The sequence below is a fragment of the Oculina patagonica genome, chromosome 7 (genome assembly GCF_052425735.1).
Source record: "Oculina patagonica isolate OP01 chromosome 7, crgOcupat, whole genome shotgun sequence".
Taxonomy (NCBI): Eukaryota; Metazoa; Cnidaria; class Anthozoa; order Scleractinia; family Oculinidae; genus Oculina; species Oculina patagonica.
In genome coordinates, this window is record NC_135764.1 from 12,091,228 (window position 1) to 12,233,859 (window position 142,632).

Sequence of the window (142,632 nt, forward strand, 5' to 3'; positions counted from 1 at the left end):
ATTCACAGATAAGAGTGTTTGTATGACAGTCGAGTATGTTACAATAATCGATCACCATGTAGTCAAATTTCTACACACGTTTGTCATGACCAAAAATGATGATATCAGTACCTCATAGACCACTGGTCTACAACATTTTTCTTCCGATCCAAGACTTCCATATCTGCTCGCGGTGGTCTGCACGCAAGACAAAAATGCGAAAATTGAGACACTTGTCACGCTTGTTATTGAGCCGAGTTTGTATAGCGGAAGAAAGCGCTTTATTTCTAGGAATTCTTTTGCAATTTCTGAGAAAACGACTAGCTTGAAAAACAAAACAATCATCATAACAATGATAATGTAACTCTTATTCGGCGGAAATTAACATATGGATACAAGAAATAGAAATACCGTATTTTTTTTATTAAACGCCGGCTTCGTTTAACGCCGGGTCAAAATTGCTAATTTTTAAATAAACGCTGGAGCGTTTATTCGAGGTCCCGGCGTTTATTTGAGGTCAAGCTAACAAGGAAATATATTCTCTTAAATGGCACTGTTATGTTATACTACACTGCAGTACGGTATGCTGCTTTGGAAATTTTAATAAACCTTCAAAGGAAAAGTCCAGCGTAACACAGCTAGGATGGACGCTGTAAAACAAAAATAAAACTTAGCAGTGTTTGCCCTCCTGTCTTCATGACTGACGTATTTGAGAACTAATCTCACAGTCGTTGAAATCGCAAGGACCCCTCCAGCGTTGTTTACAGGTTGGAGGAGGTCCTTTTAAAACGAGGAGGACGACATTGCCGTTAATGAACTTAAACTTTCTACCCATAACCTTTACTTGCACGCTCCTTTATTGTTCATATACCGTTTGATTGCAACATTAACGTGTTCAATTCGCAATAATGTAACTTTGGGTAATTATCATTTTTTGGGATCACTCATCGTTTCTGGGAATCGTATGGCTTTAGACTCGATAGAAAACCACTAAACACGACATGTGTCCAAAAATTAACCCCCCCCCCGGGGGGGAGGGGGGTACTCGAAAAAGTTTTGTACGGGGAGGCTCCGCCCGGAGATCCAACCCCTTAGCCTTTTATTTACCATTTTGATAGAAAAGGTACCCCTTTTGTATACCTTTTATTGCAAAAAGGTACCCCTTTCATATACCTACACGACATCACACTTACCTAAAACGGGAAGTTTTCTTGTCATTTGTATGTAGCGTTTAATAAATTAAGACGATACAGCCAAAAGTTGCGTCTGCTCGAAATATTTATTGTAAAGGCCTTTTAAATACCATTATGGCAGATTTCCCTACCCTTTCATATACCTAAATTCGTGAAATCCCTACCCTTTTATATACCCGGAGCCTGAAAAAGGTACCCCTTTCGGGCGGAGCCTCCCCGTATAGGCCATTATAGGGAGTACCCCCCCCCCCCCCTTCCCGGGAAATAAACGAGTCTCATTGTTTTGGAAAAACGTGTCTCATTTTTGAAACGAGACACGTTTCAAAAACGAGACACGAAACGAACACAGCACGAACGAGTCTCGTTTACAAAACGAGTCACAAACTACTGATTTCTTTTTATAGACGGGAGAGGGGAGGGGAGGGGGGTTATAGGGGTGAAGAAAATATTCCTTATTCCAAAAATTTGGGGAAGGCAGTTGGGACAAATGAATTTCAGAGCACCCTCCTCCCGTATTTCTTACAGCGCTTCCCGCCTTTTTCTCCCGCATTCCGTTCCCATTACCGTCCGTAGTAGACTGAGTATCAGGCTTTTCTAAAGAGGAAGTGAGAAAGGGTAGAAGCGCGAAAGGATCTTCCCTTCCCTACCCTCCCCCTCCTTTCCTTAGGAAGGCCTGATACTCAGGTTACTTCCGTAGGGATTCCTTCCCCTTTTCTCATATCTATTTTACCTGCCCTTCCCTATTCCTAGTATTTTGCTTTTTTCATTTAATTGGCTTTGGATGGAAAGTATAGTAGCAGTTGTTCTTGCACTTATACGCGCGCTTGGTCGCGCAGAAGAATTGGTCATTAGATCGAGTAATTTTAACCCTAGCGCGCGCCCCAAGCAAGTAACGCCACACTCCTCCTTCTGATTGGTTTGTTCCGACTAATGTGCATGCAAGTTGTACTCGACTTTTCTTGTCTTTGTATTGCGTGAATAATTTATATTTGTATTTTTCCATTTTGATTTTTATATGACAGGTATATATATATATATATATATTAAGTATATATCATAGGAAATCAGATATTGCCATGTGAGAACATCATTTCAAAAATCTCAATTTTTAATCCTTTAATAAATAACAATAGTAGCTTGTATCAGGCTAATGATATTTTATCTATTAACAATTTTCGTTATTTAGTGGAATAATTTCAAAGCTTAACAATAATGTGGCGTCTAATAGGGTGTATTTATTTCACATTTTCAGTAGAACCACTCCAATGCAAGAGCAACAACGAAATGTGTACTATTTTTTGAAGATCAGTAATGTAATTATCAGATTATTACAATCGCATAAGCAATACTACCTTGCTTATATCATATTGTTTTAAAGTTGAACCTAATTCTTCTCACTTAAATTGTTTTTAAGGTCTCACGTAAAGATTAGTAAAGTTCTCGTGCCAAATTAGACCCTATTTTAATTCGATTGTATGATGAGTTCAGCTTATGATCACTGTGAACTTAGGAGTAACAAAACATAACAGGTTCTCCACAAAAAAACAAAAAGTTTGAAAAGGCTGATATGGTATGTCAGGACCTTTTTTTATGCAGCTTAGATTTAATTTAGTCAGTTTTATTAATATACCTTGGCAAGTGTGCGTGAGAGATGTGTGGGTAAAAAGGGCTATTAGTATACCGTATACTAAAACGGTGCACATGGATAGCGTTTTTGGCATGCGCCGATTGGCTACCCAAACTTTGAATATCCTTTGTAAGCACCGGTGTATACTAGAATAGTGGATAGCACTTTTGGCACGCATTGGAATATCCTTTTCCATTCACCTCAGCAATGAATGCGAGAAAATTGAAATCTTTGAAGGGGAAAAACTAGTCAAAAAAATCACTCTTTCGTACACGTGCCAACTTTTTCTGGGTCAAAGGTGTGAGATTTTTTTCCTGAGAGTGCCAGGATTTCCGAAGGAGATACGACCATCCCCAAAGATTTCCGAAGCCTTCCGAAGTATTCCAAAGACGTTCCAAAAGAGTCCTGGTTCCAGTCCCAGGATGGTTTGGCTAAACATGACGTTGTTTTCAATGCATTTCTTGTCAAAACTCTGAGATTTTCAGAAAAAGTATCGTCATTTACTCATTTTAAACAGAGTTTTCGTTTCTCGCATTGGTTTGAGTTGACATTTTTCTGAAACATGTGTAAGTTATAGTTGTAATAACTTACATTTTTCGACTACGCATGAGAAATTGCTTCGTAAGCCTCAGTTGGCATGAGATCATAGTTTTCAACTTGCAGGCGTGAGACTCATGCCTAAGGCGTGGGAGTTGGCAGGTATACTTTCGGGCTATATTTTTCATGGCTCGGTAAATATCCACCACTTGCCACCTCCACTTTGGTGAATAGTCGTTAATTATTATTCAGCAAATGCATGCACTACCAATATGTGGTCAAAATATTAACATTATCTGGCATCCATAACAGGGAGGCACGGTGGCCTAATGGTTAGCGCGCTCGACTCCGAGTCGAACGGCCCGGGTTCGAGGCCTGGCCGGGGCGCTGCGTTGTGTTCTTGGGAAAGACACTTTACTCTCACAGTGCCTCTCTCCACCCAGGTGTATAAATGGGTACCGGCGAATTTACTGCTGGGGGGGTAACCCTGCGATGGACTAGCATCCCATCCAGGGGGGAGTAGCAATACTCCTAGTCGCTTAATGCTACGGAAACCGGGATAAGCTCCGGCTGTATGGGCCTCATGGCTCGGAGACAGACTTTACCTTACCATAACAGATATTTACCGGTAATAATCATCCTGCGAAATCGTGCCTGCATACATCATCCACATACAGTAAACAAATGGATGACTCATGGATTTCTATACTTTTAATGAATGATTTTTTAAAGGTGCAATGCATGACACTTGAAAAAAATGTGAATAAAATGCCATATTGCTTAATTTATTTTAGGTTTATTCTGGTCATGCATTATCAGAGAGGTAGCTCTTGGAGAACAAGTCAAGAAGTAACCTAGGAGAAGATTAATTCAAGAATGGTAAGCCAGTAAATTCGAAATAACTGTTTTCATGTATGGAGAAATCAATTGATACAAATATCTAAAACACCCAGTCCATCTGAGTAGTTGAATTATTGAAACATCTGGTTTGCCTTGAACTGCTTCTGACCTGTCCTGAAAATAATTCCTGCTCTTTTTTTACTACTCTTATTTTTAATTTATGTACGGGTAATGCTTGGCTGGGGATTAGTACTAGTAATTCATTTCCAATTCCAATTTGGTAAGCATCCCAGATCTTCTAAACCCTTGGGAGTTCCTGCAGATTGTTTCCTATGAAGTGAGTAAAAAACTGGGTACAAGATTAGTAATCTTGATGTATAACCAACATCTTACATTTCAACAATTTGGGCACAACTAGTCTATAACATTATAGTCAGTGATCTAGCAGTCTAGGTTTAATCCCCACCTGCCCTTTATGATATATTAACAGCATTTACATGCGTTATGAAAACTACTTTTATGTACATGTAACAACTCTCAATTTAATTTTCAGCACACTTGTAAAAGAATATATGGTTGAGTGGAAGCCCTTCTGGGTTGCCAAGGAAGACCTTTCACAAAAATGCAAGTGTGGAATGGAAAAAAAAAAACTAGTAGAATTTTAAGTATGTAAACTGTAGCTTTGTACTTCTGGTTTGTAAACAGTAATGAACTTGAAGGGAAGTTCCACAAGCTATCCAAAAATATTCATTATTAACTTGTATATGGTGACAGTGAAATCGTAAGGGATATATATAGTCTTGTTTTATGATTAGTGAGCTTGATGATGACCACTCATCCCTAACATATCCGTGGATGGCCATGAGAACTTTATTTGCAGATGTCACTAGAGTTCATACAGTTTGCAGAGTGTATTGATTGTACATGTATATTACCTCTCTCTTCCTTTGACACACAGTACAAAGATGCAGAGTTTTGATTGAGGGTGGAGGAGGGTGGATCTGCAGGTTAATGCTAGTTTGTCACACTTAACATTTTGTAATTAACGTTATATCTCAGACCGATTTGCTAGGTCAAAATGCTAACTTTTACATGGGCTAGCTTTTCACTGGCTAGCTGTAATATCTGCAGGTTTGACAGTGTGTCAGTGGATGAACTAACATTAGTCATGGAATAAATGCATGCAAGTGCTACACATGTAGTTAATTGATATATTTTGGTTCATAACATGGACTCAATGTTTAAAGACCATAATGACATGTTGGGAAAACCTTATGGTTGCCCTTAGCAATCAACATATTTATAGATAGGATAAGATCAGAAGAGGGGCGGGGTGAATCCCATGCTTAGGCTATAAGGATATTTGCTACTATGAAGGGTAGGGTTTTCAAGCAGTTAAGTCTAGGATAGGGAAAAACGTCTGAGAGTTTTGGTCTAGAATAGCCTACAATTTCCCAATGAATTGACCAGAGAATAAAAAATCAGTCTACAATAGGAAAAGAAACTGATAAAATATTGTTTCAGTTAGTGTTAGTGTGAACCATGACAGTGATAAAGTTTTTGAAAAATATTTAGTCTGGGTAAGGGTGGAAAATTTTGGTCTAGTCTTAATTATGGTTACAAAATCCGGCGGAACTTGGTCTGAAATAGGGTAAGGGCATCAGAGTCTTAGCGGCACTGACCCCCACCTAGGCCATTACAGAATGCCCCAACCAGGCAAGCGAGATAGCGAGCATTGGTCGTGCGACGGGTGTGGCCAATGGACCAGTATTGTGTAGAATACTTCTAAAACACTGTTTTTGTGGGCCAAATGTATACAAAACGTTTGCTTGGAAATGAGCACTTTTTATACCAGTAAGGCTTTTCCCTTTTCCTTATAACATCGCACCGGTAGGCTAACGTTATTACCTAGATTACAGTTTTTTCACTAGTGACGTTGGCATTAGCACAAATACAAGGATATGTTAGTTATGACATCAGTGACATAAGCATAGGAGATATGGGCATAGCATTGTAGCATTGGCTTACTTGGAAGGTGGGGGCCCTAAATTGAGGATTCAAACTTAACGTATTCACGTTTTAAGCCAATTAGCGTAAAATGGACACTTGGTCTGTGCGCTATCGACATGACATTGTGTCAATATCCGAAGCAAAGATACCTAAAATCCAAGTCGACTTGAAACCTATTAGGACCCACATCTGGCGCTTAGCATTGAGCAATATAGTATCGCTACTCTGTCTGTTTTCTCTTTTTAATGTCACGTGCGCAAATTGTCACTTTCATTGTTAGTACTCTCCCCAATTTTCTGGGCAGTACAAGTTGATATCAATCTACGTCAAAATTAATGAATGGAAATGAGTTGGGTGAAGAGGAATTTTGAAAGAATGAAATCAGTCAATTTCCAAAAATGAACTTCTTTTATTCCTACTGGCTTTGATTGTATTAGAACAGATCTTAGTAACAATCCGTTCTAAATGGACAAGCTGCAAATCAAAGATATATTATCGCGTCGTGATAAATGCAGCCTTGTTTCCGGGGTGTTACGTGGCATGTTGCGTCAATGCTTCACTTGTGGGTTGTTGCAGGTCTTCTATTCAGGTCGGATATGAATTTTGGAATGTTGGTTTTTTAGGAAGTAGGAAAACTGGAGTACCCGGAAAAAATCATCGGAGCGAGGCGAGGACCACCAACAAACCTAACCCACATATGGCATCGGGTCGGAATCGAACCCTGGCCACATTGGTAGGAGACGAGCGCTCTAACCACTGCTCCATTTCCACTCTCCCTGCTCCTTATTCGGTGTGTGCTGTATATATAGCCTTGCTTTCATTTATATTTATTCAAGTAATACAACTCCGTTAGGTTGACAGCAACGACTGTTGGTTGAAACAATTTGTCTGTTGTGGGATGCAAAAGAGGCGTCAGAGTGAGTGATAACATTCAATCTTTATTTACCTAATTTCTGTCATTACAGTGGTCATTAACTACAATTGTACGGTTAACAAGACAGTTTGAGTAGACACAACGTTTTTCTTATCCACTCCTACTAGCTAAATGCAGAACTTTAACTGCTGAGCTGACCAGTTGGCAAGATCGACATCACGTATCAGTGTTCTAGAGCAATTTCCTGCTTGGAATGGGTAAGTTAATCTCAATTCTTTCCCACAAATTAAACTTATGGTGAAACTTTAACTAAAACTATAACTACATTTGGATTTGGATTTGTCTTCGTGGCATGCCTGGAAATTATCTGGCGCGTTTTATAAAAAACATAGCTAAGCACGTGCTTGTACGTTTCATGAAGTAATGAGTTACTTCAAAAAGTCTAAGCGATCCGACTTTGTTTTGTTTTTATTTTATGTCATTTTTCGCTATTCACGTAATGCGGCTGCCAGTAACGTGGGGAAAGAGCCAGAAAAAAAAATATATTATGAAAACGACATTGATTTGCCCAGCTATAATATAACGAATTTAAAGCACCCCTTAAATTTCTGATAAAGCAAGGGCAACATAAGCATATAGAAAAAAATGTAAACAGAGAAAACCAACTTACTTTACCATAATCAACTAATCTTTTACTCAGCAATACAAAATTTAAATATATTTAGGGGCCTATATTAACTAAGGAATAAACTGAAATTCATTCTGCACTTTGAAATCTAAGCTATAGTTCATCGTGATTGCTAGTTTGATTATTTTGTTACTTAAGTTGGTTATTTTGAACATACCAGAAACTTCTTTTATCTAAACGTAACTTAGAAGCTCAGTATTTTTTTGTTATCTACTAGTCCTTCACCTCATGCAAACTTCACAAAAAGAAAATAGGAAAAAACCTATACGCAACGCTGCAGATTGTTGTTCAGCTAGGCCATTTTGTCAAGAATGGTATTCAAAATGCTACAAAGTTCATTACGTTGTAGATTCGCTGCATATCTTAACATATCTAAATCATTTACGATTCTAGTCTACAATAAATGTAACTTCATTCATCATTCATTTATTGCTTTCAATCGCATTAATAGCTAGAATAAACCTCGACTAGGAAGACATCTTTGAGTGCATATCATGATGCCATTATTGTCTCTCGCGGTATGGCAATCCAGGGAACGTTTCCTAAAAACAAATGTGAAGAGTCCATTTAATGCTTTAGATGGAAATCTTTGCAAAAAAAGAATAAAAAACCTTTGTTATTCGCATCTTGTTAGAAGTCTGTAAATCTAGGCTTAAGATACTTCATCAACGTGTAACATTGTGGACGGAGATTTCATCATTGCAGTTCGGATGGCAAAATTCGGCAAGAGATGTATCCATCAGCTAATTTTATTTTAAAATTTATAAGACCTAATTTTCACTGTAGAGCCAGGACGGAAATCAGTGAAGTGGGAGGAACGTTTACGGGAAGCGAGAAAAGAGAGGGCGAGAAGCGGTTTTTCCAGGATGGTGGAAACTGGGAGAAAAAGAAAAAATCATAATATTGCATAATATTTTAAAATGAACAAGCACAACTAGGCGGGATCCAATTAAGAAGGGGCTGACATGGGGTTTAAAAAGTACGAAGTGGAAAGTTGAGATCCTCCCCACCTCGCCGCCGTCATCTGAGGAAGCAGCAACATTTTTTAGTTTAGACAATGGAAACTGATTGTGCGGAATTGCTTGTAATACCCTACCTACAACTCGTTATTAAAACTATTACTGTAATTATCCATTTCGGATCCCTTACACATGAACACCGTTTGCACACAGTGTCAATTGTACCTGTACGCTACGGTCTGATTTACTAATAAAAGCAATTTCCAGTAATTTTATTGGTCTTCAAAGAACTAAACAAGTACATTTGGAAGCTTTTCCTTACAACTTGTTTTCTCTGGCCTTAGCTGGCAACATGATTTTTGTCAGTTTTAATTGGCTTGAGAGGAAGAGAGAGAAAAACGAACACAATGAGTCTCAACAAACAACTGTATCTTTTTTGTCTCCCTCTATAGGAAGCGCAATTTATTGTTGAAGTACGTACCTTATCTAACTCTGCTTCTGACTTTTTCTAGGATCATCGTGGCTAATTCCAATGCATTGCGGGCCATTTCTCGCGAGTAAACGTCGTTTGGAATCTGAGGAAAACAAACTTGGTCGGGGTAGCGCATGCGCGTTGAATCGCCCACGCGAGCCTCAAGTTGGCTTGATAACGTGGTCAACTGAGAGTCGTCCAATGTCAGGGCGTTTTGGACTAAGTTGTGAACATTGGTCTTGTAAGCGTCTACAGAATATTGGGCAGCCTTCAATGCTTTCTCTGCAGCCTGCAAATCAAACGCCGCTCTCGTTACAAAACCATTCACTTAGAATGAAATGCTTGTATTTCCTACCTTGAAAAACACGATTTTATTCACAGTTCTATTACAGGTTTGACCAACTGCTACCTGACTGGAAGCTGCACTACGGAGCTACAGGAGACTCGTTGATACTACGTGGTATAACAAACAAGGTTCAAATTTGATAAACCCGGAATAGAATATCTGTTAATTTCTTTTTTCTAGTACAGTCATACCGGTCTAAGTATTGATTTATTTATGGAAATTTTATTTCATCCCTTGTCTGAATTATAGTGAAATATTGAAACCGAGTTACACGATGATCTTTTATGTAATATCCTTACCTGGTGGCATTTAAAGCAGGCCCACTCGTAAGACGTTTTCTCAGTACCAATGTCGTTTTCAGCAGCCGCCAGGTCGGCCTCAGCTTGTCGAAACCAGCGTCGTGCCTCTCGTGGTTGGGGATTGGTGGTACAGAAGCTTGGGGGAACTTCCCATGAACGTGTTCTGGACGTTTGTGAACGTGTACTGTGGCCAGTTGACCCATAGTGTTGAACGACGCTGTCTCGGTACTCTCGGCGCTGTGATTTGTACCGCCTTACACGCGCTTCCCAGAAACAATAGAAGACACAATAGGACACCCCGTAGTTCTGCAATGTTTCTCTTTCCAGTCGTTCAATTTCATTCTTTAAGTGTTGAAACACTTGTGTGCAGAACGCCTCGTTTCCTGGGTTCATGTCGGGATGCCACCGTAGAAACAGTCGCTTGATAATTTGTCTTCCTCTGTCTTCCGGTAGCTTCCAAGCTTCTTCAAGCATTCTTGTAATTTCCTCGAAAATCTTCTGTTTATCCGTCGTGGAGTGAAGCTCTCTTGCATGTCAGACAGTACAACTTCACCTGATGTTACCTCTTGAAAGCGGTAAAATTTGTACAGGTCGGTAACATGGACAATTTTCGGTTCCTTGTCGTCTCCAATGTTGATCTTGTAGGACTTCGCAAAGACACTGACACTGTCATTCGGTACTTCTTCGATTATCACGGCGTAGATGTAGGTGGCATCTCCTTCTTGCAGTTCCAAACTTGGATCGTCTAACTCGTATCCAACGTATTCTCCGGGAGTTAACACTTCGAATGCCGGATTTAGAAGGTTATGCATTGCAATAGGGATGAAACTACCCGGCGGCGGGATGACCTCTCCTTCTTCCGCATCATAGGGGTCGTCTTGCCGAATCTTCATTCTATCCAGTAAGGAACATATCTTGCCAGTTTGGCTGAGGAGCATGGCGGGAATGTACATAGTTGCTTCTCGCAGCAGTCCTCGACACACCCCCGCAATCACTTGTGTTAACGTTAAGGCTACCGTAGACATGGTTTCTTCCGCGTCCTGGACTGCGTTAACATATACTCTCCAAATCTCTCCACCGGACTCTGAAACGTTCTCCAAAAAGTATGGTACTTCGAGTTCACTCCCTCGAATCACGATCCCATTATGAACCAGATGAGTGACAATTTTACTCATTCCAAGGAAGTCGATACTTTGTAAACTGCTTCTCACAGTAGCGATCACACTTTCGTCTAGCCCACCACCTTGATTGGCGTGACGAATGAGTCTGACAATTCCACGGTAGAATTGTTCCGAGTGCAGCTGCTTCTTCAGTGCGCTAGCAGCACCAAAATCAAAACGCTCGGCATTGTCTTCAGAATCCGCGAATTTTTCTTCGATTACAGAAGACATCATCTGAGGCCGGACAGCTGTGGGAAGAAGCATGATTAAGTCCTGGAAATTTGCACCGGATTTGCAGCAGACATCGGCCCTCTTTAGACTCACAACAAAAGGAAGGTTGAAGTCCTGAATACGATCCTTGTACTGCGGAGCGTCATTGAAGATAAGCTCGGTGGCCTTCCTTAACACGACGGGTTGTACATTGTCATCCGGACTGCTACTGAATGGAGATGTGGCTGGTAGGTACAAGGTAGATATATCCCACGTTGCGGCGGGAGTGTGTTGCAAGGTTTCGAGAAGACCTTTAACCGCTCTCAAAGCACTGTCAACTTCATTTGGATGCAATTGGTTTGCCTTGCACCGTCCGTGTAACATGTCTAGGACCATGGCATAGTGTGAAGGTGTGACAGAAGGGGAACAGCCCAGGTATTTAAATAGTGTCGTAAACTCACTGAGCTCGGCAGGCATTCTGTAAAGAAACGGCTTGATCTCAAGGTTCTCGTTCAATTCAATTACTACCTGTTTAGCATAAGCAAAACGTCTACCTTCCTCGACCAAAAGGCAAGGCGTATGCTCAAGTCTGTCCTTTCTGAATGTGTTTGATCTGGCTTTTCCTTGAAGAAACCTGTAGATATTCCTCATCACTGACATCCTCGTGTCTTTCTGAAAAGGCGTCACATCGATCTCCAAATGACAGGATAAATTTTGGCAGTGAAGAGCAACCAGTTCCACAGTTGGCGTTCTAAAAACCTGAAGTTGGGTGAGAATAGAATCGCAGTAACCACTTTTATTTATACTTTCTGGAAGTTTCATCAGGTACTGATAATTCTCTGGATGTGCCCAATGTGGAAGGATACCTGCAGTCGTCCAAACAATCTCAGTGTGTTCTGCTACCACAGAGCGTTTGAATGCAATGTATGGAGTATTGTCATCACGTCCTTCACCAAACTGTGGATAGAGGGCTTGAAGTTCTTGGTTTACAGGATTAGTGGCAACAAAGCGGATATCAGAAACGGCTTGTAGAAGCTCTTCTTCCAAAACATTTTCTCGAAGAAAAAGGTGCTTCACAAGTTCTTTAGACTTTTCGTCAGTTTTCTTATTCCGTTGTGTTGCGCCCTCACGTGCAACTTCCGTAGCAAACTTCTTGAAAAGATCTGGGGAAACTTCACAGATAAGCCCGATTTTTTTCAAAAATGACAGCCATTCGTGTGTCTTCAAAGATTCTGGAGGAAACATCTCTTCAGAAAGCATTATTTTGAAAACCTCATTGTGGGGATCGTAGTAGGAAGATGCTCTCTTTAAAGTCCCATCATTGGAGGTAACAATCGCTGCGTTTCTCAAACAAGCCAACAGCTTCTGTTTGTCGTCACTGTCGTCGGTTGATAGTTTTGCTAAAATAGATGCACGGATGTGTGTTAGATGAGCCAGCCTTGCTTCTGCGCTAAAAGTGCTAAAGTATTCCAAAATGAAATTACAATACATGTCGACGGCCGAGACACATTTGAATCCCAGAAATTCGAACAACGGAGATAGTCGTGACAAGCCTTCCAAAAACACTACATGTAGTCGAAGTCCCAACTCTTCCATTTCTTTTCGTGGAATGCCAATAGGAAGGGCGCACACTCTTTTACTGTATACACTGACGAGTGCACCATTCGTTGCTTGATAAAAAGGAAGTCTACTTAGTATGTTCTTGTCCCTTTCTTGCAAACCAGCCACATTGTCACTGAAGTATTGCAAAATGGTCTTGCATTCCAAAGTCCGCAATTGCCCTACAAGCGCTTGTGGGTTTGTCGTCAACTTCTGCTCCAACGATGTCAGTAAAGATGCTGGATACTTAAGGGTCGCAACTAGCAGGCGTGCAAGGCGACAGGAATCCAGCGAGGTGTAAACAAAGGGGCCCGTAGTGGACATCACAACATAGTTAACTTCTGCCAGAGTGAGCTTTTTTAAAGCCTGCACAAGTGGCCGACTTGAAGCATCATGAATTGACAAATCAAGGACAGATCCTGCTAATCGTAAGGGCACTAGGAAGTGTTCCGTTTTCACACCAGAAGTTTTTCCATTGTGTGATCTTAGCACACAGGTCGTCTCTGTGGCAGGGAGTATGCTCCAGTTTGAAAGAGGTTCGAGTATTGCTTGAATTCTTCTTTTCTTCTCTTCTTCACATACCTTTTCTTCCTGTAATACATTCTTTGTTTCTTCATTCAGGAAAGCCCAAACGCTATATATCCAAGTACGATTTGGCACTGATACATCTGTTGGACACCACTGGACGTACCTTTCTCTGCTGACAAACTCGCGTGGCAACGTTCGATGTAAATTATTTGCAAACTCCTTCACTCCAAAACGCTTAAACACAGGTGACTCTAGACTCGATGCATCGTCAAAGATTTCCTTCCTAATTTCGTCGTGGACAAACAGCTCTTCGCATTGCGGTAGGATTCCGTAATGACGTGAGAGAAACTTAGGATAAGCACTGCTAAATTGGTGTAAGGAGTTGTCTTGTGTCATAAGTAATGGTAGGCCAGACAGGTTTGCTAAGAAGTGTTCATCATCCTTGCAGTACTTAAGCACGAGTATGACCCCGTCAGCGTTTTTAAATGGGGTCTCGCTGACATCAACTGACATTGATCCAATGCAGCAAAGGGGATCTTCATTATTGCAGGTCTTGTAGAACTCCATTACAGCAGAAGGAGACACGCAAGGAGAATTCACACCGGATTTCTGCAATGCTTCAAATACAGATAAAGAGAATTTTACAAGGTTGAAACCTGTTTGCAGCAAAATTTCTTCAAATGTTGTTTTCTGTTGAATTCGTCTGTTTTCTCTGTCCATCTCGCTTTCAAGATAACGCTTTGGTTCACGGGAAAAACAATCACTTTTTCCAAGGTTGTTGAAGAATGCTTTGCTTTTTCCTTCGCCTGTTGGAGGAAGCCACGATAGCTGAACTGTAGCGGAGTTACGTTCTGATGGGTTGCCACGCACAACTGGAAGGAGTCTCGTTCCCTTGTTGTCCATTCCTTGGTACACAGATTTTACCAAGGTCTCCCAGTAAGATTTGTCTAAGACAACCAATGGAAATAACTTCTCGTAGTTTGCGAGCTTTTCCACCAAAGCATCTTTACTGTAGTTAACGGTAACTTGTTCAGTGCTGTGTGTGATTGGCAAATCAAGGTAACTCCTCACCTCATCCAAAAGTGTTAAATAGCATGAGGCTATTACATCCGTCAGCAAAGCGTTGTTCCAGTCACTACGATAGCCACTAGCTTCGTCTCTCCGCAGATTTCTTCGGCCTTCATGGTCCAGTGCAAAGTGACCATTGATATGGACCGGAAGGTCTGTTTCTAAAGGAAGAGGAAGAAAGCAGTAAGCTTTTTTCCTCTTAATCTCAGACTCCCCTTGCTTTGATTTTTTCTCCAAAAGACAAGCAACACCACCTCGAGGAAGCATTCCCAGATCGCCTTTGTTATAAGAATCCACTATGCTTCTTTGCACTTCATTTTCGAAGCCAGCTTGCTGGACAATCATCCACTTTTCGTTGTTTCCAAGGCTGTCTCGTAAGTTCAAAACATAGGAACACTTTTTCACTTCGATGTTGTTGGGGAACAAGTCGCTTCTTTGATCATCCGTCTTTCCGATCTGTTTGACGTAGGTGGCAAACTCTTTTCTTTTGGCTGCGTCCTCCTCTGACATTTCTGCCTCGACAAAATAAGAGTTGACCACTTTTCCACTTTCTTCGTCGATGTCACACAAAGTGATTTTTCTTACGTTATTCACAAAAAGTAGAACTTCAAAGAGCTCTCCTTTCAAGGCTTTCATCATGTCATCCAACGCTGCCAGTGTTACTGGTGATTCAGAAATCTTGGAGTGATCTGCCATCGCTTGGGTTCTCAACGGCAAACGAAACATTGTTGAGTTATGTATGGGGAACGCATCTTCGTTGTAGCAAGAAAAAACATGTGGAAACATGCTTTTCAATCGCGTTGATTCTTTAAACATTCTTCCTGGTTCTGACGCAGTTGCACCGGGCACGTACTTGTGGTGTGGATCCAACACACACAAAACATCTCCAATCTCTTCACCACTCGAGACAAATGTTGGAACATCAGTCAAATGATACACCGCATTGAAGCCGACACCATACTGGCCAGTCTTGTTTGGATCATCTCCCTTACTGCCTTCACCGAGGTTCTGTATTCCCACAATATCAGCTTTAGTGAAGGGTTTGTTGTTGTACACGCACAATGCAGGGCCCTGGAGTGACTTCCACGAGTCTCCAAACACTTTCTCGTCTGGATGCTGTCGAGGGTCTTTAATAAAAGAAATCTCTGTTGCTTGAGCATCATCTGCATTCTGAAGAAGTTCTTTCAAGATTTCTTTTTCACATGGGTAAGCTGTTAAAATACGTTTCAAACGATTGGTGAGTTTTTCTTTTTGACCAAAGGGAATACCAGACGAAAAATGCTGCAATGCTTTTTCACGGCGTGTTTTGACCCCTAGTTGGCCACTCGTTTTATGAGGAATCATGTCATTCACAAAATGAACCCCAATTTCGTCAGGCATCCACGGGCAGTCTCTCATACAAAGCTCACCAACAGATCGCATTATTCCTTGCGAATCAGGAAGATAAAATAATTCCTGATTTTCCTGAAGTTTGGCGACGTCGTCCTCTGGAACTATCAGACAGTTACCGAGTTGAACTGCCACATTAACTGCGACCTGAAGATTCTTCTCATCGAGCTCTGTGTCACCAAACGTCTCCTTTATTTTCTTCAAGCAAGTGATGTAATCTCTCTCTTCAAAAGCATGTTTTACACCGGCTCTTTTCATTAAATCTTCAAATGATCTGGCTAAATCATGTGGGAGCTGATAAAGATATGGAGAGCAATCAACGTCCAACCTGAAAGCCACTTGTTCTGTATAAACAAATTCTTCCCCAGAGAGAATGAACTTCTTTCCACAAAACATCCCTTTCACGTCCCCCATCTCCATTTCTTTGTTTTCAATGGCTTTTTGAAGATATTTGTAAGCTGCCAAGCACACTTTGTTTAGCTGTCGGATTTCATCTATACCAAGACTGTTAGCAGCGTTTATCGACGAGGCAACATCAAGTTGGGTTCTAACATGGTCTGGAGTGGCCTTCTTTTTGTCTAAATGTAGGAACTTTTGAACAGCTGTTGGGATAAATTGATCTACCACTGGCTCAGTGCAACAGACCAGGTACTTTTCGCTTTCTAAAAAGGACTCCATAGGTGACAGCAATACTCTTTGGGTATCGTTTTGTACCTTATCTCCTTTCCAGGGAAGAGGAAACTTCTTTGGTTTCCGAAGCACTGGAAGAAATTTGGCTTGTAAGAATTTGTTATGGATATCATCGGAAAGAGAGCTTCCATCCTCATTCTTAAGCTTTCTTTCTAGGCGATCCACCAATGCTTGTACGCGCATTAAAGCTGCTTCACTACTACATCTGTTTAACATGCTGATACTCTGTGCCCTTTCTGCAAGTTCAGGCCACGGAAGATCATCTGTCAACATCCCAAGTTGTTCAAGTTTGGCAAGTCGCATGCTGTTCAAGAACGTTTCCTCCGTACCAAAAGGGAACCTTTTATCCTCAGGGCTAAACAGTGACGCCGCGGTTTTGTATGGGTTGATTTGTTGGCCAGGACTCTTCAGCTCTTGACCGTCTGGGGAGGCTGGAATGCAATCATGTACTTTTATTAGGTCGTCGAATTTTCCAGTTTTGTCGTCTAGGACGTACAATACCAATTCATTCCTCAGATGGGATGGTACCGAAGCAACATTTGGAAAGAATAGCTCGCGGAAGAACCTTTCCTTGTCGTAGCATTTAGCCTGGATTGCTGCTCCCAGATCATATTCTACAAAAGACTGGTACACATCAGCTGGCATATCAATGATGACTCCACTCCCTTTGTTCAACAACTGGAAAACCTCAAACGACATGTCTCCTACTTGTGACTCGTGCCGAAAGTTTGGCTCCAAAAAGACCATTTGAGAGATGTCCACCCATCGATTTCCATCTGAAAAGAGAGCATAGCCTCCACAGGAAAGTTGTTGGTAAAACGAGCGAGAAAGAGGCTCACAGTGAAGCTGTACTTCGCAAGCTTTGGGCCACAGTGAATGAAACTGGTATGTGACAGGTGCCGACTTCTTTACGTCCTCAAGTAGGTCCAGATATGCTGCACAGATAGAGTCTTGCATAAGAATATTGTTCCATTTTACTTCAAAGCAGTCTTTGTCGTCAGCTGTTTTCTCCTTCAAACCTCGTCTGCTGGCGGCTACTGCAAATGCACCATTTACATGCACTGGAAAACCACTGTAGATTGGAAGCGGGAGGTAGCAGAAGAGGCTTCCCTTGTGATGTGGCTCTTTCGTTGTGATCTGATCGACAACAGGTACAGGCAGGAGCTTTTCACTTTCGTCAGACAGCAACTGAACAGCAACTCCAGCTGATGGAAGTAGAGACTTGTCGTCTTTAGCAAATTGCATTGCGTTTCCTTTGCCCATGGAAGATGCGACAAGCCAACTTTCAGATTCATCCTGAAGGTGACCATTGTCCTTAAGGAACGATCTTCCGCATTGTGTAATGGTGCTCTTTATGCTGACTGTTAGTGCAGAGCTGAGCAGAACAGTATTAGAGCTGGTGGAATCTCCTAGACGCTTAGCTACTTCAGATGATGCTCGTAGAACATTGCACTGTTTTACTAAGTACTGGTCTTCAGTGCTTAGGTTCTTAACAGCTGGTGAAAGTGTGACTGGAACTGTCAATTCTCTTAAGATTCCACCTTGATGCAATGATTTGCTGACCTCAAACAACAGAATTGGTTGTTGGGAAGAAGCTGATTCTCTCGGCAAATGAAACACACTTATGCGGCGGACATTTTGTGTGAAGAGTAGCAAGGTTTTAGCACCACGAGTGAAAAGATCCAAAAGTTCCTCCACTTGTTTGTTGTCGTAATGAAGTTGCTTGATTTCGCTTTTAATAGCTTGCTCTTTAGTTCGTAAAGGAAAGCGAAAGAGTGTTCCATGGTACGAGTTGTCCTCTTTTTCCAGGCGAAGATCACAATCAAATATGCCGTTGAATGGTTTGAACTGGTTGCTAAAATTTCTCAGTCTCTTCGTGTTCTTGTTGATGTCTATCTTCATTCCTGGTTTGTTCTTGTTCCTGATTGCTTTTCCCAGATAGAAAGTGTTGGGGTCAAAAATCACAAAGTAATTTGTACTCACGAACATTGGAACATCCGTCAGGTTGTATACTGCATTGAAGCCGAGACCAAACTTTCCAATTTTCTCAGTGTCGCCTTCTTTTGTTGCACCGTTCAGTTTTGTTATGTTTGCAAAATCCTCGTCTCGAAACTCTGCATCGTTGTAAACCCACAGTGCAGGACCCTGGCAGTGTCTCATTTCTTCATCAATCAGACAGGTCATGGCATCTTCGTTTGTTCTTTCATCGTAAAGAAATCTAATTTCAGTAGCTCCGGCGTCGTCTGCGTTTTGAACAAGCTCTTTCGGTACTGCAAATCCATCGGTGTAATCTTCCAAAAGTCTGCTAAGTCTGCGAGTTAGTTTTTCTTCTTGCCCAAATTCCTCTCCTATTTTTTCCTCTCCTATTTCCAGCTCGTCAGGATCCAGCATTCGATTCATAAGCGTTGGAACAAGCAAAAGTTCAGCTGTGCTGTTTGGAATGTTTGGATGTACGTACAAAAAATCCATTTCTTCATCACGATTGCTTCTTTCCAACCACTCGTGCTCACAGTACATGCAATCTTCAACTAGTGCAAGCTTGAGTTAAGCATCTCCTTCTACGTGAGTGGGAACCAGAACCTTTTCCTGAAGCGTCGAAGGCAACTGTTCACCAACCTTTGGCTTAACCTCATTCAGGATGTCCACAGATAACTGCAGGTCTTTCTTCACTTCTGTAGTCGGAAACTGAGAGCGGCTGTCATACTTTTGCTTTATCAAATGAAGAACTTGGAGCAGGATTGCGTCATCGCATTTTTCCAGCAAGCCAAGACTGGCAAAAAACGCAGAGAAATGTAGCACCTCTGAAGGGAGGGCGCAGATGTATGGTGATAGGTCAATAGGAGGCTTCTCAGATAGCAGAACGCTAGGTGAAGAAAATCCATCTCCACTCCAGATCCAGGCTGGATTGTCAAGGTCCCGTAAAGCCATCATTACGTCGGCGTGATCTGCACGGCTTAAAAATGCATAGATTTCTTTAACTATCAGGATGTAACGCGGCTTTTCATCTGGGTTGTAACAACTGACTACGTTGTTCAGGTGCTGTGTGACATCAAATACAGTTGGCTCTGTGTTCCAGGAAAAATAATGGGCTAACTGACTGGATGGCTCTGTTTTAACGACTGGCTTTACGGATCCAACGAGATTTACCAGTTGATTGCTCTTGACTTCTGAGGGTTTGTGGAAATTGGACTCTTTGCTTGTTTCTCCCAAAAACGTAAGACTTTGTGGAAAATCACTGGGTTTTCTTCTTATCCTGGGTACCCATGAGATGTCTTGAAGAAGTAATCCCAGCTTTGTTCCACAAGCGGTCTCTTGAAGTTTTGAAGGATTTCGTGTCAAGTATTCCACGATTGCTTCTGACTTTATTTCCGCTGCTGAAAGGCTTGAAATGCCACTGACCGCTTTCGCACTTTGGTAAAGGTCTTGCCCAGTGATCCTTTCCTCGCCTTTCATTCCGAGATCTTCCAAAATCACAAGGGCTGCAGGATCGTTGTATTGCTCTCCAGCAGGAAAAACATCTTCATCAGTGAAAATTCTCCTCAACGAGTCTCCTCTGGGGTCGAATATTTCAATTGGCCGAACTCGTCTATTTTTGGTTGAGACAAATGGCAAAGCTTTTAATTTCTCTTTAAATCTCCCATTGGCACCAGCGTAAACTTTATAGCGCTCCATCACAAAGGCCATAAGTCTGTCAATCTCTTCAACAGTATAACAACCCTCTTCTACACCGGGGAATATTTCTTCGAGTAAAAATTCAGGCGGCGTCAGGATCCTGATGTCCAGTAAAACTGCCAAATGCTTCGAGTCGTCTTCCTTAACGTCAATGAGATCTCGGCGAGGAGTCACTGGGAACGACTGTTCGGGTGCGGCACAAAGATCCTCTTTCTTCGAAACAAAAGCCTTGGATAGAGTCTCAAACAAAGGAAGGCAATGGAGAACCTTCTTCTCTTCTGGTTCCAGTGATGAAGCTTTAGCAACAAACTTCCTCAAAGAGCGCTTCCCCTCGTCTGGTACTTTTTGCATTCCAGCCGTCATCACGGGCAGGGAAGCCGCCAAAGCTCTTAAAACACCTTGAGTTGACGGTGGTTGGACGAACGTACTCGTGACAGCGGGATGGAGGCTTATGAAATTTGGATATTCCTGTAATACTGTCACACCGAGCTCTTTCAAAACGCCAGTGAGGGTGTCATCAAGGCAATCGCCATGAAGGCTTCTTACTACTATTTTAGATGGCTGAGTGAGTCTTGCCAAGGTTACCGAGGCTTGGGACATGTCGATTGGAAGCAGTGGAAGGTTCTCAAGCATTTTAAGCTCATTTTCTGTGGCAAAGTTCTTGCCAAGGTAGTCCCACACGAGCCCCAGCCAGTCCTTTGGAGGATGATTTTCGACTCCAGGATACCACAGAACGTTTTCTCCCACTGACCACTCAGGAGGCAGTGATTTTGAAAGAAGTGTACCTACGTTGTCTTTGCAGAGATGTCGTAGCTGCGTGCATCCTATGTAAAATGAACAAAACTGTTTTGGATTATTTCTCTTAACAAAATTTATGTAATGGCCTTTTTGAGTCAGGAAGACTTTACAGATACTCTCTGTCCTTCGAGATGCTTTGCCATGGAAAAAAAACATATCATCTGTAGTAACATGCATTCAAGAACAATAAATTTCCGAAGTGTACTACTAAATAGCTAAGCTACTGCGAAGATAGCCGTACTTTTAAGATCTCCATGATACAACATACTACTATAGCTTGGCGGTGCAGAGTTTTGCTGCAAATACAGGACGTCGTATTCCTACCAACAACAAGTTTTGTTAAATTCGATCTTCTACTCTAGATCTGAAAGTGAATGTTTATTCAATTCAAACCTCTGTATTAATTATATAATTATATGGAATTAATTTTGGTTGCTTCGTAATAAAGTCTAGAACATGCTTCGTACCTTGGTCAGCAGCTGCTTGCAGGCTTCTTAAGAGGTTCTCGTCAATGCTCTGCTCCAGAAATCGATCCTGTAGACACGGAAGAAGTTCACGCGGGTGCTCAGGCGAACTGATGTAAATAGCTTCACCAGAGTTGGAAAACGAAGTGAACAATCCATTGGAAACGGGCAATAGCTCTAATCCTAGGAGTTCTGAAAACTTGCCGTCTTTGAGGACAAATTTTAGAAGCAGCAACTTCTCTGAGTGACTGATGCTTCTGTAACACGAAGGCGTTTCCTTGAGTACTTTCCGTGCTAGTAGGGGCGTGATTTCTGTACTCAAGTTTGTGTACATGCCCAACGCTTTTAACACGTGGCCGGGCAAAGAGGCAACATTTTGATCAGCCTTGAGGAAAACTCGCTCAAGCAGCTCTTTAGGATCATCCTCTTGGACTCTGTTAAAGATCACATCTTCCACGTTTAGCCAGTTTCCTCCGAGGGCTGGAGTGTAAACAACGTTTTCGGTACACAGCAGCTCAAACAAGGGGTTCTGCAGTCTTTTCCACTTTTGGTCAATACTGTTGATGTCTGGCCACGCTCTAATTGACAAAGAACATTACAGTAAAGTAATCAGTAAAAACAAACCTTTCACGGTCAACGAGGCAATCTGAGAATTAATTAACATGCATATATATTCTTCTTGTTTGCCTCTGTATCTTTAAGGACCTCTTCTGTGGGCGTCCAATTCTGTTATACTCGACAGTCCGGTAAACTGTTCGCGAAATTAACCTCATGAAAAGGACGGTATTTGTTTGGAAAATCTTCAGGACATACAGATCAACAGACATGAAAATTTAGACATTTTAATCTTACTTGTAAATTGCCTCTGCTTGTACACTATAACACTTCTCGTTAATGGCTTCCCTCAGCATCGTGGCATACGCGCGGGGGATTGCTTCTTCTAGCAGACACTGGTTCCACAACAAGGACTTGTCAGTCAGCTGTCGGCCTTCCTTCTCAGCCAGATCTTCTTGCTCAGCATTCGGTGTCTTAATGTAACGTCTGTTCTGGTTCAAAGCAAAGAAGCCGTTAACATGCACTGGCAAACCTGTCAAGCTCGTCTTTTGCACCGGCAATGGTAAGAAACAAAATACGTGTCCTTGAATGTCAGGCGTTTGATTTCCGGGACTATCTGGTAATGCCATGGCGACACCAACTAAGGGTAGGTAGCTCAGGTCTCCATCTGTAGCCAGGCTTTCAAATTGCGACGAGACCTTTCCACCACAAAAATAAATTGTGACAAGAAATGAATGGCGTTGGGTGCCACTCTCTTTCCCTTCTGAGAAACCTAGTGTCTCAATCGTGATTGGATACGTTACTTTAACAGGTTGTGGCATTATTTTATCTATTTGGCCTGTCGTGATCTCGCTGTGAAACTCTTGCCTCTTTTCTCGAACCAACTGAAGGCTATCATCGCTGATTCGTACTTGAAACGTTTTCCTGGCTTCAGTGTCTGACTCTTCCCGGACGTAAAGCTCTATGGATTCCAGATGTTGTAGAAAAAGGAGAATCAAGTGCGCATCAGACATGAAACTCTCAAACAGCGTGTGCACCTTTTCTGCAGAGTACAGCGTCTGTGACAGCTTGGATGGGGTGGTTCGCAGGGGGAAGCGAAACAACGTGCCATTGTAAGATCCTTCAGAGAAAACATCATCTGTACAGTCGAATATTCCTTTGTAAGGGAGAAACTGGTCCGGTATACTGTCCATGGCTGCACGATCTTCTATCATTCGCCATCTGTGTCCCGTTCTTCTTTCTCTTCCGTCGCCAAAGTACTCCTCGTGCGGATCAATCACGCCAATTTGTGAACTGCTCACGATGCTTGGGAGATCTGAGATCAACAGAGCATGAAATGAGCACAATTGTAATTTTGGCGGTAAAAGAACGGTTCTTGGCAGTTCTGAGACGTTTCGGCCACATTTCGCGCAGTCGTATTGGATGAGACGTTATTTAAAATAATGGAAACAAGATTTGAAACAATTTTCCCGTAGCAATCGGAAATATAGACTCACCTGTAACATGAAATACAGACTTAAAGCCAAGGCCAAAACGGCCGACTTTCATCGGGTCTTTGACTTTAATACTGTCGCACAACATCCGTATGCCTTTCCAGTCGTCTTTAGTAAACTGAGCGTCGTTGTAGGCATAAAGTGCTGGGCCCTGTTTGACAAGCGTACAAACATTTTTTTTTTATAAAAAATACACAACAGAGCATTAATTCAAGCATTTGTTGTGTTATTAGTAGTGCAACGAAGTACCAACAGGATTCAAATACTGTGTAGAAAACTCCGAGTGTTTTGCCACTCACTTCGTTTAAAAAACGTACCTGAAACTGGGCGAGGCCTTCGCTATGTAGTTTCTCTGTTCCATAGCTGTGTTTGTCGTGAAGTAATTTCACTTTGCTTGCCCCTGCATCTTCGGCATTTTGAATGAGCTCCTAATATATGGGAGAAATATTGTTCACATTTGGAAGAAATAAAATCATAACAGAAATATAGAGTAACGATAGACTAGTATCAATGAAAGGACTTTTTAGTTAGGTGAGAATTTGTCTTTGACACAATCGCCATCCGGACATTCAACTTTGAGTTCTTCTTGGTTTTATAGATATGATAAGCATAAAGTATGTTCTGCTGAAGACTGTGGTGCACAATATAGCTGTCTTTTGTCAAGGTCTTTACCTTGACTATCTGTCCGTCATCTGGATACTGATCTAGTATGGTCCTCAGCTGTTGGATAAGCGATGGCTGAATCAAATCAAACCCATCGTCATCATTATCCACTAGCACGAAAAAACAAAACAAAAAAATATCAGACTATTTGCGCCAATTTCAGTACCTATTCAATAGCTGGAGCCTATCGCTTCTGACAATGACTGATCCGAAAAAACTTACATGAAAAGACTGGTGGAAGCAAGCAAGAATGAACGAAGGAAAGAAAAAAGAAAGAACGAACGAACGAACGAACGAAAGAAAGAAAGAAAGAAAGAAAGAAAGAAAGCAAAAAAGGGAATGGAAGGAAAGGAAACAGGTAAGTAGGGAGGAAAATATCCAGGCAGTAGCTAGGTAGGTAGGTAGTGGGTAGGTAGGTTAGTAGGGAGGTATAGGAAAGTAAATATACAGGCAAGCAGGTAGGCAGGTGTAAAGTAGGCTCGGCAGACAGGCATGCAGGGACATAGGTTTTAAGGTAGGTAGAACTTAGGTAGGTAGGTAGGTAGGTAGGTAGGTATGAAGGCAGGTAGGCAAAAGAAAGGCATGTAAGCAGGTAGGTAGGTAAGTGTGTAAAGGCACACAGGCAATCTGGCAGGCTGGCAGGGCAGGCAGGCAGGCAGGCAGGTAGCTGGGTAGGTTGGTAGGTAGTCAGTCAGTTAATTAGTTAGTTAGGTAGGCAGGTAGGTAGGTATGGAGGAAGGTAGGAAAGGCAGAAAGGCGACAGGTTGGTAGGTGGGTAGGTAGATAGGTAGGTAGGTAGGTAGCTAAGAAGGCAGGCAAGCAGGCAGGCAGGTAGGTAAGTAGGAAGGTAGGTAGGAAGGTAGGTAGGTAAGTTGGCAGGTAGGTAGGAAGGTTGGCAGTTACGTAGGTAGGTTAGTAGGTAGGTAGGTAGCTAAGAAGGCAGGCAAGCAGGCAGGCAGGTAGGTAAGTAGGTAGGTAGGTAGGAAGGTAGGTAGGTAAGTTGGCAGGTAGGTAGGCAGGTTGGCAGGTACGTAGGTAGGTTAGTAGGTAGGTAGGTAGGTAGGTAGGTAGCTAAGAAGGTAGGCAAGCATGCAGGTAGGTAAGTAAGTTGGCAGGTAGGTAAGTAAGAAGGCAGGCAGGTAGGTAGGCAAGCAGGTTGGTGGGCAGGTAGGTACATAGGCAGGTAGGTAGATAGGCAGGTAGGTAGGTAGGTAGGTAGGTAGGTAGGTAGGTAGGTAGGTAGGTAGGTAGGTAGGTAGGCAGGCAGGCAGGCAGGCGGGCAGGCAGGCAGGCAGGCAGGCAGGTAGGTAGTAGGTAGGTAGGTAGGTAGGTAGGTAGGTAGGTAGGTAGGAGACAGACAGGTAGTGGGTAGGTAGGTAAGTAAGGAGGTAAGAAAGTAAATATACAGGCAAGCAGGTAGGCAGGTGTAAAGTGGGCTTGGCAGACAGGCATACATACATACATACATACATACTTTATTTAACGTGGAAAAAGTACACACTTAGCTGTTAGCTAGTTTACAGGTGCTCCACGATTAAAAGTTTAGTATTTACAAAAGTATTTACATCAAAACAAAGGGTATAAAAGTATTACATCAGACTATTTTAAAATGATTAAAAAAAAAAAAAAAAAAAAAAAACAACAACACCATCTAGCTAAATTAAGATTCCTAAAAATATATATATATAAATATAAAAATCCTATCTAAAAGCGATAAAATATAATTATTAAACATTGAAATCAGTTTGTCTAATCTTTTTCAAAAAGTCCTTTGAGCCTGCCATGGAACGAATATCACGAGGTAGCATGTTCCAGTGCTTTGCTGCAGCATAACGCCACGACTTAAGACCATATCTGGTAGTGTTCACTTAGGGACGTAGGTTTTAAGGTAGGTAGAACTTAGGTAGGTAGGTAGATAGGTAGGCAGGTAGGTTGGTTGGTTGGTAGGTAGTAAGGTAGGTATAATAGGTAGACAGGTAGGTAGGTATGAAGGCAGGTAGGCAAAAGAAAGGCATGTAAGCAGGTAATCAGGTAGGTGGGTAGGTAGGTAAGTGTGTAAAGGCAGACAGGCAGGCAGGCAGGCAGGCAGGCAGGCAGGCAGGTAGGCAGGCAGGCAGGCAGGTAGGTAGGTAGTCAGTCAGTTAATTAGTTAGGTAGGTAGGCAGGTAGGTAGGAATGGAGGAAGGTAGGAAAGGCAGAAAGGCGACAGGTTGGTAGGTAGGTAGGTAGGTAGGTAGGTAGGTAGGTAAGTTGGCAAGTAGGTAGGCAGGTTGGCAGGTATGTAGGTAGGTAGGTAGGTAAGTGCTAAGAAGGCAGGCAAGCTGGCAGGTAGGTAAGTAAGTAGTAAGGTAGGTAGGCAAGTAAGCAGGCAGGTTGGTGGGCAGGTAGGTAGATAGGTTGGTAGGTAGATAGGAGGTAGGTAGATAGGCAGGTAGGTAGATAGGCAGGTAGGTAGGTAGGCAGGCAGGCAGGCAGGCAGGCAGGCAGGCAGGCAGGCAGGCAGGCAGGTAGGTAGGTAGATAGGTAGGTAGGTAGGTAGATAGATATGTGTGTGGGTAGATAGGCAGGTAGGTAGGTAGGTAAGTAAGTTGGTAGGTAGGTAGGCAAGTAGGTAGATAGGCAGGTAGGTAGGTTGGCAGGCAGGCAGGCAGGTAGGCAGGCAGGTAGGTAGGTAGGCCGGTAGGTAGAAAGGCAGGTAGGTAAGTAGGCAGGCAGGCAGGCAGGCAAGTAGGTAGGTAGATATATATGTGTGTGGGTAGATAGGCAGGTAGGTAGGTAGGTAGGTAGGTAGGAAGGCAGGTAGGTAGATAGGCAGGTAGGTAGGCAGGCAGGCAGGCAGGCAGGCAGGCAGGCAGGCAGGCAGGTAGGTAGATAGGTAGGTAGGTAGGTAGGTATGTGTGTGGGTAGATAGGTAGGTAGGTAGGTAGGTAGGTAGTAGGTAGGTGGGTAGGAAGGAAGGTAGACATGCACTGCACTCAGGCAGGCTGACAGGCTGGCAGGCAAGGGTGGGCAGGTGGCCTTTCTACTACCTTTATAGGTAAGTTGAACAATACGTTTATTGAGTCATTGTATTTCCACTCAAGGTTCCAATAAAAGACTTTTGCTCTGCCAATTTGAAGTTTAGAGTTTTTAATTAACAAAAGTAAATAGAATTACCTAAAATACCGTGACCCTTTAGTTGGTTAGTACACATACACCCTTCTCTCCCCCCCCCCCCCCCCACTTCCAGTCTGTCATCTCCAAGTAAAGAGTACGTTGGTTTTTTATGCCAGTGCTAGCTCACTAAAAATCTGATTGAATTAGCATTCGTCTGCTTGACTGTCTGAATTTTTTTTATTTTGTTTTGTGACAAGTTTGGGATTAAAATAACGGCATCACAAAGAGATGTACGATTAAATAAAGTTGACTTGCAGAAAAAGGGAATATACAAGATATTCATTTGATACTCACTCATTTTCTGGAAGGATCACTCTTCTGCTATCACATACAGATCATCTGGAAGAGAACGGTGGTACCGAATATTTATTTCACTACAAACCAGAACAGCATTTCGCAAATTTGCGAAACACTGTGGCTAAATTACAGCCAGCCAGTTAAGTTTCTCATAAAACGCCAAATTAAATGACTAGAATTTTTGAGAAATTCGAAGAAACTATGCCATCTTCATAAGATGAACTATGTGATTTTGAAGGGCTCTAGCTATAGATCTCAAATCGGCTTGTTTAATCATTTCAAAAGAATTGAGAGCAAACTGTTTGCATGCAGGCTAACCGGAGCGTTTAAACCGAAGTACAGGCTAAAGGGACGTTTGGAACTTGGGATTTTCTGACTGCCGATCACTTTATGGTCTATATATAGTCTATTTAAAACCTCGATGAGCCGTCACGTTGCCGGTACGTCCTAGAAACACTTCGTAAAAAGGGCATATACTAAAACCCGAAACAACGAAACGAAACCACCGAAAACGCCGAAACAATCAAAACTTTAAGATTTCCGCCACTTGCAATACTATACACCCCGTTTAACCTACTTTTTAAAATTATCAAACCTCGGATATTGCATTTCTAGCTTTCTGATTGGTTCACTGAATCCCGGTTATCAGCTCTTATACCTATGTTTGACCTTATATGGGAAATGAGTGTGGCAAGTGCCGCTCAGCGTAAAATGTTTCTGCGGGAAGCGACAGTTCCATCAGAAAAATGGTTGAAAACAGCAAATTTGGCAAACTTTATGAAGAAGAAATAATCAGCGGTGCCTACAAAAACCACAGAAATGCCATACTAAAATCAACTACGCAAAACAAAAGGATTGATGCGAAAAGTTTAATTAATAATGCTTGTAAACGCACAACAAGAGCGAGTGAATAAAGTAATAAAGCAGCAAATAATTTACGAAAGAACGGAAAACTGACACAGTTTCATTCATTGTACATCATAAAATTAAGCTCAGTGCTTCTGTAAAGTTTGTTACCTTTTAATCATGGTCTTGTTCTTTTATACTTAAATAAACCTGTTCCACTTTGAGCTTAATTTCGCTTCAAATAATATAGCAGTCCTGACAGCCGTGGAGCCGTATAAAACAAGTACAATGTAAACACTTGCTTCGTTCGACTTGCACAAGACGTGTAGTTTCCAGAAAATCTTTTGCTTCGGATCATCCCGTAAATCTTAACTATTGTCACAATTTCCAGGATATATAGACGACTTTAGAGGAGATTATTGAATGAAAATCCTGGGAAGAAAACTCTCTTGCTCGCTTTTCTCGTGTGTTTCATTCAACTCAAGAAGTGAACACCACGCCACAAATTTCCCCGCCTCCTTGTACTATCATTTCGTTTTCATCAAACTGAAATGTCCAGTCGATTTAAACTTAAAGAAGAATTTAATAAAACAATTATTCTATTCGCCCTTGTTGGATACGAGTCGTTATAGCCAACTCGGCGCTTCGCGCCTTGTTGGCCATTTACCACCTCGTATCCAAAGCGGGCTAATAGAATAATTGTTAAAAATACACTCCGATTAGCCTACTATAAACCCCGGTTAGCCTACTATACACTCCGGTTAGCCTACTACACAATCCGGTTAGCCTACGTTTCACTTAGGTTAGCCTACTATGCACTCCGGTTGGCCTGTTTACGGTTATCTCTCAATCATTGTAATGGGTTTTACTCGTTTCGGTGATTTCGTCTCGTTTCGCTCGTTTCGGCCGTTTCGGTGGTTTCGTTTCGGTCGTTTCGTTTCGGTGGTTTCGTTTTGTTGTTTCGGGTTTTAGTACATGCCCGTAAAAAGTAATAAGAAAGGCCGTGAAAAGCAGAAAATATGTTAAAACAGAAAAGTTTCGGGTTACAGCTTTGAGTAAGGAATTCAACTATGTAAATATATGCAAGGCATCAATTCTCATCCTTTACTAGCTGGAGAGTCTGTCGGTGTATCTTTTGCTGTAACATTCTGTGAAATGGCGTCTCTCAATAAAACCTTTTGTACCGAACGGAATTTAGGAGACCAGAATAAGCGATCGAGGAACGCAACTTATAATTTGTTTAAAAATATGATTTTTTTAGCCGTTAATTGTCTAGCAAAAGTTCAGCTGTTGCATCTCAAGAGCTTCTCGAAGCCTTGGAGGGCCTAACGCTTTCGAAAATCTAAAACTTTGAAGTGTTCACGACACTTCAAGTTTCGTCCTTGTAACAGGATGGAATTTAGGAGAGCAGAATAAGCGATCGAGACCGCAAGTTATTTGTTCAAAAATGTGATTTTTAGCCATTGATTGTTGTGCAAAACTTTAGCTGTTGCACATCAAAAGCTTCTGGAATCTTCGGAAGGCCCAACGCTTTCGAAAATCGAAAATTTGTGTGTTCACGACAGCTTTTTGGTGCAAAACAGTATCGCAATGAGAGCTTGTGTTTACATAAGAGTGGAACCTTAACTCAGTCTACACCTTCGAGATAATTTTCGCGAGTTTGATTCCTCTTAAGAAACAACCGTGGCAGTGTGCGTAAGTGCGTTCCGTCTATCTTTCACTTCATTAGCATTGTTTCTCGTTTACCTTACTGTACTTTCCATGAAATCCATCCTTTCTTCATTAGTAAAACTACTAAAACTGAATCAAATCCAAGACGCTGGAAGCCTTTTCCGAGAAATCCCGTCCTAAACTCGTTGTCACGTGATCTATTAACGTTTCCCGGAAAGCAATCATTTTATTCCGTGTCACGACGGTCACGCAAGAGTCACGCCACTAAGCAACCAGCCTCAACAATACTACACGAAGCGAAAATGATAGAGGGTCTGTAGAAATTAAACCATTTTAATTGTATAAATAAAACGTAAAACATCTGATGTTTTCACTGGCAATATTCGCAGACAATAGTGTTTGTATGACAGTTAACTACAGTTGAGCATGCTGGTCGATGATACCCTTAATGCCAAGTAAAACAAAAACAAATGTTTTTCGTCCGGGTTTCCATTAGAAAGAGAGCGGGCGGGTGCTTTTTTTGTTATTTGTTATTTCCTTCATCGTCAAATTCTTCGGAAGCGAACTTGCAAAATAAATCCTGACCTCTCCAGTACGGACCTATCGTTTTAAAATTTTGACCTGAGTTCGTGTTAAAACGCAGACAAAAGCCATGTCTTACAGACTTTTCTTTCTACTTAATTGGGGTGTAATGCCTGTTGGATTTTGTTCTTTCCCACTTCTCCAATAACAAATATTAAAAATAGAGAAGGGCCCCAAAAAATTAAGCGGATGGGGACGAGAAACATTTTTTTTTTGTATTTGGCCTAATCGATCACCATGTGAACGGGATTCAACTATGTATATACAAAGGCATAAATTCTCATCCTATACTAGCTTAGCCAGTGTCTATCTTTTGCTGTAACATTCTGTGAAATGGCGTCTGCCGCTTATGACTTTTAATTTTGTAACAGGACAGAATTTTCGAGAATAAGCGATCGAGAACGCTTCTTATATTTCTTCAAAAATATGTTTTTAAGCCGTTAATTGTTGTGCAAAAGTTCGGCTGTTGCATCTCAAAAGCTTCTCGAAGCTTTGGAGGGCCTAACGCTTTCGAAAACCTACAAATTTGAAGTGTTCACGACACTTCAAATTTCGTCCTTGTACCAGGTTGGAATTTAGGAGAGCAGAATATTAAGCGATCGGACCGCAACTTATTTGTTTAAAAATATGATTTTTTAGCCATTGTTTGTTGTGCCAAACTTTAGCAGTTTCATCTCTTCGGAGGCTTCGGACGGCCTAACGCTTTCGAAAATCGAAAGTCGCGTGTTCACGACAGCTTTTTGGTGTAAAACAGTATTGCAATGAGAGCTTGTGTTTACAGAAGAGTGCAACCTTAACTTCTACACCTTCGAGATAATTTTCACGAGTTTGATCTTTCTTACATAAAAACAATTGTGACAGTGTGCGTTAGTGCGTACCGTCTAATTCACTTCATTAAATTGTTACTCAATTACCTTACTGTATTTTCCATGAAATTCATCCTTTCTTCATCAGTAAAACTACTTAAACTGAACGAAATCCAAGCTGAAAATGATTTCTCAGTACTCCGGAAGCCTTTTCCTAGAAATCCTGTCTTCTCGCGTTGTCACGTGATCTAAAAGCGTTTCCCGGAAAGCAATCATTTTACTTCCGTGTCACGACTGGTCACGCCACTGGGAAACCAGCCTCAACAATACTTCACGAAGGGCAAAGCGAACGAGGATTTGTACGAAACCATTTAAATTGCATAAATAAAACGTGATCCATAATTATTGCATAAATAAAACGTGATCCATTATTATTATGTTTTCACTGGCAATATTCACAGATAAGAGTGTTTGTATGACAGTCGAGTATGTTACAATAATCGATCACCATGTAGTCAAATTTCTACACACGTTTGTCATGACCAAAAATGATGATATCAGTACCTCATAGACCACTGGTCTACAACATTTTTCTTCCGATCCAAGACTTCCATATCTGCTCGCGGTGGTCTGCACGCAAGACAAAAATGCGAAAATTGAGACACTTGTCACGCTTGTTATTGAGCCGAGTTTGTATAGCGGAAGAAAGCGCTTTATTTCTAGGAATTCTTTTGCAATTTCTGAGAAAACGACTAGCTTGAAAAACAAAACAATCATCATAACAATGATAATGTAACTCTTATTCGGCGGAAATTAACATATGGATACAAGAAATAGAAATACCGTATTTTTTTTATTAAACGCCGGCTTCGTTTAACGCCGGGTCAAAATTGCTAATTTTTAAATAAACGCTGGAGCGTTTATTCGAGGTCCCGGCGTTTATTTGAGGTCAAGCTAACAAGGAAATATATTCTCTTAAATGGCACTGTTATGTTATACTACACTGCAGTACGGTATGCTGCTTTGGAAATTTTAATAAACCTTCAAAGGAAAAGTCCAGCGTAACACAGCTAGGATGGACGCTGTAAAACAAAAATAAAACTTAGCAGTGTTTGCCCTCCTGTCTTCATGACTGACGTATTTGAGAACTAATCTCACAGTCGTTGAAATCGCGAGGACCCCTCCAGCGTTGTTTACAGGTTGGAGGAGGTCCTTTTAAAACGAGGAGGACGACATTGCCGTTAATGAACTTAAACTTTCTACCCATAACCTTTACTTGCACGCTCCTTTATTGTTCATATACCGTTTGATTGCAACATTAACGTGTTCAATTCGCAATAATGTAACTTTGGGTAATTATCATTTTTTGGGATCACTCATCGTTTCTGGGAATCGTATGGCTTTAGACTCGATAGAAAACCACTAAACACGACATGTGTCCAAAAATTAACCCCCCCCCGGGGGGGAGGGGGGTACTCGAAAAAGTTTTGTACGGGGAGGCTCCGCCCGGAGATCCAACCCCTTAGCCTTTTATTTACCATTTTGATAGAAAAGGTACCCCTTTTGTATACCTTTTATTGCAAAAAGGTACCCCTTTCATATACCTACACGACATCACACTTACCTAAAACGGGAAGTTTTCTTGTCATTTGTATGTAGCGTTTAATAAATTAAGACGATACAGCCAAAAGTTGCGTCTGCTCGAAATATTTATTGTAAAGGCCTTTTAAATACCATTATGGCAGATTTCCCTACCCTTTCATATACCTAAATTCGTGAAATCCCTACCCTTTTATATACCCGGAGCCTGAAAAAGGTACCCCTTTCGGGCGGAGCCTCCCCGTATAGGCCATTATAGGGAGTACCCCCCCCCCCCTTCCCGGGAAATAAACGAGTCTCATTGTTTTGGAAAAACGTGTCTCGTTTTTGAAACGAGACACGTTTCAAAAACGAGACACGAAACGAACACAGCACGAACGAGTCTCGTTTACAAAACGAGTCACAAACTACTGATTTCTTTTTATAGACGGGAGAGGGGAGGGGAGGGGGGGTTATAGGGGTGAAGAAAATATTCCTTATTCCAAAAATTTGGGGAAGGCAGTTGGGACAAATGAATTTCAGAGCACCCTCCTCCCGTATTTCTTACAGCGCTTCCCGCCTTTTTCTCCCGCATTCCGTTCCCATTACCGTCCGTAGTAGCCTGAGTATCAGGCTTTTCTAAAGGGGAAGTGAGAAAGAGTAGAAGCGCGAAAGGATCTTCCCTTCCCTACCCTCCCCCTCCTTTCCTTAGGAAGGCCTGATACTCAGGTTACTTCCGTAGGGATTCCTTCCCCTTTTCTCATATCTATTTTACCTGCCCTTCCCCTATACCTAGTATTTTGCTTTTTTCATTTAATTGGCTTTGGATGGAAAGTATAGTAGCAGTTGTTCTTGCACTTATACGCGCGCTTGGTCGCGCAGAAGAATTGGTCATTAGATCATCATTTCAAAAATCTCAATTTTTAATCCTTTAATAAATAACAATAGTAGCTTGTATCAGGCTAATGATATTTTATCTATTAACAATTTTCGTTATTTAGTGGAATAATTTCAAAGCTTAACAATGATGTGGCATCTAATAGGGTGTATTTATTTCACATTTTCAGTAGAACCAATCCAATGCAAGAGCAACAACGAAATGTGTACTATTTTTTGAAGATCAGTAATGTAATTATCAGATTATTACAATCGCATAAGCAATACTACCTTGCTTATATCATATTGTTTTAAAGTTGAACCTAATTCTTCTCACTTAAATTGTTTTTAAGGTCTCACGTAAAGATTAGTAAAGTTCTCGTGCCAAATTAGACCCTATTTTAATTCGATTGTATGATGAGTTCAGCTTATGATCACTGTGAACTTAGGAGTAACAAAACATAACAGGTTCTCCACAAAAAAACAAAAAGTTTGAAAAGGCTGATATGGTATGTCAGGACCTTTTTTATGCAGCTTAGATTTAATTTAGTCAGTTTTATTAATACTGTATTTATTCGATTGAGCGCCCTGGGCGCTTATTAAATTTTCACCATTTTTATCAAGTAGTACGTTTATTTTACAGCAATACAATAAACGTGAAGATGTACCAATTAATCAAATTAAAGCAGAATTTGAAGTGTTCATTGAAAGTTTCTGGGTAAAATAACGAGGAAACTCGGTCGTTAGGTAGTATCTTATATTAGTAGTACCTAGTTAATTTCAATCTTCTCTTGTGCACTTCATTTGTTGGAAGGGGGTGGGCGCTTATTCGAGGCTGGGCGCATATTAACTTTTCCTACATTTAGGGTGGGCGCTTATTTGAGGAGGGCGCTTATTCGAGGTTGGGCGCTTAATCGAATAAATGCGGTACACCTTGGCAAGTGTGTGTGAGAGATGTGTGGGTAAAAAGGGCTATTAGTATACCGTATACTAAAACGGTGCACATGGATAGCGTTTTTGGCATGCGCCGATTGGCTACCCAAACTTTGAATATCCTTTGTAAGTACCGGTGTATACTAAAATAGTGGATAGCACTTTTGGCACGCATTGATTGGCCTGCCTCGTCCCCAGGCGCCGATTGGCCGGACGTTGAGGCGGTAAGGCGGGAAAACAGGGAGCGCGGGGATTGATTATTGCTGCAAAAATAAACATACTACTTGATAAAAATGGTGAAAATTTAATAAAACTCAGTTGGCATGAGATCATAGTTTTCAACTTGCAGGCGTGAGACTCATGCCTAAGGCGTGGGAGTTGGCAGGTATACTTTCGGGCTATATTTTTCATGGCTCGGTAAATATCCACCACTTGCCACCTCCACTTTGGTGAATAGTTGTTAATTTTTATTCAGCAAATGCATGCACTATCAATATGTGGTCAAAATATTAACATTATCTGTCATCCATACATAACAGATATTTACCGGTAACAATCATCCTGCGAAATCGTGCCTGCATACATCATCCACATACAGTAGAGGGTCCTGAAGGGGTAAAATGGGAACTGGGATTTGCCTATTTTGACTGGGATTTGCGTTTATTTTCACTGGGAAAATGGGATTTAGGTAACTGGGTTTGGGAATTGGAAACAAAAAATGGGAATGGGAAGCATGTCAGTACATGACTAAACCTGCATATTTTACGCTCTATAATATTCTTAAAGTCCGGCATAGACAGTTAAAACGCTGAAAATTAACTCTGAAACGAAACCACTACACTGCACGAGTGTCCATCAAGCGTCGATCAATTTTCGTGTAAGTGATTAAGTTACTCAGCGGAACTGCTATGACTGAGCATGGGCACAAATGGAATATTTAAAAGAAGTGATAGTAAGTTTTGCAGGGTAGTGGTAAGTAAGGGATAAAAACTTGATAGCTTTAGTTAAAGCTACTGAAAATTTCTATCATCCTCTACAAGACAAACGAACAAATGAAAAGTGATGTTCTCAACAGTATTGGTGATAATATAACTAGCAGAACATGATTTTGGATAGTCCATTCCCTGAACTATTCCTTCTGCGACCCAGGTGCGAGACGGGGACAGTCTAGGATAACTTGGATGTGCATGCTTAAAATAAACCAATGAAAAACCACAGAGACGTGTGGCGTTTCTTACATGCAACGTGTGCGCTAGGGTAAAAATAGTCTGCTAAAATGAAAAATTCAACTACGCAACAAATTAGCGCGACATCTACAAGAAAAATTGTCATAACCTTTGTCTAAAGCCGTAATACTTACTTATTTACTTATCCTCATCGGGCCCATGAGGACTCTTGAGGCCTGCCAGAAAACTAATACTGCGCCATCCATCCCGGTCCGCCGTCGATGCGACAGCAGCCCCCCACGAACACCAATCCAGCCGGTTTCTTTCTGTCTCCACGGTAATGAATCTCCGTAATGAATAGGTATTAAACCCACAAGTACTAAATTTTTTGAATTTAACATTTGTGCGTGCGTTTCCAAAGGTGCTGTCGATTATGGTTTGGTTTCTTCAGCTTCCCCCCTTTTTGGGGGGAGGGGGGTGGGGCTGACAGATTTCTGAGAATGCGCATGCAGGTCAATATTTCTGGACTCGCTCAACGACGCCTGTGCCTGGGTTCACCGAAGGGAGAGTTAAGGGAGTGGACTACATTTAGGACAATCAAAACAACAAATATATTATGCTTAAGTCCGGTTTTCCATACACTGGGAATTTTACTACTGGGAATGGGATTTGGACAAAAAATAGGCTGGGAAATGGGATTTGGTACCCCCCCCCCCCCCCCCCCTTCAGGACCCTCACAGTAAACAAATGGATGACTCATGGATTTCTATACTTTTAACGAATGATTTTTTTAAGGTGCAATGCATGACACTTGAAAAATATGTGAATAAAATGCCATATTGCTTAATTTATTTTAGGTTTATTCTGGTCATGCAATATCAGAGAGGTAGCTGTTGGAGAACAAGTCAAGAAGTAACCTAGGAGAAGATTAATTCAAGAATGGTAAGCCTCTAAATTCGAAATTTTTAAACTGTTTTCATGTATGGAGAAATCAATTGATACAAATATCTAAAACACCCAGTCCACCTGAGTAGTTGAATTATTGAAACATCTGGTTTGCCTTGAACTGCTTCTGACCTGTCCTGAAAATAATTCCTGCTCTTTTTTTACTACTCTTTTTTTTAATTTATGTACGGGTAATGCTTGGCTGGGGATTAGTACTAATAATTCATTTCCAATTCCAATTTGGTAAGCATCCCAGACCTTCTTAACCCTTGGGAGTTCCTGCAGATTGTTTCCTATGAAGTGAGTAAACAACTGGGTACAAGATTAGTAATCTTGATGTATAACCAACATCTTACATTTCAACAATTTAGGCACAACTATAACATTATAGTCAGTGATCTAGCAGTCTAGGTTTAATCCCCACATGCCCTTTATGATATATTAACAGCATTTACATGCGTTATGAAAACTACTTTAATGTACATGTAACAACTCTCAATTTAATTTTCAGCACACTTGTAAAAGAATGAATATCTGGTTGAGTGGAAGCCCTTCTGGGTTGCCAAGGAAGACCTTTCACAAAAATGCAAGTGTGGAATGGAAAAAAAAAAACTAGTAGAATTTTAAGTATGTAAACTGTAACTTTGTACTTCTGATTTGTAAACAGTAATGAACTTGAAGGGAAGTTCCACAAGCTATCCAAAAATATTCATTATTAACTTGTATATGGTGACAGTGAAATCGTAAGGGATATAATCTTGTTTTATGATTAGTGAGCTTGATGATGACCACTCATCCCTAACATATCCGTGGATGGCCATGAGAACTTTATTTGCAGATGTCACTAGAGTTCATACAGTTTGCAGAGTGTATTGATTGTACATGTATATTACCTCTCTCTTCCTTTGACACACAGTACAAAGATGCAGAGTTTTGATTGAGGGTGGAGGAGGGTGGATCTGCAGGTTAATGCTAGTTTGTCACACTTAACATTTTGTAATTAACGTTATATCTCAGACCGATTTGCTAGGTCAAAATGCTAACTTTTATATGGGCTAGCTTTTCACTGGCTAGCTGTAATATCTGCAGGTTTGACAGTGTGTCAGTGGATGAACTAACATTAGTCATGGAATAAATGCATGCAAGTGCTACACATGTAGTTAATTGATATATTTTGGTTCATAACATGGACTCAATGTATAAGACCATAATGACATGTTTGGAAAACCTTATGGTTGCCCTTAGCAATCAACATATTTATAGATAGGATAAGATCAGAAGAGGGGCGGGGTGAATCCCATGTTTAGGCTATAAGGATATTTGCTACTATGAAGGGTAGGGTTTTCAAGCAGTTAAGTCTAGGATAGGGAAAAACGTCTGAGAGTTTTGGTCTAGAATAGCCTACAATTTCCCAATGAATTGACCAGAGAATAAAAAATCAGTCTACAATAGGAAAAGAAACTGATAAAATATTGTTTCAGTTAGTTTTAGTGTAAACCATGACAGTGATAAAGTCTTAATTATGGTTACAAAATCCAGCTGAACTTGGTCTGAAATAGGGTAAGGGCATCAGAGTCTTAGCGGCACTGACCCCCACCTAGGCAACTACAGAATGCCCCAACCAGGCAAGCGAGATAGCGAGCATTGGTCGTGCGACGGGTGTGGCCAATGGACCAGTATTGTGTAGAATACTTCTAAAACACTGTTTTTGTGGGCCAAATGTATACAAAACGTTCGCTTGAAAATGAGCACTTTTTGTACTAGTAAGGCTTTTCCCTTTTCCTTATAACATCGCACCGGTAGGCTAACGTTATTACCTAGATTACAGTTTTTTCACTAGTGACGTTGGCATTAGCACAAATACAAGGATATGTTAGTTATGACATCAGTGACATAAGCATAGGAGATATGGGCATAGCATTGTAGCATTGGCTTACTTGGAAGGTGGGGGCCCTAAATTGAGGATTCAAACTTAACGTATTCACGTTTTAAGCCAATTTGCGTAAAATGCACACTTGGTCTGTGCGCTATCGACATGACATTGTGTCAATATCCGAAGCAAAGATACCTAAAATCCAAGTCGACTTGAAACCTATTAGGACCCACATCTGGCGCTTAGCATTGAGCAATATAGTATCGCTACTCTGTCTGTTTTCTCTTTTTAATCAGGTCACGTGCGCAAATTGTCACTTTCATTGTTAGTACTCTCCCCAATTTTCTGGGCAGTACAAGTTGATATCAATCTACGTCAAAATTAATGAATGGAAATGAGATGGGTGAAGAGGAATTTTGAAAGAATGAAATCAGTTAATTTCCAAAAATGAACTTCTTTTATTCCTACTGGCTTTGATTGTATTAGAACAGATCTTAGTAACAATCCGTTCTAAATGGACAAGCTGCAAATCAAAGATATATTATCGCGTCGTGATAAATGCAGCCTTGTTTCCGGGGTGTTACGTGGCATGTTGCGTCAATGCTTCACTTGTGGGTTGTTGCAGGTCTTCTATTCAGGTCGGATATGAATTTTGGAATGTTGGTTTTTTAGGAAGTAGGAAAACTGGAGTACCCGGAAAAAATCATCGGAGCGAGGCGAGGACCACCAACAAACCTAACCCACATATGGCATCGGGTCGGAATCGAACCCTGGCCACATTGGTAGGAGACGAGCGCTCTAACCACTGCTCCATTTCCACTCTCCCTGCTCCTTATTCGGTGTGTGCTGTATATATAGCCTTGCTTTCATTTATATTTATTCAAGTAATACAACTCCGTTAGGTTGACAGCAACGACTGTTGGTTGAAACAATTTGTCTGTTGTGGGATGCAAAAGAGGCGTCAGAGTGAGTGATAACATTCAATCTTTATTTACCTAATTTCTGTCATTACAGTGGTCATTAACTACAATTGTACGGTTAACAAGACAGTTTGAGTAGACACAACGTTTTTCTTATCCACTCCTACTAGCTAAATGCAGTACTTTAACTGCTGAGCTGACCAGTTGGCAAGATCGACATTACGTATCAGTGTTCTAGGGCAATTTCCTGCTTGGAATGGGTAAGTTAATCTCAATTCTTTCCCACAAATTAAACTTATGGTGAAACTTTAACTAAAACTATAACTACATTTGGATTTGGATTTGTCTTCGTGGCATGCCTGGAAATTATCTGGCGCGTATTATAAAAAACATAGCTAAGCACGTACTTGTACGTTTCATGAAGTAATGAGTTACTTCAAAAAGTCTAAGCGATCCGACTTTGTTTTGTTTTTATTTTATGTCATTTTTCGCTATTCACGTAATGCGGCTGCCAGTAACGTGGGGAAACAGCCAGAAAAAAAATATATTATGAAAACGACATTGATTTGCCCAGCTATAATATAACGAATTTAAAGCACCCCTTAAATTTCTGATAAAGCAAGGGCAACATAAGCATATAGAAAAAAATGTTAACAGAGAAAACCAACTTACTTTACCATAATCAACTAATCTTTTACTCAGCAATACAAAATTTTTATATATTTAGGGGCCTATATTAACTAAGGAATAAACTGAAATTCATTCTGCACTTTGAAATCTAAGCTATAGTTCATCGTGATTGCTAGTTTGATTATTTTGTTACTAAAGTTGGTTATTTTGAACATACCAGAAACTTCTTTTATCTAAACGTAACTTAGAAGCTCAGTATTTTTTTGTTATATACTAGTCCTTCACCTCATGCAAACTTCACAAAAAGAAAATAGGAAAAAAACTATACGCAACGCTGCAGATTGTTGTTCAGCTAGGCCATTTTGTCAAGAATGGTATTCAAAATGCTACAAAGTTCATTACGTTGTAGATTCGCTGCATATCTTAACATATCTAAATCATTTACGATTCTAGTCTACTATAAAGGTAACTTCATTCATCATTCATTTATTGCTTTCAATCGCATTAATAGCTAGAATAAACCTCGACTAGGAAGACATCTTTGAGTGCATATCATGATGCCATTATTGTCTCTCGCGGTATGGCAATCCAGGGAACGTTTCCTAAAAACAAATGTGAAGAGTCCATTTAATGCTTTAGATGGAAATCTTTGCAAAAAAAAGAATAAAAAACCTTTGTTATTCGCATCTTGTTAGAAGTCTGTAAATCTAGGCTTAAGATACTTCACCAACGTGTAACATTGTGGACGGAGATTTCATCATTGCAGTTCGGATGGCAAAATTCGGCAAGAATTGTATCCATCAGCTAATTTTATTTTAAAATTTATAAGACCTAATTTTCACTGTAGAGCCAGGACGGAAATCAGTGAAGTGGGAGGAACGTTTACGGGAAGCGAGAAAAGAGAGGGCGAGAAGCGGTTTTTCCAGGATGGTGGAAACTGGGAGAAAAAGAAAAAATCGCAATATTGCAAAATATTTTAAAATGAACAAGCACAACTAGGCGGGATCCAATTAAGAAGGGGCTGACATGGGGTTTAAAAAGTACGAAGTGGAAAGTTGAGATCCTCCCCACCTTGCCGCCGTCATCTGAGGAAGCAGCAACATTTTTTAGTTTAGACAATGGAAACTGATTGTGCAGAATTGCTTGTAATACCCTACCTACAACTCGTTATGAAAACTATTACTGTAATTATCCATTTCGGATCCCTTACACATGAACACCGTTTGCACACAGTGTCAATTTGTACCTGTACGCTACGGTCTGATTTACTAATAAAAGCAATAGCCCAATTTCGATATTTTAAAATTCAGTCAAAAACAATAGACATCACTACGAGGCTCCGGGGAATAAACCCCACAAACTCTATAGTTTAGTCCCGGAGCCTCGTCCTGAGGTCTATTGTTTTAGGCTGAATTTTAATATATCGAAATTGGGCTATTTCCAGTAATTTTATTGGTCTTCAAAGAACTAAACAAGTACATTTGGAAGCTTTCCCTTACAACTTGTTTTCTCTGGCCTTAGCTGGCAACATGATTTTTGTCAGTTTTAATTGGCTGGAGAGGAAGAGAGAGAAAAACGAACACAATGAGTCTCAACAAACAACTGTATCTTTTTTGTCTCCCTCTATAGGAAGCGCAATTTATTGTTGAAGTACGTACCTTATCTAACTCTGCTTCTGACTTTTTCTAGGATCATCGTGGCTAATTCCAATGCATTGCGGGCCATTTCTCGCGAGTAAACGTCGTTTGGAATCTGAGGAAAACAAACTTGGTCGGGGTAGCGCATGCGCGTTGAATCGCCCACGCGAGCCTCAAGTTGGCTTGATAACGTGGTCAACTGAGAGTCGTCCAATGTCAGGGCGTTTTGGACTAAGTTGTGAACATTGGTCTTGTAAGCGTCTACAGAATATTGGGCAGCCTTCAATGCTTTCTCTGCAGCCTGCAAATCAAACGCCGCTCTCGTTACAAAACCATTCACTTAGAATGAAATGCTTGTATTTCTTACCTTGAAAAATACGATTTTATTCACAGTTCTATTACAGGTTTGACCAACTGCTACCTGACTGGAAGCTGCACTACGGAGCTACAGGAGACTCGTTGATACTACGTGGTATAACAAACAAGGTTCAAATTTGATAAACCCGGAATAGAATATCTGTTAATTTCTTTTTTCTAGTACAGTCATACCGGTCTAAGTATTGATTTATTTATGGAAATTTTATTTCATCCCTTGTCTGAATTATAGTGAAATATTGAAACCAAGTTACACGATGATCTTTTATGTAATATCCTTACCTGGTGGCATTTAAAGCAGGCCCACTCGTAAGATGTTTTCTCAGTACCAATGTCGTTTTCAGCAGCCGCCAGGTCGGCCTCAGCTTGTCGAAACCAGCGTCGTGCCTCTCGTGGTTGGGGATTGGTGGTACAGAAGCTTGGGGGAACTTCCCATGAACGTGTTCTGGACGTTTGTGAACGTGTACTGTGGCCAGTTGACCCATAGTGTTGAACGACGCTGTCTCGGTACTCTCGGCGCTGTGATTTGTACCGCCTTACACGCGCTTCCCAGAAACAATAGAAGACACAATAGGACACCCCGTAGTTCTGCAATGTTTCTCTTTCCAGTCGTTCAATTTCATTCTTTAAGTGTTGAAACACTTGTGTGCAGAACGCCTCGTTTCCTGGGTTCATGTCGGGATGCCACCGTAGAAACAGTCGCTTGATAATTTGTCTTCCTCTGTCTTCCGGTAGCTTCCAAGCTTCTTCAAGCATTCTTGTAATTTCCTCGAAAATCTTCTGTTTATCCGTCGTGGAGTGAGAGCTCTCTTGCATGTCAGACATTACAACTTCACCTGATGTTACCTCTTGAAAGCGGTAAAATTTGTACAGGTCGGTAACATGGACAATTTTCGGTTCCTTGTCGTCCCCAATGTTGATCTTGTAGGACTTCGCAAAGACACTGACACTGTCATTCGGTACTTCTTCGATTATCACGGCGTAGATGTAGGTGGCATCTCCTTCTTGCAGTTCCAAACTTGGATCGTCTAACTCGTATCCAACGTATTCTCCGGGAGTTAACACTTCGAATGCCGGATTTAGAAGGTTATGCATTGCAATAGGGATGAAACTACCCGGCGGCGGGATGACCTCTCCTTCTTCCGCATCATAGGGGTCGTCTTGCCGAATCTTCATTCTATCCAGTAAGGAACATATCTTGCCAGTTTGGCTGAGGAGCATGGCGGGAATGTACATAGTTGCTTCTCGCAGCAGTCCTCGACACACCCCCGCAATCACTTGTGTTAACGTTAAGGCTACCGTAGACATGGTTTCTTCCGCGTCCTGGACTGCGTTAACATATACTCTCCAAATCTCTCCACCGGACTCTGAAACGTTCTCCAAAAAGTATGGTACTTCGAGTTCACTCCCTCGAATCACGATCCCATTATGAACCAGATGAGTGACAATTTTACTCATTCCAAGGAAGTCGATACTTTGTAAACTGCTTCTCACAGTAGCGATCACACTTTCGTCTAGCCCACCACCTTGATTGGCGTGACGAATGAGTCTGACAATTCCACGGTAGAATTGTTCCGAGTGCAGCTGCTTCTTCAGTGCGCTAGCAGCACCAAAATCAAAACGCTCGGCATTGTCTTCAGAATCCGCGAATTTTTCTTCGATTACAGAAGACATCATCTGAGGCCGGACAGCTGTGGGAAGAAGCATGATTAAGTCCTGGAAATTTGCACCGGATTTGCAGCAGACATCGGCCCTCTTTAGACTCACAACAAAAGGAAGGTTGAAGTCCTGAATACGATCCTTGTACTGCGGAGCGTCATTGAAGATAAGCTCGGTGGCCTTCCTTAACACGACGGGTTGTACATTGTCATCCGGACTGCTACTGAATGGAGATGTGGCTGGTAGGTACAAGGTAGATATATCCCACGTTGCGGCGGGAGTGTGTTGCAAGGTTTCGAGAAGACCTTTAACCGCTCTCAAAGCACTGTCAACTTCATTTGGATGCAATTGGTTTGCCTTGCACCGTCCGTGTAACATGTCTAGGACCATGGCATAGTGTGAAGGTGTGACAGAAGGGGAACAGCCCAGGTATTTAAATAGTGTCGTAAACTCACTGAGCTCGGCAGGCATTCTGTAAAGAAACGGCTTGATCTCAAGGTTCTCGTTCAATTCAATTACTACCTGTTTAGCATAAGCAAAACGTCCACCTTCCTCGACCAAAAGGCAAGGCGTATGCTCAAGTCTGTCCTTTTTGAATGTGTTTGATCTGGCTTTTCCTTGAAGAAACCTGTAGATATTCCTCATCACTGACATCCTCGTGTCTTTCTGAAAAGGCGTCACATCGATCTCCAAATGACAGGATAAATTTTGGCAGTGAAGAGCAACCAGTTCCACAGTTGGCGTTCTAAAAACCTGAAGTTGGGTGAGAATAGAATCGCAGTAACCACTTTTATTTATACTTTCTGGAAGTTTCATCAGGTACTGATAATTCTCTGGATGTGCCCAATGTGGAAGGATACCTGCAGTCGTCCAAACAATCTCAGTGTGTTCTGCTACCACAGAGCGTTTGAATGCAATGTATGGAGTATTGTCATCACGTCCTTCACCAAACTGTGGATAGAGGGCTTGAAGTTCTTGGTTTACAGGATTAGTGGCAACAAAGCGGATATCAGAAACGGCTTGTAGAAGCTCTTCTTCCAAAACATTTTCTCGAAGAAAAAGGTGCTTCACAAGTTCTTTAGACTTTTCGTCAGTTTTCTTATTCCGTTGTGTTGCGCCCTCACGTGCAACTTCCGTAGCAAACTTCTTGAAAAGATCTGGGGAAACTTCACAGATAAGCCCGATTTTTTTCAAAAATGACAGCCATTCGTGTGTCTTCAAAGATTCTGGAGGAAACATCTCTTCAGAAAGCATTATTTTGAAAACCTCATTGTGGGGATCGTAGTAGGAAGATGCTCTCTTTAAAGTCCCATCATTGGAGGTAACAATCGCTGCGTTTCTCAAACAAGCCAACAGCTTCTGTTTGTCGTCACTGTCGTCGGTTGATAGTTTTGCTAAAATAGATGCACGGATGTGTGTTAGATGAGCCAGCCTTGCTTCTGCGCTAAAAGTGCTAAAGTATTCCAAAATGAAATTACAATACATGTCGACGGCCGAGACACATTTGAATCCCAGAAATTCGAACAACGGAGATAGTCGTGACAAGCCTTCCAAAAACACTACATGTAGTCGAAGTCCCAACTCTTCCATTTCTTTTCGTGGAATGCCAATAGGAAAGGCGCACACTCTTTTACTGTATACACTGACGAGTGCACCATGCGTTGCTTGATAAAAAGGAAGTCTACTTAGTATGTTCTTGTCCCTTTCTTGCAAACCAGCCACATTGTCACTGAAGTATTGCAAAATGGTCTTGCATTCCAAAGTCCGCAATTGCCCTACAAGCGCTTGTGGGTTTGTCGTCAACTTCTGCTCCAACGATGTCAGTAAAGATGCTGGATACTTAAGGGTCGCAACTAGCAGGCGTGCAAGGCGACAGGAATCCAGCGAGGTGTAAACAAAGGGGCCCGTAGTGGACATCACAACATAGTTAACTTCTGCCAGAGTGAGCTTTTTTAAAGCCTGCACAAGTGGCCGACTTGAAGCATCATGAATTGACAAATCAAGGACAGATCCTGCTAATCGTAAGGGCACTAGGAAGTGTTCCGTTTTCACACCAGAAGTTTTTCCATTGTGTGATCTTAGCACACAGGTCGTCTCTGTGGCAGGGAGTATGCTCCAGTTTGAAAGAGGTTCGAGTATTGCTTGAATTCTTCTTTTCTTCTCTTCTTCACATACCTTTTCTTCCTGTAATACATTCTTTGTTTCTTCATTCAGGAAAGCCCAAACGCTATATATCCAAGTACGATTTGGCACTGATACATCTGTTGGACACCACTGGACGTACCTTTCTCTGCTGACAAACTCGCGTGGCAACGTTCGATGTAAATTATTTGCAAACTCCTTCACTCCAAAACGCTTAAACACAGGTGACTCTAGACTCGATGCATCGTCAAAGATTTCCTTCCTAATTTCGTCGTGGACAAACAGCTCTTCGCATTGCGGTAGGATTCCGTAATGACGTGAGAGAAACTTAGGATAAGCACTGCTAAATTGGTGTAAGGAGTTGTCTTGTGTCATAAGTAATGGTAGGCCAGACAGGTTTGCTAAGAAGTGTTCATCATCCTTGCAGTACTTAAGCACGAGTATGACCCCGTCAGCGTTTTTAAATGGGGTCTCGCTGACATCAACTGACATTGATCCAATGCAGCAAAGGGGATCTTCATTATTGCAGGTCTTGTAGAACTCCATTACAGCAGAAGGAGACACGCAAGGAGAATTCACACCGGATTTCTGCAATGCTTCAAATACAGATAAAGAGAATTTTACAAGGTTGAAACCTGTTTGCAGCAAAATTTCTTCAAATGTTGTTTTCTGTTGAATTCGTCTGTTTTCTCTGTCCATCTCGCTTTCAAGATAACGCTTTGGTTCACGGGAAAAACAATCACTTTTTCCAAGGTTGTTGAAGAATGCTTTGCTTTTTCCTTCGCCTGTTGGAGGAAGCCACGATAGCTGAACTGTAGCGGAGTTACGTTCTGATGGGTTGCCACGCACAACTGGAAGGAGTCTCGTTCCCTTGTTGTCCATTCCTTGGTACACAGATTTTACCAAGGTCTCCCAGTAAGATTTGTCTAAGACAACCAATGGAAATAACTTCTCGTAGTTTGCGAGCTTTTCCACCAAAGCATCTTTACTGTAGTTAACGGTAACTTGTTCAGTGCTGTGTGTGATTGGCAAATCAAGGTAACTCCTCACCTCATCCAAAAGTGTTAAATAGCATGAGGCTATTACATCCGTCAGCAAAGCGTTGTTCCAGTCACTACGATAGCCACTAGCTTCGTCTCTCCGCAGATTTCTTCGGCCTTCATGGTCCAGTGCAAAGTGACCATTGATATGGACCGGAAGGTCTGTTTCTAAAGGAAGAGGAAGAAAGCAGTAAGCTTTTTTCCTCTTAATCTCAGACTCCCCTTGCTTTGATTTTTTCTCCAAAAGACAAGCAACACCACCTCGAGGAAGCATTCCCAGATCGCCTTTGTTATAAGCATCCACTATGCTTCTTTGCACTTCATTTTCGAAGCCAGCTTGCTGGACAATCATCCACTTTTCGTTGTTTCCAAGGCTGTCTCGTAAGTTCAAAACATAGGAACACTTTTTCACTTCGATGTTGTTGGGGAACAAGTCGCTTCTTTGATCATCCGTCTTTCCGATCTGTTTGACGTAGGTGGCAAACTCTTTTCTTTTGGCTGCGTCCTCCTCTGACATTTCTGCCTCGACAAAATAAGAGTTGACCACTTTTCCACTTTCTTCGTCGATGTCACACAAAGTGATTTTTCTTACGTTATTCACAAAAAGTAGAACTTCAAAGAGCTCTCCTTTCAAGGCTTTCATCATGTCATCCAACGCTGCCAGTGTTACTGGTGATTCAGAAATCTTGGAGTGATCTGCCATCGCTTGGGTTCTCAACGGCAAACGAAACATTGTTGAGTTATGTATGGGGAACGCATCTTCGTTGTAGCAAGAAAAAACATGTGGAAACATGCTTTTCAATCGCGTTGATTCTTTAAACATTCTTCCTGGTTCTGACGCAGTTGCACCGGGCACGTACTTGTGGTGTGGATCCAACACACACAAAACATCTCCAATCTCTTCACCACTCGAGACAAATGTTGGAACATCAGTCAAATGATACACCGCATTGAAGCCGACACCATACTGGCCAGTCTTGTTTGGATCATCTCCCTTACTGCCTTCACCGAGGTTCTGTATTCCCACAATATCAGCTTTAGTGAAGGGTTTGTTGTTGTACACGCACAATGCAGGGCCCTGGAGTGACTTCCACGAGTCTCCAAACACTTTCTCGTCTGGATGCTGTCGAGGGTCTTTAATAAAAGAAATCTCTGTTGCTTGAGCATCATCTGCATTCTGAAGAAGTTCTTTCAAGATTTCTTTTTCACATGGGTAAGCTGTTAAAATACGTTTCAAACGATTGGTGAGTTTTTCTTTTTGACCAAAGGGAATACCAGACGAAAAATGCTGCAATGCTTTTTCACGGCGTGTTTTGACCCCCAGTTGGCCACTCGTTTTATGAGGAATCATGTCATTCACAAAATGAACCCCAATTTCGTCAGGCATCCACGGGCAGTCTCTCATACAAAGCTCACCAACAGATCGCATTATTCCTTGCGAATCAGGAAGATAAAATAATTCCTGATTTTCCTGAAGTTTGGCGACGTCGTCCTCTGGAACTATCAGACAGTTACCGAGTTGAACTGCCACATTAACTGCGACCTGAAGATTCTTCTCATCGAGCTCTGTGTCACCAAACGTCTCCTTTATTTTCTTCAAGCAAGTGATGTAATCTCTCTCTTCAAAAGCATGTTTTACACCGGCTCTTTTCATTAAATCTTCAAATGATCTGGCTAAATCATGTGGGAGCTGATAAAGATATGGAGAGCAATCAACGTCCAACCTGAAAGCCACTTGTTCTGTATAAACAAATTCTTCCCCAGAGAGAATGAACTTCTTTCCACAAAACATCCCTTTCACGTCCCCCATCTCCATTTCTTTGTTTTCAATGGCTTTTTGAAGATATTTGTAAGCTGCCAAGCACACTTTGTTTAGCTGTCGGATTTCATCTATACCAAGACTGTTAGCAGCGTTTATCGACGAGGCAACATCAAGTTGGGTTCTAACATGGTCTGGAGTGGCCTTCTTTTTGTCTAAATGTAGGAACTTTTGAACAGCTGTTGGGATAAATTGATCTACCACTGGCTCAGTGCAACAGACCAGGTACTTTTCGCTTTCTAAAAAGGACTCCATAGGTGACAGCAATACTCTTTGGGTATCGTTTTGTACCTTATCTCCTTTCCAGGGAAGAGGAAACTTCTTTGGTTTCCGAAGCACTGGAAGAAATTTGGCTTGTAAGAATTTGTTATGGATATCATCGGAAAGAGAGCTTCCATCCTCATTCTTAAGCTTTCTTTCTAGGCGATCCACCAATGCTTGTACGCGCATTAAAGCTGCTTCACTACTACATCTGTTTAACATGCTGATACTCTGTGCCCTTTCTGCAAGTTCAGGCCACGGAAGATCATCTGTCAACATCCCAAGTTGTTCAAGTTTGGCAAGTCGCATGCTGTTCAAGAACGTTTCCTCCGTACCAAAAGGGAACCTTTTATCCTCAGGGCTAAACAGTGACGCCGCGGTTTTGTATGGGTTGATTTGTTGGCCAGGACTCTTCAGCTCTTGACCGTCTGGGGAGGCTGGAATGCAATCATGTACTTTTATTAGGTCGTCGAATTTTCCAGTTTTGTCGTCTAGGACGTACAATACCAATTCATTCCTCAGATGGGATGGTACCGAAGCAACATTTGGAAAGAATAGCTCGCGGAAGAACCTTTCCTTGTCGTAGCATTTAGCCTGGATTGCTGCTCCCAGATCATATTCTACAAAAGACTGGTACACATCAGCTGGCATATCAATGATGACTCCACTCCCTTTGTTCAACAACTGGAAAACCTCAAACGACATGTCTCCTACTTGTGACTCGTGCCGAAAGTTTGGCTCCAAAAAGACCATTTGAGAGATGTCCACCCATCGATTTCCATCTGAAAAGAGAGCATAGCCTCCACAGGAAAGTTGTTGATAAAACGAGCGAGAAAGAGGCTCACAGTGAAGCTGTACTTCGCAAGCTTTGGGCCACAGTGAATGAAACTGGTATGTGACAGGTGCCGACTTCTTTACGTCCTCAAGTAGGTCCAGATATGCTGCACAGATAGAGTCTTGCATAAGAATATTGTTCCATTTTACTTCAAAGCAGTCTTTGTCGTCAGCTGTTTTCTCCTTCAAACCTCGTCTGCTGGCGGCTACTGCAAATGCACCATTTACATGCACTGGAAAACCACTGTAGATTGGAAGCGGGAGGTAGCAGAAGAGGCTTCCCTTGTGATGTGGCTCTTTCGTTGTGATCTGATCGACAACAGGTACAGGCAGGAGCTTTTCACTTTCGTCAGACAGCAACTGAACAGCAACTCCAGCTGATGGAAGTAGAGTCTTGTCGTCTTTAGCAAATTGCATTGCGTTTCCTTTGCCCATGGAAGATGCGACAAGCCAACTTTCAGATTCATCCTGAAGGTGACCATTGTCCTTAAGGAACGATCTTCCGCATTGCGTAATTATGCTCTTTATGCTGACTGTTAGTGCAGAGCTGAGCAGAACAGTATTAGAGCTGGTGGAATCTCCTAGACGCTTAGCTACTTCAGATGATGCTCGTAGAACATTGCACTGTTTTACTAAGTACTGGTCTTCAGTGCTTAGGTTCTTAACAGCTGGTGAAAGTGTGACTGGAACTGTCAATTCTCTTAAGATTCCACCTTGATGCAATGATTTGCTGACCTCAAACAACAGAATTGGTTGTTGGGAAGAAGCTGATTCTCTCGGCAAATGAAACACACTTATGCGGCGGACATTTTGTGTGAAGAGTAGCAAGGTTTTAGCACCACGAGTGAAAAGATCCAAAAGTTCCTCCACTTGTTTGTTGTCGTAATGAAGTTGCTTGATTTCGCTTTTAATAGCTTGCTCTTTAGTTCGTAAAGGAAAGCGAAAGAGTGTTCCATGGTACGAGTTGTCCTCTTTTTCCAGGCGAAGATCACAATCAAATATGCCGTTGAATGGTTTGAACTGGTTGCTAAAATTTCTCAGTCTCTTCGTGTTCTTGTTGATGTCTATCTTCATTCCTGGTTTGTTCTTGTTCCTGATTGCTTTTCCCAGATAGAAAGTGTTGGGGTCAAAAATCACAAAGTAATTTGTACTCACGAACATTGGAACATCCGTCAGGTTGTATACTGCATTGAAGCCGAGACCAAACTTTCCAATTTTCTCAGTGTCGCCTTCTTTTGTTGCACCGTTCAGTTTTGTTATGTTTGCAAAATCCTCGTCTCGAAACTCTGCATCGTTGTAAACCCACAGTGCAGGACCCTGGCAGTGTCTCATTTCTTCATCAATCAGACAGGTCATGGCATCTTCGTTTGTTCTTTCATCGTAAAGAAATCTAATTTCAGTAGCTCCGGCGTCGTCTGCGTTTTGAACAAGCTCTTTCGGTACTGCAAATCCATCGGTGTAATCTTCCAAAAGTCTGCTAAGTCTGCGAGTTAGTTTTTCTTCTTGCCCAAATTCCTCTCCTATTTTTTCCTCTCCTATTTCCAGCTCGTCAGGATCCAGCATTCGATTCATAAGCGTTGGAACAAGCAAAAGTTCAGCTGTGCTGTTTGGAATGTTTGGATGTACGTACAAAAAATCCATTTCTTCATCACGATTGCTTCTTTCCAACCACTCGTGCTCACAGTACATGCAATCTTCAACTAGTGCAAGCTTGAGATAAGCATCTCCTTCTACGTGAGTGGGAACCAGAACCTTTTCCTGAAGCGTCGAAGGCAACTGTTCACCAACCTTTGGCTTAACCTCATTCAGGATGTCCACAGATAACTGCAGGTCTTTCTTCACTTCTGTAGTCGGAAACTGAGAGCGGCTGTCATACTTTTGCTTTATCAAATGAAGAACTTGGAGCAGGATTGCGTCATCGCATTTTTCCAGCAAGCCAAGACTGGCAAAAAACGCAGAGAAATGTAGCACCTCTGAAGGGAGGGCGCAGATGTATGGTGATAGGTCAATAGGAGGCTTCTCAGATAGCAGAACGCTAGGTGAAGAAAATCCATCTCCACTCCAGATCCAGGCTGGATTGTCAAGGTCCCGTAAAGCCATCATTACGTCGGCGTGATCTGCACGGCTTAAAAATGCATAGATTTCTTTAACTATCAGGATGTAACGCGGCTTTTCATCTGGGTTGTAACAACTGACTACGTTGTTCAGGTGCTGTGTGACATCAAATACAGTTGGCTCTGTGTTCCAGGAAAAATAATGGGCTAACTGACTGGATGGCTCTGTTTTAACGACTGGCTTTACGGATCCAACGAGATTTACCAGTTGATTGCTCTTGACTTCTGAGGGTTTGTGGAAATTGGACTCTTTGCTTGTTTCTCCCAAAAACGTAAGACTTTGTGGAAAATCACTGGGTTTTCTTCTTATCCTGGGTACCCATGAGATGTCTTGAAGAAGTAATCCCAGCTTTGTTCCACAAGCGGTCTCTTGAAGTTTTGAAGGATTTCGTGTCAAGTATTCCATGATTGCTTCTGACTTTATTTCCGCTGCTGAAAGGCTTGAAATGCCACTGACCGCTTTCGCACTTTGGTAAAGGTCTTGCCCAGTGATCCTTTCCTCGCCTTTCATTCCGAGATCTTCCAAAATCACAAGGGCTGCAGGATCGTTGTATTGCTCTACAGCAGGAAAAACATCTTCATCAGTGAAAATTCTCCTCAACGAGTCTCCTCTGGGGTCGAATATTTCAATTGGCCGAACTCGTCTATTTTTGGTTGAGACAAATGGCAAAGCTTTTAATTTCTCTTTAAATCTCCCATTGGCACCAGCGTAAACTTTATAGCGCTCCATCACAAAGGCCATAAGTCTGTCAATCTCTTCAACAGTATAACAACCCTCTTCTACACCGGGGAATATTTCTTCGAGTAAAAATTCAGGCGGCGTCAGGATCCTGATGTCCAGTAAAACTGCCAAATGCTTCGAGTCGTCTTCCTTAACGTCAATGAGATCTCGGCGAGGAGTCACTGGGAACGACTGTTCGGGTGCGGCACAAAGATCCTCTTTCTTCGAAACAAAAGCCTTGGATAGAGTCTCAAACAAAGGAAGGCAATGGAGAACCTTCTTCTCTTCTGGTTCCAGTGATGAAGCTTTAGCAACAAACTTCCTCAAAGAGCGCTTCCCCTCGTCTGGTACTTTTTGCATTCCAGCCGTCATCACGGGCAGGGAAGCCGCCAAAGCTCTTAAAACACCTTGAGTTGACGGTGGTTGGACGAACGTACTCGTGACAGCGGGATGGAGGCTTATGAAATTTGGATATTCCTGTAATACTGTCACACCGAGCTCTTTCAAAACGCCAGTGAGGGTGTCATCAAGGCAATCGCCATGAAGGCTTCTTACTACTATTTTAGATGGCTGAGTGAGTCTTGCCAAGGTTACCGAGGCTTGGGACATGTCGATTGGAAGCAGTGGAAGGTTCTCAAGCATTTTAAGCTCATTTTCTGTGGCAAAGTTCTTGCCAAGGTAGTCCCACACGAGCCCCAGCCAGTCCTTTGGAGGATGATTTTCGACTCCAGGATACCACAGAACGTTTTCTCCCACTGACCACTCAGGAGGCAGTGATTTTGAAAGAAGTGTACCTACGTTGTCTTTGCAGAGATGTCGTAGCTGCGTGCATCCTATGTAAAATGAACAAAACTGTTTTGGATTATTTCTCTTAACAAAATTTATGTAATGGCCTTTTTGAGTCAGGAAGACTTTACAGATACTCTCTGTCCTTCGAGATGCTTTGCCATGGAAAAAAAACATATCATCTGTAGTAACATGCATTCAAGAACAATAAATTTCCGAAGTGTACTACTAAATAGCTAAGCTACTGCGAAGATAGCCGTACTTTTAAGATCTCCATGATACAACATACTACTATAGCTTGGCGGTGCAGAGTTTTGCTGCAAATACAGGACGTCGTATTCCTACCAACAACAAGTTTTGTTAAATTCGATCTTCTACTCTAGATCTGAAAGTGAATGTTTATTCAATTCAAACCTCTGTATTAATTATATAATTATATGGAATTAATTTTGGTTGCTTCGTAATAAAGTCTAGAACATGCTTCGTACCTTGGTCAGCAGCTGCTTGCAGGCTTCTTAAGAGGTTCTCGTCAATGCTCTGGTCCAGAAATCGATCCTGTAGACACGGAAGAAGTTCACGCGGGTGCTCAGGCGAACTGATGTAAATAGCTTCACCAGAGTTGGAAAACGAAGTGAACAATCCATTGGAAACGGGCAATAGCTCTAATCCTAGGAGTTCTGAAAACTTGCCGTCTTTGAGGACAAATTTTAGAAGCAGCAACTTCTCTGAGTGACTGATGCTTCTGTAACACGAAGGCGTTTCCTTGAGTACTTTCCGTGCTAGTAGGGGCGTGATTTCTGTACTCAAGTTTGTGTACATGCCCAACGCTTTTAACACGTGGCCGGGCAAAGAGGCAACATTTTGATCAGCCTTGAGGAAAACTCGCTCAAGCAGCTCTTTAGGATCATCCTCTTGGACTCTGTTAAAGATCACATCTTCCACGTTTAGCCAGTTTCCTCCGAGGGCTGGAGTGTAAACAACGTTTTCGGTACACAGCAGCTCAAACAAGGGGTTCTGCAGTCTTTTCCACTTTTGGTCAATACTGTTGATGTCTGGCCACGCTCTAATTGACAAAGAACATTACAGTAAAGTAATCAGTAAAAACAAACCTTTCACGGTCAACGAGGGAATCTGAGAATTAATTAACATGCATATTCTTCTTGTTTGCCTCTGTATCTTTAAGGACCTCTTCTGTGGGCGTCCAATTCTGTTATCCTTGACAGTCCGGTAAACTGTTCGCGAAATTAACCTCATAAAAAGGACGGTATTTGTTTGGAATATCATCAGGACATACAGATCAACGGACATGAAAATTTAGACATTTTAATCTTACTTGTAAATTGCCTCTGCTTGTACACTATAACACTTCTCGTTAATGGCTTCCATCAGCATCGTGGCATACGCGCGGGGGATTGCTTCTTCTAGCAGACACCGGTTCCACAACAAGGACTTGTCAGTCAGCTGTCGGCCTTCCTTCTCAGCCAGATCTTCTTGCTCAGCATTCGGTGTCTTAATGTAACGTCTGTTCTGGTTCAATGCAAAGAAGCCGTTAACATGCACTGGCAAACCTGTCAAGCTCGTCTTTTGCATGGGCAATGGTAGGAAACAAAACACGTGTCCTCGAATATCAGGCGTTTGATTTCCAGAGCTATCTGGTAATGCCATGGCGACACCAACTAAAGGTAGATAGCTCAGGTCTCCATCTGTAGCCAGGCTTTCAAATTGTGACGAGACCTTTCCACCACAAAAATAGTTTGTGACAAGGAATGAATGCCTTTCGGTACTGCTTCCTTCCCCTTCGGAGAAATTCAGTGTCTCAATCGTGATTGGATACGTTACTTTAACAGGTTGTGGCATTAGCTGGCCATGGCCGGTCTTGATCTCGTTCCGAAACTCCCGTCTCTTTTCTCGAACTAACTGGAGGCTATCATCGCTTATTCGTACTTGAAACGTTTTCCTGGCTTCACTATTTGACTCTTCCCGGACGTAAAGCTCTATGGATTCGAGATACTGGAGAAATAGAAGAATCAAGTGTGCATCGGCCATGAAACTCTCAAACAGCATGTTCACCTTTTCTGCAGAGTACAGCGTCTGTGACAGCTTTGAGGGGGTGTTTCGCAGGGGGAAGCGAAACAACGTCCCATTGTAAGATCCTTCAGAGAAAACATTATCTGTACAGTCGAATATTCCTTTGTAAGGGAGAAACTGGTCCGGTATACTGTCCATGGCTGCACGGTCTTCTTTCATTCTCCATCTGTGTCCCGTTCGTCGGTCTCTTCCGTCGCCAAAGTACTCCTCGTGCGGATCAATCACGCCAATTTGTGAACTGCTCACGATGCTCGGGAGATCTGAAATGAACAGAGCATGTAATGAGCAAAATTGTTGCTTCGGCGATGAAAGAATGGTTCTTGGCAGTTTTGTTACGTTTCGGCCACATTTCGCATGGTCGTATTGGATGGGAAGTTGTTTTGGATAATGGAAACAAGATTAAGATCCTACGTTACTCTTCTCGCTTTAATTTGATATACAAGATAGAAAACGGTCACCTAATGTATACAATTTTGAGTTTAAAAGGCCGCGGGCATGGAACTGGCGCGGCTGAGGTTCTTAGAAAGTCAATTGACACTGCATCCGACACGCCAGACGATCCACCACCAGGATTTTGCTATACGATATCTTGAAGTTGTTTTGATTTTTTGCAATTCGTCTTATTTGAAACGTTATAAGGGTTAATAGGTGGTTGTTGCCGTCACTTCTGCTAGTTTACCGGAGTTCATTTTAAGGTAGGCTGAAGTCGCATTTTATGCTCATATTTTCCGACATTCTCTAAGTCGCGTTGTCTTTCACTTCAAGAACCTTATCTTTGGGCCCGGGGGGGGGGGGGGGGGGGGGCCGCTGGATAGGGTATGGTTTTTTACTACTCCCATCCTGAACAGGGTATATAATTTCAAGCTCCTCTGTCTTAAACAGGGCCTGAACCTGTCCTAGACAGGGTATGGCTGCAAGACTGTCCTCAAGTATTTGTATTGTTTTCGCTTTCGCTTCAATGAAAAGCATTATTTTATTTGCTGGGATCGGTGTTCGCAGTTCAATGCGTCGAACATCGCGTCTGGGACGTAATCACAATAAAGCGTAAGTTATTGTTGATGTTGTCCTTTGTCCTAAATAGGGTCTTAAAATAGGGCGTGTTGTCTTACACAGGGTAGGTATTTTAAGTTTTCACTGTCCTAAACAAGGTTAGGGTTTCAAACCTCCAGCGGTACCCCTATACCTAAACAAAGGTCAAGTACCCTCCCCCCCGCGGGTCTTTGGGCAAACGCGACTTCACGAAAGTCTATCATTGATTCTTCATTCAATTACTCTCTATTCCTGATTGACCTAAAATAAAAGGGGCGATGAGACTATTTGAAACAATTTACCCATAACAATCGGAGACTAACCTGTAACATGAAATACAGACTTGAAGCCAAGGCCAAAACGGCCGACTTTCATTGGGTCTTTGACTTTAATACTGTCGCACAACATTCGTATGCCTTTCCAGTCGTCTTTAGTAAACTGAGCGTCGTTGTAGGCATAAAGTGCTGGGCCCTGTTTGACAAGCGTACAAACATTATTAAAAATACACAACAGAGCATAAATTCAAGCATTTGTTCTGTTATTAGTAGTGCGACAAAGTACCAATAGGATTCAAATACTGTGCAGAAAACTGCGAGTGTTTTACCACTCACTTCGTTTAAAAAATCTACCTGAAACTGGGCGAGGCCTTTGCTATGTAGTTTTTCTGTTCCATAGCTGTGTTTGTCGTGAAGTAATTTCACTTTGCTTGCCCCTGCATCTTCGGCATTTTGAATGAGCTCCTAATATATGGGAGAAATATTGTTCACTTTTAGAAGAAATAAAATCATTACAGAAATATAGAGTAACGATAGACTTTTTAGTTGGGTGAGAATTTGTCTTTGACACAATCGCCATCCGGACATGCAACTTGAGTTCTTCTTAGTTTTATAGATAGGGTAAGCATAAAGTTTGTTCTGCTGAAGACTGTGGTGCACAATCTAGCGGTCTTTTTTCACCGTCTTTACCTTCAGTATCTGCCCATCGTCTGGATACTGATCTAGGATGGTCCTCAGCTGTTGGATAAGCGATGGCTGAATCAAATCAAACCCATCGTCATCATTATCCGCTAGCACGAAAAAACAAAAAAAAATTATCAGCTAGACTTACTGCGCCCATTTTCAGTATCTAATCAGTAGCTGCTATAGCTACTGACAATGACTGATCCGAAAAACTTACATGTAAAGACAGGTGGAAGTAAGCAAGAATGCACGAAGGAAAGAAAGAAGAAAGATAGGGAGAGGAAGAGAAGGAAGCAGGTAAGTAAGAAGGTAAACATCCAGGAAGGAGGGCAGGCAGGCGGGCAGGCAGGCAGGTAGGAGGCAGGCAGGTAAGTAGGAGGTAGAGAGGTAGGAAGATAAATATGCAGGCATGCAGTAAGGCAGGTGTAAAGCAGGATTGACTAACAGGCAGGTAAGGTAGGCAAGAACGTAGTTCAAAATGTGAAAAGGAAAGGTGGGTCAATAGGCAGGCAGGTAGGTAGGTAAGTATTGGTGTAAAACAGTATTGCAATGAGAGCTTGTGTTTACAGAAGAGTGTAACCTTAACTTCGAGATAATTTTCACGAGTTTGATCTCTCTTACATAAAAACAATTGTGGCAGTGTGCGTTAGTGCGTACCGACTGTCATTCACTTCATTAAATTGTTTCTCAATTACCTTATTGTATTTTCCATGAAATCCATCCTTTCTTCATCAGTAAAACTACTTAAACTGAGCAAAATCCAAGCTTAGAATGATTTCTCAGTACTCTGGAAGCCTTTTCCGAGAAATCCTGTCTTCACAGGCAGACAGGCAGGCAGGCAGGCAACAGACCGGCAGGCCGGTAGATAGATAGGTAGGTAGGTAGGTAGGTAGGTAGGTAGGTAGGTAGGTAGATAGGTAGGTAGGTAGGTAGGTAGGTAGGGAGGTAGGTAGGTAGGTAGCTAGGTAGCTAGGAAGTAGGCAGGTAGGTAGGTAGGTAGGTAGGTAGGTAGGTAGGTAGGTAGATAGGTAGGGAGGTAGGTAGGTAGGTAGGTAGGCAGGTAGGTAGGCAGGTAGGTAGGTAGGTAGATAGGTAGATAGGTAGGTAGGTAGGTAGGTAGGTAGGTAGGTAGGTAGGTAGGTAGATAGGTAGGTAGGTAGGTAGGTAGGTAGGTAGGTAGGTAGGTAGGTAGCAAGTAGGCAGGTAGGCGGAGGGAGGTAGGTAGGTAGGTAGGTAGGTAGGTAGGTAGGTAGGAAGTAGGCGAGGTAGGTAGGTAGGTAGGTAGGTAGGTAGGTAGGTAGGTAGGTAGGTAGGTAGATAGGTAGGTAGGTAGGTATAGGTAGGAAGTAGGCAGGAAGGTAGGGAGGTAGGAAGGAAAATATGCAGGCAGGCAGGTAGGCAGGTGTAAAAAAGTATTGACAGACAGGCAGGTAAGGTAGGCAAGAACGTAGTTCAATAGGTAAAAAGGTAAGGAGGCAGGTAGGCAGGTAGGTAGGCAGGTAGTTAGGTAGGTAGATAGGAAGGAAGGTAGGAGGCAGGAAAGAAGGTAAGTAGGCAGGCAGGTAGGTAGTAAGGTAGGTAGGCAGGTAGGTAGGTTCCTTGGAAGGTAGGTAGGTAGACAGGTGTGAAGGTATGGAGGCAGGTAGGCAAGCCGAAAGGCAGGCAGTAAAGTAGAAAGGTAAATATGAGGCAGGCAGGTAGGTGGTAGGTCGGTGAGTAGGGAGGTAGGAAGGTAAATATGCAGGCAGGCATGCAAGCAGGTAGGTAGGCAGGCGAAAGTTAGGCTTGAAAGACAGACAGGCAGGTAAGCTAGGCAAGAACGTATTTGGAGATAGGTAAAAAGGTTAGAAAGTGGATATGTAGGTGGGCAGGCAGGCAGGCTTGATGGTAGGAATAATTTAGGCAAGTAGGTAGGTAGGTAGGTAGGTAGGTAGGTAGGTAGGTAGGTAGGTAGGTAGGTAGGTAGGTAGGTAGGTAGGTAGGTAGGTAGGTGGTGGGGTAGGTAGGTAGGTAGGTAGGTAGGTAGGTAGGTAGAGAGGCAGGCAGACAGGCAGATAGGAATGTAGGTAAGTGATAGGTCGAATCAGTCAGTCAGTCAGTCAGTCAGTTAGTCAGTTAGTCAGTTAGTTAGTTAGTTAGTTAGTTAGTTAATTAGGTAGGTACAGAGGCAGGTAGGAAAGGCAGAAAGGGAGTCAGGTTAAGTTAGGTAGGCAGGTAGGTAGGCAGGCAGGTAGGCAGGCAGCTAGATAGGCAGGTAGGTAGGTAAGTAGGTAGGTAGGTAGGTACCTAGGTAGGTAGGTAGGTAGGTAGGTAGTAGGTTGGAAGGTAGGAGGAAAGTAGGTAGGTAGGTAGAAAGGCAGGCGGGCAGGCGGGCAGGCAGGTTGGTAGGTATAGGTAGGTAGGTAGGTAGGTAGGTAGGTAGGTAGGTAGGTAGGTAGGCAAGTAGATAGGTGTGTAGGTAGGCAGGCACTGCCTAGCCCCTTTAATTGGTTAGTACTAACATACACCCCCCCCTCTTTCTCTACCCCCCCCCCCCACCTCCCATTCCAGGTCTGTAATCTCCAAGTTAAGAGTATGTTTTTTTATGCCAATACTAGTCCACTAAGAATATGATTGAATAAACATTCGTCTGCTTGTCTGTATGAATTTTTTGTTATTTTGTTTTGAGACAAGTTTGGGATTAAAATAACCGCTTGCACGGTCGACTATACACACATGTGGGAGACGTGGGTGGGGGGGGGGGATCACAAAGAGTCGACGATCAAATAAAGTTGACTTGCAGAAAAAGCTAATATACTAGACACTCATTTGATACTCACCCATTTTCTGGAAGGATCACTCTTCTGCTCTTACATTGTGTTCATCTGGAAGGGAACGATGGTCCGAATATTTATTTCACTATACAAACCAGAACAGCATTTCGCAAATTTGCAAAACACTGCGGCTAAATTACAGCCAGCCAGTAAGTTGTCCATAAAACGCCAAATTAAATGACTAGAATTTTTGAGAAATTCGAAGAGACTATGTTTTCTTCTTTAAGATGAACTATGTGATTTTGAAGGGCTTTAGCCCCGGGGGGGGGGGGGGAATCCCATATGAGAGTGACGGGGATGCTCGTCGTCTCGCTTAGGGGTATAAATTTCGGACTTTGGGTCTCGCTTAGGGTGTTCTGGGGAAAATGCAAGAAAATGACAATATTTTTAGCCGTCAGGGTCTCGTTTAGGGTTACACACGAAGAAATATACCAATATAAGTTTTTTTCTCAGTCTTTTGGTATCTTTTAGGGGTCTAAAATAGCTTGAGCCACGCCCAGATTGGTCTCTTTTAGGGGTTCTTTTCAAAATTTCCGACGAGCATCCCCGTCCCTTTAATATGGGAGTCCCCCCCGGGGCTTTAGCTATAGATCTCAAATCGGCTTGTTTAATTATTTCAAATGAATTGAGAGCAAACTGTTTGCATGCAGGCTAACCGGAGCGTTAGTACAGTAAAGGCTAAAAGGACGTTTGGAACTTGGGTTTAGTCTCACTGCCGATCACTTTATGGTCTATATATAGTCTATTTAAAACCTTGATGAACCGTCACGTTGCCGGTACGTCCTTAAGAAACACTTCGTAAAACGTAATAACAAAAGCCGTGAAAAGCAGAAAATATGTTAAAACAGAGAAGTTTGGGGTTACAGCTTTTAGTACGGAATTCAACTATGTATATATATGCAAGGCATTAATTCTCATCCTTCACTAGCTTCAGAGTCTGTGTGTATCTTTTGCTGTAACATTCTGTGAAATGGCGTCTCTCAATAAAACATTTTGTACCGAACGGAATTTAGGAGACCAGAATAAGCGATCGAGACCGCAACTTATAATTTGTTTAAAAATATGATTTTTTTTAGCCGTTAATTGTCGAGCAAAAGTTCAGCTGTTGCATCTCAAGAGCTTTTCGAAGCCTTGGAGGGCCTAACGCTTTTGAAATCTAAAACTTTGAAGTTTTCACGACACTTCAAATTTCGTCCTTGTATCAGGATGGAATTTAGGAGAGCAGAATAGGCGATCGAGACCGCAAGTTATTTGTTCAAAAATGTGATTTTTAGCCATTGATTGTTGTGCAAAACTTCCGCTGTTGCACATCAAAAGCTTCTGGAAGCTTCGGAGGGCCCAACGCTTTCGAAAATCGAAAATTTGTGTGTTCACGACAGCTTTTTGGTGCAAAACAGTATTGCAATGAGAGCTTGTGTTTACATAAGAGTGGAACCTTAACTCAGTCTACGCCTTCGAGATAATTTTCGCGAGTTTGTTTCCTCTTAAGAAACAACCGTGGCAGTGTGCGTAAGTGCGTACCGTCTACCTTTCACTTCATTAACATTGTTTCTCGTTTACCTTACTGTACTTTCCATGAAATCCATCCTTTCTTCGTTAGTAAAACTACTAAAACTGAATCAAATCCAAGACTCTGGAAGCCTTTTCCGAGAAATCCTGTCCTAAACTCGTTGTCACGTGACCTATTAACGTTTCCCGGAAAGCAATCATTTTACTTCCGTGTCACGACGGTCACGCAAGAGTCACGCCACTACGAAGCGAAATTGATCGAGGGTCTGTAGAAATTAAACCATTTTAATTGTATAAATAAAACGTGAACCATCTGATGTTTTCACTGGCAATATTCGCAGACAATAGTAAAATAACGTAGTATCGATGTTTATTAACGACAAAGATATCAGATCATACCAATTGTTGTTAATAAAACAAGATCGTGTGCTTGTAAAATGAAGTACTTGCTTCTTTGATTTATAGTGAATCTGGAATTTTTTTTTTTTACATTTCGAAAAAATGGGTCGGTCGGGCAATGGGAAACGAAACATTTTATTGGGATGGCCATAACAATATTAAAAACAGAGAAGGGCCCCAGAAAATTAAAGCGGGTGGGGACGAGAAACTTTTTTTTTTTTTGTATTTGGCCTAATCGATCACCATGTGTACGGAATTCAACTTTGTATATATACAAAGGCATAAATTCTCATCCTATACTAGCTTAGCCAGTGTCTATCTTTTGCTGTAACATTCTGTGAAATGGGGTCTGCCGCTTATGACTTTTAATTTTGTAACAGGACAGAATTTTCGAGAATAAGCGATCGAGAACGCTACTTATATTTCTTCAAAAATATGTCAGTTTTTTAAGCCGTTAATTGTTGTGCAAAAGTTCGGCTGTTGCATCTCAAAAGCTTCTCGAAGCTTTGGAAACCTAACGCTTTCGAAAACCTACAAATTTGAAGTGCTCACGACACTTCAAATTTCGTCCTTGTACCAGGATGGAATTTAGGAGAGCAGAATATTAAGCGATCGAGGCCACAACTTATTTGTTCAAAAATATGATTTTTTTAGCCATTGATTGTTGTGCCAAACTTTAGCTGCTTCATCTCTTCGGAAGCTTCGGACGGCCTAACGCGTACGCTTTCGAAAATCGAAAGTCGTGTGTTCACGACAGCTTTTTGGTGTAAAACAGTATTGCAATGAGAGCTTGTGTTTACAGAATCTGAGTGTAACCTTAACTTCTACACCTTCGAGATAATTTTCACGAGTTTGATCTCTCTTACATAAAAACAATTGTGGCAGTGTGCATTTATAGTGCGTACCGTCTAATTCACTTCATTAAATTGTTTCTCAATTACCTTACTGTATTTTCCATGAAATCCATCCTTTCTTCATCAGTAAAACTACTGAACGAAATCCAAGCTGAGAATGATTTCTCAGTACTCTGGAAGCCTTTTCCGAGAAATCCTGTCTTCTCGCGTTGTCACGTGATCTAAAAGCGTTTCTCGGAAAGCAATCATTTTACTTCCTTGTTACGGCAGTCACGCAAGAGTCACGCCACTGGGCAACCAGGCTCAACGTGTTCAAAAATGATGATATAAGTAACACATAGACCACTGGTCCATAACATTTTTCTTCCGGTCCCCTTAAAGACCTCCATATTTGGCCGCGGTGGTCTGCCCGCAAGACAAAAATGCGAAAATTGAGACTTGTCTCGCTTTTTATTGAGCCGAGTTCATATAGCGGAAGAAAGCGCTTTGTTTCTGGGAATTCTTTTGACATTTCTGAGAAAAGACCACGAGGGAGCACTCAAAAAAGTTTTATACGGGGAGGCTCCGCCCCAAGCTCTTACCCCTTACCCTTTTATATACCATTTTGACAGAAATTGTACCCCTTTCGTATTCCTTTTACTGACAAAAGGTACCCCTTTCATATTCCTAAAAGACATGACATAGCCTTAGAACAGGACGTTTTCTTGTCATTTTTATGTAGCGCTTAATAAATTAAAATAATACAGCCATAAAGTGCGTCTGTTCGAAATATTTTAATTACAGGCCTTTTAAAAAACCTAAATGACGGATTTTTATACCCTTTCATATACCTAAACTTGTGAAATCGCTACCCTTTTATATACCAGAAGCCTGAAAAAGGTACCCCTTTTGTGCGGAGCCTCCCCGTATAGGCCGTTATATGGAGTACCCCCCCCCCCCGGGGAAAAGACCAGCTTGAAAAACAAAACAAAACAAAGAAACAAAAAACATTGCCTACATTATGGAAATGGTACCCCCTTTCAGGTGTAGCATGAGCCTTCCCATATTAATAAACAACTGCAAGCAAGGCTGATCATACTACGTGAAAAATAGGCTTTGCGAGACAACACCACGACTGGAACCGATACAGCAGGATTGCAACCGCGGACAGCTGTTTCGTTCTTATTGGAACTCATCAGCGCGGTGTAGCGAATCTAAATGACGCCAGCCCAAAGGCCAACGCAAATAAATTGCCCAATAACCCGTACACTGTATCAAGTTCCGTACTTTGAACTTACCTGTCCCCCGAATCACGCGCTGCCACATCACGTGTTTCGGGGGACAAGAAATTCAAAGTGTCACGATGGAGTCTCGCAAAGCAAGATAACTTAAATGTGGTAGGCACAGCCATTCCGAACATTTAAGCGCATGGACAAAACCATGCTAAATAAAAGCACAGCATATCGGATCTGAAAAGATCTACGGTCCAAAAATATGTAAAAGTAAGACTAAAACTGCAAGGGACCGCAAACGATAATGCTGCTATTCGTAGGATCTACTGAGAGATCTGATCAGCAATAAAATGAAATAACAAACAACTGCAAGCAAGGCTGATCATACTACGTGAAAAATAGGCTTTGCGAGACAACACCACGACTGGAACCGATACAGCAGGATTGCAACCGCTATAAAAGAACTCTCCATCCCCTCCCTCCCCCCCCCCCCCCCCAATTCTTCCAGCCCATACGAGATAAATGAGGATACTAGTAATCTGTTTTGCACACTTGTCGTGATAGTAGATGGCGGCACTTGTCCGACCGTTTACTTTTTTGAATATTTTGATGAAGTCGGCTCCCCACCCCTCCCCTCATCTAAGGAGATCATGGAACTCTGCGAGGACAGTTTTAGATTTGACTGAAAATTGACACGTCGATTGAACCTCGAAGAAATACTTTAAGAATTGGCATATAGCAGCTGGCCAGCTGCAACTGTTTGGAAAAAAAAGGAAAAAAAAGAAGAAAACTTTTGTCCCCTATCATGCCCTTAAATAAGAATGAAATAATAAATATCGCCGCAAATAACTAGGGAAACAAAAGTGTCTACTTTTTAACCAATCAAAAGCTACGCTTTGCGATGACATCCAGGATATCATCTGGATATCATGCGAAAGTGAACGAACGTGAGTAGGGTAATGACGTCATCATCTTCCCACAATGCACATGTACGGAAAACAATCTTCCTCAAGTTGTTGAAAGAGAAACTCTACGTTTTGAAGTTTATCATGCCGCATTCAAGCAATGTATCCACCGCTTTTCTCCTGTTAATACTATGTTTGATTCAGCTGTGCCTTCTACAGGTTTCATTGGGGGAAAGTCCGCCTGCCGGTGAGTTAAATTGAAAATAACACTCGCTCGAAAGTCGTTGCCTCTTCAAAGGAATTCAATATCGCTCGGTCACGAAGGTCGATCGCGATCTGTTTGATACATGGCTTTTCTGTAATAATCTGATCGGTTTAGACACATTACAGCGCGGAATTTTGTAGCCTTGAATTAGAGGAAAGCAACTGTGCCGTTTGTAATGGTTTTATGCAAACAGCATTCGATTTAAAAGGAACTGAACATGTCGCATCGTATTCCCAATGGGAAATGATTTGAATGTATAACAAATGTCTTACTCCAATATCATGCGATGGACAACTTGCCACACGAGTATTCACACATATAAGCTTAAGCTTTCGTTCCCGGTCTCATTGTTCCTATCGCTTTTTTGATGTTAATTGACAAAGCTCAAAGGTTTTACAGTGTAATAACATCTTGTGGTAAGCCAGTCTAATGGCGATGTTTGAGTATTCTAGAACACCTACTTGAAACGTGTGTGAAAGATAATTACAATATTGTACATGTTGATATTGTTGTGACAGTTGTTTAATAGCGATACACACGTATAAATAAAGTTATGAGTCGTACAATTTTATACAAACAACGTGACAGATCGTTTGTGATTTTGGTACCGATACAATGCATGTGCAGGACGTTTGAAGGCGAACAGATTTGATGTGTCGTCAAGTATACTGATGTATTGTATTCCTTTGGTTTTGTGATCGTTTTAAGCTAGTGACCCACCTAAAGGTACTGGTCTCAAAATTCATAGAAACTGTTCCCATGTATTTTTATAAGTCATGGCCAAAAGCTAGTGACGTAAACATACATTTGTACACCTTATTTGTTCACGCAATTTAGGTTTATTATTCATTGATCACATGGGCCAGTAGCCTAGTGTCTCGATCAAAGATATTTGAAGGGGCAGTAATAAATAAATATCATGAGAAGTCTCCTAAGTTTTTGTGTAAACTATGATAGAATTACGAGGGTGCACTCAGTGTTCAACAACATAACCTTTGAACAACAACAGAAAGGCAATAAATTCATTCTTCAAGGTGCGAGTAAACGTAATCAGTGATTTTCTTTAAAGTAACACTGTCAAACTTGAAAATGTCGGCCTGATGTTTGTAAGTTTTTGGCCCATTACTGTCCTATCCGTCTGTAGCCAAACCACCTTTTAACAATTTTCATGACTATTAAACAATAATGAACAGTATGTTTTAGCAAGGCCAGGCCACTATTAGTGGGTTTCTAATTAATACTTGACACTTTTATTGCATTTTTAAGTAGCACTAAATCATGGTGATACTGTCCCTTTAAAGGGTGGCAAATGCTGTGTGGTAAATTTCAGATTTTGCCAGTCAGTGAGACTAATGAGGCTCTGCGGGGGTGGGGGGGGGGGGCTCTCATGTCGCTTGTCTCAATTTAAAAATGTACCGTGTCGCTGTTTTATCGCTCTTCATGTCGCTGTTGGTAATTAAGTTGAAGGAAAATTGCTTGTTCTTGTCGGAAATTAAGTTTTACCATAATCGTTGTCATTTGTTGCGATTATATTTAATGTCCTGTTGCTACTTTTTGGGCCATGTCACTTGTCGAAATTTGCCCTAGCAGGGCCTCACTAATGTCTTCTCTGCAGGCCCAGCACTTTTAGCCCTGCAAAAGAAATCAAGAGCCAAAGAAGGCGTCACATAAAAATTTGTGAAAGGGATAGATACATATCTTTGAAGGACCCTGTTTTGTTAGTTCCAGAGTTAATTTAGCCTGCGTTGCAGACGAACAAAACCCCGGTATAGTGCGTCTGCGAATTACTGCACAAAAGCTTGTTCCGGCCCCCCGCGTGTTACCAGGGATTTCTATAATAACCTCTGATTGGCTTTTGAATAGGGCCGTACTTTCGTGTGTCGTAATTGGTCGAGTGCATCATGAGAAACCATAGTTACGCTTTCGACGAAGACCAGGTACAAAACAAACTTGGCGGCGATCACGGCAGATCGGACCAGATCGGTGAGAATTAGCGTTTGAAGCGGTAAAAAAGCAGCCGGTTCGAACTATCTGATAAAAAAAGAAAACAACGATAACGACAAGAAGCAAACACAACTGACAAGCAAAAAGGTCATGGTATAAATGTTGAATAATCTACATTTGTCTTGTGGTGAAAGAATGTCACACAACGAACATCAGTCATCCGTGATGAGAAGCAACACACCTTGCAACACAATAAACAGCCGGACCCGGCATTACAAATGCAGAATGCAAGTAGTCGACATCTTCACGGAAAATTTAGGACCAGAGGGAATATTTCAAAAGCTCAAAAAATATCTTGCAAATATGAATGTTCCAAGACTAACCGCGATAGTAATTACATATGACAAATGTAAAACAGAGGTGTCAAAATATCCGGGCAAAATATACAAACGGAAAGCCGTGCAGACCAATGTCTTATGGCTCTACTCAACTTTAAACGCCTCCAAATAATACAACTGACAGCATATCGTGCCCTTTCTAAACAAGTGAAAAGCAAAATAGATTGGATGACCAATTCCAATACAGAACGGCAAATTTACAAATTATATGACAAGACCGTTTTACAGTATCTGGTATCTGGTATTCATCGAACGCGTAACTATGGTTTCTCATGATGCACTCGACCAATTACGACGCACGAAAGAACGGCCCTATTCAAAAGCCAATCAGAGGTTATTATAGAAATCCCTGGTAACACGCGGGGGGCCGGAACAAGCTTTTGTGCAGTAATTCACAGACGCACTATACCGGGGTTTTGTTCGTCTGCAACGCAGGCTAGAGTTAATTAAACTATATGTGTATTTCGAAAGGCAACAAAGATAGAAAGTTGCGACAATTATTTCTTTGTATTATTGATGAAATTGCAGTTTTGGTTATTTTAGCCAATTTAATAACAGTTACTGCATCAAATTATTGTTTAGTTTAACTCTTTCAGTGCTAAAGTCGACTTTTGTCGACATTTGGAGGAGCAGTCAATGAACCACTTGTGACGTCATTAATTCAAAAGTCAGCAGATTTTGGTGATAAGCATCTGATAGAGCTAGGTTTGACCTTTTCAAAGAACTATTCACTTTGCGTATTGGTCGCATCCTAACAGAGCTAATCGAGAAAAAGTCAATCACTTTTTAGCGCAAAATCGGTGCTTAAAAAGGCCAAAACACCTGTAAAAGATCGAGGTCCTCTTGACAGGGTTTACCAATGTTTTTATCAAAACTTTTTTGGTCTAAAGGAAGGACGAATACAGTAGAAAGAAGTGGAAATAACAAAGCCAAGAGAAACGAAAGGAAAAGGAGCAAGAAAAAAAATGGAAACGATTTCGCAAAAAAAAAAAAAAAAAAAAAAAAAAAAAAACAAGTCCAAATTTTGGCTTATGCGCATGCACCAAAGTACATTTTTGTACATTTTTTAATGGAATCTTCCTAAAATCTTGCTGCATTGTGGAAAAGTGCTTTTTAAGTAAAGTTAAGGGAAATCCAGGATCGTAGCATCAAAAATTCAGTTTAACGGTAAAAAAAACCCCAGTTTTTGGAGAAATTCAGCACTGAAAGGGTTAAATGGTAATTTTACCTTGCTTTAACCTGTAAATTATATGGACTTAAAGAGTACTGCAGGTAAAAGTAGTCGTGAACAGATACTGTATTGCTTTTATAGGTAAAGTGCATACATTAATCAGTTCAGAATATACGCAGAAAAGGGTATACGCTTGACGTAGCGAATCCATTGTTTCCGGAGTCAGATCAAAACATTCGAGTCACGTGACAAAGCGACTCGAGCTCAACGTGACAAAGCGACTCGAGCTCAACAAAATCAAAATGGCGGGCGATGCGGTGGCAGCTCGAATCTTAGTGTTTGGTACACTGGCGTTTGTTGGCTGGGATATTCTACAGAAATAGAGTTCTTGACCCTATTTGTATTGCAAAAATGGGAATTTCGACCGTGCTGATGGTTTCAAAGATCAGTTTGATGAATCGAAACGCATACGAATCGATCTCATAAACGAAGGGTTTTCCAAGAATCTTCATTGAGCATAGACTTGCCACAAGTCGAGTGCACTGGCTGTACTCGAGTTATACAGAAGAATAAGAAATAAGTGGACACGTAGGTTTGGTGGTTATTTTCCTCACTGAAAACTCTATATTCTTGTGTTCAGTACAGACTTTTCGTAGCTCAAGCTTGAAGTTTCTGCACTGACGAAAATGAAAGCTTTTTATATTTGCTAAAACAGATACCAGAGAGATATTTTGCTAAGCTTACACAATGCTGTTGTGGTTTGATCATTCTTGCTGAAGAAAGGCCTTTTTCCGTAGAAATTAGAAGTTTGTGGGTAGACGTCTCGAGCTATTTTCTTAAAAATATAACTGATTTGAGTGTTTATTTTGTTACAAGCTTACATATCTGTAATATTATTAATTACATCGAATTCTATCGATGTCAAATTGTTGCAATTACAAATTTAGCGTCATTGCATCCGTATTTTTATGGGTTTTTCTATCTAATTTTTTAACGTAATTTGTGTTGTAAATTGTCAGTAAAAAACCTCCTGGAGTGGTGTTAAATATAAATAGGTCCCCTGGTTTACGAGTCTTAGTCAATAATTCAGAACAGGGAGATTCTTACACAAAGTACGTTATTTATCTTTTATCATGGTGTGCACGATGTGTAAAAATTAATTTAAAAACACTATACTTTGGTTACAGCAAGTTTCACTTCAATTTGATTGTTGTTAGTTCCACTCTAATTTCCTTGTGGCTACATCCGGCTTCAGTTTGCTTGTTTAATTGCGGTTATTAGTTTGCGGTTAGTTCAGTTTATTTGATTGTGGGTTGTTCTTCTCTGGTACAATGCTATTTTGGCTAGCTTTAATTTGTTTACGAGGGCAGCACTATAATTGTTGGAGTAAAGAAATAAAAGCACAGCGCTAAATGTTCACTCTGTTGTTATGGAACTTAATTTCTTCTTGGGCATGACAGTCTAGCCCCCTTATCTTTCTCCACCCAGGGATATAAATGGGTTGTGATGGTCTAGCATCCTATCCAAGGGAGAAGCAGAAATACTCCTAGGGCCTGATTACATTAGCCCGGTTGGCTTGGTTTGCCGAGATGACTTTCAGCCCGTTTTTAGGGCGAATGATCAGAGCACGAATCATACCTCTACATTCTATTTAGAAGGAGGAAAATTGATTTTTTCGTCGGATATTGTGCTCGGAAGAGAAATTTAATGCTGGTCCATTGAGCTTGGCTGGCGTGGTGAACGCGATTACATGAAAAATTATCAGCCCCGCATCGCGATACCGGGATCCTGGTGTCATGCACTTTGCATGACACCAGGCTTTACCCCATCACCCTTCTTGCAGCCAAGAAGGAATTTTTTCCTTTCCACCTTACCATGATTCTCAAATAGAAATAGAAGAGAACTTTGCTCGCAGAATTAAGTTATGGTGACAAAACAACAAATACAAGCTGGCAAAATTAATGTGTACAACTTTATTCTTTTTAATAATTTGCCTTCTTGATTGAGGAAAGCACCTGAAAAAAGATAAAAAGGAGACATTTCTCAGCTTTTCAGAAGTACAAATATTTATTTGTATCAATATGCATCATATACACTGGTGACCTGGTTACCAGGATCACCTCCTTAGCATATTCATATTGGTATATAGCAGGCTTATTTACCAGTACCACAAATCATCATCATCAACAAACTGTATATTTCCAATCACATTTATAAATATATTTTTTTAGGAAATGAATTTATCGGTACAGCTTAAAATGAAAGGAAAGAGATAGTGAGGAAAATCCCTGCAATAATCCCCCATATTCACGATTATTGTACTAATCGCTTCGGCAAAGTGAAGTCTTTCCGGGAGTCTTTTCAGATGATAAAGCCACAAATTATCCATGCTGATAATAGATTTTGCCTGCGAAAGTACATTTCTATCTGAGTCAAAGCAAAAGAGATTACCATTGTCGCGAAAAGCTTAAGGTTAAACACTACACAAATACACAAATACTTCGAGTGTGAGTGCAAGCGGGGGACTCGCAATGAACACTTGATTTTCAAAAAAAGTCTACCATAAACTGGAATGGTCTACCAGGAGACTTCGCACAAAGAAGTATAACAAGTCAGCGAATTCGGGAAAATTGTTCATTTCCCTGGCAAAATTGTGTGAGGATCAAAAAGTCAAGTAAAACACACACTTACCGTGACATCTGGTCCAAAATGGCGGACACGCCGCTTCGGAGAACAATCTTCAAATCGCAAAAACTCGCCTCGTATCTCACCTCTCCTTCCAAAAGTCGGCCATGTTGTTTGAATACCTGTCCACTACCACATCAGCATTTTCAATTGCCCGGATGTAGAGGACAATAGCCACAAAAAGACTGGCTCGGCACCCACGTATTTTTCGCGGAATATTTTTGGCGATTTTTTCGTATTTTCTCTGAGAACAATGGTTTCGTGACGTCACGCGTATACCCTTTTTTGCGTATATTCTGGACTGTTAATATATTATATGTAGTATTCTTACATGTAACATTCATACTGGGATGTATGAGCAATGGCTGGTGCACCCAATTTCAAAGGCTCTACCTAATGGTGAAGCCATCTGTTGTGCCCTGTGCCTCCAAATGTGTGGTTGAACCAGAAAATATCCAGGCCCTCTGGAATAAACTAATGTTCATTTGTACGAGTACAGTACTGACAATGTACATGTATACACCATTTTAATAAGTCATTTTGAGTTTTTATTTTTCCCCAAATGACGCCATTAATAAAATATTCAAAATGACAACTCGGCCTATTACAATGGTAAATACTTCATTCTAATACATCGAGGCACAAATGAATATTTCATTAACAACGTCATTCGCGGAAAGTTAAATATTTAAAATGACTTCTCGACCTATTAAAATGGTGTATCAATGACAGTGCTTATCACACTCTGGGCATCCAGGACTGCTAATTAATCCAGGTTAATAAATTATATCTAGTACGTGAAATTGAAAACATTTTTTTTTTTGTACTCCTAGTGGACAAGTGTAACCCGTATAGTAACAAGACATGTGACGTCTGTGTTAAAGAGGATGGGGTAAGGATACCTTTAGTTACACATATTACTGTACTAGTTAACATTTTAATAGAGTAAAATTTTCTGTACTAAATTTAAGTTATGTATCAGTCAGTTACAAGCGAGATCATCCCCCTCCCCCTCCTGGGCAACCCCCGGGCATTTGACTGCCACTGAGGCCCAGATAGTGGGGAATTTGATAGAGCAGAAGCCCGAATGGTCGGGCATTTGACCATCGATTGATGTGCCATATACTATAAAACGCTAGCGTCAGCTCAAGCCATGAAGTTATACCTGCCAACTCTCACGCCTTAGGCATAAGTCTCACGCCTGCAAGTTAAAAACTTCGATCTCACGCCAACTCACGCTTACGAACCAATTTCTCACGCCTAGTCGAAAAATGTGGGTTATTATAACCATAACCAACACACCTTCCAAAAATATGTTAACTCAAACCAATGTGAGGAAAGAAAACTCCATGTAGAATGAGTAAATGACCATACTTTCCCCCGAGATCTTAGAGTTTTGACAAGAAAAGCATTGGGAACGAGGTCGTGTTTACCTCCACGCAGTGGAATCAGGATATGTTCGGAACGTCTTCGGAATACTTCGGACGTCTTCGGAATACTTCGGACGTCTTTGGGAAACTTCGGAAATAGTTGTATCGTCTTCGGAAATCCTGGCACTCTCAGGATAAAAATCTCATGCCTTTGACCCAGAAAAAGTTGGCAGGTATATGAATTTAGTAATTGGTTACGTTAATGTAAAGTAGTTTCATGACTCTATCTTTTCCTACAAAAATTTTAATAGGGCACAAGTGTCTGTTTAGACCTAGTGTTAACAAGAAAAACCCATCTCACAGTGTCATTTCAGCCCCGATTGGTGGGGCATTTGACTGTGCAACTGGCACACATAGTGGGGGATTTGATCAGACATTTTGAAAAAAGTCAAATGCCTGGGAGTTTGCCCGGGGGTGCCATGATCTCGCTTGGAATTGAAGGATACATTGAAGTTTGGATGAAAGCTCTACATACTCCAATGAAATTGAATTTTTTTGTTAGTGTTGATTTCACAGTTGTAAAATTGCTATTTTGTTAAAGACTCTGGTAGAAAGGGTGGAAGGTTTCCTATGCTAAGATACTGCTTTAACAAGTGCAAGGATCTCTTTGCTAGCATTATTGATTTACATGTAATATAGGACTTGTTATCCAGTCCGCTAAATCCATTAAAAAGACTACCGGTATTTCCAGTCCACACTGCAACATCTCTGCCAGTAGTGCTTATGTACAGCTGTAAGCCTCACATTTAAACAAACAATGTTTAAATACTAGCCAAAATAAAATAAAAAATTGGGACAAACTTAAACCTTTTTTTCTTTATTATTAATGCCAGATATCCTTGCAAAACAATAATAACAATTACTGATTTGGCAGAAGTGTAACATATCAACAAATTCAAAACAATTTAAATAAAAATAAACCTCAAGACTGCACTGTATGGAATGGTAGAATTTTTTTCTTTTAATAAAAAAAAAATAAAAGTAGAAATTTCTTAAGTATTGAGTTATGTCAAGGACAGATACGCATAAGTCTGTGTTTGAGCCAAGTGACCCATCAGGCAGAAGCTTATCTCATGAAACAGCTAGGAGTATTTCTACTCCCCCCTGGATGGGATGTTAGTCCATCACAGGGTTACCGCCAGCAGTAAATTTACTGGTACCTATTTATACATCTTGGTGGAGAGAGGTACATGTATTTTGAGAGTACATGTAAAAGATTTTGCTCAAGAACACAACACAATGACCCCAGCCAGGGCTCAAAACCAGACCGCTCAATCTGGAGTCCTTAGTGGCCATTTGTCCACTGGCTGCTCAATGTTGGTCACCAGTGAACAATTTTAGTTGCTAAATTAAGCCGGGGGGGGGGGGGACTCCTATATGAAACGGACGGGGATGCTCGTCGGAAATTTTGAAAAGAACCCCTAAAAGAGACCAATCTGGGTGTGGCTTAAGCTTTTCTTACCCCTAAAAGATACCAAAAAACTAAGAATAGAATTTATATTTGTATATTTCTTCGTGTGTAACCCTAAACGAGACCATTATGGCTTAAAATATTGGCGTTTTGCCCGGAACACCCTAATCGAGACCAAACATCTGAAATTTACACCCCTAAGCGAGACGACGAGCATCCCCGTCACGTTCATATGCGAGTCCCCCCCCGGGAAATTAAGCTGACGCTTTCAATCCTTCTTCGCAATTTTAGTCGCCAGGCTGGTGACTTTGGTTCCAATTTAGTTGCCATGGCAACTAAAATGGTCTTAACTTGGAAGGTTGTAAGACTGTGGTAAATGTTGCAAGCATGTAAAGAGTGTGTCCAATTATATATATATATAATGCAGCTTACACATGCTTGCAAAATTAAGATAGTATAACAAATTATCTATTATTTTTGTTCACAGTGTGCCTTTTGTGAGAAGAACAAAAAATGTATGACATTCAGCGAGAGTGACGTTCTACATAAAACTTGTGAGGGTCAGGAATGGAAATATAAACAGTGTGTTGGTGAGTTATTTGCTGTGTAATCTAATGGCCCAATTTGCATGGCTTTCACCAAATCACTAGTCAGAATATTTCTGCAGCTTTTAGTGGGGGAGAGGACTAGCTGACCTTATTGAGTTTAATTTTGCCGTGAGGCCCCAGCTATTTAACTCTTATATGGAGTATTGCAGTAGACTTGTAAGCATAAGGCAAAACAGAACTTTAAGCAGTTTATAACCTCTTATAACAAAAATTGGAATATCCAGAAAACAAGTCGTTGTTTTGCAAAATTCAACACGTTCCGGGTAAATTGTACGACTTGTACTCGCTCAAAGCCAAACGCTCGAATAAATAAATATTTCACACAAACAGAGCGCAGAGTTAACAAAAATATTTTTAAAATTGAGGAATGATTAGCTACATACATGTACATGCTACAGCCGAGCGATCGTGTGGGTCTGAAAAAGTGGTAGTTTTAAATAGCTTGGACATGTCCGAGCGGTCTTTGGTTTTGCTATTTGATTATTCAGTCCTCTCTTCTGGTAAAACACTTGAATGAAACAAAATTATACATTTCACTCTAAACAGAGAGCAGAGTGTCCATGTTAAACGAGTGATCTCTAGGTAACATCAAATCTTGCGCGACCATGACAAAGGAGCCGGCTGGGCCGCAGGGGTCTGGAATGATTTACCGACAAAAAAACAAAAACTACAAAAACTACAAAAAAAAAAAAAAATGACAAAAAAATGCCAGCCAGATTATGAACCGACTGTGCAGGGTTAATAAATCAATGGACTGTGCTACATTGTCACAGGTTTTAAAGAAGCCTGTGCATGCTAGCTGTACAGTTATGCTATCTGTCACCATGTGTAAGTACTGTGTACATCAGAGCACTTACTTGTCAGAGAGGAAATTACCTTCTGACCAATAAAAAACTTTGCGGTGTAATATGTATATCTGTTGGTGCAAGACATGGTATTTCTCTTTGTTCTATATTCATTAGACTAGTATAATTATACACTTTAATATCATAGGTGACAAATTACTCCTTAATTTTGGCGCGAAATTTCAACGTTAATTTATAATTTCCATGTAAAATTATAAAATTGCCATGGCGACGTAGTTAGCGGCAAGATGGCGTCCGGAATAAAAGATGTTTTAAGGCTTAAACTTTGTACATTTTCGCTTGAATTTCATCTTAGCCAGCTAGCCTTGGCCATGTACTAAAACTTTTGATGATATTTTATATTTCAAAACATCAAAACGACTTCAAGACTTCAAGCCAAGTACATAAATGGCATTGAGCGGATTTTTGAGCGTTTTACACGGGCGCCGTTTTCAGTTCATTCAAGACGAACTATGGTCATAATGTGAGAAATAATCGACAGTTGATTCATCTTTGAAACTTTTTGTCAACGGCAGAAAGGAATCTCTGAAAGGTTTTATTCAAAGACTAAAAAACCTTGCGAACTTTAGCAGAATGTCTGCTTTCAACTTTTCAAAGCTCAGAGTTCGCGATGCAATGTGCCAGTCAAAAACATCTAAGATTGCAAACGTAATTTGTCACCTATGATATTAAAATGTAATCAAATGGTATACTCGTGAAGTTAGAAAATAATTTCACTTGCATTTTGTCAAAATTCTAATAATTTCCCTCGCCTAAAGGCTCAGGAAATTATAAGAATTTTGACAAAACGCGTGTGAAATTATTTCCTAATTTCACTCGTCACCATTTGATTACCCATACGAACAAAGGAAAATACAAAATTGTACCAAGTGTGAAATTATTGAACCTTAAAAACATAGCCATATACCATGGACACACATTGACATTATCAGACAGTGAATATGCAATAATACTGGTAACACAGTTTTATTTAAAGTCATTTATTACAATGTAAATCCAGTAGCAACACTTACCCGGTAGCTTGAAGTAACCTCACCCCTTAAATTTTATGATCGGCAGGCACGTTGGAAGAAACTAGGATTTATTATTTGACCAACATTTTATATTTTTGTTATTTGATTTTCAGTCTCAGGTAAAATTCTGATTATTGCCCTGCCTGTGACCGGTGTTGTGTTGCTCATAGCATTAGGATGTTGCATCTACTGTTGCTGTTGTCGCAGGAAGAAGCCAAGAGGGTATGAGAACATTATTTACTATTCCATTCCTTTTTACACTAGGGGTGTAACAATACATCGATGCATCGCAATTGAAAGTGCTTTGATAGCGATGCATCGATCGCAAATTCAACTATCGATAACAATCGCGATAGTTTCATTAACTATCGATAGTTACGATTATCATAGTTTTTCAAATGGTGTCCTGTCAGTAGTACTTTTTCCTTGATTGAAAAGTGCCTCTCTTGTTCTCTGCCGTCGTTTCTTGGCTTTCTGTTTGTTTTTTCAGAATCTGTACTGTATAACGAGCCATAAGAGCAAACTTCACAGACGTCGCTTGTCTCCAGGGCCTTATCCGCGTTCAAAATGGTGGTTCGAATATTAACTCCACCCCCTCTAGGAGAAAGAAATGATTACAACGTTATAAAGTCACTATCACAATAGTATGGCAATAGTGTCACTACTATCGCAATAGTATTGTGTACTTGATAGTAATTCGACTATCGCAATACTATCGCAATAGCCCAAATTACCCCAATAGTCACCTTTATCAGACACTCAGTTTTGTCTGTGGGCTCACGTGTATGCTTGTGTGAGCCTTACTGGATACTTAATTTGATTATTCCTTTTAGACCTGGCAAAGAAGAGGCCAAATGGCGTCGCCAGCGAGAGGAAATAGAAATCAAGCACAAAGAAAGGTAAATTAAGCCAAGCTTCATTTTTAGACCACTAATATGACCCCCTCCCCCCAAAAAAATAAATATGAAATAAATAAATAAAAATAACTTTAAGAATATACATGTATTTATTTGTAACCTCCTCACCCGACCTGCAGCAGTACCTAGCATAGAAGCTCTCTTTTGCATGTTTACTCTGTGAAGGCTACTCTAAGCCTAATGACTTGGCTATAGGGGCAATGCATGTGTGATGCTCTTAGGAAAACACTTTACTACATTGCAGTGCCTCCTGTATACCCACCCCAGGTTATATGATGGATACAGTTTTACTGGGGAATTGATTTATTAAGTATCAGGTTGGGGAGGGGGGGGGGGGGAGTAGACTAGCTGACCCATCTATCCAGTTGCTTAGTGCTGCAGAAACCACAGGTCAGGGTAGACTCTAACACAGACTCTAATTAGCTCTTACACTGAAGTTGTAATGAATATTATTGCCTTTTTCCTCTTTGCAGACGTGAAGAAAGACAGAAGAAGCATGATGACATTAGAAAGAAATATGGTATTATTTTTGTGTTTTTTTTTTTGTGTTACTTTCGAGTTTTTTGTCATTGATAAATTTAGTAGAGTTTCATTTTAGCTCTCTTGTTAGTTCGACAATTATTATGTCATGTAATGCAATCTTTAGCTTGTATAACAAGTGGTTGTCCAGGTGAGAGTAGTTCTGAAAACAACTGTTGTTGGTGACTGACGTTTCGACAATCTGAACGGAAGTCATCTACAGAGTCAAGTGAAAAGTTGTTGTCAGTCGATGATGTTATAAGTCTGGTCCGTTGAAGTTGATTGGTCAGTTTTGCCGTGATGTTATTGGCTGTAAGACAATAGACTGTAAGGCAATAGACCGTATTCGTATTCTCGGTATTGGACTAGAACTAGCTTGCAATGGGGGCTTATGCAAGGTTTCTTTTTAAATACAAATGACTTGAAGCTGTTTTTAATGATATTCCCCCGCATTTGCCTCCATTGCAAGCTAGTTCCAGTCCAATGCCGAGAATACCAATATGGTCTATTGGCATCTCTTATTCCCACAGCTGTACGATCTGCAGAGAGAAATGTATCGTTTGGTACAGTCAACTCCCGCCTTGCGGACACCTCGCTATTACGGACACCCCGTTATTACGGACAGGAGCAGAAGTCCCGGCGAATAATAATTACTGAAAATAATTCCTGCTATTACGGACTTTCTCTAATACGGACACCAAATGGTGGTCCCGAAGGTGTCCTTTATAGAGAGAGTTGACTGTAATCAGCTTTTCAGTGACGTCTTTGTTACTTGTAAGAGTACTTATTATTACACGACAAGGTAGTCAGAGAGCCTGAGCCAATAACAAGAATCAGCCAATCAGATTACGTTTAGGTACAGAATACAAAAATAATAGGCCATTTCCGAGTTACCCTTTACTTCTGTTTCAAAACGAGTCTATGTGCAAAACCACTCAAGAAAATGAGTTTCACCTTCACTTCCATTTTCATGCAAATCAAACTCGACTCGTTTTGAAACAGAGGTAAAGGGTAACTCGGAAATGGCCTATTATGTTGCTGGAACTAAAACACATTATTAAGTGTCAGTTTTTTTCTTTGCAGGCCTCTATAGGAAAGACGCTGACTTAGACGAGGCTGAAGATGGTCGCTATCACCGATTTGACAACGCAGCCGTGGCATAAGGAATGCTCAGATGGTTTCGCTTTTGTAAAATAATATTTTTGGGGACTTTTTTCCGCGGGTGCATACATTATTTTCTAACTAGTATAAGTGAATTAGATATTGATCTGACGAGTTGCCTTTTTGCCTCGGTTTCAAATCGAGTCGTAGACGGAGATCCGTGAAATCAGGTAGAATTCTCTTTGCAGTAGATCGGTTTTCAGTTGTGTCAAATGTTTGTTTTTGTATGCTCAGTGATTGGTTTAAAAAAGTCGCGCCACCTGCTTAACCAATCAGATGTAAAATAGTGACCTGATCACGTGCGTTTTCCCGCTCTTGAGACTGTGTATGTGGTGGTTTTCATTGGTTCTTTTGTTGTTTGTATTTCTTGTGATTGGCCACTGCAATTGTATTGGTGTCGGTTTTACGACACTCGTATGGCAAACAACTCTTACACGATTTAGCGTCTATCAACCGTAGTAAAGCAGCACTGTGCAAACCCCAATTCACCCATAAACCAGGTCTAAGTTCGACTTCCTATAAACAATCGCCCCAATACCTTTCCTGTTTAACTCTGCATGAAATTGAATACCTACCAGGACTTGTTTCGAAACAAAGGCAAGAGGTAACTAATGAATTCGTTTTCTTATGTATCTTCATGTGAAATGTATCGTCAGTGGAATATTCGATTGATTCTGAAACTTTTTTTGTAGAAGCTCGTTAATCTGAGCCAATAGAATATTTTTTTTGTTTCCCCAGGTTGATTTAACAGTAAAAAGGTGTTTTACATAGCTTTTGTTACTCGCTATTTCTAATCGTTTAAGTGGTGGTATTTTTTAGTAGTGTTTAAATTGATTGTATTTTTTAAAGTATCAGATAATATGTTTATAGATCAGTTCAACCCTTTGTTACGGCACACTGATATTAAAATTACCCACTTCTCGTTGCTGATGAAGGGCAACAAACTTAAAACCTTGTATTTGATATCGTAATAAATGTACATGATAGAAATCGTGTGAATTTTTTTTTAGGTATCAAAAGTTTGATGCAGTTTTTTCAGGACTTTAGGCCAAGTTATGCCCGTATACTTACATGTTAACCGGCTGAACTTCCGTCTACCTACTGGGCTGATTTACTAAAAATCTGCTTGTTATACAGGGCCGGGTTTTTCGAAAGGCGATCAACGCGGGATTACCTTAATCGTGCTTTCAACACACGGGCCCACCTGAGTATAAGCACAAAGTAAAAGTATAGGCGTAGGTGCATAAGAAAAACAACTCACTCATTCTTCTTGTGCTATTCTCACTAGGGACAAGCATAAGCACGTTTACAAGAAGAACGATCAATTTTGTTTTCTTGTGCTGTTGCTTTAGCCTGAATTTCAGTCGTCCCTCTCTGGTCGCTAGCTTCCAGGCGACCAGAGAGGGACGTCTGAAACTCAGGCTACTCCTGCTTATGCTTATACCTTGTGAGGACAGCATAAGAAGAATGAATGTGTTTGTTCTTCTCGTGCGCTTTAATATGCTTGTGCTTAATTCAGAATTATTTAGTATTTACGTGTAAAAAGCTGTTTAAGTTGTTACAAAGAGGTGTAACGTTTTGCATGACCAAAAATTACTCCGGTAACGAAATAGCTGCAAAATGAATGAATAGATAATAAAACACGGTTAATCGACCTGCTGTCTTGTTTTCCTTCCCATAATGGATCCGCTACGCTACCCATAGGGAAGAAATATGGGAGCGACTGGCTGACTGGTAGTCAGGGGAGTATTCGACGGGCACTAACAGCCTTCATGCATTCGGCGATATCCCAGGGTTATCTTGTCTCTCACGAGATTGAAAAGATGCAAATGAGAAATTAACTCAGATAAAATTATGTCAATTGACAACGGTAGCGGCGTAATCTAGGAAGCCCGGCCCCTCCCTCCCCCTCCTCACTTTCCCCCTCTCCCGCCCCACTTAACCACCCGGAATTAATTTTAAGGTTTGAATAACTGTAGTTCGCACGGTGCATCAAATGAATTTTACTGTCATCTTGCAATGAAATACCTACCGGCAGAAACTCCCGGTATAACAGTGACATGAATAGCACCTCTGAAAAAGACCTCGTTGCTCGAATCTCCGGGGGCTCGAAAACATCGAATTGACCCGTCTGTTTAGTTAATAATTTTATTGCTGTAAGCATGTTTTATGTCAAAACAATGACTTCAGATTCTCGAGCACTCCTCCAGTGATACTAATACACTCATTTTTAACCCCTATAAAAAGATCATAAATACCGGTAACCGAAAATATCAACGAAAATAACTCAATACCCATCCCACAGGGTTGAGGGTTTAATTTCTCTTGAATAAAATTGTTTTTATTGCTTGTGTTTTGTGGAGTTTGAGATCAGTAGACGTCAAAAAGGAAGAACAAAAAAAATATAAACAGATAATCGTGCTGAAAAGTTGTAAATTAAACTAAATCGACTAAAATCCCGTCCCTCTGGGCGCAGACCTGTTTGAGCCCGCGATATCAGCTTCCTTAGCAACCGCATGTTGACGACGAGACATTCGCGTTCCAGAACAGAAGTAATCATTATAAATTAGATTCTTCATCAATATCAGAAACTTCCACTGATATTCTTAACAACAATCAACTATTAGATATGTATCTCAAGGGTTAAAGTGACTTGTTTGGTTTCAACACAATGGCAACGGCAGTCAACGCTTCTCTTCCTCGACCGCCTTTCGGCACATTTCGCCTGCATCTTTCAGAGGACCCCATCGCATTGGAACAAAGATTTCGCCGTCAACAAGCGGCCGGGAAATTTCCGGCGACGTTCACCACTTACGACATACCATCATTTCAAGAGAAAGACGAAGCATTCTTCCGTAGATTTGCCGAAAAGGGTGAACGTAGAGCCGACGCTCCGAGGCGAAGCGACACTCCGGTTGTAGACCCAACAAGTGGTTTTACTTCGGTCGGCGCCGATGCAGAAGACGGAAATTACAAGCAAATAGAACCTCTTGTGAATAAAGATCACCGACCGCAGTCGTCTACACCGTATGGCAGACCAATTGTTTCGCCTATTCCGGATTTGAGGGCACAGAACGCTCCGTGGGAAACAAAAACTAGAGGTAAATTTATAGCTCCCCACAGTGTCGAAGTGTGCCCAGGTTAATTGTTTGTCAATTGTCTGCATTTGAGTTGAATCTTGGGACGTTGTTCTGATTTTGGTATACATTAGAACACGCACATGGAAAGAAAGGATGTGTTAATGGCGTCGTAATTTTATGTTTTTATTACATTAAGAAGTAAAGGAAAACTCGTGGGGATACTGTTCATAAGTTGTCAACTTTTTGTGGTCGCGTTACTGATGCGTGACGAAAAGAAATGCTGCTAATGTTGTCACGCTGTCTCGGCGTCAACACAGACGGGCCAATGAAGAAATCAAGAAGTCTTCGATTTTTCCTTTGATTTTTTTTCTGCCTTTCATTGTATTTTCGCCATTTTCCTTGTAAAACAACAAAACATCATTGGATTAAGTTACTAAATTTTCATTTCTTGTAGAATTGGATCAACTTCTACAAAATCCAAGTCAGTTTCCAGGATCCAGAGAAGCAAAGGAACTTTCACAGAAGGTTAACCTGCATACTTTGAAGCATTTTTAAGTATCACTTTATTGTTTTCCAAAAGTAAATGTAATTAATAAATAAAATACAAATGATCTTTGCAGGCTCCTGCCAGTGAACTGTTGAAGAACAAAGAATGGAGAGATGCTGTGGCAACCAGGGCATTCTATACATCAGAAACTCAAAAGTATGCACAGTTAATTTCTTTCTTTTTCATTTGTTTAGAAATAGTGCATGTGGAACATGCATTAGTGGCTGATCTTAAATGCAGACTAAAGGCCTCCCGCGCCAACACGACAAACATTGTTTGGTGACCACATGATGACGAACGTGTCCCGCAATGTTGATCAACAGGAAAGCCGCGGACGGGAGACGCCCGACGCGACGTCGTGTTGTCTGTCGATGTCGCCCCCCCGCCCCGTCGAGACGCAGCCGCCACCAGACGAGGATCCCCTCCCCCCGCCCCGCCGCCCGAGGGGGGGGGGCGGGGGCGCGGCGGACGCCCGTTGGACGCCGGGCATGGCACCGGGACCCTTCCCGTTTGGACAGGCCTTAAGAGTTAATTTAATAATCACATGAGTGCAAATTTCTTCTACAAAAATTGAATTCTGGACAACTCATTAATTGTTAAGATGCTTGGCAAAACTTTTTATTCTCCAAGTTTGAAGATTGTCGCTGAGCTAGAAAGCGTTCAATTACGCTTTTAATTTTTCTATACAATTGTCTATAATTATTTCCTGCGAACCACATCAATTGCGCAGAAAAAAATATAGACAAATGTATGGGAAATTAAAAACGTAAGTTCTGAACACTTTCTAGCCCAGCTGCATCCTTCAAATTCGGCGAATAAAAACTTTTGCCTAGTATCTTAACTTTATATTTCATAAGTTGTCCAGAATTTAATTTTTGTAGAAGATATTTGCCATCGGACTCCTATACAAACACTGTAATTTCTACCCGCTTTGCCTATTGGCCAAGATGGCATCATCAAAAACCGTGATAAGGACTACAGTACTGTTCAGACGATCAAATTTTCAGTCCCTTTGAGTTGGGAGCAATTTACAGAGCACAAACCTTTGACACAATGCATTTATGCACCTGCTGCTTCTTGCGAGTAATATATTATTCCATAAAAAACGCTTCAGAGACACTCGGGAGAAACAAGACATGTCTCTAGAGAAAATATGACACACATCTTGCCAGAAACGAGACAAGGTCACTGTGGTAAACTTACATTTGAGTGGTACTGTACATGTATGTAGGCTAAACATCTATCTTGATACAGTGACTGTCACAAATACATCCATGTTGTTTAATTTTCTTTGTACGTATTAATTAGGTTATACAGTGGAGCTGACTGGAGTTCAAGAATTCGTCCATCTGCCCCACCACCATGCACCACAGTTGAGCTGCAGCCAGACATGGTGTCATACAGATTTGCTACAAAACGATATGCTCCCACTCCTGAACTTTGGCAGGTATATTCATATAAACTGCAGTCAACACTCTCTAAACCGGACCCTGTTTGGACCGGCTCCAGTAGCTACAGTAAAAATGATCACTGAAAAATTGCAGGGACAGGACCAACACAAGGTGTCCCTCTTAAAGAGGCGCCCGCTAAGAAAGTGTTGACTGTAATCTCAGCGCAAAGAGTTGTTTGCTCGTTTCACATGTACATGTATACATACATGTATCTTTAGCCAGCTTTGAATCAGGCTGCACTCACGTGCACATTGCTTGCCTTTTATGCCCCATTTGGAAGCCTGTTTGGAGGCTATTATATATATGTAATGACCTTTTGTAACTACATGCAGCAAGCTCCAAAGAAATTGTGTTTGCATCATGGGTGTTAAAGATTTTGTGGATTGTATTCCAATTTAGCTTCACACAAATGAACTTACAGTAAGTTAATAACTTTGAAAATATTGGGGTTTGAAATTTAATCCATCCCCTGCAGGAATATATATTTTGTCAGTGCAGTAGCTAGGATATTTCAAGATAATTTGTTTATCAATGCAGCTAATTATTTTAAATGACAATAATGGTATATTTTGTTACATGTTTTCTTTTTAATGTTTTTATTAGCAAATGGGTAGTAGACCACACAGCTGGGATTTTGTTCAGTCACGGAATGGGAATCATGTACATGGACCTATTGATTTGTAAGTGTTTAGTCAGCCTGTCATTGTTTCTATCCTTATCAAGCACCTCCAAATCAATTTTTACATTCAGATCATATCATTCTCAAGGTAGTCGAATGCAGCTGGCTGCTGGCCAAAATCACTGCCTACTTCATTACCTTGGCAGGCTACCCGGCTGGGCTTTATATTTCTTCTGATATTTAGAACAAGATAGCAAAATTAGCCACCAACTCCAACAAGAAAGCTACTTTTTCCAAAACATTGTCACAACCTGTATTCCAATCATCAAGAAATGGTGTCCACTTATAGTAATTATCAGATTGCATTGTTCCAGAAAATATCCATACCCCTCTCACAGAAGGTTGTTTAGTTTGAATCCCCCACCCATCTGGAAATTCCAATTGAGCCCCATACTTTCCTAGGTTTTGGCTTTTGAAAACCCCCACCCCCTTGGAATTTCCAATCACCTTCCATGAGGTGGGTATGGATATTTTCTAAACTACACATGATATACCACCTATTAATTAAGAGAGTTTATCCACTTATGTGAGGTTAAAAATGTGGTGTTTGTTACCTAAATGTTTGTAATTAGGACTAGTAGATGACTGCAGTGTAAGTGTCCACTTCTGGAAAGTGTCTGCAGTTAGCTGAGGTTTGCTTCAAATTTTTTTCAAGGAACATCCATATTACCCCTTAAACATGGGAGCTCACCAACCAGTACACCCTGCCCCCATGGATTGAGAGTGCTATATTTCAGTCAGTGTGACAATCGATATCTGTGGTCAGAAAAAAAATATATAATTGGTGCTAAAATGGAGAGATTAATTTAGCTGTTTAACACTTTAAATAACTGTTTTGGGAATTATTAAGCAGTAACTGACAGCTAAAATGACATACCACTGTAATCTGTATTTCAATCTACAGCTGCAGTCCAAGCAAAAAGACAGGGCACATACCAGGATACAGGTTTGTTTAATAGAATTGGTATATGATATACGTACATTACATGTATGTACATTATATGACTAAGTTTACAAGAGCATCAGTCAAAATACCCACTGTGCTGTGTCAATTTTTTGGGATACATACATACATGTACATATCATTGTACCTGCTGAGTGTATTACGTTTTACACACCCCTCACCCCTCCTCGTAGCAGCAATGTAATTAGGCTCCCAAGAATTCTTAGCACAGTCATCTTTATGCATAAAACCACAATCATTTTGAATGCATAATACATTACATACAAAGTCATGTAGATTACACGTACGTCGTTATAACTGACTTGCAAAAAATGATAACATTTCACGATACGTGTAAGGAGTGTTACAAATGTGCAAGGCGAGGCAGCGAGGTGAGGCAGGGGTAGAAATCCCTAATTCAAATAAAAAGGCCAACTGCAAGCTTCCTAAGCTAACTGGAGTGCCATTTAGGCTAACCGAAGTGCTATTTAGGCTAACCAGAATGGATCGCGTGCCATGCTGCCTCGCACTATGTGACGACCCGAAGATAAGGAAGAAAGCACTTCCTACCCCTACCCGCAATCCCGAAGTCATTTGACTACTTTTTACCCAAATCCTTGATGTGATTGATCTATTAAAAAACTGGCTTGTTTCATTTCTCTAGTGGGCATGCTCCTGGCTTTGGTGAAAGAGACCATCCGAGAAAAACTTTTACTCCTATTGCTGTAGTGCGGAATTCACAGCCAAGATATACAGACACAGCGAAGTAAGTTATATGCTAGAATGTACCATGAAAATTTAGTCTGACTGTGTTCATTCTCTACTATGCATTCTCTACTAAAAAGCCTTCAAATCCCGGGTGGCTACTCAAAAATAATTCCTACAGGAAAGCCCCACCCTGAGGTCCAAACCCTAATCCTTTTATAATATACATACACCATTTTTGACAGAAAGGCTAACCCTTTTATTTACCTTCACTAAAAAAAATGGTACTCCTTTCTCATACCTACACTGTAGGATACTGCATCTCTTTTTTTAACTTTTCACTTGAAAAACCAACTTCGTTCTCAGAATAACCAACCATTGGTGGGTCTGTTGACGATATTTTGAAAGGTCCTTTTTAAAACCTTTTTAAAAAGATAATACAGTCAAAGCTTTCTTAACGGACACTCTCGTAAGCGGACAGCTCTACTTACGGCCGCCTTGTTTGAAATCCCGTTAAACTCCCATAGAAACTCTGTAATTTGACATTCTCGTAAGCGGACATTCCCGTAAGCGGCCGCGGACACTTTCACAGATTACCTCTTAGACTTTTTCTTTGTTTTTTAGCTCCCATAAGCGGTCACCCCGAAGAAAATCCTACAAAAACCTCTGTTTTTTGTTTTTATCAATCAACTTCTCATTGCCGTTCGTCACAATGATTTAACAATAATCACAGTACCATATTTCAGTGCTTGTTTTGTCGTCATCCAAGTCCGTCCGGTAATTGTTAGCTGGGCAAGCTCCCGTAAGCGGCCATCTATCCCCTACACCTCTACTGGCCGCGTACGAGAACCATTCTCGTAAGCGGCCAGCTCCAGTTACGGACACTTTTTTCGCGTCCCGAGGGTGTCCGCTTACGAGAGCTTCGACTGTATAGTTTAAAGGGACAGTATGTCACGTATTTAAACTGATTTTTAGCCATCAAGATTTATATTTGTGTCGCAGAAAACCTTAAAATAGTAGTCCATATTTAATAAAAATTGCTATATCAGAGCACTGAAACTGTTATCGAGCATCTTTGGCTGTGGATGGAAACGGATTACAATTTGAAAAAGTTAGGCAAACGTTTTCAAATTGTTTCCGCGCGTCTTCGAAATATCGATATTTGTAGCCGTACAGTAGCTTGATTTCTATCCACAAATTGAGGTTATACATTCCTTTAGATGTTCAAAGATAGTTGCCCACCACTAATTTCAGAACAGTTTAGATCAAAAATCTGCGAAATCCCCGTGACATAGTCCGGCCCTTTAACCTACCCTTTTCATTACATGAAACCGTTTAATTTCTACCTTTTAAATGTTATGCTTTAAAAGAGCACACTTTTTTTAATTGGTCATTGTTGACCATTTAACGGCATCAAGTGTTACACTCTTATGTTTTTTAACATTTAAAACCAACTTATCTATACACAGATTCATGTCTATACATGTATTTTTTTTCCAGGCGTGGTAATATTCCTGGATACACTGGTTGTGTGTTGTTTACAGCGCATCATCCTACTCACAGTAAAGAACCACAACCAAAAGCATGTACAACTGCTAGAATACACAGGTATGGCGAGTTCCCATAAAAATGGAGAGTCGCGGTAATTCAACTTCGCGTTCTTCGATGTACATGTACATTCACAGGGAACAGCATTTCTCGTCTCCAATAGCCCGCGTTCCCGTGCGAGCGAAGTTCTTTCTGTCGCGCGCGAGCGAAGATTCTGCAAGCGTTCCCGTGCGAGCGAAGACCCCCTCCCCGCTTCTTTTCCTTTTTTTTGCTCTCGCCCCAATTCTCGCGCGGCCAGAATCTTTCGCTTTTCGCCAGAATCTACACAGAAACTTCGCTCGCACGGGAACGCTTGCTACGCAGGCTACGTCTCCAACACCTAACCGACCGATTTGGACGAACTTAATTTTAATTTTGAGACTTCTGGAAAATATACGATAGCTGCAATTTGTATCGACGTTACTGCACAGAAGTTCGTTAACCCAAGAAGACAATTGAAGGTTTTTTCCCGATAACTCGAACCACCCGCTAGCTGGGACCTCTTTTGATCCCCCTCACTCGGACCCCCAGTAACTCGAATCTCTTTTGATTTCCCTTGAAGGTTCAATCAAACGGAATTTAACTACAGTAGTCTGTAGAATTCCTATTTTTCGAACTTTCAAGGGAAACGAAAATTGGTTCGAGAAATCAGGCGGTAAAATTACACTGTGTTCTACTGAAGGAAGAAAAACAACTTTTGGTTTAAGTTATCGGGGGTTTCGAACTATCTGGATTCCACTGTTATTCGGATCGTGATATCTTTTAGATTGCGTTGTACCATCTTTTTATCTTCATGTACCAGGCCAAACGTCGAACTTCACATGAGTCGTACCTAATGCAAATGACCAAAAACAACAGGTTTTGCTCATTTGGATTAGGTTCGACTCATATGAAGTTGAACGTTTGGCCCGCGCCTTAAGCGACAAAGAGACAAATTGAACTATCAAACTTGTACAAAAATTATTTACAACCCCTTTACCAAATGGTTTGTTTCTTTTTCTCTTGCAGGGAGCTCAAAGTGCCATCAAAAGTTCAGCTATCGCCATTCAGACACAGAGGACCCATGTCCAAGATGGTGACGCTTACTCGTCCATTCAATCCATTTAACAAAGTTTAGCTGAACTTTTAGAAGTCCAAAGGAACAAGTTCTGTTCCTGTGTGTGTTCAAATCGATTTTGTGAGAGTGCGAAGTTGTACGTATATTAATTTTTTTTTCGACAGAGAAAAGAATTTTCTGATGGCAGAGTCGAGAAAGGTTAAGGTTAGGGTTAGGAAGCATGTCGCCTATGGTAAAAGACCGCGAGAAAAAGCGTAATGCTACTTTTGTGTTTGAGTGTCCTGAAAATCGTAAGCGCACTTACAAGGGGTACTGTCCTTAAAAGGCAGCAAATACCCTTATGACGAAATGAGCGGCCTATGCGTCTACTATGCATGACGTGTACAATAGCTTGTGAGCAGGTTCTACTGAGGAAGGCAGAAGGAACTTGCTTTACTTTGCGGCACCTTCCTTCTTTCCCTACTTAGAACCATTGTTCACAAGCTATGTGTACACTGAAAGCAGTTGTTAACATAAAATCAACGGAATAACGTAAACTTATCTCAGCCACAAAATTAAGTGGATTCTTTGTCGTGCCAAGCTAGTAGAGAATTCTACATAGGCCTACTTAGTAGATCTCAGTACTACACTTAGTAGGAAGGTTGTTGATGCAAAGCCCATAGTTCAGCGATGAATGTTACTGAGTGTTCTTCGTTAATTGCACTAAGTAGTTTACCAACCGTTCTCAAGGAGCGAACTGGTAGGACGAGGAATCTGCAAAGAAACTTCTCTTGCACTGTAGGTTTTTTTGGGATCGAGTTCTTTCTCAAAATAATATAATATGTATTAAGATTATTTTTGACGTCGCAATTTTATTATTTTTGTTACTAAAAATGTTTGTTTTTGTTTTGTTGTGGGCTAAGGTTTGGTATTAAAAAAGAACATCTCTTTTTAGGTCTAAGTTAGTATGAATCTAATTCTGCGTTGCTTTACAAAGTAACTCAGACAACCCAAACCCTTACTTGGGTTGTCTTGTAACACTAGATGTAGAAAAGCGTGGTGTGACGATATTCATCGAACCGCTTTTCTTCCAGATTCTCAGGAATGATGTGGTCTTTTTGTCTATTATTATTTTGGCTGATTCAAGGATTTATCGGTGTTTCGAGCCTTTCCTTTAAAACAGATAACAGGTTTTATGCGGATGCGTCTTTACTGTGCGTGACTGACCACGGCTGCCAAAAAACAAAGAAAAAAAAATACCCGTAACTCTAGTGTAGGCTTATTTGTACATTTAACTTTTGTAAATAGCACGAACAGTTTTTACAAAATAATATTTATTAATATAACGGAATCGGGCATTGAAAGCTCTTTTTTATTCTAATAAACTTTGTCAACCACTTTCAAAATGTCTCGTTTCTTTGTCTATACACATGGGACTGTCCTAAACTCCTCTTATCTCTCGATATCCCCAGAGCTTCATGGGAGTTATTTTTGTCGGTATAATTTATTTTTCGTTGCCTTGCGATCTGTGGTTGGGAGGGAAAAAGAAAAGGAAAACGCACATACATTGCATTGGTTTGACTCATTTTGGTTTATTTTATTGCAATTCTTTTATGTGCTATTTTACAGTTCTCCGACTGAGTGAATATAAATCATATCTACTTTAAATATTAACTCTAAGAATAGATCGTCCTTTGAAGCTACTGGTAGTTTACATTTTCGACTGGCGAAAGCATTACACTAAAACAATTTTTCACCTAGTGGCTGCCAACTGTAATGCTTTTGCAATCGATTTTTTATCGGTGGGTACCTTATTTGGTACAAACGTCACTCAAAGTGATCTGCCCAATCACAGCACACAAATGATTATTTTCCCGCCAATGAGGACATGGTCTGGCTTGCATGCATTTGCACGAGTTCTGATTGGCTTGTAAGTTATTTTTGTTGGCAAAATGTGAGTACATTCAGACAGTATCAAGACAGAATATTTTAGTTGATGATTTTCTTTCTTCTTTTCGCACGTGCACTAACTATTACAAAAACAGCTTTACGTACAGTGGCGCCATCTTGTGGAACAGTCTTCCTATTAACGTAAGACAAGCAGAGTCCCTTGGGCAATTTAAAAAACTAATTGAACGAGTACTCTAGGGCACGGCATTCGTGGAAAGCAGCTTTTTATATTTGTACATATATTTTTATATTTCCCTTCTTTCTTGTATATATATTATAATTAGATTTTTGTATTGTAAGCTGATGAATTTGACCGTGTTTTAAATAAAGATTATCCATCCATCCATCCATCCGTGTGCTTGTGTCTTCGGAATTACACTGTTCAAATTCATTACGGGTCGGTTTCCACCCTTGTCCTCCTTTCGCAAATAAAAGGTAAACCTACTGAGCATCTATTGTCGTTCCAGGCATGGTTCCATTGCCCGCCATAAAAGAACCCATTCAATACCTCTACACAGTTTTCAACTACATTGTTTGGTTCACTTGGATACCAATGACTAAAAGACAATCCTGAGCCATCTTCCCATTTCCAATCCCGAGGAGAGCTTCCATAATCATTCAGTCCAATCCACGCTCTGTACGTATCTGGAACGACTGCTCTGCTAACAAAATCGTTTTCTTCAGCAGTATGAAGTATCACCAAACTTCCGTTCATCTCCCTGCAATGTGAACTTGCATCGGACCAGCTCAGCGCTTCACTGAAGTACTTATAACATGAGGAGTCGAAGTGCTTCCAATCTTGGTCTACGCCACACACCAAAACTTTCATTAAAAAATAAAAATAAATAAATAAATAGCTAGATAAATTTATATTAACGGGATAACAATAATTAATTAAAAGCACACTTTCTTTGTCCGTTTTATTTGCTGGTGGGGTCTGTTTCTTTTTTTGGTTTCATTTTGTTTTGTTTTGTTTTGTAATCGTTGTTGTTGTTATTGGTGTTGTTTCTCCTGTAAAATTGTTAAAAAGCAAGACTGATCAAATTTGCCCCGATAAGAATGAGAAAGCCTGGAAAACACTGTCGGTTTTTCGTCAGTTCAACCGTTGACTCCATTCCCCCGGTGCCTGAATTTGGATCTTCGCCCGTTTGTTGTCATGACAACAGGCCATGTTTAATGCTGCTGAATCCGGCTTGTTTGAAAAAGTCATGGTTAACAAATTATATTACAGTACTAAACTATAATTTTCTTAGCCTACGTTGCAGACGAGCACAGAAACGTTTCTTTATGGCGGCTAGAAGCGCAAGCCTCAATAAAATTTCGTATAAAGGGAGAACTGTGTTTTGCTGTTGCTGTTTCAACACGGCATCGTAATAAAAACAACTTTTTGCAAATAGCTTCCGTGTAATTTTATATATTTTTTGGACTAAAAACCTTGTCTTTGAGCGGTTAGAAATACAAGCTTCGATCTATAGCAGAATCTTTGCCGAAGCCAGTGTCTACATTTTTCCTCATTATCTTTTAATTTTGCGTAGAGAAGGCATTATGCTATACAGCTGATTCGAGAAAGGTTGTCGGATAAAAGCACAAAAGTGCACGGCGCGACTAGACCGAAAGGTGGTTTGGGTTTTTACTTGAATTTTGCATATTGGCTTAGAGGAAATGTACAAGTTTCTATTTTTGCACGTACGTCTCACATGAATTAAGGAATGACTCTTGTATTTATGCGATGTTTTGGTCATTTCTGCTATATGCGGTCTTTTTCTTAAACACTTGGCTTCTAATAGTGTGTTTAGATGGGAAATCAAACTTTCTGATGATTGGCTCAGCTTTAAGTGGTCACGTGACTGACCACGCCCTAAAATGTATTGATCGTGACCAGTTAAGTTACGAGATGTCAACGTACTAGTAATCTATCGGTTTTTCTCTCAAAACCTTTACTTCACCTTGCCGTACGTCGTTCTAAACGGGGATTCTGAAAAACGTTTAATTTTTCTTCGTTATTTCTTATTTTTACCTAGTCCCAGTCCCTCTCCAAAGGAAAGACGTTGTAATTAAGACAAAAGAAATAAATTTGTAAATCCCCGTTTAGATCACTAAACTTAATGGTAACAGCCATTCGTAGAAATCAAAATTAGTCAATCATTATATCTGCAAGTTCTCGTAAATTTGGATTGAAATTTATATAAACAATTGGGTGTGGTATGTCACGTGACTAAGTAGCAAAGTTTATAAATCCGAAAAATGAAATATTTTATAAAAATACTTCATCCTATGCAATTTTTTAAGCGGTAGCTCCAATATATTTTAAATTAGACCACCCCCTCCAAAAATTAGTGGGACTCTTTCCTTAATTCAGTTGACGTGAAGATTTTGTTTTTCCTCTCAGACCGGGCCTTTTCTGTAGCTAACTTTTACTGTCGCATGTCTTTGGGTTTGAAAATTCTTCTAAAATTCACCGTGGCTAACATTTCCTTGTTTCCACCTGTCTGACGAGAAAGAAAACAGGCAAATTCGCGTTTTTCATGTCGCCATCTTATCAATATTCAGCACGTGCAGTAGCTTTCAACTTCTACCCATTCTACCTTTCGGTTTGGTCGCGTGCACTTTTGTGCATTCTTTCCGACAACCTTTCTCGAATTAGCTGTATACGAATTAAATCCAGAAGTTTACAGGGACCATGTCATGGCCGAGCTTAGTCTATTTTATTATGTTTTGCCAAATACTCGCTATGAACCGAAATGACAAAACCGTAGCTTCATCACAAACAAATAAAATTAAAACTTACAAAAAAACGAGGTTATCGAGAGATTAGTTTTGAAAACTGTTCAACCCAACAGTTTTCAAAAATCCATATCACAGTCCGCTTTAAAAAGTTTTCAGTTTTTGGCCATCCTTACCTTCTTTTGTATTTGTTGTTTTTGAAAGGTTTCTTCACTGTTTAATTTCAAGTGGGCATTTTGACATTTCGTTTAATTTGGTGGACAATTCAATTTTTTGTGTCTGAATTTTACCAATTTCCTCGAAACAGTTCCTTTGAAGAGCTTATGAAACTTATTAATCGGCAAAAGTTCTGAGTAGCTAAGCGCTAACATGTTATTACATTTACGGTATGTACATTCTCTGTAAAAGTTTAAGATTTTTTAAGCCCGCGTTACACATAGTCAGGTACACAGGAGCTAGCCCAAAATGTGATACCCACGGGCATTTTTGTCTGATTTTTGGCAACATAGCTATTTTTACTAATTCGAGTACGCTGTTTTCGAAAATCATTGTTGCCAAGCTCAATTCTTGAGTTAAGATGATGTTCTGGGGCATTTAATTATGACGTCATTGTCCAAATAAGGACTTTTCTTTTCTTTAGTTTAATAGATCCAGAAATTCTTTCAAGGCGTTATTAGTGTACTGTTCAGATGATTCTAAAAAATGTCTCACAGGTTTTACGCTGTTTCAGTGAATATCGAGCCGTCCAGTGACAATTGACCACTCCCTTTTATATAAAATTCGAATTCTTCCTATCGCGGGTATAGTTTTGACATTTTGTTGAAAAACGAAGGTGATTTTTGTAATAACAAAAAGTTACAATTGAAATAAGAAAGAAAAATGTTGTTGTCATGCCACGCTGCAGCTACGAGCTAGAAAGCATCAAGAACGACGTCATGATAATGCCCATATCCGTATCGAGTTTTCCCTCGTTTCAGCGTTTCGTTTTAGCTTTATCGTAGCGAAAAAATGGACATAACATCATTGTTGTTACAACTAGAGATAAAACTTTATTGTTTCTCTTGTATATTGCTGAATTTATGTCATTTCACAATGCACTTTGTATGTCACCTGCTGCTAATGGTGACTTTCGTTGAATGCATGTAAAATTAACGCATTCAAAATAACAGGACGTTGCTCCTTACTTTCACGTTTTAATCTGTCTACAATTATTGTTAATCGATATTGTAAATATGGTTAATAAATGTTCTAACTTTTTAAAAACATTGAACTAATATTGCTTTTTATACAAGCGTCTTTAAAGCGTTTTAGCCCAGGTTGATGCAGAAAATAGTGTCAGTCTTGCTGCATCCACACAGCCCAGTGCACACGACATGTGACTTTCTGCATTTACAGTGAAGAGTCGCGCGGCCACTTGTCAGATCGCATGAAATCATCTTCAGAGAATTCTTTGGGTTTGGATCTAGTGTCGGACAGAGACCAGTAGATCTTCTGCTAGCGTCCAGCCTGTCTTCTCTGGGTACGGAATCACCGGTTTCTGAATGTGTGCCTGGCACCACACCGCGGTTTGGTAGTGGCACCTCTTCAAGTGCTGCTTGAATGCGTTGCTAGTCGGTGATAGCTTTTCTTGGCTACTGAATTTGCCAAGTAGAACAACAAGATCCAAGTCCAATGAGTCCTTCGATGTCAGCATGTCATGCCAGCATGTCAGAGTGCTTCGTGACAACCCACGCAGTCTAAAATTAAATTAAGTTAAATTTCCACAGATGAACAAGTTCCTGTCACAGCCGGTGATGGCATGAAATGGTAACAATGCACTTGACGAGTTACGAGGAAGATTTGCTGAGACCTCCTGCAGTGGTACGTACGTTTGCTTTTGTAAAGTTCCTAAAGTGTACTTCTTTTCCGTTCGCCTGGTGTGGTTCATGTTTGCTAGAGACAATGGCACTGGCATTAGCTCATGGTGCAATATCGCTTGCATGTTTATCTCGCGCCTGGCTTCATATGCCGTCACTAGTCAACATACATGTAAGATACTCAGGTTCGCATGCAGAATCTTTTTGTTCTCAGAGATATAGTTGCAGCACTTTTAACTTCATAAAGGCTTGCAACGGTAGGCGGATTATTCTTGCGAATTGGGTCACAGAAGTTTTCTTCAGCCACTTCTTCCCGCTTCCTTTCTTCTATACTATCTGAACGTGGTAGCCTCCGTTACACGAATCTTTCAAGCTGGGTCTGTCCCAAAGAACGAGCTTTGACAAGATACTATTCAATTCCTAGATTCGCAAGATCTTTTGTGGCAATGTTCTGCGGTGTCCCATTTGTCTGTGACGAGAACACCGTATATTTTTGTAGTGTAGAATGTAGAGCCTTCTCTGCTACATTATCTTGGTTCTGTCTCTCCTTGACACTCTCTTTGTGAATGAAGCGGTCGTAGTGGTATATCTCAAACACAGCTTATATTTGCGCAGTAATTCGGTTGCAAATTTTTATAAATACAAGAATCGCATTCGTTTTTCAACAGAATGTCAAAACTATACCCTCGATAATTTGAATTTTATATAAGAGGGCGTGGTCAATTGTCACTCAGTTTGGCTGATATTCATAGAAACAGCGTAAAAACTGTCAGAAAGTCTTAGAATCATATTTACAGTACACTAATAACGCCTTGAAAGAATTTCTGGATCTATTAAGCTTAAAATTGCTAAAGAAAAGAAAAGTCCTTATTTGGACAATGACGTCATAATTAAATGCCCCAGAACATCATCTTAACTCAAGAATTGAGCTTGGCAACAGTGATTTTCGAAATCAGCGTACTAGATTTAGTAAAAATAGCTATGTTGCCAAAAATCAGACAAAAATGCCCGTGGGTGTCACATTTTGGGCTAGCTCCTGTGTACCTGACTAACAAAAGTTATTCAATACATTGTACGCAAATGTTTTGGAACAGCTGAAATGGTCATAGTTGATATTTTTTGTATAGTTATCTTTTTCAATCAGAAATTGAAGATATTATGGTAACTAGGCAAATATTGTACACGAAGATGCGCCTAAAGTATACCTTTTCTCCTGTTTTTTTTTTTCTTCTTATTTTTAAGTTAATTTAATTTTCTTAACCTGAAAAACCAAAATAACTTACACTCTTCGCAGTCATCCCCAGTATAATCTTCCGTGCAGTTACAGCTGTAGTCATCTGTTTCATAAAGCGCTTGGCATGTGCCCCCGTGTTGGCATGGAAACCTTTCACAAGGACTCTGTGCAAAAAATTAGCCCAACAAGGTTTAGCTTCCAAAACAGCCAGTTTTAATGTTCATTCAAAAACTCATTAATAATTCGTTAAGAAAATACAAAGGAAATTAATGTTTAATGACTGTCTTTATATCTGATAATATATAGATTTAGGCAAGCCTAAAAGCGGATCTCCCCATTTATTTAATTTTCACTGGAGCTTACAATGTTTTCATTCTAGTGAATAAGCGGCCAAAGTACTAATGTTTATGGCGGTTTATAGGTTCAAGACAAATTTAAATAGCTCACGGTTAAACCGAATGTCAGCAGTACGACAGAAATAATAATCTTAAAGCGGGGCAAAATCATTACTCATGGCACGAAAAATTACTTTAGAGTACAGTAAATTATCTGCTTTCTAGCAATAGAAAATAGTTTCGCGATCCTGTTATAGTTTCGCAGCAGTTTAGTAGACTCCACAATATCTATTACATTGATATAGAATATATTCAACGTGCATTTTCAGAGTCTGTCGGATTAGCTCAATCGGTAAGGTGCCAGTCTGCGGATCCGGAGGTCGTGAGTTCAAATTCCAGAGGGTCAAGTTTTTTTTTTTCTTTTTTCCTTTTTCTTTTTTCTTTTTTTTTTACCCTGTAGCAATAAAATGGTTTGTTTATTCTATCAACCCGATTTAGCTTTCGAATGCTCCTTTATGTACGATGCTGGCCTTACAAATAGACACGAAAGTCATCGATCGATTATGGCTCTCAATGTCCACTTTTTTTTGGCGGTCGATTACTTTCTACACGTAATTTTCAGGCACATTTTGTTTCATTGCTTCTTGTTTTTCTTTTCAAACCTCTTTAAATTTTAAAGGCCGCCTTTATACGGCCGCCTTTATACGGCCTTCTTGCTTCACTATTTCTACCATCAAACTATGGCGGCCATCTTGCGCGACTCCGTACGCCGTACGTACGCGCCCGCGAACCATGCCGCTATCCATGTTGACCATGAAAACTCATTTCCATAGTGTTCCTTCTTTCATACCATTTGCCTGTCTATGGGGCTCCGCACAAGGCGCCTTCGGCGCCTTGCGAGCTCCGCTAAAAACACGGCTTAATTTTATGTCCAATATTCTTGGCAAAAATAATCCAAAATCTAAATATCAGCGCAAGACTGAAAAGATCTACATCAAAGGTTTTAGTAGCCTGCGTTGCAGACGAACAAAACCCCGGTATAGTGCGTCTGCGAATTAGAGCGCAAAAGCTTGTTCCGGCCCCCCGCGTGTTACCAGGGATTTCTATAATAACCTCTGATTGGCTTTTGAATAGGGCCGTTCTTTCGTGCGTCGTAATTGGTCGAGTGCATCATGAGAAACCATAGTTACGCTTTCGACGAAGACCAGATACAAAACAAACTTGGCGGCGATCACGGCAGATCGGACCAGATCGGTGAGAATTAGCGTTTGAAGCGGTAAAAAAGCAGCCGGTTCGAACTATCTCATAAAAAAAGAAAACAACGATAACGACAACAAGCATACACAATTGACAAGCAAAAAGGTCATGGTGTAATGTTGAATAATCTACATTTGCCTTGTGGTGAAAGAATGTCACACAACGAACATCCGTCATCCGTGATTAGAAGCAACACACCTTGCAACACAATAAACAGCCGGACCAGGCATTACAAATGCAGAATGCAAGTAGTCGACATCTTCACGAAACATTTAGGACCAGAGGGAATATTTCAAAAGCTCAAAACATATCTTGCAAATATGAATGTTCCAAGACTAACCGCGATAGTAATTACATATGACAAATGTAAAACAGAGGTGTCAAAATATCCGGGAAAAATATACAGACGGAAAGCCGTGCAGACCAATGTCTTATGGCTCTACTCAACTTTAAACGCCTCCAAATAATACAACTGACAGCATATCGTGCCCTATCTAAACAAGTGAAAAGCGAAATAGATTGGATGACCAATTCCAATACAGAACGGCACAAATTTATGACAAGAACGTTTTACTGTATCTGGTATCTGGTATTCATCGAACACGTAACTATGGTTTCGCGAGATCCACTCAACCAATTACGGCGCACGAAAGAACGGCCCTATTCAAAAGCCAATCAGAGGTTATTATAGAAATCCCTGGTAACACACGGGGGGCCGGAACAAGCTTTTGTGCTCTAATTCGCAGACGCACTATACCGGGGTTTTGTTCGTCTGCAACGCAGGCTAAGGTTTTAGAAGCCGTTCAATAAACTCGCAGTTCGTGGTTTATCAAGTCTAAAACACTCGGCTGCGCCTCGTGTTTTAAACTCGATAAAGCACTCCTGCTCGTTTATTAAACGTTACATATTGACTATTGGAGTTCGACACCCCGAATATTCCTTCATAATTTAGTCTGGGCCTAAAAAAATTAAAGTTACCAACTTACCGAAATGCTGTAGTGATTTTGCAAAAAAAAAAGCTCATCTTCAGTGTAATCGCTTAAAAGCAAAAGTTATAACTCAACTCATTGATCGGAAATGCGGATACTATCTACAATCAGTAATTGTAAAGCAAGCGACTGAAAAAGGGATGCATATATTTCGCTTACGTCATTGTGGGTGGTTTGTTAATGTAAATTCATATAACGAAAAATTACTGAATCTTCTAGATTTTTCCCAGTCCCAAAAGTTTGAAATAGAAACTGGTTAAATATACCGGCTGTTGACAATAATTTCGAGGTAGGACTTCGCAGATGAAACTCACTGGTACAAAATCAGTAAATAAAGCTTGACCTTATTGATGCGATTTTCATTAAAATTTCAACTTCATTCAGTTTTTATAAGAAAAAATAAACTGTTTATTTTGAACTACTGAGAGGACAATTTTTAAAAAGTATAAACATTAGTTTTAGTTATCTGTAACAGATGGCTTTTTAATACACTAGTCGCAGGGGAAAACATAACATATCGAAAGATCTAGAAGTCCTGGAAGCTGTGTAGTCACTCGATCGCTATTATTGTGTTAGAGACAAAAGGACTTAAAAACACAGTAATGAATAAAGTCGGTACACACTAGGCGACAAGTTGCAGCGACAGGTCTCTGCGACAAGTTGCTCCGTGTGTAGTGCTTCAAAACAAGTCGCTGCGACAAGGCGCTTTTTCGGTGAACACGCAGCGAATTTGGAAGAGGGAGAATGTGAACTAGTTTTCCAATTCAATACATGACGCTCTCTCATTGGTTATTTTTTTTTGTCGCAGCGACTTGTCGCAAGAAGGTGTACACAAGCTGCGACAACGTTGCTGTCGCTTATTTTGTCGTTGCGATTGATCGCAGCGACAAAGATTGTCCCAAAAATGCACCATGTTACACGAGGCAACATGTTGCAGCGACTTGTCGCCGCCTAGTATGTCCCGACCTTAAGTCTCACTGAAACATAAGCTAAATAGAATCAGGCTCAATTTCCGCCGCTCTCTCGAGTCCGATGTTTGTTCCTTCCCGAGTAGAGTCTTTTTGTAGAGGAACGCGGGCTTATTTTCTGAGCAGCGGCTGCATGATAATCTTGCCTAAATAGAATGGGATAAAGACGATAAAGATATAATTAACCACAAATAGCTTCAAATGAAAACGTCAAACCGGCATATTTTAATGCTGTCAAACATTTTGATCTATTTTTTAATGATTTTATCTGCATTTTTTTTTATTGAAAGACACAAACAAGTTACATTAGATTACATTACAGTGAGAAGCACTACTTACAACCATTACTTGCGTGACTTAACCCTCGGACGTAATGATGATGATGATAATGTATTTATCAGAGACACTACAAGCAAATTCATACCCCCACCATCGTACAAGGAAGGGGGGAGGGGTGGATGGAACCCCCTCCCCAGAGTTTTCGTTCTATTAAGGCACAGCGAAATTATTTTGCACTGAGTAGAAAGCCCGTCGCTTACACTACAAGAAGACATTAGTTTGTTGGCTTTGCCGTCATATGAGGTCACGTGACGTCATTAGAGCCGCCATCTTGGATCCGCCATCTTGGATTTCAGATTTTTCTTAGAAAGTCACAAAATAACGGAAATTGATGCAAAATCAAGCCAGAATGCTTATGGAATGTAAAAATTAACATATCGTTGGATTCTGTTTCAAAAAACTGGGAAAAATAAAGAAAAATATTAAAAATGACGATTTTTTGATGATGTTACCATGGCAACGTCAAATATCAAGGGCACATGGTTGACATATCAAAATTTCCGCAAAGGATGAATGAATGCAATGTAGCTACTGAAAGTTTCAGCATTATAGAGTAAATCCTCCTTTCAAAATTTTGGAAAAACCTTACGGAGGGGTGGCATCCACCCCCCCCCCCCCCCTTGTACGTCCGAGGGTTAACTACATCACTTACATTACAGTGCTTACACAAGGGCACTACTTACAATAAAACTCTTCAATTACTCTACTTACAATACTCTGCTCTGACAATACGGTACTTAGATTAATTACACTTGGTGCCAATAATTACATTTTTCTTCACGAAAACAATTTACCGTAACGATAACAAAATTGAACTTACATCTAAGATTGAATATACTTGTCCAGAAAAAAAAAAACGAAGGAGCTAAGATAAGTTACAGAATTTTACCCCATAAAGACAAATTTAAAATAGTTGCAGTAATTTGTTGTTGGCTGTGAAACTTTGTTTTAATATTTGTAGATGGTTCTGAAGGCGAAGGAGGAAGCTTTCAAAACATAGTTTGCCGTCGCATGAGCTTGTTGAGAAGATGTGGTATTTTGCAATAAGGAGAGTGACATTAAGTGCCTGCTTGTTTTGAATATTGTCATGCAATCCGTATAGGACGGTCATTTTGTTAAAGAAATAACTGACTTGTGTAGATTTAAAAAAACACCAGTTGGTGAATTTTCCCCAGAAAGCTTTAGTTTCAGAACAGTGGAAGAGCAAGTGGTTTATAGTTTGTTCTTCGGTTTTGCAGAATGTGCATGCAGCACTTTCAGTAATTCCGGCTCAAAAGAGGCTTGATTTAGTTGGTAAGATGTGGTGAATTATATTATACTGATAAATTCAGAATCTCTGGTTAACGCAAACGGTAGAGTGTACACTTGCTGGATATTTTCTTTGGGGAAACCATAATTTAAAATTCTGATTTCTGATGTTGGTGGATTCACTTGGTTGATTAAAAGAGGAGAAGGCGGTTCGGGTTGACGAGAGGTCCAGCGGGGGGATTACATTTTGCGGTAAATTGAATTGATTTATTGATAACTTCTTCCATTTGGCTGGGATATCCGAGATGGCGCCACAGTAAAATGTGAAAGGAATGTTAATGTCGAACTTCCGTGAGGGTTCGTAAGAAGGTTTAATTCGGATCATCTGAGCTTTGAACATGGTTTTGTTAAATATCGGTGTCCGTTAACTAGGATGCAGCTATTATTACAAATAATCTTATTTTGAATGTGGGATTCGTTTGAAAATTTGTCGGTGTTATATTCTTGCCAATATTTGAGAGGTATGTGGTAAAAAATTGGTAGTTTATCTAGGCGTAGGTACTTGATGTCGTATGACATTCTGTTAAAAGGTAGAGACCGACATAGTGCGCAGCTGCGAGTTCTGGGATAACCTTCCAGACTGCGTCGACGTTTTCAGTAATTCGTTTAATCCAAGCAATTTTGAGAGCTTTATCCATGAGTTTAAAAAATCCATCATCTTTAGACCTCCTTGCTTTATGCTACTGATAATGGTCTTTCTATTTATTTTTGTTGGCTTTCCTTCCCATATATAATTGAATGTTAATTTGTTAATTTTTTTCACGTAAAACTCAGGGATTTCTAACACAGAGGTGTTGTAAATCAGCTTCGATAAACCTAGAGTCTTAACTATTTTTATCCTACCATGCAGAGTAAGTTTCCTTCTTTTCCATCCGTTGAGTGTTTTTTCTAAATTACGGATTTCTCACCGAAATTCAAATAATTTGCTTCATCGGTTTTGTAGGAAAAGGAAACACCGAAGGCTTGGATCGGTTCTTGAGACCATCTGAAGTTGTATGATGTATCCGTTTTGTTTCTCCTAGCCACATTGCCTCTATTTTGCTTGTATTGATTTCTAGACCGAAGGTGTGTTTAAATATACGTAGCAGTTTGAGTAGGTTTGGCTACTGAGACTTGATCGTTAACAAACAAACAACGTGTCGTCTGCAAATTGCGTAAGTTTAATGATTTTGCCGACGTTGATGCCTTTGATGGACTCGTTATCTTTCAAGGCTCTTGCAAGAGGTTCAATGCCAATCACGAAAAGGCTTACTAGCAGTACATTACTTAACCCTCGAGCGTACAAGCAAACTCACACTGGCGCCACCGTCGTACAAGGGGTTTTCGTTCCGCTAAGGCGCAGCGAAATTATTTTGCACTGAGAAGAAAGCGCGTAGCTTACTCTACAAGGTGACATAATTTTTGCTGCCTGTGACGTCATAAGAGCCGCCATCTTGGATCCCCCCCCCCCCACCTTGTACGTCCGAGGGTTAAAGGGACACTGTCATGGGCTTAAAGACGTATGGAAACTTACAAATAGTGGTCCAGTTTTTTAAAAATTACTATGCCAGTGTACTGAACTAATGTCCTAAAAATCAAAGTTTGTGGACTGTAAAACTTACGTCCCTTATAAAAGAATGCTTCAAAGTAGACAATTATGAGATTACAAAGAGAAATGTCTTTTTACAAAATTTGTCCGCCATCTTGGATTTAACGTTTACAATTGATATTTCACTCAAATTAGTATTTAATAAACGTAATATTGTCTAATGTGATACACTCTTTCTAAATTAAGTGACACTGTATAAATACAAATGCAATCAAAAACATAAATATTAGATATTGATTAAAAACCCCCAAAGTGTAAATTTCGTAAAACATAGCTGTTAGAAACCGGTTGCCACGGAAACGTCAAAGTCAAAATGTTGCCAGAACAATTTAAGTAAAAGTCGCCAAGTTTGGTGGTTATAGCTTTGATTTGATACACATTATCAAAGTTGGAGCGGGCCATAAAAGTCCCCCCGGTCTGAATAGGGTTAAAACTAACATTTTTGGATACTTAACGCACTATTTAAGTTTGATTACTATAGCGTGAGTACTTTTGTAAAAACATGTTGAAGGGTCACTCGATCTGACCACTTTCCACCCCCTCATTCCCCAGGTTTACCAGCAAAAGAAAAGCCTAGGCTTAATATAGTAAATAAATGTTGTGGTTCAATTTTTCAATTTTACCTTTGGTACAATTTAGTATTTTCATTGTTCTGGTGTATGATAATATATGAAAGCAAAACAAGGGAAATACCAAATCGTACAAAGGGTAGAATTGAACCACAACATATACAATCAGTTGTTTTCCATACGAGCTTTCTTCTTACAAATGAACGGAAAGGGATCTGAGCACCATTGATCGTTCCACTGATTTGTCCACAGGTGGCCTCTATGCAAGCCATTTCCAAGTTCAACACACCTTTGACCGATGCCGTTTGGTTGTCCACTGAACCATTGCTCAAATGTGAGCTTGGAACCATCCAGCCATTTAAAGATATGCTCAGTCTCTAGGTCACTTAATCCAATCCAGGCTATGAACGATTCTGGAGCGACATTAGTGGGCATAAAGTCGTTTTCGTCGCGAGAATGAAAAACCGCCAACATTGCGCCTTCCTGCTCGCACTTTGCTTTGGCACTTTGCCAGTTTAAGGGCTGCGAGTAGTATTTGAAACAGGAAGAGTTGAAAAACTTCCAGTCTTGATCCTGGCCACAATGCAAAACTGGAATGTTAAGACAAAGATTTCTTGTTAATGTTTATTTGAAACATCAAATATGTTCGATGAGTTGCAATGGGTTGTTATCAAACTGTCCGTAACATGCGGAGGAACATGATACAGCGACCTGTTACAACAACATGTACACTGATTGGGGTGTTGGATGGTCTTTGCGAGTATGCGAGCACAACGTTTTTCTTTACGAGCACGAGGGTTGACAAAAGTTAGCCTTGTGAACAACGAGCACCTTTCAAAAAGCTATTTCCACTAAAAACCGAGCATGCGAGCACGAGCAAACGAATACCCACTAAAATGTTGCGAGCATTTCGAGCAGAAACCTTATTTTGAGAGCACTGCAAAATTTTGAGGGACCATTTATGACCCCTAAAACTTAGCGGGGATATGCTGCAGCAACCTGTCCCCTCGTGTGTGTTGACACTTTTGAGAGGGCCGTACGTCATTCTCGACCCCAGAGCTATTTGTCTTTTGCACGTGACTGACGACGACATTCATGCGCAAAAGAGAAGAGCTCTGGGTCGAGAATGGGCCGTACGTGAGGCTACATGTCTCGCCTGTTTTTTTTTTTTTTTTTCGTATGTGTGTGTATACTACGCATGTCTTGATTTTGGCCCTGTTACATCTTGTTGTGGCATGCCCCTGCATCATGTTCCATCATGTTTCATCAGTTGGGGGCCTAGGTAGCCTGCGAGCAGGCTCTCTATTAGGGGCCTAGGTGGAAAGGAATTTTATTAACTGCCATCCATCACCGGACACCGCAAAGATACCAGGTTTTTATTACAGTATTAGATTTCACTTTCACTATCGCTTCCATAGCAGTTACATCAATTTCGCCAGATTGTTTCAGGATATTGTCAGGGAAGATGGCAAAGGGGTTTTATCATTTTTTCTCTTGATGTCGTCTATTCTTGTCTCGTCTGATGTGCAAATAAACATCTCTCTAGATTGTTCAAAGACAAGTTATGTTGTTAAGGGTGAAGAATTGCGCAGAAATTTAACCGCTAGATTTTCAAAACATGTTTTAACACAATAGTTGCTATTAAAGGAACGAACTTACTAGTAGTCAAATTTATTCTGTTATTCACTCCTGCTGTTATTATTTGCATGACAATCAACAAAGAACTCATTCATTAGAAATTAAGGGGGCCATTAAGGTTGGCGGCACCAAGGGATAAGTATTAACAAAACACGAGACTCAGAGACCTTTCGGATAAGTATTAATAGAACCATTGCCACAAAACTGCCGCTTATCGGAATTTTAACAAAAAAAACAAATAATATTAAAGAATAGTTACACTTTTCGCAGTTTTTTCCACCGTAGTCCTCAGTACAGTTGCAGCGGTAGTCATTCTTCTCATAAAGCGCTCGGCAGTTTCCACCATGTAGACACGGAAAACTTTCACAAGGACTCTGTGGATTACAAAAAAATCCTTCGTCAGCTAGGGAACTATAAAGTTTCACGTTTAAATCTCTAATTCACAGAAATACTCTTTACCACGATACAGCAAAGCTTAACTTGGTTTAGCTTTTGAAAGGGGTTTTGCATTACACCCGCTTTTAGTGTTACATGCATAGCTACACTGAGGAGCTATCTTTCTAGTTTCTACATTCATCTTTCGACATCACCTTTCGACAGCGTCTTTCGCCGTGCTGTCTGAAATGAGCCAATCAAAACCGATGCAGATTCATGCAAATGAGTTCACAAGGTCAGAAGGTCATGCTAGTAGGCTGTGATTGGCGGATTAATTCGATCCGTGTCGTTTGTTAAGCACGTCGAAAGATGGATGTCGACAGAAAGCCTCTATGCACTAACACTAAAAGCGGGTGTTAATATCGACTTTTAGAGTTCAAAACTGCGAGAATTCGTTCCTCTTATAGAACAAAAACGGCTGAAAAAACTCGAAATAATAATAAAAATAAAAAACCCACACGCACAAAAACAATAAACAGCTCACCAAGATGCTGAAGTGATGAAAGCTTGAACTCTGTTGAAAGCTTCCAGAAGAATTGTATTTGTCTGAAGAAAGCAGTTCACACAGCACTTTTCCATCATCTCTTAAAGTCACTCCAAAGTTCGTTGAGAAACATTGTCGATTTTTTACACATTTCAGCAAACAGTGTTTCACAGTTTCCACATACGCTGTCTCGATCAATTTGTCATCAAGAGCATGGAATAAATGATCTTTAAACATCGCAAACTGAAGCCGTTTATCTGGGCTACGCTGAAGAAATGGTTCGTTTGAGAAAACGATCACAATTAAAATGCAAAATATGAAGAAAGAAGCGAAGTTAAACTTCCACAAAGTCATGGCGGTATAAAATTTAGAACTTCGCTCGAGCGCATCTCAGTAGTGTCTGAATACTACGAGAAATGAATTATTTCTAACCGAGCAAGGAAACATATACGATTTATTTTAAATAATGCAAGGTCAGTTTAAAAGCACACAAGCTGTGTAAAGAAATCCTCATTAATTAAAAAGTTACGCTTAATTGCTTCGGCATTGAAATCCTACAGAGAAACCGTACTTACTGGACGTAAGACGCTTTGATGCTCAGGTATTGTTTAATTTTCACTATCATGTTGTTTGATTTCTAATAACACAGATTAGTAAGAAATTTTAAATTACGGTATTAATTCTCGGGTCAATTTTATTTACCAAAAATGAGATATTTGGTGAACATAACTGAATAATGTTAGTTAGGCTTTAAGTACCATAAAAACAAAATCTTATATCTGTTTTTCATTCGAAGGTAAAAAACGTTTTTGGTTTTTCTATGTTTCATTAAACATAATGATGGCAGCTCTCAAGCTGTTGGGCCTCCTATGAAGCACGGGAGAGTGGGAGAGTTTGGAGAGTCCGTCCTGCAGTAAGCAACCACGACGTAAATTTTTGCAAATGTTGTTCAGCTTGTCGAAAAAGCTTTCAAAGTTGAAATTATTAGACTTGAAACGTTTTGCTTGACGATAGAATGTCTAGAATATGCAGTGAAGGAATTCGTAGTCGTAACTAACCACGTGAACTGCAGTGCCGAATCAAAAGTGGAAAACGTAACTGAATAAAACTAAGTAAACCACTTGCGAACTCCGTTTAATTTGCCTCTGTTTTGAGAGTCCTGGTGCAAAACTTTTCCTATGAAAAGAAGCTCTACGCACAAATTGTTTTTGTGCAAATCAAACACTTTTATCATCACATGGAAGGGTTTGCACCTGTCTTCGTTTTAAAAACAAGACAAAAGAAGCTCGGAAATGCGTTCGAGCCTAGTGACCCATCTGACCGGAGTAGGGGGGAGGGGGGAAGAAACGAGGTCTGGTACCGAGTAGCGATGCTCTCACAACTTGCAACGCAATCTCGAGCCCAGAGTCCATCTAGTCGGTCAGCGGTATGGGATGGACTCTGGGAAACTGGAATCGATCAGATCAATTTCAGGTCGATTTCAGGAAGAACCTTGGTCTTCCGTTTTTTATTGCGCATTCTCGTAGTTCCAAGCGGAAGTAAATTTCCCAGAACGGAAGTAAATCGAGAAAGTTGAACTACAGTATTACTGGTGTTTATTGATTCAACAAAAGTAACAATAACGTCCTGCAGTTAACAAAAGAGAGAGTTAACAAAAATGCGTCTGGTGTTTTGATTTCCTTTAGTCTCTTTCTTGAGCATTCTGCTATGTTTGTTTTAAATCAAAGGTGTTGTTAGCCTTCCAGGATTCCGTCCGTGAAGACTGCGTGCGTGTGTCCGTTGTTGTTTTGCCGAGGACAGGTAAGAAATTTACATAATACACAGCGCACAGACAAGCTGTTGTTCTGTTCATAAAAAAAAATTGTTTGGCGACTTTCGCATACTTTTGTTTGGCGACTTTTGTATATTGGAAAGGCTTCTCGCTGACAGCGCATCTTTTCAGGATAGGTTGCATGTTTTCGAGCAAACAATTTTTTCTCGTTGAATGGCGGTGATATTAATAAAGACGTTGAAGGCCACACGCACACAGGTCAACGCTATTCAAAAGGCGTAATTAGCATTTTGGCGACTTAGCACGTGCACACGTGTGTTATAATTTTTGTACAATTCATTTTCTTCAGCAAAACAACAACGCGTTTTGTTCAAATTCTGCGTCATTAGTAATTATTTTGAATCGTGCACTGTCTGCCATATTCAGTTTTTCAACCGGAACGGAGATTTGAATGAAAACAGTAGTTCTAGCGAGATTTGTAAGTCAACTATAAATTGAGTTTTCAATCGACCTTGTCCTTGGTGACGCCGTCGTTTGTTGTTTAAAAACTCCGTTCAGAATCGACGTTTAAAGGAAGTCCTTTTTTATTCATGGTATCTTTTACGTTCGAAGAGAAGGGAAGAATTAGAAAATACTTCATTTATTTAGAGCCATATCACGATTTCTTAGGTGTTTTTACAAAATTAAGCTGATACTTCTGAACATTTGACCATGGAAAACAAAAAAATGTTTTTCCAGGGTTTCCGGTTTGGTTTACTTCCGGGAAGATTTTCAGACTTCCGTGTTGATTTCTATTGTTCTGTGAGGGCCAATAGAGAAAGAGAAATACATTTCAGTTTCCCAGAGTGCGTACCGGCGACCCTACCGCTGACCAACCGCTGACGGACCGCGGAGCCGGGTTCACAGCGGTCAAACGCAAAAATTGACGTCACATCCGCTCTTCGCCGCCTCGAACTTTTGACTCGAAAGTGAGCAAACTTTTGCAAGAAATTGTTAAAGAAATAGTACGGTGAAAGAACAGTTCAAGCTGGGACACTCAGTGGAGATGAATTATCAAATTTCCAATCCATAAGTGGCGTATAAACCTTAACTTTCCAGGGACGGCGTTAACTTTTGGCTTTAAAGCAAAAGTTTACGGAAAATTTAAGACTTTGTATGGAAAATTTTGGCGGCAATTACACATGAACTGCGCACGCGCGCTGCGTTTGACCGCTGTGTGGGAGCCGGGAGACACTCTGGGCTCGAGATTGCTTGCAACGCGATCAGTTCACGATGTAGTCAGCGGTTTTTGGACGATGATGCAACAGGCAATCTTTTCCCGCGAAATGGAAGCTATGGCAATCACGACTACCATGCCGTGGAATAACTTATTGTAAAGGGCTTCAATTCTCTTAACTAAAAAACTAAAAGCAGTGAGTTTATCTGAAAATTTCGTCATCGTCGTGTACCTTATTGTTACTTATTTTCGCGGGACTTAATTTTCGCGATTTTCGCGATTTTTTGAAAATCGCGAAATTAAAGACCCGCGAAAATTAATTCTAAACGATTTCTATTGTATTTTTTATGCTAATTACGTATTTTTGGCCAAATCGCGAAAATTAAGTCTCGCGAAATATTCCTGTTCCATTTTCGCGAAATTAAGTGCCCGCGAAAATAAGTAACAATAAGGTAGTTTTAAGAACGCAGAACTTTGTGATGCCGTGCAACTTTTCAGTGCTGAAATGCAAATGTTTGTACCAAGATTTTCAACTGGCCCACATGGGGATTGTAAATGAGGTAAAACAAAGAACGACCAAGTCAACAAACACCTCAAAACAATAGAGCAAGAACAATAGCTCCGACCTGCGCGGGAATATTCGATCGCCACGTTTTCATTACCATTTCCGTGATGGTTTTATTTCATAACAAACACCACATATTGACACCAAGAACCTTTCCGGAGAAATTTTCGCTGCTTTAAAGACAAAACTTAAAAAGCCTTTTTTTCATTACTATATAAAAAAAATAATCGAACTCTCTCACTGGTCCCATGTTGTTATTGTTTTGGCAAGTTCACAAAGAAAGGAGCTGCTCATGCGCCCTAAAGAGATCCGCTGACTACCGCCCCGATGATTGCTTTGCAAGTTGTGAGAGCATCGCTCAGATTTCATACAAGAAAATGTATGGGAAGTTGCTTCCCCCCTCCCCCCTGGACCGGAGCTTATTCCGGTTTCGGTAGCGTGGAGCGACCAGGAGTATTTCTACTCGCCCTCGAATGGCCACGATAACATCGTTTATTCAGAACATGAATGAACCGGGTCGAAAAATACATGAGATGTATTCAGTCTTAAACAAAAGCATGTTAAAGCATTCCATAACGTTTTGCCGTAGACAGTATCGAAATTTACGATGCTTAATGTTGGCTTCCCGCTAATAGTGTCCACGTGATAATTGTTTTAGTTCACGTGATGTGGATTGACGCAGCGCCAGACGAAATTTAGCGAATACATTTTTCCACTCTAGTAGTTTTTTCATAGTATTCCGCTGGGTGGAAAAAGGCACTGTGAGAGTAGTGTCTTGCCCATACACAACACAAATGACCCAGGCAAGAGCTCGAACCCGGACCGCTCGATCCGGAGTCTAGCGCGCTAATCAAGTTTCCCTACTTTATACAGCTGGTAATATTTCTAGACAAATGTGATTATTTTAAGAAAATAAGATCCGTATTTTGAAGTTCATTGTGATTATATTTATTGATATAAGGTAGCAGTAACAAAACAGTTAAGTTCATTGACACAATTATAAATTGACAATTACGATTTTAAAAATTAATATTTACAGTGACTTTATGTGCTATCTGGCATGAAGTGAAACTTCCTAAACACATTCAACAATAGAACGCTTTCAATTCGATCCGCTACGCAAATGTATGTTATGATCGAGATTAGCGCAGAGGTGTTGGCCAGCGGAGTTCGCGTCCTGACAAATGACCAGGGAAGATACCCTACTAGCTTATTCTCTATTTTCCAATTACCCATAATGCACTTTGTTTGCCCCCCAAATTTTGCATAAAGTATTGTTTTGGAAATATGCAGTCCTCCCAAGAGAATTTGAAAACAATAGTTTATGCAAAATTTGGGGGGCAAACAAAGTGTATTATGGGCAATTGGAAAATAGAGAATAGCGATATTTAGCTGGGGAAGAAACTTCCGTATTAAAGGGGAAGGGAAACGCTTGTCGTCTCTTTTACGGCGTTTTAATTGCGAATGTTGGTATCGCGTAGGATGTTTTGGAGGGAAGACTAATGTTTTTTTCCATCAAAGTATAAAGGGTTGCACGCGAAGGAATAAAACCATAACGCTGTCGTACTGGTTCAGATTGATTGGGCATGGAATGTTTAAAATTTCTTCACAGATCGTCAGTAGATTCGCCATAGCTCATTTGTCTGTACCTTTTAGGATGGTAGCTTTTAGAAGTCAAACGAAGCACGAGCCTCACCTAGATTTCTTTAGGGGTTTAATTTAAATTACAGACTAGCATCCTCGCCCCTTTCACAGAAGAGCCGGGATTATTTACTTTTTGCAAACCTAACTAGAATCCACTTTGTACCGTGTACTACATAACAACTCAGTTGACGTCAAATTCTTTTTGTTATTTCAGCTCTTGTCAAGCATTAAACACAGCAATAAAACCTATTTTGTGTACAAGTTAAGCCAAAAGGGACTCATTCAGGGGATCTTACTTGCAAGGAGTCAGGTTATTCCATGGTTGCATGGCTAGAATTTAGGTTTACCCCTGAAAGGTACATCTACCAATTATAAAGCTAAGAGGCAGTACCTGCGAATTTTTTTTTCCTGTTCAATACACCCGTAATAAGGTACCGTAATAACTCTAACGGTAGCAAGCGTAGCAAGCCAAAAATTTGCACTCCTAAAAGGCACAACAATCAAGCTGTCAATTTTATAGCTTCCCCTCCCCCAGCTGCCCTTCAGGATAAACAATGCCCACACCAAAGAACTATTGCTAACCACAACATCAGCATTCAGTAGACCACAAATTGCTATCAAGCTATTAAAATATAATGATTGCAACGGCCAATCTCAATAATCTACATGTAACATTTATCTCCAATGTTGTTTTGTCAGAAACGTTTGCATCATAGATCAGTTTTAAATTGATTGGTTTATACCAAAACCAAAGTAATCACTCTGACCAATCACAAAAGGTAGAGAGAATCCCAATCAAAACCTGACGCATATACATGTACGCATATACATGCCCACAAATGTAGATGACATTTGTGGGAAAGTCACGATCGGGTTTGGTTTTTACATCTGATTGGATGAAAAAGTGGCGCAAGATTTTAAACTAATCAATTGGAATCGAATTACTTTCGAATCGGGTACTGATGTAACAAAAAGTGGAGCTACGTGGGGTAGGCCATGGCCTAGGCCACATGGCCTACCCCATGACCTAAGCCACGGGGTAGGCCATGTGGCCACAAATATATAAAATAATAGTAGATGACAAATGTATTTGGTATTATATATATATATATAAAATGCTAACATAGAATGGGCGAGAAAACCAATTCTTTGAGCCAGGAATTTGAGTTTAAGCACGGATTTCGAGTTGACAATCAGTAGTCTTCAAGTCAGGATCGCAAGTTAGTATACACGTACATGAGGGATCCTGTAGGATACTTTTGGACTAAAATTTGGTGGACTGAACGGGATTTGTAAACCATGGATTTGTAAAAGATTTGTAAATTGTGTGTTGCGCCAAACTACAATAAGAAGATTTTGATTACTTCATAACATCTCAATATTATTTAGCAGAAAAAAAAAAGAGAAAAGAAAAGAAAGAAATCCTTGATTGCACTGCTAGCTGTACGGCGTCGGCTCTTCGTAAACGTGATCATGCCATGGAAAACATGTTCCAACTGAATGCCAAACGTTGCATGATTTGTAATACAATACATTACAATACAATACAATAGTCGTTTAATGTGTCATACACTTAGCAATAAGGTGTGACATTGCAGAAATGTCACACCAGCTAGTTTACAGGTATTCCACCTAAATTAGTTAAGAAAAAAGTCAGGATGATGAGATAAAATCTAAAGCAATTATTATATATACAATATGCTGTACAATAAATGAGTCGATACTACTAAAATTAGGTTAAAAGGCCCGAAAGGTCAATTTTCATTATACTATTTTTAAAGGCCTTAAGAGATCTGTTGGTTCTGTACGAATCTGGAAGTAAGTTAGGGCCTGTTTACATGATTCGGAATGACTTTCATTCTGGAACGATTTCATTCCATCCCCATACATTTCTTTGTATCTGTTTACATGATACCGAGAGAAAGACAGTCATTCCGGAATGATTTCATTCCGGTTTTCATTCCGGAATGAAAGTTTCGTATTGGAATGACATTTCATTCTGGTATCATGTAAACACAGAACGAAATTCGTTCCGAGATGAAATCGCAACTCATGAAACCGCATACGGACTCCGCAGAGCGAAAAAAACGTAATAGCATTTACTGTTTAGCCCAAACAAGCAGCTCTATGGTCAAATTACTCGTTAAAATTGCAGATACGGCCATTAATGGGCAAAAAAACATGTTTGCGCGAAACATGCGCCATCTTGTTTTGATCTCGCGCGAAACATGCGCCACCTTGTTTTGATCTCGCGGGAACACCGCGCAGTGAAAATGCCTTTGGTTGAACCGGTCGACTCTGTCATGTAAATGCAGAACGAACTTCATTCCGGAACGAGTTTCGTTCCGGAATGAAAGTCATTCCGGAATCATGTAAACAGGCCCTTAGTTCCACAGCTTTGGCGCTAGGCAACGCCACGATTTGAGGCCGTAGGTGGTGGTGTTGACCCTTGGCTGTTTCAGGATGTCGGTTCCTCTCAGATCGTATCTGACGTCTCTAAAATCCAATAACTTTTTAATGCTCTTGGGAGCGTGATCGTTATTAATTCCTTTAAAAACCGTACAAACTATTTTTGCAAGTCAAGTCAAGTCAAGTTGTAATGAAACGGGTTTTAGACAACGTTTTGCATAACTGGCTACATAAATTTTATACCGTCGTCTTTCGACACGCTAACCTTCTGAACTTGTGGCTCATTTCCGTGGATTGAATTAACATGAAACAAACACCGGTTTGTCACCGGTGGGTTTCGATACTTGTTTGTTTATCATGCCATAAGATGATTCCTAAAATTGTTTATAAAATATAAATCCGCACTGAGTACACGTTTTTTATTGAGATAAATTTTCTATTTTCACCAACACTCTACAAGTGGGGATGGTTCGTCGCGACGTGACAAATGCATGAAGCCCAAATCTGACATTTTAAACGTACTGCCGACAAAATTTGTCCCGGTGGAATTAGTCAAAAAAATTAACATTGAAATGCATTTTTCTGATCAGTCATGCAGCCATTAGTAGTAACATAAGCCGGGTGTCGGGAAACTGAATTTTCTATTAAATGGTGAATTTAAAAATCTATATTTTCGCGGAATTATTATTTTTGTTCATTTTAGAAAATTAACCACTCCTAGGCAATGGGCCATCTTTAAACCTACCCCTTTCGACACTCAGTTGCAAACCGCTCTATTCGTCCTCGCACTCGACCAAAGTAGAAATAGATAAAAGTTCAGTATGCTACAGTGACTCACCGTTGAGATTAGGCAATAAACAAAAGTTTCACGTCTTGTGTAGTGAGGAATTACTCTTAGTATTAACATATTGATAAAGATTCAAGGAAAGCTCTGTTTTGATCCAGCTACTGACATCCTCCCAGCTAGAGAATTGCCACACAGATTGCTGTGTAGCTTTGCTGCCTTTTCTACAGTAATCACTTCTAAAGTTTGAATCTTGGTATTTACCCCCCTGATGATTGCTTGTGCAAGTAAAAGTTTCCTCTTGGGCTGGGCTAAACAGACTGTTCAAGTCAGGGGGGTCCTCCATGCTCAGGTGAGGATGAAACTGTTTTACCATTGTAAAGCTTGGGTGGTGAACAAATTTTCACCTCGGCTTTGGAACAAACTAGAGTGGACATTGTTTCCAATGGCTGTCAACTGAAATGCTTTTACATTTTTTTTATTTTGTCCGTGAGTATCTTATTTGGTTCAAACGTCGTTTAAAGTGATCTGCCCAATCACAGCACACAAATGATTGTTTTCCCGCCAATAAGGACATGGTTTGGCTTGCATGCATTTGCACGAGTTCTGATTGGCTTTTAAGTTATTTTTGTTGGCAAAATGTGAGTGATTTAGACAGTATCAAGATAGCATATTTTAGTTGATGATTTTCTTTCTTCTTTTTTCTTGTATGCTTGTGTCTTGAGGATCACAGCGTTCATTACGGGACAGTTTTCATCCTTGTCCTCCTTTCGCAAATAAAAGGAAAACTTTTTGCGCAATCTTGGTCGTTCCAGGCATGGTTCCATTGCATGCCATAGAAAAACCCATTCAAGACCCCTACACAGTTTTCCACTGCATCGTTTGGTTCTCCTGGATGCCAATGACTAAAGGACAATCCTGAGCCATCTTCCCATTTCCAATCCCGAGGAGAGCTTCCATAGTCATTCAATCCAATCCACGCTTGGTATGTATCTGGAAAGACGGCCCTGGTGATAAATTCGTGTTCTTCAGCAGTATGAAGTATCACCAAACTTCCGTTCATCTCCCTGCAATGTGAACTTGCATCGGACCAGTTCAGCGCTTCATTGAAGTACTTGTAACATGAGGAGTTGAATTGTTTCCAATCTTGGTCTATGCCACACGTCAAAACTTTTATAAAAAATAAATTAAAAAAAGTTTATGCTCTCTTATAACAAAAATTAAGGTACACTGACCGTTTTTTTTTTATTTTTATTTTTGCTGGTTTCTCTATTTTGTTGTTGTTTCTCCTTTCATATTGTTTTTTTTTTAAGCAAGTTTGATCAAATTTTTCAGGACCGACAACAAAAACTTGCACACTTTGCAAATACCTCAGTTATTACATGAAATTTTCGCGACACGTTAATTTCGCGAATTTCGCGATTAAAAAAAAACGCGAAATTAAAGTGACACGAACAATTAGTGTCGCGAGCAAAACATGACGCGAAAATTAAGTGACTCGCATTATGTCAATAATCAAGAAAGAATAAGCTTAGCACACAGAGGAATTCTCAATGTTAATGGATGTTGTCGTCAATTGACTCCAGAACCAAAACTCATGCACGTACAAGCATGACCTACTTGTAGTCCTTGGGAGAAGTGCTCTGGTGTTGGTATTGCCGAGATTTAGTATTTTTAGTTCTTTATTATGCTTTTTTTTTTTTTTTTTGAGAAATGTAAATTGTGTCTTACTCAAAAACGTGAAATTAAAGTGATTCAAAATACGAAATTTTCGAACAATCGCGAAATTTAAGTGTCGCTAAATATGCGCACCTCAAAATCGCGAAATTAACGTGTCGCGAAAATTTCATGTTATAAGGTATCTCCAGTGTAATCTTCGGTAATCATCGACTGTAGTCACGCATTTATAATTTCTTTGGACTGAAAACCTTGGCGAATCTTTGTGCTTATATTTTCAGTTTTGCATAGAGATCGCATCGTGCTAAATGCAAATTGACCCCAAAAGTTTAAATTCTTGTGAAACTTAGTAATCGGCGATCATGACCGATTCCCTCTATGGCGCTCGCCTGCAGGGAATCATGGTAGTTGTATTTATCAAACCATGTGCGAGACTTACAACTACCGTGATTCCCTGCAGGCGCGTGCCATAGAGGAAATCGGCCATTCTTTAATATGCCGAAAAGACATGACATTTGCCTCAAACAGGATGTCTTGATGCCATTTTCATGTTACGTTTAATAATAAATTTAAATGATACAGCTATAAGCTGCGTCTGTTCGAAATATTTTAATTGAATGTTGAAGGCCCTTTTAAATACCTAATGGCCGATATCCCTACACTTTTATATACCTGAAGCATGAAAAAGGTACCCCCTCCCCCCTCCCCGTATAGGCCATTATAAGGAGTACCCTTCGGGAGTCCAAGAAGCTGTGTAGTCACTCGCTATTGCGTTAGAGACAGGATTTTGTCAGGGGAAGTAAGAAAGGGGTTTTATCAATTTTTCTCTTGATGTTGTCTATCCTCGTCTCGTCTGATGTGGAAGTTAACATCTCTCTTTTCCAGTGAAGAATGACGCAAAAACCGCGAGATTTTCAGAGTTTTTTGTAGTAGATAAAATATGAGCGGGAGATCTGTATGGGCGGTTACAATGGCGAGCCGATAGGCGAGCCATTGTAAACGCCCATACAGATCGGATGCGAATATTTTATTCTACTTGTGAAATGAAAACAATGAATTGAATGCAAAGTATTGTTATGCGAATCAGTAGAGAACTGTATTAAAAGTTAATGAATACGAATTAGCTGAGCAGGAGTCTGTATCAAAAGTTAATTCTCTTGTTTGATTTGTATTGGGGTTTACAGTTGTGTACATGTGATCTGAATAGTGTGCTGGGATTGGTTTGCACCCTCCCTCATGAATAATTAATGAATTTTAAAATTATTTTTTACAAAACGGTTGCTATGAAAGGAGTTAACTGACTAGTAGCCGAATTTATTTTGCTATCCACTCCATGAGAATGAACGCAGAACTCGTTTTCATTAGAAATTAAGGCGGGTGGCACCCAGGCATAAGTATTAATAGTATCATTGGCACAAAACTGCCGGTTATTGGAATTTCTAATAACGGAGGCTTTCGTTATACAATTTAGAATAAAAATCAGCGAAAATAAATGAAGTTTCGATGAATCGCGGTTCATCATTATCATATCATTATTAAAGCAAAACTATTTAGTTCGTAATTAACACTCTATACTCTCACATTGTATAGTCTTTAATCTTATGCAACGAGATTTTCACACGCACTCTTAATATATATTGAACTCATCAGAATCTGACTTTTTTAGAATTTGATAATGATGAACCGCGATTCATCGAAACGTCATTTATTTTCGCTGTTTTTTATTCTATATTGGAATTTCAACATAAAAAAAAAGCAAGAAGAAGAATAGTTACACTTTTGGCAGTTTTTTCCACTGTAGTCCTCAGAACAATCGCAGCTGTAGTCATTCTTTTCATAAAGCGCTCGGCACGTTCCACCATGAAGACATGGAAAAATTTCACAAGGGCTCTGCGGATTACCAAAATCCAATTTCATCGAGAGAACTGATTTTTACGTTTAGATTACTAATTCACAGCAGTACTCTTTACCTTGGTTCACCAAAGCCAAACTTGGCTTAGCTTCTGAAAAGGGGTTTTACATAAACATCGACTACAGTAAAACCCGCGAGAAAGAACGACCCCATTTTTATAAGAACCTATTTAGCCTAAAATTTGAAAACAGGTTCTTATTTTCTAAAATTGATTAAAAATGTTTACTTTTGGGAAAATAAGTTTGGACAAGGTTTCACTGTAGCTGCATACAAGGTGCAGTCATGTTATGAAAGATCAGTGCTTCATATTTACATAAACATTTGTGTGGTTTGCAAATTTTATACAAATAATAGGCTGAAAATCACTAAAATTTCTGTTAGCAACAATGTTAATTTTGTCTGTTTTATTTATCCTTTTTCATTTTAGTTACATTAGATCTGTTGTTTAGTTATAGTGAGTAGCTGTATTAGTTCAGTGACAATTTCAGTATTTTTTGTAAGTGCAGTTTAAGTTCTGTCAATTAGCTCTTGTGCCATGTATAGTTTAATAGTATTTTAGTCTCTTTTGTATTTAAAAAATATTTTACCTTACTTGCGTGTTTTTACTGGATTGGAGTACAAACCTGCGAGGATTCCTTTCCTCTGGACCAGAAACGGTCAAAAAATAAATCGACTTCATAGGATGTAATAAAACACACACACAAACACACGCACACACAAACACAAATTAAGCAACTCACCGAGATGCTGTAGTGATGAAAGCTTGAACTCTGTTGAAAGCTTCCAGAAGAATTGTATTTGTCTGAAGAAAGCAGCTCACACAGGACTTTTCCATCGTGTCTTGAAGTCACTCCAATGTTCGTAGAGAAACATTGTCTATTTTTCACACACTTTAACAAACAGTGTTTCCCAGTTTCAACAAACAACGTTTCGATCTTTTTGCCATCAAGAGCGTGGAATAAATGATCCTTAAACATCGCAAACTGAAGCCGTTTATCTGGGCTACGCTGAAGAAATGGTTCGTTTGAGAAAACGATCACAAATAAAATGCCAAATATGAAGAAAGAAGCGAAGTTAAGCTTCCATAAAGTCATGACGGGTGTAAATTTTGAACTTCGCTCAAACGTGTCTCAGTGGTGTCTAAATACCATGAGAGATGAATTATTTCTAACCGAGCAAGGAAACATATACGATTTATTTTAAATAATGAATGGTCAGTTTATAAGCACACAAGCTGAGTAATAGGAAATCCTCATTAATTAAAAAGTTACTCTTAATTGCTTCGGCATTGAAATCCTACAGAGAAACCGTACTTACTGGACGTAAGACGCTTTGATGCTCGGGTATTGTTTAATTTCACTTTTTTGTTGATTGATTTCTAATAACACAGATTAGTAAGAAATGTTTTAATTACGGTATTAATCGTATCTATAACAAAATTCTCGATTTTGATTGGTTCTGGGCGCGCCTATTTGTCGCGTAATCGGCGCGAAATCACGTGGGTGTCCAATTACAGGTATCCAATTTGAGCAACTTCAAATTGGACGCCTACGCCATTCGCGCGTCAATCACGCGATATAAATGGGTTCTGTCTTGCTGTTTTCCCACTGTTTGTACCCTAAAAAAGATTCTTAAAGACTTCCTTACCTCGAATTTTGTTATTGATACGATTAATTAGTAATTGGACCTCGTATCGTACAATTCAGAGAGTAATCGTGCTCGTAATTCCAAATAGTCCTCGCGCTGCGCGCTCGGCCGATTTTGAAATTACTCGCCCGATTACTCCCTGAATTGTACTCCACTCAGTCCAATTACTATTACTAATAAATTCGCGGGTCAATTTCTTACAAAAATGAGATATTTGGTGAACCTAACTGAATAAATAAATGTTAGTTAGGCTTTAAGTACCACTAAAACAAAATCTTATGTTTGTTTTTCATTCGAAGATAAAAGACGTTTTTGGTTTTTCTATGATGCATTAAACATAATGATGGCAGTTCTCAAGCTGTTGGGCCTGCTGCGAAGAGTGGGAAGTGGGTCTGAATGGAGGTACTTCGATAACACTAAACACTTAATTTTTTGGCTCTGTAACATCAAACAGTTAAATTTTAATTCTAGATAAGAATCATCCTCAGTCATAACAAATAAATGAAATGAGACACTGTGAATCCTGGCCACTGAAAAAAATTCAGTGGCTCAGGTGAAAAAAAAATTCAGTGGCTCCCACCTGACTGAGGATGATTCTTATCTAGAATCGAAACACTGTTCATCCGCATTTATTTGTTCCTCACATGTAATACATGTTTTACATGTTCGTTGCAGGAATCTCCTGTCCACATGTAAGTTCATATGGGATTCACTCACGCGCTGTTCCAATCTGCGGCTTTGTAGCTCAAATGGTAGAGCAGTGGTCATGCAACCCGAAGGTCGTGGGTTCGAGTCCCACCTGAGCCACTGAATTTTTTTTTCAGTGGCCAGGATTCACAGTGTCTCATTTCATTTATTTGTTAAATTTTAATCATTTTAACACTAACAGTAAAAAAATCACTGTAATGGTGGATTTCTACTGACGCGTAAATTTTTACGTGCGTGAAAAAATTAGAGACAATGTATGAACGGCCTGCGTAAACGTGTGCGCAAGCCGTTCATACATTGTCTCTAATTTTTTTACGCACGTAAAAAATTACGCGTCAGTGGAAATCCACCTTAACAGTAAATTTTATCCAGAAAGAAACAAAAACGGCTCCAAAAACGCCAATATTATTTAGTTTTATTAGTATATCAAGAAGTTTTTGGCGATTCTCCGTCGATTCCCGATCATTTCGGAAGATTTCCGAATACTACCGAAGATTCCCAAAGACTGCCGAAGATTTCCGTAGACTACCGGAGATTACTATACTGAAGATTTCCGAGGAGAACACGCAACACAGGCTCAAAGTTCATGAGTAATTTCATTACCGATTTTCGAAGAGCAGATAAGAATTTACAATGCTAAAAGACTATGAGTTTTTTACAAAGACTATCCAAACACTTAACAGTATTTTCTCTGGAAGCGGTAAACATTAAAAAAAATAGGCCAATTTAACAGCAAACACTAAAAATTATATGGGCAAATAACACTAAACCCCTTTCAGACCCTCTGGGAGAGTCCGTCCTGCAGTAAGCAACCACGATGCAAATTTTTGCAAATGTTGTTCAGCTTGTCGAAGAAGCTTTCAAAGTTGAATTTATTAGACTTTCAACGTTTTGCTTAACGATAGCATGTCTAGAATATGCAGTGCAGTGAAATAAAATTTAGTAAACCATGCCATTTGCAAATTCTTTTTAATTTGCCTCTGTTTTGAGAGTCCTGGGGCAAAACTTTTCCAATGAAAAGAAGCTCTACGCACAAAGTTGACAAGTTGTTTTTGTGCAAAGCAAACACTTTTATCATCACATGGAAGGGTTTGCACCTGTCTTCAGGCGCGTTTACACGACAGAGAAAATTGGGTACGGACCCGTCAAAAAATTCGTCCGGACCTGACCACTTTTGTAGAGAAACAGTCAAATCAAAATGGGGCCATAGGCGCCTATATAAGGCGCGTTCACACGACTGAAAAATTTGAGTACGGACCCGTCAAAAAATTGGTCCGGACCTCACCACTTTTGTAGAGAAACAGTCAAATCAAAACGGGGCCATAGGCGCCTATGGCCCCGTTGTGATTTGACTGTTTCTCTACAAAAGTAGTGAGGTCCGGACCAACTTTTTGACGGGTCCGTACCCAATCTTCTCGCTCGTGTAAACGCGCCTTGATAAGGCTCCGTTTTGATTTGACTGTTTCTGTACAAAAATGGTCAGGTCCGGACCAATTTTTTGACGGGTCCGTACTCAATTTTCTCTATCGTGTAAACGCGCCTTTAAACAGTCAAATCAAAACGGGGCCATAGGCGGCTATGGCCCCGTTTTGATTTGACTGTTTCTCTACAAAAGTGGTCAGGTCCGGACCGTTTTTGTGACGGGTCCGTACCCAAATTTCTCTGCCGTGTAAACGCGCCTTTCGTTTTGAAAACAAGACAACAGAAGCTCGGAAATGCGCTCGAGCCTAGTGGTCCATTAGACCGGAGCTTATCCCGGTTTCCGTGAAGTGGAGCGACCAGGAGTATTTCTACTCGCCCTTGAACGGCTACGTAAATATCGTTTTTCAATAATTTGTATGAACAATAATGACGCTATGGAGCTTTAAGGGTTGGAAAGTACATGAGATGTATTCAGCATTCAAGAAAAGCAGGTTAAAGGGTGCAATTACGTTTTGCAGCAGACGGTATCGAAATTCACGAAGCTTTGTGAATAGTGTCCACGTGATAAAAGTTTTTAGTTCACGTGATCTGGATTGACGCAGAGCCAGACGAAATTTAGCAAATACATTTTACCACTCTAGTGGTTTCCATAGTATTCCACTGGGTGGAAAAAGGCACTATGAGAGTAAACTGTCTTGCCCATGAACACAACACAAATGACCCCGGCCAGGGCTCGAACCCGGACCTCTCGATTCAGAGTCCAGCGCGCTAACCATAAGGCCACCGCGTTTCCCTGCTTTATACAGCTGGTAATATTAGCCGATATTTCTAGACAAAATGTGATTATTCTGAGATAATAAGATCCGCATTTTAAAAAGCTTTCTAACCCCACAACAACGTTCTTGATCAGTTCTATTTTTTAAGCATAGGAATGCGTCATTTTAACCCATTGACTCCCGGAGATTTTTGAAAAAACGCATTTTTTGGACGTTTCTGACATTTTCTGGTCCGCGTCACTTGCAACATGAAGGCATGCCTTTCTTTTCGCTAGCATCGGGTTTTATGACTTTTTTGCTCAGGCATGCGCAAAAAGCAAAGTTTGGTTTTTGGGTTAGAAAGTGCCCTACCACTTAAGGCTTTTCGTTTTTCATTTTTTTTCTCTCGCTTTTCCTTCGTCTTCTCTTCTTATCTTTTTGCTACAGTTGTTAGCCTTCCACTGGGCTCAATTGCAGTTCAAGAATTTCCGAGAAAGCGACATCTAAACAGGAAATATTCGCCATTGAGGAACCAGGGGTGGTTGAGGCAAATTCTCCTACAAGTTTTTCACTCAAATTTCTAAGCACTTTTTGGGGGTATTTCATGCAAGCTCAAATGACCCAATCACTCTTATCTGGGCATCATTGGAAAGAACTTTTCCTCCCGCAGAAATTGAGTATAAATGATGCATTTTTGATCAAAGATGATGACGTCACAAGTGGAATAAAGGAGTGCGTTCGTCACGGTCGGTTAAGGCCGGCACGGGAGCCAATAGGTTAAGTTCATTGTGATTATTTTTATTGATCTAAACTAGCAGTGACAAAACAATTTTCTGATACAGTTCAGTTCATTGAGACAATAATTAATTAATAATTACAGTTTTAAATACAAAAATTCCCTGACAGTGACTTTATGTGCTATTCGGCACGAAGTGAAACGTCCTAAAAATATTTAACAAAACGGTTTCAATTCGATCCGCTAAGTAAACATATGCTATGATCGAGACTGGCAAAGGCGTTGGCCAGCTGAGTTCAAGTCCTGACTAATGACAGGGAAAGACCTTTTACTCGCTTACAGCGATGTTTAGCAGGGGAGGCGACTCCCATATTAAAGGGACTATGTCACGGAGATTTTTTGTATAAACTGCTCTGAAATGAGTGAAGGCAACCTAGCCCATAAAAAAAAACACAATATCTTTGAACAATAATACAAAGAAGATACAGTGGAACCCCGTTAATACGGACACCAAGGGGACAAGCCAAATTTTCCGTATTATCGGGGTGTCCGTATTAAGCGGGGCCTCTGAAAAAAGTCACGGATACATGTTTTATCGACCCAAAGACAAAGGCAAACGTTTTTACGGCTAAAAAACGTTGTTTAATTGTACTTTAACTGTAGCACATGCAAACTGTGAACTCTCTGACTAAAACTAATAGTTTATACGAAAACCTTACGATCTAGTCAGACACTCGAACTAAACTTTAATAAACTCCGCAACAGTGGAATTATTTAAAAATGTCGCAACTTTACTATATACGTACAAGAAATAAAACGCATTTCAACAGCAACAGAAAATTTTCTATAAAGTTTCCTTTGTACTGAAACTCCGACCGCAAACCGCGTTCTTAAACTCTACAACTGAACTCATTTGAAAAAGTCGATAACTTTACTTTGCACGGAAGCTTTTAGGTTGCGACACAAGCAGGCAGACTGAAGATTCGACAAAACCTTTGCAAGTCACTGACGCTATTAAGCTACTCTTTGTAATAAATTAAAAGAAACTGACCAACGAAACTGTCCGTAATACCGGGGTGTCCGTATTAAGCGGGTGTCCGTAGAGCGGGGTTCCACTGTATAACCTTAATTTATGGATAGAAATCAAGCTACGGCTATAAATATCGATGTTTTGAAGACGCACGGAAACGTTTGTCTAACGTTTTCAAATTGCAATCCGTTTCCATCCGCGCCATCCGCAGCCAATAATGCTAGTTAACAGTTTCAGTGCTCTAAAATAGCAATTTTTAATAAAAATAGACTATTACTGCTAGGTTTCATGCGACACAAATTTAAATTTTGGCTGTTCAAAAATCTGGTAAAATCCATGACATAGTCCCTTTAAAGGTGAGGAGAAACGCGTGTCGTCTCTTTTACAGGTGAAAGATAGACCTTTTTCGCTTTGGCGGTTTGTTTTCCCATTACAGACCACGTGATATTCTCTAGAGAAGTTTTCTTTTATCCACATAAAATTTATTCATTCATATACCCGCGACTATTTGAAAATTTGAAAGCAAGAATTCTCAAGAGTATCATCACATGGTCTGTAATGGGGCAACAAAACGCCCAAGCGAAAAAGGTCTATTTTGAATGTTAGTATCACTTGAGGTGTTTTGGAGAAAAAACTCAAATTTTTCCCATCGATCGACGTATTTTGTAGGGTTGCACGGAAAGGGATAGAGCAGTTTTCAATTGAGTGTCGTAAAACCAAAACCAAAGTAATTACTCTGGCCAATCACAAAGGACACAGACAATCGAGTGAACCAATCAAAACTCGAAGCAAATACATGTAGCTGGTACGAAGCGCGGGAAAACGTGCGTGAGCGAGTCACAATTGGTTTTGGTTTTACTCCTGATTGGCCGAGAAAGTGGCGCGAAATTTTTAAACCAATCACTAAGCGTAGTGAACGCAAAACCAAAGCAAACGCAAATTACTTTCGACACTCAAGTGAAAACCGCTCTAACACAGAAGACGCGTCATAATGTGGTTCCGATTGATCGGGCATGAAGTCTTTGCAACTGCGTCATAGTCATCATAGATCGTCACAAAATTCACAATAGCTCTTATTGTCTGTATTTTATAGTATGGTGTATTTTAGAGCAGTTTTCAATTGAGTGTCGTAAAACCAAAACCAAAGTAATTATTCTGGCCAATCAAAAAGGAAACAGACAATCAAGTGAACTAATCAAAACTCGAAGCAAATACATGTAGCCGGCACGAAGCGCGGGAAAACGTGCGCGAGCGAGTCACGATTGGTTTTGGTTTTAGTTCTGATTGGCTGAGATAGTGGCGCGAGATTTTTGAGCCAATCACTAAGCGTAGCAATGCAAAACCAAAGCAAACGCAATTTACTTTCGACACTCAAGTGAAAACCGCTCTAGGAGTGAAGTAAAGCGAGAGTCTCACCCAGATTGGCCTCCTTTAGGGTTTTAATTAAATTTCCAGACGAGCATCCTCGCCCCTTTCACATGGGAGGCCCCCGAAGATATTAACTTTTTGCAAACCCTTCTAGTATCCACTCTGTGCCATGCAGTACCGTACATAGAGACGTCAAAGTCTTTTGTTATTTCAATTCTTGTTGTGGCCAGTTAAGCCAAGGGGGACTCAATCAGGTGATCTTAATTGCAAGGAGGTTATTTCGTGGATGCATTGCTCGAATTAAGTTTCACCCCTAAAAGCAGGGCTCGTACACTTTTTCAGGCCAAAAATTCAAGGACTTTTCAAGGACTTTCCAGGACCCTTCTTGGAAATTTCAAGGACTTTTTTTTCATGAAATTGACCCCAAATCAACGATTTCCAGTCTGTTGTGCCGTTGTTGTGTTTGCTGAAGAACTAAAAAAAATCGCTTATTTTGGCGGTCTTCTCATTGCCTTGAAGCATTTTGACGTTCAATAAAAAAAATCAAGGCCTTTTAAGGACAGAAAACCAATTTTAAGTACTTTCAAGGCCTTGAAATCGAACTCCTGAAATTCAAGGGTTTTCAAGACGCGTACGAACCCTGTAAAAGGTACATGTACCAATGATAAGGCTAAGAGGCAGTTCCTGCAATTTTTTTTTCCCGTTAAATAGCAAAAAAGGTACCGTAGTAACTCTAAATTACATCTGGCTTTTGGATTTCAGTAATGGAATGGCTTCAAAACTACCTTACTGACGTTAATAATTTAAATGCTTTTAATATAACATTTGGGTTTTTTGGAAAAGATCTTCCTTTACTAAATCATATCATCATCTTATGTAAGCAAGTAATTTTTCAATGTCGAACCTCAATATAAAGCCATCTCTTTCATTATTGAAAGCCAGGGTAAAAATAACTTAGCTAATAGCTAAATAAAACAAAAAGCAAAATAATCATAACGAAAAATGGAAAGAGCTTCTCCCTGTTTTTCAACAGTAATTAAGAAATGTAGAGTTAATACTTTATAATTATTTTGACGGAACTTATAATTAGACACTTTTTGTATTTTTCGCATTTTCGTGTGTGTGTATTTTTTCCCCTTTTGCTTCTTTGTTTTTCTATAGACTAAGTGTAAGTAGTGTTAGTTTTCTTCTTTTTACACAACAATTATAATTGTATTTTAGTAATGTAAGTAACCGTCCCGTAAGTAGTGTAAGTAATCTTTTTGTACGTATTCTTTTTTTCCTGTAAGTGATGTAAGTATCTGTATCAATTGTTTTGTAAATAAACTTTTTCTTTTTTGTGAAAAAAAAAACCTCTAACGGAAGCAAGCCACAAATTTTAACTCCTAAAAGGAACGAAAACCAACCTGTCGATTTTATATGCATCCCCCCCACCCCCACCCTGGTCAGGATAAGCAATGCTCACATCAAAGTTCAATAGCGACAAACAAACCGAAATAGCGGGCGATTTACGTAAAACACTTTCTAAAACAGCAGGTGTTCCTAAGACACTTTCATATACATGTATAACAGTGAAGCAATGTTTTTGGTATGAGATTAGGCACTAAACAAAAAAAATCACTTCTAGTGTAACGAGGAATTACTCTTAGTATTAACATATTGGTAAAGATTCAAGGACAGCTCTGATTTGATCCAGCTACTGACTTCCTCCCAGCTAGGGAATTGCCATTCAGCTTGCTGTGTCGCTTTGTTGCCTGTTCTACAGTAATCATTTGTAAGTGTTGGATTTTGGTATTTACCCCCCTGATGACTACTTGTACAAGTTACAGTTTCCTCTTGGGCTGGGCTAAACAGATTGTTCAAGTCAGGGGGGTCCTCCATGCTTAAGTGAGGATAAAACTGTTTTACCATTGTAAAGCTTGGATGTTGAAAACCCACTGTTGAAGGGCAAACCAGGAAGACCTGATACGAAAAAGTATATATAATTTTGTATGTTAGCTACCGACTTGTAAAGCACTAACAACTTAAGGGGTGCAAATGTATGTCACACTATGAGGTGACACACTATAGTATACTGTAAAAGTCCGGTTATAAGCCCCCCACGCCCCCCCCCCCCCTTCTGCTAATAACTATAGGGCCAACTATAGGGCCATTTACCTGGAAACAAAAAATACATCTTATTATACCCTCCCCCCCCCCACCCCCTGGATATGAGCCCCTCTCTACCAGGTGAAAGTACTGAACAGGGCTACAATGTAAATGTTGCTTTATTATGCGTTTTTAACTTAAAAACATATTTTGATCAACACTCCCGTGGCTCGTTTTAAACGTTTTTTTATTCCGCTTATAAGCCCTCCTGGATATAAGCCCCTCCACTTATAAGCCCACACAAAACCCCTTACGAAGTTGTATAAGCCCAGGGCTTATAACCAGAATTTTACAGTATGTTACATCACACTTCTTTATGTCATGCATCTTAAAAAGGTTTTTGAATCAGGGAATTTTTAATAAGCTTCAGTTTAAAGTAAGTGCGAGATAGTCAAGGATTTCGCTTTATGTTCAAAATGTTTGGCACTCATACAAACCCTGCACCTTTATAAATGCTTCATTATTTAAAATAAAATAAAAGTAAAGTGAAGCCTGCTGTTGAACCGAGTGGCTCATCAGGCCAGAGCTTATCCGGGTTTCTGTAGCATGAATCAGCTCTAGTAGAGTGCAGGGTTACCCTTCCCCCCCCAGCAGTAAATTCGCTGGTACCCATTTATACACCTGGGTGGAGAGAGGCACTATGAGGGTAAAGTATCATGCCCACGAACACAACGCAGTGCTCTGGCCAGGCCTGGAACCCGGACTGCTCGGTCCAGAGTCCAGCGCACTAACCATTAGGCCACCACGCCTCCCACACTTACAACTTAAGGGATGCAGCAAATGTATGTCATGCTATCACTCACACTATGAGGTGACACACTATAGTATATGTTACATCCCACTTCCTTATGTCATGCAAAAAGCTTTTTGAATCGGTGTAGAACCATCTTAAATAAGCTTCAGTTTAAAATTAGTGTAAGATAGTCAAGGATTTCGCTTTATGTTCTAATTGTTTGGCAGTCATACAAACACTGTACTTTTACAAATGCTTCATTATTTTAACTATGTACAAATGCTTCATATAAATCTATTTGTGAAAAGTTGTAAAATAATCAATTTTGTCCTGCACAGGGGTGGAAAAATTGCCCACAATGTAAGGGCTCAAATCTAGCCAATAAAATAATGTACACATCTCCAGAGCCACTTCTTTCTCATGCACAGGCTCTGCCGGCTAAGAGGGACAAGTGGCTGTGGGGACGACAATCAATTGGAGCAATCAAGTTAGCCCCCCCCCCCCCCATGGGCATTGTCAAGTAAACTTGCAGAGAAACCCCAAAAACATTTTGCAATAATTATAATTTCTTACCTCATTTTTTGTCCCATGGGTTTCATGTTCCTCACTGTTCTTTTTGTATATCATTTCCAAATGTTTCTTTAATGCATTCTTTGAGCTGCCTTTCAAATCATACAGTGTTAAGCTGTGATGAAATCCTCTTTCATTTTCATGGTCGGACATGGGCCATGCTAGAAGATGTTGTGGTGGCATGTAGGTGTGAAAAAACGTCACATGATATGTTGTATTAATGTTTTGACTTCTTACATTGTGAAGATACTGTTGAAGATGTGCTAAGCAAGGGTAGACACCCCCCTGATGTAGTATTCCAAACATAACACAGCCAAGTATGTTCCAGATACACCAGGAAAACAGCATCAGGGGGGAGAAAGATGATCCAATCAGCCTTCGAGAAAAGAGAATCACAAGAGGCACAAGAACTGGGGTAATAAATCTCGGTTCCTGATGTGGGATAAATGACAACAATGCAACAGGAACTAAACTACTACACAAAAGCATACTCCATATAAGATTAATTCTGTAATCTTCACTGTCTTTGCCTTCTTTCTTTCTGGTGCCTAGCAAAGCTTTTGCACTGTCTACAAATGTTCTCTTTATGATAGCATGGCCAATATATGCATATAAAGCTAATGCCAATGGCCCATACAACAGAGGCATGTTAACTAATAAGTGAGTAATTCTTGGATGGAGGCCATGTTCTTTTAGTGAGCTTGTATCCAGATTGTACAAGATAAAGTTTACTGGAGTGAAAACAAGTTTCTTTTTCTGTAAATGGCCAAAGTAATGTGAGTCCACCATGATTAGAATGAACATTGTCAAAATGCTGCCAAGTCCCAAACAAATGCAATACCTTAAAAGATGTCCAATGAGTTTTACGATCCTCTTATCAGTTGTCCACTTCAGAACACAAATATCCAGTAACAGACAGACCATGGGGACCAAAGCAAAGGACACAAAGGTGGGACGTATCCAAATCCCTACACCTACAACGACCCCAATCGAAAAGTACCGCAGGCGGGCCTTTCGTGTCCGTAATGTGTTTTTGTTTGCTATGGCGGTGACAACCAACTGGAGAAGCAAAGCGAACAAAATGGCCTCAGCAGTATTCGAAAATGTTCGTGTGTAGAAAACGAGAGCGACGAAAGATGTTCCGAGGAGACAAAGCGAAGGTGCTGGATCAACACGAAGATGACGGCAAATTGAATAAACTGAGAAATCGATGAATAGTGTTGCAGCAGAAATACAAAGTCTGGGGGCTACAGTGAGAGTTTTTGATGTTATGGCCGCTACACCGAAGACCATTTTCAAGATGTACAAAGGAAAGGCGGTAAAAACGTACGGGAAGGCTACCGTGCGTACGGGAAAAGTCTCGTTAAATTCCCACGTTCTTGTGTGTTTAAATCCAAATATATCGCTTGCAGTAATCTCTGTGGCTTGAAAGAACTCATCCGGGTGAACATAGCCTGTTTGTGGCACACAAACCCAAGCGAAGCGGAATAAAACTGCAATCAACCACACACAACCAACAAATCGAACCGCCATATTGGATTATGCATTCCCAGATGCCTTTGCGATGTTGTCGTTTGAGGTAAGTACGTCATGTATGGGGACATATAATGCAACCTCGTTCCCAGGGCCTCTCTCCTTTTCCTCCCTTGTCGTCGAGGTTGCATATAATGTACCAAATGATTGGGGACATATGTAACAATAGATTTTTGTTCAAACTTTGCCCATTGTTTGTTCATCTATTAAAGGGAACTTTATATTTTGAAATAAAAAAAGAGAGTTTACGGTATTCGTTTAGGAGCACAGTTATCTGCCTTCACAAAACAAAATTATTTGAATCATTTACTTCACGTTTCGGGGGAAGGAAAAAATAGGGAGAAAGCAAAACGCGAAATTTAACTATAGATGTACCGCATCGACTACGGGCACGCAGTTTAAATCGACACTGATTCAACTTGTTCCTAGAGTGCAGACCATGCAGTGATCTCGAGGTCACAATTATGTTTTCACGAGTAGTGATTATTTATTTATTTATTTATTTATTTATTTATTTATTTTTACATTAGAATTTTTTTATATTCATTTTATAGAAAGAATGTGGTTGCTAGACTCGGAAAACGAGAATTGAAAACAACGACTTTTCTCTCTCGCCACCAAAGCCGCATAAAAAGCCGCTATTTTGTTTATGTGCGCGCGCTATTGACACGCAAATTTCTGCGCAGTAAGAATGCGCAATGCAGGGCTTCTCTACAGTGCCGTAGCAAAGGTAAAATAAGTGGGGGGGGGGGGGGGCACGCGAGCGCCGGAGGCGCAATCCGCTAGGGGGTCTGGGAGCATGCCTTCCCTCCCCCCCCCCCCCCCCCCGCAGAAAATTTTGAATTCTAGAGGCTTGGAAATGTTATTTCCAGCTTTCTCCAGGATCTATTTGTGATTTACGCATATCGCGACTTATTCACTTCCTACACTGTCTCAGCAAACCCATGCACATTGAAGAGAGTATAACACTTGCAACATCAATTACAAAAATAGAAGACCGACTGTCTCTGTATCTTGAAACCAGCAAATATTTCACATTTCAGAGTCACGATTTCTGGTTTGTTTTAGTTTTTGGCTGTTTAATATTGTTATGCATCACCCTACGTAGGTTAAAAAATGAAAAGAATTACAAATGTTATTGTTTCAAGCCTCTCGGGAGATAAAATTTTATTTTCAACATTTTATGCAGGTCTGTTTTTCCTTTTTGAAAAAAAAAACTGGGAGGGAGGGCACGGGCCCCCTAGCCCCTCTCATTGCTACGGTACTGGGCTACCCTGCTTAAATAAAGTTTTACTTACTTAATGCAAAACAGAGGTCTTTTAACAGCATTTTCAAACAAGCGTCTTCCACATTTTGCCTTCAAAATCGTACAAACCTCGAGGTCTTCGAGGCAACAAAAACCGGAATGAGGAATTTGGAAAATTGATTTACTGCTTACTCAATCGTAAATTGGGTAAATTACTTAACTTTTTCATGCTTCAAGTAAGAAAAACAGCAACTGCGCCAGTTTTGTCAATGATTGTAGCTATAGCGATGGGATACCTATTTGGAAATTCAAACTTGGTGAAATGGAAAGCGCCCTCCCGGAAATCAGATATTTAACAACATAAAATGGAAGTTTTAAGATGCTTTATTTTGCATGATTACATTCACATTCAAAAAGAGCGTATTCACTGTAAGCTTTTCGCTCTATTTCTTTTTAAGCTATAAGCTGCCTTCACGGCTACATACATGTATCGTTTGGACAAATGAATCCATTAGGACAGCAATGCTTCCCATCACGGCAGCAAACACCATCTGAAAATCGACAACAACCCCAACCCCAATTCATTTTACAACACATGTTTCCATCTGGACACCACCAATCTTGGCCACTACCACAATAAACCAAACGTTTCCATGGTTTTGCATTCTTGATTGACAGCTTGGAATCCTCTGCAGTGCGTGACACACCCTGTAAAATCATAAAATAATATTTCCATATTAGAGATAGTCAACTCCGGCCGGGGCCCCTTTCTGGCTATTCCCTCATAGTAAACTCGAGCTTGTATTCTAATATGTAAGATAGTAGTTAAATCGAGTTGAGTAAAACTTAGCAGAGAGAGTGAAACGGCATAAATGCCGCCTGAATTGTACGAAGCGAGCTGCAATTATCAATCGATTATCAATCGTATTAATCGTTTATTTTTTAGAGAGAGACTCGATCAGAAATCTCTGGAGGCACAACGCTGAACAGCTTTGCCTCAATCACGGTTAAGGTGGCTCCGAAAGTATTTGGCGTATCCTAGGCCGAGAAAATGTTAAGACCGCTTTACGTCCGGTCAAAACAGTTGGTGATGTATTTAGGAAACCTTAAGACGCCCATTCCTAACATAAAGGGTGCACAAGTGACAGGAATCGTGTACAAAGCGAAATGCAAATTGGGTTTCTTTTGTGTATATTGGGTGAGAGCAAAAAAACAAAGGTCTTGAGACTCCCGGGGGCAGAGCGCAAGCTTGATACTAGAGGTACTTATGACTCAGCCAGCCCTTCCCTAAAGCCTATTTGCCTTTTATTATATCCCTTAGGGACAGTGAAAAGTATTTACTTCTTGGGAAATTTAACAGGGCATACCTTGGTTAGTATAGTTGCGGGAATCGGCTGCTTTCCCAAAGCACAAGACAGTACCGCGTAGATACACAACAGTGTTCCAAACAAACCCACGGACCACTTCATCTGCGAAGGAAAATCTCAACTAATTAGATGTCAGATAGATGCGTCTGTATGAAGCTTAAGGCAGTTAAAAGGTGTGGGAGGAAGGACAGAACTTTGCCGTTTTATGAAAATAAAAGTATAAAAATATTGAAGAACTATGTCCAGGGTACAACATAATAATTTCTGTTAAAACGTTGTCTGACTAAAAAACACTTTCAAAACTACGAACTTTCGACTGTTTGATCTACAGTCCTCGACGGGTAAAAGTGAATAAACAAAAATTAAATTTCTTCTTGCACAGTGTTGTCCTTTAGATAGACAATGTTAGAACTTCACAAACGATGTGTGAATTTGAACGATTTTGAAAAGTTCCTTTGTTCAGACATCTAACTTTTTCACGGACGATCCCCACGTTAGTGAACTATGCCAAGCACCAGAACATTTCTGATATTGCTGACAAAATTTCTCGGTTAATTTTAGATTGTCTGCCGTTATATCAGTTGTGAGAATTGTGTTTTAATATGGATAGAAACGCAGTTGCGGAGCTGGGTAGAATAACGCTGGGTTCTGCTCTTCCGACTGGCTTTCGGTTTTAAATTAAGTTTCGTTTGTTAATAACAAGCTGGATCTAAAATAAAATGGTGAAACCGTGTTCCAATAAAAATGTGTGTGCCAATTTGGTCAATTATCGAACCAATTTTTCTGAGATAAACAAGCTAAAACTACTGAGAAGTGTTGGTAAAATAACACATCATTACCTCAAAGATATTTGTTCCGCCTGAACTTTTACTCCTGAGATGTTCACAACAGACTGCTTGAGATTTAATTCAATCCTCACTAATGCACATGCTTATGTGCTTGCATTCTACAACCTGATTGGCTAGAGGGTATGCTAATTATTCAATGACTGCACGAAAACATAACATAAAACCCACACGAAGGCATATTACAACTTGTTTAAAAGCTGTTCAACCAAAACGAACAAGGCACTAGTCCTGTTATGAAATTCTTTTTTTTATGGTTGCAAAGAAAACGAAATCGTGAGTTTCTTCACATTTTAAGAGGATTATTAAGAATTTGGGAGAGCTCGACAAAGCTGTGGAAATAGTAGTCTTGGGCTCCTGTTTCTACAGCTGCCTCGAGTTTTCAAAACTTTTTAGTAAGCTTTTAACTATTAAAACCATACTGACAGATAGTGACAAAAAAGGGCAGTTAAATCTGTGCAAAATTCAGATCTGTCGCATATTTCACAGCTGTTTCAATCTAATAAACAGTAAAATCGAAATAAGCACGAAATTCTCAACTCTTCAAAAACAAGCTCGTGTAAATTAATTATTCCATATTCTGCCTTTTAATTCATTTAAGACTGACGGGATCTTTCTTAACAAATTTAAAGAGAGCATCATCATCATCATAGCTAGGTTCAAAATAGGTTGTACTCTATCCCGGGGTGCCCCATTCTCTTTATCGGCTCCACAAGATAATTATAACAGTTATTTCTCTTTGTTTGAAATTTCGTATAATATTTGTTTTAGGGTCGGGAAATCAATATTGTTATGACGATGTGTCAATTGAGGACGTTTGGCTTTGTTTATACGCATCCTTTCTGCCCGCGTAATTCATGTCGCAACGTCACGCCACGTCATGCGTTGAGCACGTGTGTTGAGAAAACTTTCTAAACACATATAGGGCCAGGGTAGCTGTTGCGTTACCTTCGCTTGCTGATTGCTCTTTTAAATAATCGGTGACCCCTACTTTTTTTGGGATATATCAGCGTTTGTGATAAATATCTAGCGATTGACAAGAAATGAGCCAAACTTGAATGTTAGAAGTTTATTATATATGGCGGCAGAAAATCTCAGACATCGACTGTTGCTGTCTCTTCTACTCTTGTTAAGAAGAATAGCGAAAGCGACTTAAAAAAGAAGGGAAACGAAACATTTGGTGTTATAGATATTTTTAAAGAAAGAAGAAGTCATCTCCATACGAGTACTTTATTTGGCTACACACGGCCAGACGTAAACAATTTTCTTGTGCTTATTCAGTGTTTCGTTTTCACTACGAACTCAAGCATGCGAAAATGAAAAATTTTGACCCTTGTGTTTGCACTTGCCGCAAGCACAAGCACAAGCACAAGCACAAGCACAAGCACAAGCACAGCCAAGCACAAGCACAAGCACAAGCACAAGCACAAGCACAAGCACAAGCACAAGCACAAGCACAAGCATCAAAATGCAATGCGCTTGTGATTTTGATTTTGCTTGCGACGAAGCCGTTTTCACGATAAAATAAGATCAGTTATCCTTGCGCTTATGCTTGCGCTCGTGCTTGCGTTACTAGTAAAAACCAGGCTTAAAAGGAGCTTTGACACAGACAACGCATCTTGAAAAACTTGGCAAGTTTTTCAAGTTTGTCTTTCGTAATCCATCTCAATCTTCGTCAGTTGAAACTATCCTTGGTTATTTTCTCTTTTTTATTTCTCCTTTTAATTTAATTTATTTGGTATTTTTATGCAATAGAAAACTATTATCTTGAGTTTTCCTTTAATTTGGAAGTTATCAGAAAAATGACTTTAAACAACAATGTGACATTGTTCCTTTAATGAGCAGTACAATAGCCTGCGTTCTCTCTCCTCCGCAGAGGCTCCTCAGAGAGGTTTTCGGTGAGGAGAGTCCGCTGTACGAAAATAGTGCAGGCGAAATAAAACGGCGAGAGCGGCCGCGGGAGCCTCTGCCAGATGTCACACCCAATATGGCCGCCATCCGGGGGAGGCAACCTTTCTATTAGTGTTCCTCACCGGGGGTGGTGTATATGTTACTACCATATGTCGGTAAAATGACTGCTAATATCGTGTCTAGAATCGGTTCTAAAGTTAATTACGCGATGCACGACAAGCAGAGTCAACAAGAACACATTCAGGTGACGGCGTGGAAATGTGGAAAAGTTTTTTTTTTTTGCACGAAGATTGCAGTTTTATTAAATCTGTTTTGTTGTGTGGCGAACAACAGATTCAACAAGCAAAAGATTCGATTTGGAAACTTCTGGCAGCTGAAACTTCTAAAAACGAATTAATTATTTCCTGAAAGAGAAGAGAACAAGTAGGTTTGTTTTGAAGAATGTTAAATTCAGATACGTATAAACAGATTCTCAGGTGGGCATTTGATTGAGAAGTTTCAACATCAATTCTTTGCCGTACGAACTAATTAAACCAATCGAAGCATAAGCTTAAATTCTGATTCTTCGTAAACAGCTGCTAAAACTTGTGTAGAAACTATGCACACACTCATCTCACTCGCATTTTTCTGTACGAAATAATGGTTGCTTTGTGGTTGTTGTGTTACTCGATCAAACGATCGAAGACATTAAACTGGTAAATATTTAAAGCGACCTGCAACATGTAGGAAATTAAACACGAAACACAAGAAGTATATTTACCATCAACAAATATCTCCTCGAGTGGGTAGTCAAGCTATTTGAAGTTTTTCCCAACTCACGCTTGACCTCCATAGAACAACAAACTTCCCACACGACTCCCCACAAGTTTCAGGGGGGACTTCGGATACAAAGATTTCTGCTTTTCTTCAGAAAAAATGAAAACTTTTCGGAGAAATAACGGTCCCTACTTGAAGTAACACACTTTCAGCTGAATTTTGCCAAGTTTCAAGCTGCCAAAGTCGGCGAGGGCTTAGAAATATTCATCAATGTACCAGAAAACGACAAGGATGTTCGAGAAAACGACAAGCTTCTGGCAGAGGTTCCCCGCGAAGTGGATCTGGATCTTTTGCGCCTGCACTCACCTTGCCCAGCAGATTTTTGCAACGCCCCATGGGGAACCTCTGCGGAGGAGAGAGGCCTGCGTTAACTGGCGGGATTTCGCGACCGAGCGCCTTTTTCAAAACCTCATACGGTATTGGTACTTCAAATATCTGGTCCTCCAACACAAAAAGAAGTTGTTCCAGGGTTTCCGGTTAGTTCAGACTTCCGGGCGGTCTTCTATCTACTGTTCTGCTAATAGGGAGGGTTGGTTCTCATATGATCGCCCCGATCGTTTCTATCGCATTGATCGTTTGAAAATACTGAGACTATAGTAGGCGATCGAAGCGATTGAAAGCGAGGAGGGCTCATATGGTCGTCCCGATCGCCTGGTATGAGCGATGACCTACGAAAAAAAATCAATTTAGCCCTAGATCCAACACAATGACAGCTTTCATTTAAAGAGCAAAACTTGTGGTCTCTTATCTTCTCAGTTATTGCGATTTTACCGCGAAGAAGGGAAAGAGAAGCTAGATTGATAGATCACGGGCGATCCAAGCGATCTTGATCGCCCCAATCGCTGCAGACGTTAGCGATCGTCTTTGTAATGTTCTCATATAATCGCCCCAATCGCAAGAAAACTTTTTGAAGTGACAGTGGCGAAAGAAACGATAGGGGCGGCAACAGCAACGGCAACGGCAACGGCAACGGCAACGAAAACGTCATCCAACAAAATGATGCAGAAATATAGCTCTGCAGGTGCAAGCTCCCCCCCCCCCCCCCCCCTGTAACTTACAGAATATTTAAGCAATGACAATGAAACTTATAGCACTTCGGGAGCCAGGAAACTGGCTAATGGAATCCACCACATTGCAGAGTAAATAAAATCTAATGGGAAAAAACGGATTGATAATTGGAAAATCTTTATTTGATTTTTTTTTCTTAAACTCGATTTTTTCTCAAATTAAACGGGCAGTCATATATCGTTAAAATAAGTAAACTTTTGTACTTTTGGACATGATCGCGGTTCCCCTGTTTTTCCCATCGATCGAATGCTATGGCTTATTATTTTTTTTTCTTCTCTGCTTGCCGTGTTTTAAGAGATTTTAAAAATAATGTAGTCCCTCAACTTCCAGCTGAGTCAATTAAACAAAGTAAAGAGCGCAGTGCTACCAAACGGAAACGAAACTGAAAACAGTGATGCAGTCTTTTCTTCATACAGTTGGCGCCTTCACTTCTTGTTTGTCAAATGAGGAGGAGCTAGTCAGAGATTTTGTTTGCGAAAATTTAAAAAGTTACTTGTACCATCTTAACAACAAGGCCTAAGAATTAACGAAAAAGCAAAATTGTTTATAATTTATCTCTCCAGTTACCAAATTGAGTAACAGAATGAATAACTCTACAGAGTCAATAATGGAAACAAGGAATTCTACTTCAACAAAGGCAACGATCTTTCAGCTCCAGTCCCAAGAGGTCTTGCACTTTTTGTTGTCGTCTTCTCGGTAATCAGTATTTTGGCGGGAGCCATCGGGAACGCGCGCGTCTGTTTCTTGCTCCGAAGACGCCAAGACCTGCGGAAGGTGCCTCACTATTTGCTCGCTAGCCTTGCAGTGACTGGAGTCTTTGCCGCCGTTTTAAGCATGCCTTTGTTTATAATTATGACAACGGTAAACTACTTTCAAATTCGTCCTGGGCCACTTCTCGAAATACGGTGTAAAATCGGATTTACATCGGGTTTCGTCTGCACAGTGCTTAATGCTTTGACCCTGTCGATTATAGCGATTGATCGTCAAGATCGAGTGCTTCGTCCATTAAATCGACGCTTAACGACACGCAATGTTAAGAAGGTTGTATTGATTATCTCGCTCGTTGCTTTATGCATTGCTTCTGTGTTTGCCTTCATGTTAAGAAAGCAAAGTTCCGTGTGTATTCCATTTTATCCTTACAACGATCTCAAAGACGTAGGACAGGCTCTCTTAACATTAATAGGAGCTCTGAGTCAATTTACTACATTTGCCGTTCTTACTATAGTGATAACGTTTTTACGTATCTTAAAAGTGCTGCGCGCATCTGTCGTCAATCCCTCGAGTTCCGCGCACCAGCGGCAAGAGATGAAACTGACAAGGTTATCCTACAAAATCTGTGGCATTTATCTTCTGTTTAGAGTTCCTGCCATGATTTGTCATTTGGTGAATGAGATCGTGGGATTTTCGCAGGAAATACCAATGGCGACAGCTAGACTTGTTACAGTAACATTGGTAAATTTCACTTTTGTGGCAAATCCAATACTTCATCGTAAAATGCTTCTGGTTAGACAAGCAACTGTGCCTGGTTCGGTGGCCACATCCTCTAGGCAACCACCGGGCAATAGGCTAGGCTGCTTTAAACTGGCATAGTTAATTGCTACATACGAAATTAGCTGTTGTAACCGAGAGCCCTCCATTGCTCGACCACGCGAGAAAGAAGCGATCAAAGGCTCTTGAATCAAAAACTGATTTGACTATGATAAGTCAATAACGTTGTTATTTGCCCCGGCACTTTTCAAATTTCTTTTATTCCGGGATAGTATGATGTGTATTTGATTAAACCGTTTTAATCGCAGCTTATTCCACAACTGTAACCTTTATTTGACAATTATTCCATGAGCGCCCGTTGTTTATAAGGTGGTAAATAGCGAACGAGCGCGTTGCGCGAGTTGGTTATAATATCTCATATCCATCAAGCGCGAATGGAATAATTGTTTTGCAAATTCTCACCTCGTTTTTTGTCGTAGAAATATTTAACAACACTACATTACTAAACATTTTTTAAAATGTTGAAAAAATAATCTAGACGTTTCAGTTTAAAATAGACAAAGCGTGGATTTTATAAAAGAGCGGCAAAATCGGTAACGGGAGGTTGGGGCGTTGTTCACTTTGTAAGCTGAATGAAAGACGTGAAGAAAGCGACCAGGAAAAATATAATTCTCGCTCCATCTCTTCTTAATGTCTCTACATCATGGAAAGTTATGGCAAATGATTTATGTCAACGGGAACATTCGAAATAATTGCGGAGCTGAACATAATGTCATGGTAAAGATGTCATGGTCATTCACTGTACAAGTGTAAGGAGCGAGCAAAATGTACCGTTCCCGCGGCTTTTTCAAGACTATAAAATTACTTGCTTTGAAATGAATGTGAGCTCAATAGCTCTCGAACTTGCTCCGAATCGACGAAACATGCAAAGAACGGGAGAACCAAATAACATAAACTCGACGTATTCAAGAGTCCGTAAGACCTCAAAACAAACAATTCACCTTCCCTTACTAATCCATTTCATTGTTTGCGTTTGACTGAAGGTGTTTCAAAGGGGTATTTCTGTCTTTTCTAGTTCCCACATATATCTTTCAAGTCAAAATATGCATGGATGTAGATTAAAATTTATATATATCCAAACAAAAATAGCAAGTTGTATATATTTCTAAGTGAAAAAATATATCGGATGATAAGTTGCTTGTTAAAGCACTTTACAAGAACAATTAGTGATAACGTTAATCGACGTTTCGATGTATCGAACATCATTTTTAAGATTAAAAAGGTTGTAAGTGTTCAAGTTGTTAAGAGTTGAGTTTTGAATAATAATTAAGTTTGGCTATGCAAATATTAGTCATCTGTAAATAACTTCGCGCGAATCGAGTCCGATTGCACGTTGAGTGAAGGCTTCAGGTCTTTGATGTGCAACATTTCGTAGATTAACAACTTGAACACTACAACTTAAACACATTGTTAAGACACCAGTTACGCCAAAACTCGATTAAAACGAAGCTTTGGGAGCCAAAACAATGTCGGTTACGTAAGTGGAAAAACAAATTTTGGCCACACAATTTTTCTTAAGTTATGAGGTGTATTGCGTGCTTAAAAACAACTTTTAATGATGTCATA

At 40.3% G+C, this 142,632-nt stretch overlaps 5 protein-coding genes, 2 long non-coding RNA genes and 1 pseudogene across 10 annotated transcripts; 2 read left to right on the forward strand and 6 right to left on the reverse strand.

Annotated features, from left to right (window-relative positions):
- Nucleotides 1-7,104: 7,104 nt before the first annotated feature.
- LOC144659405 (sacsin-like) lies at nt 7,105-31,677 on the reverse strand (annotated as a pseudogene). The gene is made up of 10 exons (XR_013571885.1): nt 31,580-31,677; nt 27,564-27,608; nt 24,123-24,223; nt 23,768-23,878; nt 23,454-23,601; nt 22,255-23,272; nt 21,406-21,980; nt 9,825-20,964; nt 9,189-9,468; nt 7,105-8,290 (listed from the first exon to the last, which is right to left on the reverse strand). The product of XR_013571885.1 is annotated as a sacsin-like (transcript).
- Nucleotides 31,678-39,809: 8,132 nt separating this feature from the next.
- Nucleotides 39,810-63,593, reverse strand: LOC144659406 (sacsin-like). Of its 2 annotated transcripts, none has more exons than XM_078519818.1 (10): nt 63,519-63,593; nt 60,676-60,720; nt 57,863-57,963; nt 57,527-57,637; nt 57,221-57,368; nt 55,114-56,128; nt 54,269-54,843; nt 42,687-53,827; nt 42,051-42,330; nt 39,810-40,994 (listed from the first exon to the last, which is right to left on the reverse strand). In XM_078519818.1, exons 2-9 carry the CDS (start codon nt 60,677-60,679, stop codon nt 42,052-42,054), a joined length of 13,374 nt encoding a protein of 4,457 aa, XP_078375944.1. In that variant the 5' UTR covers nt 60,680-60,720; nt 63,519-63,593; the 3' UTR covers nt 39,810-40,994; nt 42,051. The 2 variants fall into 2 exon arrangements, with proteins under 2 accessions (XP_078375944.1, XP_078375945.1); XM_078519819.1 differs by lacking the exon at nt 63,519-63,593 and adding an exon at nt 62,230-62,265.
- A 1,993-nt stretch (nt 63,594-65,586) lies between these two features.
- On the forward strand, nt 65,587-81,589 carry LOC144659702 (pituitary tumor-transforming gene 1 protein-interacting protein-like). Its single transcript, XM_078520194.1, has 7 exons — nt 65,587-65,794; nt 72,844-72,902; nt 75,339-75,441; nt 77,452-77,560; nt 78,172-78,237; nt 78,729-78,775; nt 79,858-81,589. Exons 1-7 carry the CDS (start codon nt 65,602-65,604, stop codon nt 79,935-79,937), a joined length of 657 nt encoding a protein of 218 aa, XP_078376320.1. The 5' UTR covers nt 65,587-65,601; the 3' UTR covers nt 79,938-81,589.
- Nucleotides 81,590-82,453: 864 nt separating this feature from the next.
- LOC144659697 (protein SPMIP7-like) lies at nt 82,454-91,369 on the forward strand. Its single transcript, XM_078520188.1, has 9 exons — nt 82,454-83,036; nt 83,470-83,540; nt 83,636-83,718; nt 84,871-85,009; nt 85,617-85,693; nt 86,597-86,638; nt 87,300-87,401; nt 88,841-88,948; nt 89,936-91,369. Exons 1-9 carry the CDS (start codon nt 82,607-82,609, stop codon nt 90,042-90,044), a joined length of 1,161 nt encoding a protein of 386 aa, XP_078376314.1. The 5' UTR covers nt 82,454-82,606; the 3' UTR covers nt 90,045-91,369.
- A 48-nt stretch (nt 91,370-91,417) lies between these two features.
- On the reverse strand, nt 91,418-107,874 carry LOC144659211 (neurocan core protein-like). The gene is made up of 3 exons (XM_078519644.1): nt 107,638-107,874; nt 97,777-97,891; nt 91,418-92,735 (listed from the first exon to the last, which is right to left on the reverse strand). The coding sequence occupies exons 1-3, from the start codon at nt 107,872-107,874 to the stop codon at nt 92,305-92,307; spliced, it is 783 nt and encodes a 260-aa protein (XP_078375770.1). The 3' UTR covers nt 91,418-92,304.
- Nucleotides 107,875-117,003: 9,129 nt separating this feature from the next.
- Nucleotides 117,004-120,456, reverse strand: LOC144659706 (uncharacterized). The gene is made up of 3 exons (XR_013571948.1): nt 120,356-120,456; nt 119,479-119,593; nt 117,004-117,196 (listed from the first exon to the last, which is right to left on the reverse strand). It is a non-coding gene; the product is annotated as an uncharacterized LOC144659706 (long non-coding RNA).
- Nucleotides 120,457-125,789: 5,333 nt separating this feature from the next.
- LOC144659903 (GPI alpha-1,2-mannosyltransferase 4-like) lies at nt 125,790-132,265 on the reverse strand. 2 transcript variants are annotated; one of them, XR_013571988.1, is made up of 3 exons: nt 130,736-132,265; nt 128,635-129,243; nt 125,790-128,012 (listed from the first exon to the last, which is right to left on the reverse strand). XR_013571988.1 is itself a non-coding variant. In XM_078520425.1 (2 exons), exons 1-2 carry the CDS (start codon nt 132,263-132,265, stop codon nt 128,905-128,907), a joined length of 1,869 nt encoding a protein of 622 aa, XP_078376551.1. In that variant the 3' UTR covers nt 125,790-128,904. The 2 variants fall into 2 exon arrangements, 1 of the variants encoding a protein (XP_078376551.1); XM_078520425.1 differs by having other exon boundaries at nt 125,790-129,243.
- Nucleotides 132,266-133,879: 1,614 nt separating this feature from the next.
- Nucleotides 133,880-135,799, reverse strand: LOC144661444 (uncharacterized). Its single transcript, XR_013572277.1, has 3 exons — nt 135,718-135,799; nt 134,879-134,980; nt 133,880-134,219 (listed from the first exon to the last, which is right to left on the reverse strand). It is a non-coding gene; the product is annotated as an uncharacterized LOC144661444 (long non-coding RNA).
- Between the last annotated feature and the right edge of the window lie 6,833 nt (nt 135,800-142,632).

Bases quoted from the DNA above. Each gene is read 5' to 3' on its own strand.
- LOC144659406 (XM_078519818.1), bottom strand. The intron at 57,638-57,862 runs GTAAAGACGGTG...CCCATATATTAG, and splicing joins ACGATGGGCAGATACTGAAG to GAGCTCATTCAAAATGCCGA. The intron at 54,844-55,113 runs GTAAGATTAAAA...TTTGTCAATTAG, and splicing joins CAAGCAGAGGCAATTTACAA to AGCGTGGCCAGACATCAACA.
- LOC144659702 (XM_078520194.1), top strand. From the start codon at position 65,602: ATGACGTCATCATCTTCCCACAATGCACATGTACGGAAAACAATCTTC. The intron at 65,795-72,843 runs GTGAGTTAAATT...TTGTACTCCTAG, and splicing joins GGGGGAAAGTCCGCCTGCCG to TGGACAAGTGTAACCCGTAT. The intron at 78,238-78,728 runs GTAAATTAAGCC...TCCTCTTTGCAG, and splicing joins GAAATCAAGCACAAAGAAAG to ACGTGAAGAAAGACAGAAGA.
- LOC144659697 (XM_078520188.1), top strand. From the start codon at position 82,607: ATGGCAACGGCAGTCAACGCTTCTCTTCCTCGACCGCCTTTCGGCACA. The intron at 83,037-83,469 runs GTAAATTTATAG...CATTTCTTGTAG, and splicing joins GTGGGAAACAAAAACTAGAG to AATTGGATCAACTTCTACAA. The intron at 88,949-89,935 runs GTATGGCGAGTT...TTTCTCTTGCAG, and splicing joins ACAACTGCTAGAATACACAG to GGAGCTCAAAGTGCCATCAA.
- LOC144659211 (XM_078519644.1), bottom strand. From the start codon at position 107,874: ATGTTTAAAGATCATTTATTCCATGCTCTTGATGACAAATTGATCGAG. The intron at 97,892-107,637 runs GTGAGCTGTTTA...TTTTTTGCACAG, and splicing joins TTCATCACTTCAGCATCTTG to AGTCCTTGTGAAAGGTTTCC. The intron at 92,736-97,776 runs GTAAGTTATTTT...TTTTAATGAAAG, and splicing joins TGGGGATGACTGCGAAGAGT to TTTTGGTGTGTGGCGTAGAC.
- LOC144659903 (XM_078520425.1), bottom strand. From the start codon at position 132,265: ATGGCGGTTCGATTTGTTGGTTGTGTGTGGTTGATTGCAGTTTTATTC. The intron at 129,244-130,735 runs GTAAGAAATTAT...TTTTCGTATCAG, and splicing joins CCCATGGGACAAAAAATGAG to GTCTTCCTGGTTTGCCCTTC.